A 144,179-nucleotide genomic window follows, 5' to 3' on the forward strand; every position below is an offset into this window, starting at 1 on the left:
CTGGCAGTGGCTGATGAGAGCTGCAATCTGAAACGTCTACTTCTGCAGTAATGGGGCCCTGACCCAACAGATGAAAACCAATGGTCTAAAATGCCTCTTACTAAAAACACACTTCATTAAGGCTCTGATTAAAAGAATCTAAGATCACTTCTCCCATATTTCTGTAAACGTGAAAGAGAAGCCATTGTTTTAAACACTGTTGGTTCAAAATTAAAAGGCAAAAGAAATAAAAGGAGGAATGGGCACCTCTCAAATAAGTCATCACATCTCATAGGCTGAGAATGCTTAACAGTATGGCTGGTTTTTTAAAGCAGACTTGAAAATTTCATGAACAATCAAGGCCTCCATCTATCATCTAGTTCTTTCCAAGTGGTTCACGTGTAGCTCAATCAATAGCACAGTCTGTGAAATAAATGTGTTACAAATCAACTTGTATTATTTGTTACACATTAATTTGAACATTGGTAAAGTCAGAGAAATGCCATTAAAATGCTGAATACCTATATGTTTATATACATGCACGGTAAATTAACAGTAAAAAAAAATGCCTTTACATAGTAGTTTCCCCCTTCTCATTGGCAGTAGTAATAAGACCTGAGGCACAGGTATTACCGTATTTTTCGCCCCATAAGACGCACCGGCCCATAAGACGCACCTAGATTTTAGGGGGGGAAATAAAGGAAAAAAAAATTATTTCCCCCCCAGGTGCGCTGCGCTAATCCAGAAGCTTGGGGCAAGCTGAGGTCAGCACGCCCCAAGCTTCTGCGTGCCGGCAAGCAGTCCGCTGCCGCCCCAAGCCTCCCGCACCCGGCAGGAGGTCCCGCTGGGTGCGCAAGGCTTGGGGCGGCAGCGGACTGCTTGCGCGCACCTAGAAGCTTGGGGCGTGCTGAGCTCAGCACGCCCCAAGCTTCTGCATGCCGGCAAGCAGTCCGCTGCCGCCCCAAGCCTCCCGCACCCAGCAGGAGGTCCCGCTGGGTGCGCAAGGCTTGGGGCGGCAGCGGACTGCTTGCGCGCACCTAGAAGCTTGGGGCGTGCTGAGCTCAGCACGCCCCAAGCTTCTGCATGCCGGCAAGCAGTCCGCTGCCGCCCCAAGCCTCCCGCACCCGGCAGGAGGTCCCGCCGGGTGCGCGAGGCTTGGGGCGGCAGCGGACTGCTTGCGCGCACCGAGAAGCTTGGGGCAGGCTGAGCTCAGCTGGCCCCAAGCTTCTAGGTGCGCGCAAGCAGTCCGCTGCCGCCCCAAGCCTCGCGCACCCAGCGGGACCTCCCGCCGGGTGCGGGAGGCTTGGGGCGGCAGCGGACTGCTTGCGCGCACCGAGAAGCTTGGGGCGGGCTGAGCTCAGCTGGCCCCAAGCTTCTCGGTGCGCGCAAGCAGTCCGCTGCCGCCCCAAGCCTCGCGCACCCGGTGGGACCTCCTGCCGGGTGCGCGAGGCTTGCAGACACTCGCCCGAAGCAGGGGGAGCCCTCCAGAGGGCTCCCCGTGCTTCGGGCGACAGGCTGCCGCCCCAAGCCTCGCGCACCCGGTCGGACCTCCTGCCGGGCGCGCGAGGCTTGCAGGCATTCGCACCATAAGACGCACCCCGATTTCCCCTTCATTTTTGGAGGGGAAAAAGTGCGTCTTATGGGGCGAAAAATACGGTAACATTTGACAATAAAAGCTTTCCTTTCAACATGAATAAGTTGTCACAGAATTTTGGCACTGCCTTTTTCCATATTGAATGATACTTCCTCTTTTCCTTTGACTATCTTGTTATTAGTGGTTCATCCTTTGTCTCCTGGGAGGTCTCAGAATTTCTTCCATATAAAAGGCAGGTGGCAAGATAGGGAAAAAATCCAGTTTTTATATTCTGTTAAACAAAAAGTTCTATCTATATTCCTTCATGTCAGTTGAAACAGCCACCAGTAAAACCAGTATTAAAATGTACTCATTTCAAAATAAATTATTATAACAAACCCTAAGGTTGGGTTGTATGATGCATTGGAAGGGACAAAATTATAAAATATGTTCAGAAGATCATGCAGAGTAGCAACTACTTTGGTTTCATCCTTAGCAAGATGGCTCTTCTTCATGTGGAAGCTTATCAACCATCCTTTTGGCATTTTCGGAAGTGATTTGCCAAGGTGTCTTTTTACAAGTTTCAACTTATTTTTGGTTTTATCACCCATTCCGCTTGAGGATTTGCATGGTAAACATCCAGCATGTAAGCATCTGGATCCAAACAGTGCTGTCCTGAAAGAAACATAGGATTTTTAAAAAAAATGTTTTTAGCTTTGTTTATAAGCTGTGGTAGATTTTTATAAAGTCATTTTTTTCATTCAGGGACAGGGAACCTGTAGCACGCTGTATACTGCTCAGAGTACAACTGCTGTCAGCCCCCACCAGAAGGCTAATAGTCAAGGATGACAAGAGCTACAGTCCAACAACAACTGGAAGGCCACAGATTTCCTTCTTCCTGTTCCAATATAAATCCTCCATAGCTGTAATGTGTGAATTCTACATTTCCTGAAATATCTCCTTTTGCCTTTGAATGATGCTCGAAATTCAGTAAAACCATCAGGGTACAGGAACTCCCATAACTGCAGTAAACCCCACAAATATTTATCTGCTGGCCTTGTAGTTTCTGTTTGAACTGGGGACTCTCTAAACAGGGAAGACAGGGGGATTGGGACATAAGGAAGAACAAATTCATTTTCTGTGCAATAAACGGAACATACGTTAAGGTCTTAAGGGTGTTCCTGCAGACACATAGTAAATGAAAAATTGCACTCTTCCTACCTGTCCCTCAACAAAGCCTGTGAGCAAGAAGTTCTATGTGTTTTCATCTTTCACATTCAAAACATATCTTAATGTTTAAAAGCTACAACATTATGTAAATTTGACTTTAATAATTATTGAAATAATAACGATATTTTTGATGCCCATTTTTGTCCCTACCCAGGTTGGGGCCTTGGGCAGGTGCTTTTATTACCCACTCTAGCTAGAGTACTGGCAGGAGTACTTTCATGGTAAGCTATACATGAGGCAGCAGAATGAGACTTTTAATGCTACCCCATGATTCCATTATTTCAGTAGTATGTGGCGCATGGGTCAATATCGCCTGGCAAAGCTAGATGACTCTGCCTTGCTTGCTGCTTATCACAGTTGACTTTAGGCACATATCTAAAAACCAATCTAGAAGACAAGCTTGTTATTGCTTCGATTTAAGCACTAACCTATATTTCCTCCGATTTCATGTAAACTTTGAATCTGCATCTTCTCTGATGATCCGTGGCTACAAAAGAAAACAAACAAAACATTAACAATCATATCCTCAGACTGCTGGTAGTGGTAAAGTTTAATCTGATGGGATTTTAACCGCCTACAGAGTGCCCTGATGGGCTTGCATCACCTTTCTGTCTCCCATAATGGTCTCAGCTGTTGTTGTTTGGTGCTCAGAGGCAACAAATTATTGGAAGTTGTTTGATGACTGGTGAAAACAAATTGGGCTGTAAACTGTGTGCCTGCAAAGCAATCACCTGGCAGCTTTACATTAGCCTGACTCTTGTCAGCTCTTGCTTGTGTGAAGCTTGCATGTATAACCATTCAGAAGAATGTAAAGAATGAATGGAAGCTTCTCTTGCTCCTCACACAGTTAGATACAACTGAAGTTGGAATTATGAAAGGAACAGTATGGTTCTCCAAAATCTTCCCATGAGCTGTTGCTCATCTTCTTGCTTTTACTCACCTGTTTTCACAGTAAAACCGTGCCAGAATATCTTTGGCTTTTGTTTGATTGTTCAGCTGGATTGCCATAGAGACTTTTGAATGCAATGGAGCATGAACTCTTATCACCCCTTCTGGTATATCAGACTGTAGAAACAGAGGAGAAAAACAACTTGCTAAAGTCAACAAATTGGTTGGGCAAAGAATCCTTTTCAAAGGCAGTACCATCCATTCATCTAATATAATATGGGATAGCTGCTAGTCTTCACTTTCTGAAAAGCCCTGGGACCGATGAAAAAGACTCTAAAAGAAAGCTGGGGGTGGGGGGCCGGAGATAGGTTGTTCTCCCCCTCCCACCTTTTGCCCTACGGAGCCCAAGCCCAAGCAGAACTTTGATTTGGTGTGTCAGCCACTACCCACCCAGTAGAATTGCACTGCCTGGAAATAAATTAAGGCATGTCTGGGCCTTTTGAGTAGACTGTTGGTGGCTCTTAATTACTTAACTCATTCATATTTTAACACTTTATACCCTGCATTTTAGAGGAACTCCCCCCCCCCAAAGCAGATATCAACAGAAAACAATTCAGCTAATGTAAATTCAAAAACAAAATTCAAAAAAACCTTAAAAGCAATAAAAATAAAATACAGAAGCAAAATAAAACAATGCTTAAGAAGGGCAAAACCACACACTTAACAAAAACAGCGAGCAGGAGTCGTGCAAGGAAAGCTCTGAAGGAAGACACCAAGGCATGTCCTAGGCTCCAGCTGATGTCTCAGACTCCACTTGGAGCCCCTTGTATGGAAGGATTGGGGTTCATGCCCGAATTATAATACATCTGTCCTTCAGTAGTTGAAAAGCCTTGCCACTGGCACAATTCAGTGTGTTGGCTTCATTCTATAAAGCCCCAGAACAGCCTTCCCTGTATCACATTCTTTTAATGCCATTGTTGTGAACTGCTTCTGGCATAATTTTTATTTAAAATAAATAAATGCAACTAACTAACCACCACAAACAGTAAAAATATTAATACCACCTCTGTTCTTTCAGGCCTCTCCCGTTCCATAGTTTTTCTTCTCAATAGCCTCCGCACACCCTTGTCAAACATCAGCTGTCTCTTTGTATTGTTTATGGCAGCTTCGTTCATCTTTCTCACCTGAGATATCAGAAATGTTGGAACCTAAAAAGAAGGGAGAAAATAAAACTGAGTCTGCATTACAAATTACTTCCTAAAAGCCTTTCCACCCCAGTGCACACACACACTCCTGGAACATAATCCTACTGTAGAAAATCCCAGTGTACAATCTTGAAAACAGAGGTCTCATTTCAACTTCCTGAAAAGAAGCATGCAGAATCTTAAGTAGCATTTTCTGCACTATCTCATCAATCATAGCTTTCATCCCTGAAATTGAAGTAACAGTTCTGGCTGTAAATCTACTTATTCAGCTTCTTAATTCTCTACAGAGAAAGGTGATGAGTTCCTGCAATATCCCCTTTTAAGCCTTTTTCGTACTGCAAAGTTCTTGAACGTACCAATAGTTTGACATGCTAACAGTGCACTTATTACAAAGCTTCAGAAGTCCCATTTGTAACAAGGTGGATCAAGCCCAGCCTTCATGGTCTTGCATAATGACAAATCAAAGAGATTATAGATGAAAAATGCTTGTCACTACTGGGTTATCCTTCTTCCAGCTTCTCAGACTTCCTGCCTTAGGTTTCCCAAATCCTTGCTAAGAGAAAGAAGCTTTAACAAATATATCTTTCATGTGTGCCTTTACTACAGCTGTTCCTCTGATTTATTACTTTAAAAGAAATAGTTTGCCTATAAATGCTCTGTGTGCTTTATATTTTGCACTTCAGTCCCTATTTCTGTGAAATTACTAAACATATCTGCATTAGTTCTCAGCCTGGACTTGTTCAGCTTGAGACTGTGAAATTAACATTTGTAAAAATAGAGATGATGCATTTGCAAGGGTCTCCAAGACTGCAAGACAGAGATTAGGCTGGCATGAAGCCTGATTTTTTTTCTACTGGAAAATGGTACTCAGTATATGCTCAGAGGTGCTTTCTCTTGCCAGCTAGACTGAATGTTCAGAAACAAGTGTGGGAGGTATCATTGATGATCCTCAAAAGTGGATCTTCTTGGTCAAGAAACATGGTCATTTAAATCAAACCTGGAGAAGTAATGTTCATCTGGTATGCAGAGACCAGTATGCAGAAAAGCCAGTATATTGCTGTGCAACAACAAGAGGAGTAATCTGGAAAGCCTGCAAGTGGGAAAGCTATACCTATATGGAAATTAATTCGTATCTTAATATACAAAAAGAACTATTTTAAATTAAGCCCTAGCTGCTATATTTTTCAAGTAACAGAATTTTATCCATTAAAATAAAAATAAAAAATCTTAACTGCTTGGAATTATCAAGGTAGCATATTCTCTAGCATCAGTTTTATCTCATATTTGGCAGAGCTTCTTCAGAGTTTGCTTGCATAATTGATTGATTGATTGATTGATGTTATTATTATTTACAGCCCAGCAACTCTGGGCAGTTTCCAGTACATATAAAAACATAATAAAACGTCAGATATGAAAAACTACCCGATACAGGGGTGCCTTCAGAAAAACAAGGAATAAACTCCACAAGCATTCTCCATCAATGCATTTCCATGTTTTGAAAATATGCGTCTGTTGGATTCTGCCTGGCACCCATCAGTTAAAATCACAGGAGCTCTACGAAGGAGATGTGATAAGTCTATTTAACCTTAATAATAAGACAGAATAAAAACTTTTGCTTACCATCCACAGGATATCCTGATATTTAATCAAAAGTCTCACGACATGAGCTGTAGTGGCTGCTGCTAGCATCTCTTCTTGGTTTGCACGTTTGCCTTTGTAGATGAAGAGGTTTGGGGCAACAATCATGGATACATTCCATAAAGTCATTTTGTTTTTCCTTTCATTTGCAACCACCTTCTTCAAGAACTGTAAAAGGGCCTAGTAGAGAGAAGGCTACTCAGACTCAATTTACTGGATCACAGAGACCCTTTAGGGTGTTTCCTGACCTGCATGGTTATTAATTTTATTCAGTTTAGCCAAAGTAAATCATAGAATTGGAAGTTGGAAGGGACTGTGAGGGTCATCTAGTCCAACCCCCTGCAATGCAGGAATCTTTTGCCCAACATGGGGCTTGAACCCACAACCCTGAGATTAAGAGTCTCATGTTCTACTGAGTTACACATAAGCTAGGGACGACTTTTCAATGGATTTAATTATGCTTAGTTCAGTACTGAATTGTGGCACTTGCAAAATAAACATCAAAGGATGCCTGAAATTAATTAGCATGCACAATCATTCCTGAATAGCAAATCAAGGTGCCATTGATGTTATTTAACAAGTTATTCAATTTGACCTGCATGTACTTCCACTATTGTGTAAAGAGATGTTTCCAAAACAGTGGACATCCTGGTGGGGTTTGGGTTACTTTCAGGTGGGCCTGAGTGCTGCCACAGCCCCCCGGTGCCTCCTCTCTTCCCACCACAGCCACGTTATAGCCTTTTGATTGGACCAAGGACAGCATCTCCTTGCATGCTGACGAAAGGGTGGCTGGGAGACAAAGAAGTTCCAGGGGAGAGGAGGGAAGGGAGGTCTCTCTCCTTTGAGGGGAAAGGACTAGAGGGGTTGAAGGAATTTAGAAAGTGAAATAAAAGGTTGATATTTATTATTAATAATAATAAACAGTATTTTGGGTTTGGGGGCAAAGTTAAAAACTGGGTGTGAAAAAAGAAGGGGAGGAGAAATTACAGGACAGTTAAAAACACATTGAAAGGTATGCGAGAGTGGAAAGGGCAAAATTATATAAAAGGCTGCCTTCACGTAAGAGTCTCTGCATGAACACAGTCTTTGTAAATTGGGAAGCAGCGTCACATTACCTTCAGAGCAAAGGTTTGTGCATAGCGTGAGAAAAACTGGATCTATGGAACTCCTTGCCAAAGGAAAATGCTGTGGCAAATAATTTAGCAATTTCCAATGATGAATTAGATATGAGTAGGCAATTACAGTGGTACCTTGGGTTACATACACTGCAGGTTACATATGCTTCACGTTACAGACTCCGCTAACCCAGAAATAGTACCCCGGGTTAAGAACTTTGCTTCAGGATGAGAACAGAAATCGCGTGGCAGCGGTGTGGCAGCAGCGGGAGGCCCCATTAGCTAAAGTGGTGCTTCAGGTTAAGAACAGTTTCAGGTTAATAACGGACCTCCGGAACGAATTAAGTACTTAACCTGAGGTACCACTGTATGTCAGTAACTGTCAGCTGATTATGCCAAACTGTCTTCATTTGCCACTAATCTGTGACTGACTCTGCCCTTGCATCACCATTTTGTGACTGGTGGGCTTCAGCCATTTCACGTGAGTGCTGGGTGTGTGTGTGTAGAAACCGAGAGTCCTTGCTGCGGAGCATTTTTGCAAGCTTGCGAAAGAAGGAGTTCCATTAATTACAGAAATAATTCAACTAGCCTTCTCTACGTTTTCCCCACAGGAAAGCCTTTTCCTGAGCTGAGGAAAGGAAAATGACAAGTTTGGGGAGTTTTTGCTTCTAGGTTCTACATATAGAATTGGCTCGTTTAAAAATAAACAAATACAGATGGCAAACCTCATTGAGCAACGTGCCTACCTTGGCTGCGTCCCTGCTGGCATCCGGAAGCAACATGATCAGCAAATGCAAAGCTTGCAGCTGTAATTTGACTTTGGAGATTTCTAAGAATAAAATGATGGGGGAGAGTCTGTTAAAGAACCGTCTGGGGGAAAGCCGACACTATATATTTATATTTGGGGTTTTTTAAAAATTACTGTAATACCCAAGATACTGGCTTTGGGCTGGATGCAAAAGCCTGTGCAATGTCATCTTCTAACACAACTGAGCTTTCCCTCTGCATCCACACACCCCAAACTGGCTGAGGAGGGTGGGAAGGGGAACTCCCAGAAGCGCACAAAGGGGGAAGAGAGGGGAAATCATTCCCCCAGGCAAAGACTCTCCTCCCTGAAAGAGAGGGGAGGGGTTGTGGTCGGGAGCCTGAGCCCCGCCTAGCAGGGGGCGTAGCCCCCTGCCTTCAGCTCACCTGGCTGGCGCTCACGCCCCCTCGGAGGGCCACCCAACCAGGTGCCACTGAGGGGGCGTGTTCAGCAGCTTTTGCTGCAGCGACAGCCTTTTCCCGGCCTCATTCTCCGTCGTCGCCTCTTCGGGAAGTCATCAGCTAGGAGTCATCTCAGTTATCACAGGGAAGAGCCATGAGGTTTGGAGTCGGGGGAGGGGTCTGTGTGTGTGGAGGCTGCCTGGTTCCTGGCTTGCCTTTTAACTTTAAAAACCCAGGCAGCCAGGTTTGCCTTGCTGTGTCTTCTTTTCCGGGTAAAAACCTACATTTAACCTTCTATTTCCCCCCCCCCCCCCACTCCTGGTGCCTGATTTGTTTGTGCAGCCTGAGTGCGAATTAACCTTTCTTAAGCTGCAGCTTGTTCCCTTGCCCAGCACATGCCCCCAGCGAGGTCTGAGTGTGAGTGTGGCTCCGTCTTTCTTTCTTCCTCGTATCCTCGCTTTCCTTACCCTGCCTCTGCCTTGGTGGCAGTGCGTTTTTATTTAATTTTTGGCCAGGGTGCTTGTACGTTTTCCCCTCTATTGCCCTTACCTGTCCAATTGCATGGCTGGTCTGGGTGACTGAGTGGGTTTGCCTTACATTTTAATTTGTTGGCCAGTGTGCTGGCGCGTTTTCCCTCTCCATTGTCCTTGAGAGCCTGGATAGCTCAGTTGGTTAGAGCATGGCACTGACAATGCCTAGGTTGCAAGTTCGATCCCTGTTTGGGACAGCTGAATATTTCTGCATTGCTTGGGTTGGACTAGATGATCCTCAGGGTTCCCTTTCCTCTTCCTCTCTAATTTTAAGTTGTGTGTGTGTGTGTGTGTGCGTGCTTGCAGCGTGTGTTTGTGCTTGCTGTTTATTGTGCCTGCCGTTTATTTATTTATTACTCTTCTAGTGTGGGTTTAATTTACCCTGCCATCCCTTCCATTGGTAGCACTTGAAGCGGGAGCCCCCTGTAAAATTTTAAAGGCTGCCGGGGCTTGGAATAGACTGTGCGCTTAAACCTCACCCGTCTTGGTTTCTCTAAGCCACCCCCCCTTCGCTTGATGTTTGGGGGAAGAAATAGGGCAGGGCTTGGGGTAGACAACTCAGGGTTTCTGATCAGGGAACCATTCCTCAGCACTCCATGTCTATACGTTTAAAACCTTTGAGGGTGGGCCTTTGCCTGGTTCTTGTCATTGGCTTCACTTGCCAGTACAGGCTCCCTAAAGAAAACCACTTTTACACAACAACAACAACAACAAAAGTTTTCGGCTTATAGTACCTTACTGAAAAGTCCAGGTTAACCCACGGTTTATATTTCCATTTCTTTTTGGCTCACTGTAAAGGACAGCTATTTTCCTTTTCTTCAAAGACTTCCTTGCCCAGCATGTTCATTTTACTCCCCCCACCCCTCACCCCTCCCAACTCCCCCCCACGCTTTCCTCCTCCCTCCACCCATCCTCCCTCCCTCCCCCCACCCTTTCAGGAGATACATCGGGGTCTTGGGAGTTCCCTTTGCTTCTTGCCAGAGTCATCACAGCTGCCAGACAGGTTTTTCAACTCTCTGCTCTTTCAGCAGCTCTAGTTGCATTGTCAGTTTAACTATCCAGCAGTTTGACCAATTTCAGTCTTTTGTCTGTTTAAGTACCCTTATTTCAATCAACTGGTATTGAGCCGACCTTGTGGGCAAAGATTTATTTTTCTTTGTTTGGCAAAGTTTCCTTTGTTTCAAAGAAGTTTCCCCAGCAGTGGGATATTAAGAGCAACCCCACCCCCCCTTTTCTGAGGGCCGCTGGTGTGGGCCTGGAATCTTATTGATTTCCTTTTCTCTTAATTTGGCTGCAGCTTCTGAGCATCTCCTTGTAAGCAGTTATTTTCAATTCTGTTTGATTACTTGGCAATGCTTTGTGCCTAGATTTGCCTATCATTTAAAAGGGGCAACTCTTATCATAGGCAACTATCTTCTAATTCTGGCTGACTGGAGTTGGGGTTGCTCTGTGTATGGTATTGTTCCTTGGAGCCAGGTGCTAATATGTAGTTGAGCGCTGCTGCAGTGCAGTTAAGTGACGTATAGCTTGTTCATTTTGTCAGCAGTTACGCAGAGCAACTGATAATAGTAATTCCTACTCATAGCTATAAATCCATTGGCTATTAATTGAGATACTATCGATTAATAATTAATCCCTCAACAGTGCTCTGAACTTTATTGATGCACAATAATTGTATACTAGCATTTAATTACAGTTAAGTTATTAATCGAGTGATGATATTAATACTAATTAAAAAATAACAACAATAATAAAATAAAGTAATAAAATAAAATAAATTCAAAATATAAATAATTAATAATTAATAATAACAATAAATAAATAATTATAATTATAAATAATAAATAAAATAATAATAATATTAAAATATAATAAATGAATAAAAAATTAAATATAATAATAATAATAATAATAATAATAATAATAAGTGACAAAATAAATAGTAGGCACATTTTTCTAGTGCACAGAGCAGGCACGGGTGCAGTACCAGCACACACTGCAGTTGTCAACCGTCATAATAATAAACCCAAACCCATTTCGCAGTTCCTTAATGCCTTCAGATCATTCATTGTTGACTATGAATAGCGCTTTCTCTTAGCTATTCTTTAGTTCAATTTGCCTTGCGTTTCTTACTTCCTTGTTTTGCAAACCAGTGGCCAGCCTTTAAACTACCCAGGTGCAGGCCCAAGCCCTCAGACAGGAACGGCGGCTGTGCAAACTAGGTCTCAGGCTTGCTCGCCGACTTTGAGAACTGCACCAGGGCGCCTGCATGGAGACTGCCGGCCCGTATCAATAACCCGGTTGCTTCCAGTTCTTCTAGTTCTTTGCAGAATAAGCAGCCCAGGGTCCAGCTTCCAGAATCAGGCACCTCATCAGCCAGTGATGATGAGTCAGAATGGCTTACGCCCTTTCTGGGGAGGCCGCCGCTATTAGCATCTGGCAGTTAGCCCGTATGTCGAGAAGAAGCCATCAGAGGTGTATCGCACTGGAAAGCTGGGCCTTAGAAAGGATTTAAAACGTAAGGTGTGCTGGTAATTCAATAAAGGGCAATGCCAAAGGCAGTCTTGTAAGTACCCGCATTAGTGTGAGAGATGTGTGGGGGCTCACCCAGCCACAGCGTGTTACAAAGGGAAGCGGCCCTTTTGGGGAGGTCAGGGCTTCCACCACTATAGTTCCAGACGAGCCCCCACAGCAGGGAACCATCGATAAAGTCCTTCTGGGTCTAGCATTTTCTTCAATTCAGCTTTCTCCTCTCCTCAACCTCTTGTCTATCCATCCGGACGGAAGTGCAGCATCCTATCTTTGGAAGGGTTTCTCAGAGGGTTGCAGAATCCCAGTAGTGGCTCCTTAACCGCGAAGGACTCTCCTAATCAGAAGTCAGTAAGGGGAAGGACGCTCGCCTCACCCAACGGGCGGCTACAAAATGTATCATTCCATAACACCTCATACAGGATTTATTTATTTATTTATTTATTTATTTATTTATTTATTTATTTTTCCTGGGTAACCTGCCTTTTTCTCCCAGATCAACTACAAGAGCAAGACCACAGCTTTAACAAAATGACAGCCCAATCAGGAAGACACATGGGAGCAATGATACTGCTTTGAAGTGTTCCAGATCCATTTCCTGTTCTCCCAATTAGCAGGGCAGCTGTGGGCAAAATTGCAAAGAAGTACAATAATGATTTAGTCCTTAGTCCTATAATCTAGTAAGCCTTTAAGCCCAACAGGCGAAATCACATAATTTCAATGCTTTAACTATATTAGGGAACATGTATAGTTAGTAAACAAATTGCTAGTTTGGTGAGAAATAACACTTCACTGAAGTGGATAACGCTTTGGCCAAGAGCTCACCTTTGGCAATCTTCTAGAACATGTTGCATATGTAGCAGTTTTTTCTAGCTTGAGTGAAACTCAAACCTGACATTTACAGTACCAGATAGAAGTGTTCTGGAATGTCCTGGCTGTGTCTGTAGTACAACAGTTTTGGGAAATCTGTAGGAGAGCATCCCTCCAATCTCTTGTCATACTAACAACCGTGTTATCAGCTAACAATCAAAAGTGCTAAAATTTTAGCTACATTGGCAACAGGATGTTGGATAGAAGCAACTGGTTTTCTGAAGCTAAAACTTACAATTTTGTTCTAGGAGTTACTTGATCACAATATAGAACTATTTGTTTATTCATTATGAGTTTTACACATGATGAAAACATATACTCAAGCAGATATTCTATAATCACTGTACTATACTATGATACAGTGCATAATGGACATCCACATTCAACTAGTCTGTGTGTCAGCCCCCTTCAGATTCAGCACAGAGAGCACCAAGTGACTCAGAAACAAATCAGAAGTTTAAAAGTCATGATACAAAATGAGGCTTGGGGCCTATGTGCATATCTAACCTTAAAAATAAAATAAAATAACAAAAACAAACAAACAAACCGCACCACAGGGTAAGACTCCCAAAATCAGTTAAGACAGACCTTGAGATCTGGATCACGTTTCTGCAACGCTTCAATGTAGTCTCCTTATGGCAGGAAATCCTCAACCTGTCCTCAAATTGCCAGGCTCACTGATGCCGCTGGGTCCTTGGGCTTCAGTTTATTCTTTAGGGGACGCTGGTGATTAAGGGAGTATTAGCGTCTGTCGCACCCTCCACCCTCAGGTCTTACAAGAAGGCCTGGTGCGATTTCTTGGGCTTCAGGTTTGGATCTTCGGGGCTTTCTGCTAGCGCACCTCCCACCACCAATGACGTTTTTGCAATACCTTTCACACCTTGATGACCTAGGGCGCACACCTAAAACATTAAAAATACATGTAGCCGCCATTAGCTTCTTTGCTACGGTCACGTTCTCCGATCCATGCAGTGACTTCCTGGCCTTCCTAGAAAATTACAATGGGGTATCTCTATAGCAGGACGTTTTAAATCTGTCCTCAGACTTCCAGGTACAATCGGACGCGGCCGGATCCATAGGCTTCGGCCTGTACTTCAAGGGGCGTTGGTGTGCTCAGCGTTGGCCGACGGCTTGGTTAGGCCAGGCCATCACACAGGATCTCACCTTTCTTGAGTTCTTTCCTATAGTGGTGGCCGTTCACATTTGGACGGAGGAGTTCCGGGACCACCGTGTGTGCTTCAGGACCGACAACCTGGCGGTGGTGAACATTCTTGCCAGGCAGTCATCTCGGTCTGAGAGGGTTTCCTCCCTTTTGCGGGCCTTCGTCCTCCGTTGCATTGAGTACAATATAATATTTTCAGCCAAATTTGTACCTGGAGCCAATAATGATATAGCCGATGCCTTGTCTCGATTCCAGATTCCTCGCTTCCGGTCGCTTGCACCTGGAGCACAACGGTTGCCCGAACCCTTTCCGGAGTACCTGTGGAACGTTGGAGACGCGAAGTGATACAGGGAGTATTAGCGGCCGTAGCACCTTCTACGCTCAGGTCATACAAGAAGGCCTGGAGTGATTTCATGGGTTTCAGGTTTAGGTTATCCGGGCTCTCATATAATGTGCCTCCCACCACAGACGACGTTTTACAGTATCTTTCGCATCTCGACGACTTGGGACGTGCCCCAAAAACTTTAAAGATTCATGTAGCAGCTATCAGTTTCTTTTCAAAAGCTACATTTGCTCATGACCCGTGTAGCGACTTCATGATACGTAGGGCTATCGAGGGTTGGAGCAGGTTACAGCCTCCCAGGGACGAAGGCCGTAAGCCGATTTCCTACGGGTTGTTGTCCCAAATTCGCAAAAAACTCAGGTTGATTTGCTGGTCCAGGTTCGAAGCACGCCTTTTTTCTGCGGCATATTCTATCGCCTTTTTCGGCGCACTAAGGGTTGGGGAGGTTGTGTTTGAAGTTAGTGCACGGGGTTCAAACCGCGGACTCCAGTGCGAGGATGTGCAGCTGTCTAGCTCTTCTGTGTCAGTGCTCATACGACAGTCCAAGACCGATCAGGCTGGCAAGGGTGTCCTGGTCAAACTCTCAGCGTCAACACAGCAGGGCCCATGTCCGGTAAAGGACACTAGGCGGTATCTCGACCTTAGGCCACCTGGCCCAGGTCCGTTTTTTGATTCATGAGGATGGGTCGCCCATGTCGAGATACCAATTCACCAGGGTGCTGCGCAAGGCGATTGAGGCCTGTGGGCTATCTGCCCAGGAGTACGCTGCTCACTCTTTTAGGATTGGTGCCGCAACCACGGCTGCGCACTTAGGGCTACCGGCGGATAGGATCAAAGAAATGGGCTGTTGGAGATCAAATGCTTATAAGTCTTACATTCGCTAGTACGCCTCCAGTCGCTGGGCCCCACTCACCTGCCGTCTTTCTGTCTTTACTCCTAGTGTTGCTCTGAAGAAATGTGTGGATCTGCGGCCACAGTATTGTTCATTGGGCCCGCGTACGTGCAGCAAGTTGCGGCCTGGCACCTAACCTTGGCCTCCCAAATGAGTTTCCTGGTTTGCGAGAAGAGGCATGCGATGGGAGGAGCTGATGCCCTTGCTCCGGGAGAAAGTAGCCAATTGTGGCCCTCCCGACGCCATCGGAATGACCTAACCAGCAGAAAGAGTGTGGACTTATTGGGGAGCATTAAAAGAGACTTGAATACTTTGGCAGCCTTGTGCCCCAGAACGATGGTGTTCTGGTCCTCCTTCCTGAAAAGACTCGAGTGGCGCGGAGCGCAAAATTGTTTGGCCATTGAAAGAACCAGGAAACTCGTAAATCGGGCGGTAGCCCGTTGGGTGCGCTTTATGTCTGGCCGTGTCATCCGGCATGAAAAGACTCGAGTGGCGCGGAGCGCAAAATTGTTTGGCCATTGAAAGAACCAGGAAACTCGTAAATCGGGCGGTAGCCCGTTGGGTGCGCTTTATGTCTGGCCGTGTCATCCGGCATGATCGTATTCGTATTAGCGACCAAGCGCTATACCGGAATGATGGTGTCCACTTATCGGACTTGGGGAGCGACATTTGGCTAGCTAGTGTCAGCAAAAGCATCTGGGATTGGTTGCAGCAGTGAGGGTATTGGCGGCGAGCCTTTGGCTCGGGTGGCGGTTAGGCATTGGAATAATGTGTTGTGGTGTGTCGAAGTGCTAGGTGTGGCCATCGCCTATGCCTTCAATTTTTTAGGGGTATTCCGTTAAAGGAATCTGGGGGTCGTGTATCCGTCCGATGCCTGCTTGGCGGGAGGCCTTGGCACGACCCTCGGTGACAACAGGGGTGAGCCTAGAGTCGGATCAGCATCGACAGGCTCCACCTACTGGTTGAATAACCCATCGTCCAATGCCTAAGCCAATACCTTTTCCATTGCTGTAACCAATAAAGTTGTGGCCTTTTCTTGCCCATTAACCATATATCACGTGTCCTTGTGTCTTTATTTCACCACACGGGGGTCGGGTCCTCGAACCACAAAGACTCTCCTCCCTGAAAGAGAGGGGAGGGGTTGTGGTCGGGAGCCTGAGCCCCGCCTAGCAGGGGGCATAGCCCCCTGCCTTCAGCTCACCTGGCTGGCGCTCACGCCCCCTCGGAGGGCCACCCAACCAGGTGCCACTGAGGGGGCGTGTTCAGCAGCTTTGCTGCAGCGACAGCCTTTTCCCGGCCTCATTCTCCGTCGTCGCCTCTTCGGGAAGAGAGGGGAAATCATTCCCCCAGGCAAACAGAAATGCTTGAGCTGACAGAGTGATCTCCTTAGCTCTGCATTTAATCTCTCCCTTTAATCCTACGCACAGCAGGTTGTATTAAACTAACTTTTACCCATCGAAATTAACAGCCACGATGAACTCAAGTCCATTAATTTCTGCATGTCTACTCTGAGTAAAAGTTAGTTGATTGCAACCCAGTTACTTGAATGTAAGTCCCCCCAAAACTAAGTGGGATTTACTTAAGAGTAAACATTCTCTCTCTTCTTTACACACTGTATCAGGCAGATAATCCTACATAAATTAAATCAGAAAATGTCTGTTCTGGTTTTCAAAGGAGCAAGACTCTTAGAAGGAAGCCTTGTATTCAGGGACAAATTCCCTTCATACTTTATCCTTTGGGTCACGAGCAGGACATCTTTCACTGCAGGCTTCCCATCAACTCTTCTTTGATATCTCAGAAAGCCTGCCCTGTAGCTCAAAACAGTCTTCTGTAGAACATAGCACATATCAGTCTCAAGGTAAAACAATATAATTCACTTTCAAATATTTTTGTGTGTGTCACATTGTTTAATGGTGTTCAGGCCCCAGTTATCATTAGGTCATAGATTTATTGTTCTGTTAGTCTCAGTTCACCATATAAACCCATCTCTGTAAATATATATTGGGATTGCCGTGTTCTGGCAGATTTAAGTCTTCAAATGGTCTGTATTCAGGGTCTTATAGTGACTGGAGGATGCAGAGACAAAGTTTTTCCTGCTCCCTCTGACTTGCTTTTAAAAACAACAATTCAACAACTTTAATTCCTCTCTACTTACTTTCCACTAATGTGATGAAAGCAGGCAGATATTCCACAGTGAAGAGTGGGCTTGGAAGGTCTCGTATAAACATCTTCAGCAGACCTGCTGCATCATGGTTGCGTACCTGATCCCAGTCAAATGTATCTTCATCAAATTTTGCTTCAATTTCTTGGCGAAGGCTCTACAGGACAAGACAAAAACGGCATTTATAAATTACTGCTAATAAAGAGAATTCTGCCTTTTTAATTTTGCCATATCCTGTTTGGCAAGAATGTAACATCCTGAATCAAAGCAAACACTTGAGTAAAAATAAACAAATCTTTCTCTTATTAAATTTAAGTTTCTGAAAATCATCTTATATGGCTTGAATATGATCTAGTACCTATTTAGGTAGCTTTTTAAAAAACAAAGCCATAATTCTCAGCTGTTAACTGTCAAAATGCAGACCAACTTGCTTTTGTTGGTAGGTGGCAGATGTTCCAATTCAGGGGTGTTCGATACATGGAGGAAATTAGACACAGCCCTCAGGACACACCCTTTATGTGCCAAAACAATAAATACATTTTAGGCACAAGGGAACTCCAACTTGGGACTCAGGCAACAAATAACAAATATTTTTATTCCCCACACCACTAGGACAGAAAATGTGTGCAGTCACAGTGACCTAAGCCAAACAACACTGCTAAAAACAAAAGGAAAACAAGGGCTTTAATTGTGCCTTTTAAGGAGAAAAAATGCAGGGAGGAAACTGATTACAAACAAACCAAAACATAAAAATTTATGTCGCTGGCATGGGCTGAAATGCATCTGGAAAGTTATGTGGCCTAGAATGGAATTCCGATGACTCTCATGTAACCACTTCAAAACCATGCATGTATAAATTTAAAAAACTAGTCATGTTACCCTGCTAGTAATTGTATAGGTTTTTTTTTAAAAAAAAACACACCACACACCACCACCAAAGGACAACTTAAAACTGTATTCGCTAATCGTTCTCAAAAGACACAATGTGTAGCAACAGTCTGACTTTGTGTGGTGGTTGGGAGGGAGCTTGAGGGGGAAAAAGAAAATAAAGAGTTTTGGTAGGGATGTTATGAGCAGGATTAGATTTTACATGCTGGTCTTAAGTTCATTGTGGAATATTAAAATTGCTTAAAGAATAATTTACAAGAGGGTAGTTACTGCACTTCTCATATTGATGTAGGGAAATGAAAGGTCAGGCATGATTATAAAAAATTAGTGAAATAGCTCAAGATTTGTGCCTCAAGCAGGTAGAGGCCAAATGTGCCGAGGAAGTGAATGAGAAGTCATGTGTGGAAACAGGTCCAAATTCTCCTCCTCCGTGTAATAGCCAGGGCAGTATGCATCTGGTCCTTTTTAAAAAATCTGAAATCTCATGAGCAGTTGCTCAGGAGCTGAGGCCTTGGTGAGTGAGGGGCACCGAATTTAGTCCCACCTCCCTTGGTTGCCAGCTTGCATTTGCAGTGTCAATAGCTGCTCTTCTGCAATGAAACCTTGTCTCCTAAGTATTTTGTCTTCATTCTTTTCCCCATCTTCATCACACACTGTCCAGTTTTGCTGAATCTTGACCTATCCGTTTCAGTGGGCTTGAGTTCAAGCAAGCACTAGTAATGCAAAATAGATTTATGCAGCCTTACACAAGCAAATGCTTTTATACAGCTTGCCCACTTTCTGTCTTTGAAAGCTTCATTGGTCTTTAAAAATAGGTGAGAAAAACCTACGTACTTTAACTCTTGAAGCAGATCCAGGCACTCGAAGAATTCCTTCTGTTTCCAGACCCGTCTCTTCAAGCTTGAGCAACAGCTAAAGCACCACAGACAAAAGATACTGTTTGTTGGTGCAGAAATGAAACATTCACAGTTTGTTGAACACTCAAGTCTCTGAAACCATGAAATGGTAAGGCTGCAAAGCTAGCATAGAGTTAGTAATTTTTCTTTCATTGGCTAGATAGCTTCCACTACTTTTATATAAGTAGTTAGATACTCCAGTCACTGTACAGCTTTTTATACAAGAAGATCCTAGTTTTTAAGTGAAATTAAAGAACAAAGTATCTCATGGCATCTTGAGGACCAAAAATGTAATAAATGTCAACAAATGCCATAAAACCCTAAACTAGGGGTCACCAACCTAAGGCCCACAGAGATCGTTTGGCCCATGAGCCATCCCCAATCCGAGGTGCCCGCTCGCATGCTGCGCTAAAGTGGCGCAGTGTGGCGCAGGGACTTCCGTGGCGCTGGAAATCCAAAGGGCCTGAGAAGTAGATCTTGAGATATGGGCAGTTTGGTACAAGTAAAAGTAATCCTCTGTTCACCTGGTCCTATATTTTTTAATATGACCTTAAAGGTCACACTGAATTGGATTAATTATATGAGAAGTCACACCAGTTATTTTTCTCAAACCTCACAATAAAGATTCAAGCTCAAATGCATCTAAAGTGAAAGATACATTTCCACAAAGAGGGAGGAACTGAAGTCAGTTTGCTCCACTCACTTTCTGAAAGATGAGAGGAACTTTTATTCCAGGAATCTTCTTCTGATCATTTTCCAGCAGGACTGCTAGTGGAACACCAAAAAGGCCATTTTCTTTAGAAAGAGAATTTAAAATTAGAGATTCTTGATTAATAACATGTTGCTGACAAATGGTGTAAATTACTTATATATCAGTTAAAGGAACAACCAAAGAAAAGAAAAAAATCTCCACAATAAATAGGGGAAAATTATACAGTAAAGTCCTGTGAAGTGCTATCAATTTAAGTTCTATAAGTCAACAAACCTAAGAGTTACTTCATCCAGCCCACATTCTACCAGCTTCTCTGCTCTAATATCACGGGGGACTTTGTCAAAAGCCTTACTGAATTCAAGCTACACTACATCCACAGCATTCCCTAGATCCATCAATCTTGTAATTTGTATCAAAAAAGAAAGAAATGAGATTCGTTTGCCCATGCTGAGTCTTAGAAATCACAGCATCTTTTTCTAACCGCTCACAGAATGACTTTGTGATGATCTTTCCTGGTATCGACGCCAAGCTCACCAGTCTGGATCCTGTTATTTCCCTTTTTTGAAGATGGGGACAACATTTGCCCATCTCTAGACTGCAGGGACCTGTTCTCCAAGAATTCACAAAGATTATAAACAGAGGCTCTGAGATAACACCCATAAGTTTCATTAGCACCCTTGGGTGCACCTCACCAGGTCCTGAAGATTTGAATTCATTTAATGTAGCGAGGTGTTCCCTTTCCACCTCTTTTTGTATCTTCAGCTGTAGCTCCCTCCTTGCATCATTTATTCTGTTATCACCAGGTTGTGCACTGCTTTTGTTTTAGGTGAAGACAGAGGCAAAGTAGATGTTGAGCAGTTCCACCTTTCTGTCAGCCAATAGCATTTCTCCTTCTTCTCCATGCAGAGGACCTACTACTAGTTTATTCTTCCTCTTGCTTCCAACATAGCCAAAGAAACCTTTATTATTATTTTTTCTAACCTCTCTTACAAGCCTGAGCTGATTCTGAGCTTGGGCCTCCCTGACTTACTCCCTGCAACTGTTGGCTACTTGTGTACACTATTTCTTCAGGATTTTCCCTTTCTTCAGTTTCTTATATATACCCTTCTCACCCCATCTGTAAGCTGCATCTGCTTTACATGCCCTCACTTTTCTTTCTTGTTGGAATTGTCTGCAATTGTACCTCTAATATTTCACATTTAAGAAACTCCCATCCACCTTGGGACTCCCTTTTCATTGAGTATTTCTGACCATGGGATCTCACCCAGTAGTTCCTTCAGCCTTCAGAAATCAGCCTTCTTAAAGTCCAGAGATAATGTCCAACTACACTCAGCTTTCCCTTGCCTGTGCATAAAACCTAAGAGGACATTATCACTTCCACCCAAGATTCCCAATACTTCCACATCCTCGATCAGTTCCTCCCTGTTGGTGAGGACCAGGTCCAAGATAGATGATTCCCTTGTTGCTTCTTCCACCTTCTGGGAAATGAAATTGTCAGCAGGGCAATGGAGGAATTTGTTGGACCTTACATTGTTGGCAGACTTTGAGTTCCAACAGATATTGAGGTAGTTGAAGTCTCCCATGACTACTATATTTCTCCTTTTTGAATGTTTGGTAATCTGCTGTGTTGTTGTTGTTTAGTCGTTTAGTCGTGTCCGACTCTTCGTGACCCCCTGGACCAGAGCACGCCAGGCACTCCTGTCTTCCACTGCCTCCCGCAGTTTGGCCAGATTCATGTTTGTAGCTTCGAGAACACTGTCCAACCATCTCGTCCTCTGTCGTCCCCTTCTTCTTGTGCCCTCCATCTTTCCCAACATCAGGGTCTTTTCCAGGGAGTCTTCTCTTCTCATGAGGTGGCCAAAGTATTGGAGCCTCAGCTTAAGGATCTGTCCTTCTGGTGAGCACTCAGGGCTGATTTCATTAAGAATGGATAGGTTTGATCTTCTTGCAGTCCATGGGACTCTCAAGAGTCTCCTCCAGCACCATAATTCAAAAGCATCAATTCTTCGGCGATCAGCCTTCTTGATGGTCCAGCTCTCACTGCTGTAGGAAAGCATAATCCAAGTCTTCAGTCTATAGTCTTGGTGGTCTATAGCAGACACTAATAGTAAGGTCACTGTTGTTTCCCTCTCCTATAATTGTTATTTATATACTCCAAATCCCATGCTCCAGGTCATGGATCTCTTCACATGTGTATATATCCTTTACATATCCTTTACATATAATACTCCTCCTCCTTTCCTGTTTGGTCTATTGTTTTGTAAACCTTGAGTCAATAAATACACCAGTTAGCATTCATATAATGTTAGTGACCATCAGAAACATTTAGATAACAGATTTTTATAATACCTTGTTGCTACAACTACTACTATTAATTATCCCTCCTTCACCTTAAGGTCCCAGAGCAGGTTACAACGTTAAAAAAAACATGTACAACACAATATTTAAAATCAAGTAGGTCCTAAAAATATACACTTAAAAGTGCCAAAACAAGGGATAGTAAATATAAATGTATATATAGGCACCAAGAAGAAAAGAATGGATCCATGAGATATATCTTTCCTCTAATTATCAGTTTTGTATTGGCAAAATCCTTGAAATTTGTGGATGGTAACGTACTTTTAAATTACATTCCTATTGTATAGGGATTAACAACAGGACCAGAATAGATCTTATGGCTGCTATGGTCTAATAGTCGCTAAGAGACTTGTACTTAAAACCTGGAAGAATACTTGCCATCTATTATGCAATGGTTTGATGCCCTTAACACACTTCTGAGTATACTTTCTATAAACCTAACTTCACTTGGATACATATTTATTGATCAAAATGTGTAACCTAAGATGGATGTATTGGTTTTTAAATGCATTGTTAATGTGAGATGGGATGTGTGTGTCCTTATGGTTATTTTTCCCCCTTTTTCCTTTCAGGTTTTGCTTCCTTTTTCTTTAATGAATTTGCAATTTAAAAAAGCAATAAAAATGTAGACTCGCCTCTGATATTGTATTTTAGTGTATATAGAGATAATAGCTTGCAATCCCTTTATTTTTCTTACTGCATATTTGTATTGTGTAATTTAATAAAACAATTAAAAATGTAAAATAAGAATACATTTTTTTTTAAAAAAGCCTTACTGAGTAATAAAATTCTCAGAGGTTTTTGCTTTTATTTTTTATTTATTAGCCACGGTTTCGTTAACACATGCAGTTACCTCGTCCTTTGACTCTTTCTGTTCGGTTCCTCTTCAGCTCTATTCCTAAAGCATCATAGAAGGCTGTTAGCTCAATCAGAGAGAGATAGCGAATTTTCTTCATGTCATCAAGAGACAAATCTCCAACTTCCGTCAGTCCAAAACGGCTTTTCCTAATCGTAAAGTTCTATAATATATGTTAAAGAATTGCTTTAATTAAAAGTTTTGGAAAAAATATTATTTTTTTTGTGTGAGAGCAAAATTTCATCTTAAAATATGTTTGCGCTACTATTGAAATCTTAAGAATGCAATTGTGCCATTAAAGCTGTAATCCTATGAAACATGTTTTGGTGTAGACCCCATTAAACACAGTGGGTTTTCCTTCCAAATTTTGGGCTAAATAATCTCCCACTTTATAAAGAAAACATGCATTCACATACAGCATCGGGGGAAAATACTGTTACAGTTTTACCATGGCAGCTTGGCAGCTTGGGGCTTCCAGGTGTTTTGGCACAAATGGGTTGCCAAGAATTGTAGTAAAAAAAACTTCTGGAGGGTACCACATAGGCAGAGGGTGGCAGAATGGATTCTACATTAACTTTATTGGCAAGGGCAGAAACAGATCCCGTAGTATTGCATAGTGTTCAAGCAGAGAACTTACGGAAAGCTCCATACTTCTTTGGACCCTACATTCATATGCATAGTTTGTGGTTTTAGAAATCATCTGATATTTTACTTCCACAGATTGATAAGAGGACATCCAACCAGTTACAAAAGTCTACAGGTAACAGGCTACCTGTGTGGAAGGGCAGTTTCTGCCTTTCCCCATCTTATGAGAACCTCTGAAGTAATTTGGTATGAATACAAATACAAGTTTATGCATCCCCAGGGAAAGCTGAGGGGTGGAAGTCTAATGGCTTTGGTACAGGACTAAGATACAAGAATGTCTGAACACAGGCCATCTTGCCTGCATTATTCAATTACAATAAATTACTTTAATGTTAAAGGGCAAAGAAACCCACTGAGAACTGAATTCATGCATTATTTACATAAATGAAACTCTGTTTAGAAACTATTAGGAGACAGCTATAGTGGTCCAGCAACACAGCTTGGCAGGGCAATGAATTATGGCATTCATCCTTTTAAAATTTTGTTTAACAGTAAGGGGGGGAAAGCTATTTGTTCATGTTTTTTATATTATGGGATTTCCCTCACAATTTTGCCACTTATTATTTTGTCATTAAATCTGTATTATATACTTGACCTTCCTTTGTAATGTCTCATTTTGAAATATTTTAAGATAATAGTTTCCTGTCAATTATGTTGCTTTGAATGCATTTTTTAAAAATATCTGATTTTCTTCTGTAATGTTTTATTTGATGTTTTAATGTAGGTTGTAAATCGCATTGAGTCCCCCCCCCCCCAATATAAAGTGGTAGAGAAATGGTATGGAATGAATGGATGAATTCTTGAGGCAGCATCCATTCTTCAGGGCATACTTTGATTTTGATCCAGCTTTACTGATGTTAAAATTGATCCACGAACAATGCTTTGACTTTATTAGGCATTTCTTTTTAACAAAAAGAAAAGGAGGTGATGAAGTGGACTCAAGGAAGAAGTAAATGAACAGATTATCTCTTGTCTTTTGTAATTTGCTCCTGAGGCATACTTCTGTCAGGGGCAATGCTTCTTTTGTTCAAACATGAAAATATTGTGAGTTGTCCAAAACAAGACAAGCCCCAGGGTGGGCAATTTTGGTAGCTTCATCTATGCAACTTGTTACTCACCTAGTAACCATCCCCAGTATTCCAGCAGTTATTATTATCATTGTTGTTGTTGTTTATAGTTGTAAGTCACTTTATACAAAATAAGAAGTCTCAAAGCAACTTAACAAGATAAATACCACAGATAAAACTGTCACAACCATAACATTTAAAACAAGGTCTGCTCCCTCACACAACCCCCCCAAAAAGACACACAAGGTACTGTAATCTTTTTTTAAGATAGCCATTGTAGTAGAAAGCAGAAACCAACTGAAGGATTAAATAATGTCAAAATAGGAAGAGCTTCAACTTACAGGCAAGGAAGATTCATCCTTTCTTAATCTTTGGTTTTTGTGCCATTCTCTGTGCTTTGGAATAACCACAATTGATTCGGAGAAGGAGACCTCAAAAGATAGCTCTTCTTTCACCAACTGACTGTCTTTCTCGAATTCACATTCTAGGCAGCTACCAGCTAAAAATAAGAGATATTTTTAATGAATACTGTGTTCTCTGTGGAGGAATAACAGAGAAAGAAAACTGCTAGCCACTGAGAAAGCAGCAATCATTCCAGTCAGAAGACCTTTAAATTGGGGTGGGAAACTGTTAGCTCTCCATTGTTGCTGGACTCCCAACTCCCATCAGTCCCAGCCAGCATAGCCATTGGTTAGAGATGAGGATATTGTAGTCCAGCAACATCCAGGAGAGCCACAGCTTCCTCACTCTTGTTTTAAACCATCAGTGTTTGCCTATAGTGAAGGCTAACTATAGATGGAGGCCATTTGCAGATTCACAAAAGACTTGCATATATTTGTAACTGAAATCTCCCTTCCGTTCTTTACTAAGTTTCTGATGCAGACAAAGCATCTGACAGTGAAGAAATGGTGAGGCACTTAATGGCTTATTGCTATGGCACTAGCGATGAAAGCAACACCTGGGTAAGGGAATTCCAAGAAATGCAATTCTGTGCATCCCCCTTGCGAAGCATGGGCTAGAGCATTCTGCACACCAGCACCATTAGGTGTAACCTAGATAATTCTTTGTGCATTACCGAAAGAGTACCCAGAAGAATGCTGTTCCTGCTATTGCTACCACTGAGCAATGGAGTAAGATAACCCCATTTCTTGGCTTAGTGTTAACAGCATTAGCAGTGCATTATCCAGGGACGTGAAATGGCTTGGCTAGAGCAGCGGTAGCCAAAGTAGCTTTCTCCAGATGTTGTTGAACTACGATTTCAACAAGCCACAGCCATATGCAATGGGCATTATAGGGCAGAACATATGAAGGGCATCACACTGGCTATCCCTGACCTAGAGAGGAAGAGATGAGGAAAAGGAGTGGAGAAAAGACGGAAGCTGTGCTGTTATCAGAAAGCTGCATGTGCTTTTCTCCCCAACACTGAAATAATGGAACTAAAAAGTGCTTGATTTTAGCCAGATTGCGCCCTTTGTCATTTACAAACACAACCTATATTAACTGAGATTAGGCCATAAGCACTTTGCCAATGGCAGTACCTAATAAAAGCACAAATATTTTGCTCATTTAGTACACTGACAGTGGGTTTCAAACCAGAAGTCCCAGTGAGTTCAGTAGGGCTTGCTCAGAGATAATTATGAATAGATAATAGCCTATAAAATAAGACAATGCTACCATGGACCAAGAATCCCCGTGTTTGTTTAGTGTGTACTTACAGTTAACCTTCTCCCAACCTGGTTTCTGTGCAGGAATTTGGATGCCATTGGTTGCAACAGGTGACACTGGTATGGCCTCAAATGTGGGCTGAGGACAAGAAAGCATAAGAATTATTAATACAAAGATGCAATATGAAGTTTGTGTCAAGTTTTATTTTTGTTCTATGATTTACTTTTTATGGGATCCGTTATTATAGATATCAGGACCTAATGGGCACCTGGGTGGTGGTGGCAGCTGATTATTATTATTTTTTATGACATGCACTTCCTTCACCCATGAAAGTGTGTAGGAAGTGCTCAAGTACACTCTCTGTGTGTGACTGAGATGAAATGCACTTGGGCACAGAGAACGGGGTCTGTGTGTAAGTGTGGTCTAGGTGAGGCAGAGATGCACTTGGGCAGAGGAAGGAAGTTGTATATGTGTGTGAGTGTGAAAGAGAGGGGACAGAAGGCGGTGGGAGGGAGGTATATGTGGTCTGTTATGAAAGGGACAGGTGTCTGTGGTGTGCATGTGAGAGAGATGCATGAGTGTCTGGGGTCTGGGGTGCACTAAGCACCAAATAAAAAAAGAAGAGGGAAGAAATTGGCAGAATTACAGATGCAATGCATCAGTCCCTCAGATGAATCCATATCACAAGGGCAGGTGGAAAGAAGTTTGCCTCTGTTGCACATTCAGGATTATAAGAATATTTTTGTTTCTGCTACTAATTACCATCTTTACATAGTCTTCTAATGTATGGGCTCTTAAACAGAGACAGGTTATACAAAGCTAAGCAAACTGATGCAGCCCTTTTTCCTGGAAAAATGCGCATTTGCTTAACTTGCAGGTTGGAAAATTCAAGGTGTGTTTTCAGTGCATTTCCTCAACATTTAGGTGCCCACTAGTATGCCCAAAGGCCCTTTAAACCGAACCCTTATCCTTAATAAAAGACAGTTCCAACAATTTCCAAAGTAATAAGCATACTACTTACAGGAGTGTCATGAATACCAAAAATATCACGCACATCTCTGACTGCGTGTTTATTCTTCTTTCTCATGGTTTGAGTATAGGTGTTATATCTCCTTTGCACTGCTGCTGCTTGAGTGCGGGTCAGCGTGGACAGCAGTGCTTCTCCATCTTCCTCTTCAGAGCCTGATATTAATGTAGACAGACCGACATCTTGCAACCATTCAGCTTCCAGCTCCCCTTCTGTGGAAGAGTAGGCATGTGTTAATATGGCAATAAGGAGTGGGAAAGGGAAGAAGCAGCAGCAGCAGCACAAAATTCCTTAATAAGTTCTGCTATTCAGAACATCTGGCCTCAAATCTGCATGAGGCAGTTGATCCTCAGATGGGGAGCTGGGCCCCAATGGGCAATGGACGCCTTAAGAGAGTAGGTAAGCAGAGAGTGTTAAGATCATTGGGGGGTGGGGTGGAGGATGTATGGGGAAAGAGGGTGATGGACATTCCATTGTGCACATGAAACTCTTTCCACATACACAATGATTTAGCTGTGCAGAACCCACAGTTTTATGGGGGAAAGTAAAGAAGTGACAGACATTAAAAAAGGAAATTAGAAAATCATATCCCAGCCAATTCTTAAGCCTCTCAGAAAATGTTGGACTAGTCTTGCAGACACAGACATAGAAAATTAAATTGCCATCTGCTCCAAGAAAGTGAAGTTTTCCCTCTCTCAGCCTGAGAGAATGCTTCCTCGTAATCTTTATCAACACAATCTCAGTATAGCAGCATGACCAACTCATTGATTCGGCCCCTGAGGCCAATGAAACTGTATGCGTCTTCTGAAACTGTTTGGAAGACCACAAACAGGACTAATAACTCATTCTCCTGTCTCCAAGCTGATATTTAACCTCCAGGTCGCCTCAATGGCACTTTCACATACTTTTTTTTTAAAAAATACAATATATAAAGGATCTCTGTTTGGGATACATTTAGAGAGCCTGAGCATAATCTAGGCAACGTTAAGCACTTTAAAACCTGCAACACTAAGCAGACTTGCTAGGAAGTAAGTCCTACTGACTTATGTGGGAGTACTTAGAAATGAACACATTTTGGGTCATTCTGCCTGCTTCGCTGATTTCAGTGGGAGAGTTAAAAAGTTGCTTAGCTCCAGGGAATTTACTCCACTTGAAATCAGAGGGACTGAAAAGATGACCTTAATGCTGGCTGGACAGTTGCCAAGATTTTGAAGATGCTACTGTTTAAAAACACGAGTGAGCCAATTAAGGTGCACCTTTGATGAATTATAGGGCAACTTTATAAAATTACGCAACTTGTATGACTATAGAGAAGATATTAAAAACTTTTAAGTTTTCTTTTTAAAAAAGAACATATTTTCAAAAAACTGTTAACTCGCTACCCTACAAAAACCTGAGTTTGTATGAGGTCTTATTCACATTTATTACCTAACCAGTCTACCCACTATAGAGAGAGAATGTGAAATTAGTTAAAAATGTTCCAGATGTCAAAGGACTGTTTAGCAGATCAATATTTTTTGGAGGGGGGGGGATATATCCATGTGGTTGCAATGGTGAAGGATGGGACTCAGCTACCTGGTGTTTGCCTCCCTCCCTCCTCTCTTATGGCACAGACTGTGGCCCATACTGTCACAGGTGGATGTGCCCAATACATGCGCCACTCACTGAACATCTGCATTTATCTTAAATTACTACACCTATATTGTATACACATCTAACATGCAGTCCACAACGCTGTGAAATTTACTACTGGTACTTACTGTATAGATTGTACCCAGTTCTTTGTGTAAAACAAGGAGTTTTTCAAAGAATTTGCAATTCTAAAGCAGATGTAATGGGTTGTATTTAATGTTGTGCTAAGGACATCATTCCACCAGCACAAGCAGTTCTTGTGCATCAACCCTCGCCTCCTCCTGCATGCCCTTTTGGGCATTTTCCTGTGTCTCTGAAGCAGATTTGGGGAGGGCGCTGGTGGAGAGGGGGCAAAGTCCCATTTTGCCAGCACAATGTAAGGCAAGCACATGTAAGGATGTATTTGAAGTGTCTATACACACCGTCTGGAGCCTTGACATCTAATAGGGTTTGCTCATCTTGCCTATCTTCTGTGTTCTCTTTGATATTTTCTACCTCACACCAGAAATCTTCCATGGAAGTGCTGTCAACAGAGGCTTGAGAATTGGAGCGGCTGTACACTGGAGGCCGCAAGGATTCATTGGACAGCATTCTGTTAATTCTTTGGCATCGAGGAAGAGATTTCCTGCAGAAAGACACAGATTAAAGAATTTAAAAAATCACAGAATCTTACTAGTCAAGTTTTGAGTGTATTTGCAAAGACTTAACAGCACAATCCAAATCCAAGATCTGCTGGAATGAGTGGGTGGAGTAGGTGGATCTGGGGCTCCCCCGGCTTAGCCATGGCTATGCCATTCTTACATTCTCAACCCCAGTTCAGCAGGAAGCATGTAACTTCCTCAAACCAGCTGAGCGCTTATGCTGGCTGAATCTGAAGCCTCTCACAGCCACTTATCCTTTGTCAAACCATCAACCAGGAAGCTTCAGCCTTAAGCAGAAAGCCATCTTCCTGCTTGTTTGTTGTTTGGCTACACATAGCATGAAATCAATATCTGCTTAATTTGCGCCCATAGGTTGGAAGAGGTTTTTTTCAACCTTTAAAAAGGTAAAGATAAAGGTAAAGGACCCCTGACAGTTAAGTCCAGTCGCAAATGACTCTGGGGTTGTGGTGCTCATCTCGCTTTACTGGCCAAGGGAGCCGACGTTTGTCCGCAGACGGTTTTTCTGAGTCATGTGGCCAGCATGACATTAGCTGATGGCTAAAGAGAATAAGGAGCATAATCATAGCTGTCGTTTCCCTTTTTTTTAAAGGAAAATTCCCTTATTCTGAATAGGATTCCTGGCAAGAAAAGGGAAAAGTTGACAGCTATGAGCATAATATGGCTTGCTTGGATTACATTTTCTGTCAGTCACTGTGAAGGAATTAAAATGTTTCCAGCCTCCTAGAGGGAGAATACTGACCAAGAACCTTGCCATCCCCACGCCTCACACCTTCATCTTTATTTAGCCCCAGCTGGTGATGCACACTCCCATATTAGGCAGAAAGAGTTTATAGTCCCAGCAACAGGGTGTTCTTCCAACCATATAACAAACACAGAACAGATTGTGTAATGCTAGCAAAATCTAAAATAACCAACAATATTAAACAAATCTATATAACATATTCACAGGCAAAATCGCACCTACTCAACACAAATTTAAAATATAAAACACATCAGTAATCTCTAAATTGCAGAAGTATTTGCAATTTGCTCAAAATAATAGGTGAAAGCCAGACACATACTCATTACTAATAGTGGCATGACTCTAAAACCATTTTATAAGGAGGTGTCCTATTGACTGAAATAAAGATTATTTCTAGTTAATATTTTTTTTCAGATAACAGCCTAGGGCAGCTTCACTTTTACACTGATTTTTATTTTTGCATGAAGAAAGTTAAACATGTGAAGCACATTAACATGTGACAGCATTGTGACAGCACTATAAACGGAACTGTGATAGTAAGCAACCTGTGTCGCTGAGCTTCACATTTAATGTGTGTGTATTCAGCTTTACGTGCAAAGCAAGGAAGAGAATTTTTTTTTAAGGGGACAGAAAAGAAAAATGACTTTGGCAATCTCACCAGCCATTGAACCCCATACAGCACGCGATTTTGGCTTTAGGCACTACCCCCAGAACATAACCTCTGTATAAGTTTTGGGCTTGCTGTATAAGAAAGTGAAACTGTTGCAAGTCAGCTAACCTGGAATTTATCATTAGTCTATTAATTCAAAATGTTTGGCTTATTCCATTGACCTGACCTACCTTCCAACTGATGTGAAGTTGATCACACTGCCAAAATCAGTTTGAACAGCTCAACATGAGATCCGTGGGGTTCAATTTTAAGCCAGATGGATTCAATAAAATATGTGGGAAATATATAGAATGATGCTGTCTGGGTTGGATGATTGGTGGGGTTGAGAACTCCAGCCAGTGTAAAACAAATACCACCATGCAGTTGCCATTTGCCAAGTGTTTATTGCATATGCAAGGTACGAAAATTGTTCCAATGCATCCTGATCTTAGATTAACTTCATCCCAGAAAAAAATTGCAAAAGAAAAGCTCCCTGGGAAATCATTTTGTTGGCAAAGAAAGATCATGAGCTTCATGGACCATTATGTTTCCATTAGTAATGGAATAAAACAGGGATTAGTTATTTTCCTTGCTGATACACATAGATTTTTACCATGTCTCTGCATAATACTGGTGCAACATTTAAAAGTCGATCAGACACATTGATTGTTGTATAGGCTTTATCAATCTAATTAGCAGTTACATTCATGTACTCAAAGGCTAAATAAATCATACTACACAAAGAGCTAGTTTAGTGACACCTAATCAGAGGCTGAGTAATGATAGCAGAATGACTGTGCTTTCCATTCAATTAAGCGATGCATAGCAAAGAATCCATAGAAGAGCAGCAACAGAACCACATTGTAGTTAACAGACATATTTAATCCTCATTTATAGAGAGGGTTCTTATTTGGATAGCAGTGGATCATTATGTGCAGGCACTGAGTATGAAGCAGAATAATTAGTCTGGGTAAATACTGAAAAGGCGTAATTTAAAGATGACATGCAATACTTTTTTTACATTTACTGTAACTTTAGAATCAATCGTATATCATTACATGGATAGGAAGCTCCAGTAATCATGAATGTTTGCCCCAAAGCAGTTAGCATAAAGGAAGTAGGGCCTTTAATCTGTAACCAGGCCTGCTTAGTTGACTCACAAAAGCCCTACAACATTATCTATTCAGTCAGCATATTAACCAATAGATCTGCCACATACTCAGTCATGTCATAAGTCAGCATTGGCTACTGCTGATTCACAGAGACTCTCTAGCAGAGGCCTCTCCTATCGTTTCCTAACTCACCTTCTACCCAGAGAAGCCAGGAATTGAAAGGGGATACTTCTGCATACAAAGCATATGCACAACTATTGTGTTATAGTCCAACTGCATTATAAATGCCCAGAACTGTATCATCCAGCTTGTAACAACTCACATTTCAAGCTGAAAATTCTACCAAAGATCCTGAAGACACCAGGGAGTGGATCTGGGTCCTTCCACATGCATAGCACGTTCTCTATCACTGAACTATGGCTCTTTCTACAAATTAAACTGAATAATTATAGTAAATATGGACATCTAGTAAAACTCTGTATTTGTATGGCTACATGGTAATTTCCTTGGAGCTTGTCATAGCTGTTGCCTTAATTTTGCTTTATTGGCAGCTTTATTGCTGCAGAAAGTAAAGCCTAATGTCTCTGAGAAAAGCTATCTTGATGAGCAGCCAGGTTAAGCAAGGAGCGCCGTTTCATCCACAAGTGATGAATCTTGCTTTACACCCATTATGTTCACCCTGCCTCTCTGGGATGCAAGCCTGAGCAGCGTGCACATGTGCTCATGTACACAAAAATGAGGAAATGGCAAATTAGGAGTGCAATTACATTAGAAGATAAACACTGTAGAACAAAAAAGCCCACTATTGTTCTACGTCAGAGCTCACCTGCCTCAGTTCTTCCTTTCATCGACTTAGAAATCATTCACAGGTTGCATTTTTAAGAGATTCAGAAACTTAGAATATGATGTTATATTGGTTTCAGGTGGAAAATCTCATTTGTGCTTCAGCATTGCTTGAAATCTGTTGCTACTTCTGACATGTTAATGTTTCACTAATCACTCTAGTATGAAAGCCAGAGAAGTCTTGGACATAGAATATGAAACAACCACCACCCCACAATTAAGTGATCACAGTGGTCACAGATGATGCACTACCAAAACATACCAAGGAATGGGCAACTTGGTGTGTGAATGCAACTGGTAGTTGCTAACTAGCAACCAAAACATCTATTTTACGTCTCCCAGAGCAGGGAAGCTGAGGGTAGCCTCAGCTTCTCTTGCTCTGTTTCTCTGTGGTCCAATCTTTTTTTGTTGTTGTTGTTTAATACAGAAAGTTTTGCCTTACAGCAGGTGGGAGTAGTGTGGGAGAAAATGCAGATATTGTACATCATCACCTGCCTTCTTGGCACTTTTCATTGTATTTTCAGCAGCCCCAGATTGCTACATAGTGATAGGTAGACAACTGACCTGGTGGCGTTTGATAAGGGATACTCATAGGTCACCCACTGTTTGTGTTTTAATTGCTTGGTCAATTAAATCTACATTAATTTGCATATGGCCAACTGTTGGGGGGGATGCATACTTCCCCTTATTCCTCACGTTCCGTATAACCCCATTTGACTGTTTTGACCTGCAGAACTGGCACTGTTACAGGTTGCAAATAATACTAATTCCATCACTTGAAAGAAATCAGTCTGATACTATGGAACTCCCTGATTGTTGGCATCAGGCAGACAACTTTGCTGTACTCTTTTTGCTGCCTGCTTTAAACATTTTTGTTTAGGCAAGCCTATCCATACATAAGTCACATGTGTTTTATTTCTTTTTAGCTACTCTGGATTTTAATAATCATTTGAATATTATAAATACCTATTTTAACTAATAATTTTAATGGTTTTATTTTTAAAAAAACTGTGGAATGCTTACAGGTTTTTTTAAAAATACAATCAAATGGTATACGCATTTTGTTAAAGAAAATAATTTGGATAATCATGCACGTGTATACTTCAGCCACCAACTTAAAAGAGTCGTTCCCTTATGTGTGACGGAATATTTTTTCAAATATGCTGTTTGCTGCTATCTTTTTTTAAAAGTTCTTATACATGTAAACTTTTTAAAAAGTTAATTCTGCTGTCCGATTAATCAGGGACCAACTTTCTGTCAATTAAAGGCTTTTAAATTAATCCGACTTGCACCCCTAGTACTTATATTACTTTGTGTAGCTATGATATACTGGAATATTCTATGTCTCAGAGTATACTAAAATACACAGGTGTATAATATATACCCAAAGAGAGAGCAGGAAAGAATAGTAAACACTACTGTCTGAACCAAGACTAAATTAAAATTAGTACTAAAAGCTTACAGATGGATAAATTGGTGGACTTAAACCCTGAACAGTATTGAAATACAACTAGACCATGCAGCTCTGTGATTAAGAACTGGAATAGGATAAAGGGTTTGGATGCATACATTGAAGTTGCCACATGAGAAGATGGATCATATCACACTTGCCGTAAAATGGAGATATATCTAATTCTTTGTATTCAAGGACTTCTAGTGGTGTCTGAGGGAGGTACTAATATCTCTAGCAAACACTATGTACTATTTCCCATTTTTGCCAAGGCTGCAGTCTGCACTGTACAACCTGCAGCATCACTAAAATCAAACAAGAGTAAAAAAACAGCAGCTGAATCGGCAGGGTGGCTTTGAGCAGGGCTTTGCCAGCAACTCACATGCTGCTATACAAATTATTTATAACAAGTACAAGATACAGTTGCTACCGCAAACTTAAGAAACCTGGAAATTGGGAGAAGCTTAAATAATTCAACAAGCAAAGAAGGAAGGGAAGAAAAAGCCAGATGTCATTTATACTTTTTATTTCTTCTTCTTCTTCTTCTTCTTCTTCTTCTTCTTCTTCTTCTTCTTCTTCTTCTTCTTCTTCTTCTTTGTTCTTAAATGACTACTTCTGAATCAAAGACAACATAAATGTTTTGAACAGCCACATGGCTTCTTGTGTTGCACAAGGCAATGTACTAACTTTGTGATTAATCCCTTGAACAGGTGCAGGAGACATGAGTGAAACACGCTTATCTCCAATCTAATGCTGACAATATGTTTTAGGAAACCATGGGCAGTAGAGTAAAGCCTTATTGCTACTCGAGGTATTTTTCTCCTTGTTTCAGTTCCATGAAAGAGTAAACAACATTGTAAGAGCAATTGACAATGCATTATTCAAAATGTGTGTCTGGCAAACCTTGCATATCAGAGAGTTATAAGCAGTGCTTTTTTCTAAAAAATGTTTAGGGGTATTCTCACTTTCCTACGCATATTGAAATAGTGCCCCTCAACGAGGCCAAACTTAGATTCACAAAATGTTTAGGGGTATGCCTACTCCTGCCCTCCCCCTAGAAAAAAAGCACTGGGTATAAGTAACCACCTTCAGATCTAAAGGCAAGGGAGGCATAATCCAATTATTTACTTAGAAAATGTATAGCCCACATTTCATAGAATCATAGAATCAATGAATCATAGAATCATAGAGTTGGAAGAGACCATAAGGGCCATCGAGTCCAACCCCCTGCCAAGCAGGAAACACCATCAGAGCACTCCTGACATATGGTTGTCAAGCCTCTGCTTAAAGACCTCCAAAGTAGGAGACTCCACCACACTCCTTGGCAGCAAATTCCACTGTCGAACAGCTCTTACTGTCAGGAAGTTCTTCCTAATGTTTAGGTGGAATCTTCTTTCTTGTAGTTTGGAGCCATTGCTCCGTGTCCGCTTCTCTGGAGCAGCAGAAAACAACCTTTCTCCCTCCTCTATGTGACATCCTTTTATATATTTGAACATGGCTATCATATCACCCCTTAACCTCCTCTTCTCCAGGCTAAACATGCCCAGCTCCCTTAGCCGTTCCTCATAAGGCATCGTTTCCAGGCCTTTGACCATTTTGGTTGCCCTCCTCTGGACACGTTCCAGTTTGTCAGTGTCCTTCTTGAATTGTGGTGCCCAGAACTGGACACAGTACTCCAGGTGTGGTCTGACCAGAGCAGAATACAGTGGCACTATTACTTCCCTTGATCTAGATGCTATACTCCTATTGATGCAGCCCAGAATTGCATTGGCTTTTTTAGCTGCCGCGTCACACTGTTGGCTCATGTCAAGTTTGTGGTCAACCAAGACGCCTAGATCCTTTTCACATGTACTGCTCTCAAGCCAGGTGTCACCCATCTTGTATTTGTGCCTCTCATTTTTTTTGCCCAAGTGCAATACTTTACATTTCTCCCTGTTAAAATTCATCTTGTTTGTTTTTGCCCAGTTCTCTAATTTGTCAAGGTCGTTTTGAAGTGTGATCCTGTCCTCTGGGGTGTTAGCCACCCCTCCCAGTTTGGTGTCATCTGCAAATTTGATCAGGATGCCCTTGAGTCCATCATCCAAGTTGTTGATAAAGATGTTGAATAAGACCGGGCCCAAGACAGAACCCTGTGGCACCCCACTAGTCACTCTTCTCCAGGATGAAGAGGAACCATTGATGAGCACCCTTTGGGTTCGGTCAGTCAGCCAGTTACAAATCCACTGAGTGGTAGCATAGTCAAGACCGCATTTTACCAGCTTCTTTACAAGAATATCATGGGGCACCTTGTCAAATGCCTTGCTGAAATCAAGGTAGGCTACATCCACTGCATTCCCTTCATCTACCAGGCTTGTAATTCTGTCAAAAAACGAGATCAGGTTAGTCTGACATGACTTATTTTTCAGAAATCCATGCTGACTATTGGTGATCACAGCATTCCTTTCTAGGTGCTCACAGACTGTTTGCTTAATGATCTGCTCCAGAATCTTCCCTGCTATTGATGTCAGACTGACTGGGCGGTAATTATTTGGGTCCTCTCTTTTCCCCTTTTTGAAAATAGGGACAACATTTGCCCTCCTCCAGTCTGCCGGGACTTCGCCTGTTCTCCAGGAATTCTCAAAGATGACTGCCAGTGGTTCTGAGATCACATCTGCCAGTTCTTTTAATACTCTTGGATGCAGTTCATCTGGCCCTGGAGACTTGAATACATCTAAACTAGCCAAATATTCTTGTACTATCTCCTTAGTTATTCTGGGCTGTGTTTCCTTTGCTGAATCATTTGCTCCAAATTCTTCAGGTCGGGCATTGTTTTCTTTATCGGAGAAGACTGAGGCAAAGAAGGCATTGAGGAGTTCAGCCCTTTCTGTGTCCCCTGTTTGCATTTCACCATCTTCTCCTCTGAGTGACCCCACTGTTTCTTTGTTCTTCCTTTTGCTACGAACATACCCATAAAAGCCTTTTTTGTTGCTTTTAACCTCTCTAGCAAGCCTGAGTTCATTCTGTGCTTTAGCTTTTCTGACTTTGTGTCTACACGTGCTGGCTATTTGTTTGAATTCCTCTTTGGTGGTTTCCCCCCTTTTCCATTTTTTGTACACATCCTTTTTTAATCTTAATTCAGTTAAAAGTTCTTTAGATAGCCACCCTGGCTTCTTTAGGCACCTTCCATGTTTCCGTCTCAATGGTATTGCCTGATGTTGTGCTTTTAGTATCTCCCTCTTAACAAACTCCCAGCCATCATGAACTCCCTTTCCTTTTAGTATTGCTGTCCATGGGATCTCACCCAGCACTTCCCTAAGTTTTATGAAGTCGGCTTTCTTAAAGTCAAGAAATTGAGTCTTAGTATGCTTGGCTGCTCCTTTCCGCTGTATAGTAAACTTCAGAAGAGCATGATCACTCGCGCCTAATGATCCTTCCACATCTACCCCACTAACCAAGTCATCAACATTGGTTAGGACCAGATCTAAAACGGCTGTTCCTCTTGTTGCTTCTCCCACTTTCTGGACAATGAAGTTGTCTGCAAGGCCAGTGAGGAATCTGTTTGACCTTATGCTCTTGGCTGAGTTTGACGTCCAACAAATATCCGGGTAATTGAAGTCCCCCATTACTACTATCTCCCTTCCTTTTGCATGCTTGGCCATCTGTTCCAGGAAGGCATCATCTATGTCCTCCGTTTGGCTTGGGGATCTATAGTAAACTCCCACAATGAGGTCTCTGTTATTCTTCTCTCCCTTAATTTTGACCCAAATGCTCTCACTTTGGCTTTGAGGTTCTAAATCTTGGATCTCTTCACAGGTATACACATCCCTGACATATAACGCCACTCCTCCTCCTTTCTTGTTTGGTCTGTTTCTCTGAAATAGATTGTATCCCCCCATTATTACATTCCAATCATGGGACTTATCCCACCAGGTTTCAGTGATTTCGGTATAACAGTTCTCAAGGCAGAGAACAAGAAAGCTTAAAAGCATCAGAAAATATATAGAGTAGAGCAATTAGACATCAACCATGAAAAGCTTGTCTCTAAAGCCTAGCAATATGACAAAACTCAATGTGCAATTGCTTCCATAATTTGTTCAACACCCACAAAAAAGCCCTCGTCACACTAATGTGACAGAAAATCAACCAGTCAAAAACTTACAGGAAATCATTCCCTCAAGTGGACCTGGTTCATAAAGGGAAGCACCAGCAAGCTAGTAGTCACTGGAGCTCACAGAGGATCCATGTTTTACGCTCTATGTGACTAACACCACAATACATTAACATGGCCGCCACATCCAGCACCTGTTGCAACCTCCAAACAACTTTCTTTCTTTTTTTAATTTGCACATGGATTGTGTTACAGTGGCCTAATCAGGAGTATATCAGAATATGCAGCACATGGAGCAAATTCTTTCAGGAAAAATCATTGTCAAATAAGCCATGGCTGATAAAAGTGATTCAATACAACATCCTAAATACCATTCCAAATGTGATGCCCAGTGGAATGCTAGTTTCACATTTACTTACGCTGAGCATCCAGATATTAACTGCAATAAATACAAGACATTGCTTATAAAGCAGCATAGTAAAGTGTTATTCTTCACTGGTTGGCTTGCCATATTAACTTGTAAAATTGTCTGGAGAGCGCTAGAACCATTTGGTTGTTATTATGTACCTTCCTGGTTTTTTTTGTTAGAAGTACAACTTGAGCTTCAATTTATTTATTTTATTTATTTTTGAGACATATAGATTGCTTTGCAAACAAAGTGCTTCCCAAAGGAATTTATAAAAACATACACAACAAATCGTCAGTGTACTCCTTGCCTACTATGGAAAGACTTGGTTACCGATGATTCAAACTTTAAAAGGGATTGTTTAAAAATGATTTAAAATGTGTATGTTTAAAATGTTACATTAATAATAATAATAATAGATGTATATGACAACCCTCTGTGGCATTTAATTGGCTGTATATATATATCTGTTCAGGTGTTGCTCCTGGGCAACCTTTGATGTGTGCATGTCACACGCACTGGAGGACAGCGGGGTAGAGACAGAGACAAAAATGGGTGGCATTAAAGGAAAAGGAAGGCAGGCCAATGAATGACATTCTTGCCTTTGTACTGTAAGCTGCATTCCAGCCATGTAAAGTAAGGTTTCAGTACAAACCTTTCCACCCACCAAGCAAGAGGAGTTGTCACAGTCCAATGGCACATTCCAGGGAATATAGCCTGGGGAAAGAGGTTGTGGCCTGGGGATATTGTGTGGCTTATTGTGAGACCCCAACACTGAGATTCAGAGAGCTGCATTGTTCCCAGGGCCTGAGATAGCTCACCCCTGGTTTAAGTGATGACAAAGAGCATCAGAATTTGAGTTTGGTAATTACCAGATTCTACTAGTGAGTCCTCACTCCTTTTTTGTATAGGTTCTATATACTTTCAGTCTCACTTTAACCACATTAGCCCTGTTTGTAAGCATTCTTTAGCCTTCTCCTCCCATATAAGCAGCAACTCTCAGAATTCTGCCCTTGTGCACTTCAGCTGCTACTTCATTTTCCAAGATGCAAGCAAGCAAGGATGGACTGCCAGGCTGCCCAAAGGGGTAGCTCTTCCACAACCTCTGCTGCTCTCTATACTTGCAAAGAAAGGGTTAACAAGAGCCCTTTGTTTGTGGCAAAGGGAAAATCCAACATAGCTGATGCTCCACTGATCAATTCAAAATATGCCTCCTGTTCAGAATTGGTTGCCTCTCAGGATGATACAGTATGGGTGCACCAAGCATCTGTGATGCATTATTTGATCAGCTGCATGTAGATGCTCTACTCTAAAAAGGCTGTTAAAAATTAGGATCCTTTTAACTTTGCAAGGTTTCCCCTTATGCATTGATAAATCCCTTATATGAGCAAATATTTTATGGATGATTTCCCATATTTCGAAGGTTTTCTCGCTTCTCTCTGTCTCTCTCTGCAAGCACTCTAGGAACATAAGCACAATAAGTGGTTGTAATGCTATCTTCCCATGAGCCTCCCAAATTGTTTATCCTGGCTTTTACTGTAATGTAGCTTTTAAAGCCCACTTCCTACTGAAATGCATGTTAGGCAAGGCTGTCATTTATGGTCAATCCGTTCAGTCTAGATTTAAACAGAATTTTTTAGTATCTTCCTGTGCAAGTACAGGCTACATCTGCTAAAATATTATGATGTGTTGCATGCTTTTAATATACTATATTTGACATAATATTGTTCTGTATCTAACATAAGAAGAGCAGGAACAGTTAAGGCAGTTTTAATCTCTTGGATTTTACATCCTGGGGTGGGTTTCTTAGTTTCTTAGAACATTCATGTATAACTTTAAGGTTTAAGCTTCAAAACTTTCTTTAATTAGAATAACTGTGATATATATTAAATTTATTGAATTAACCATAATTTCTGTCAGGGGTTTTGAATAACAAGTGTGTTTGATCCAAACTAATTACACTGTACTTAAGTCACACTGAAATCAGTGTGAAATTTTTGCCATAGCTTAAGTTCCTTCGATTTCAATGGGAATTAAATGCAACTACCGTATTTTTTGCACCATAACACTCACTTTTTTCCTCCTAGAAAGTAAGGGGAAATGTCTGTGCGTGTTATGGAGCGAATGCCTACGGATGGCGGGGGGATCTGCTGCAGTCGTGAGCAGAGGATCCGTGGGTCCCCTTCCTTCCCTCCTCCGTGGCTCGCTTTGAAACAGCAAAGAGGGAGAAGAGCCGCTGAGTGGGGAGGAGAGAGGGACAGAGAGCATGCTTGCTTTAAAGGTGCAAAGCGGGAGAGGAAAGAAGCCGCTTACACGAGTGTAAGCGGCTCCTGTCCGGTTGGCTCCTTTAAAGCAAGCAGGCTCTCTGTCCCTCTCTCCTCCCCACTCCGCTGGCTAAATAGCAGCAAAGTTTTTCAGCGAGCCAGGGAGGAGGGAGAGAAGCAGAGCCTGCTTGCTTCTCCTCTTATACCCCTCTTCTGCATTATTAACAGCATCCTTCTCCACCCACCCCACGCGTGCTCCTTGGCCCTTGAGGGCTTTTCCTTCCCTCCCCACTTAAAATGTGTTTACAAAGCATGGATCCACATGGATCCTCAGGATTTTTGCACTGGTCATCCCAAATTCACCATCAGATCACATAGCATGTCCATGGCTACAGCTTGCACCAAAAAAAATCACGCACCCACTGTTGCCTGGGGCCGCAGTGGTGCAAAAATGTGGTTACAAAGCATGGATCCACATAGATCCTCAGGATTTTTGCATTGGGCTACCTCAAACTCACCATCAGATCACATGTCTGTGGCTACAGCATGAACCACAAAAATCATACATCCACTGTTTCGTCTAGAATATTTTTTTTCTTGTTTTCTGCCTCTAAAAACTATGTGCGTGTTAAGGTCGGGTGCGTGTTATAGAGCGAAAAATACGGTAACTTAGTCTCAGTATACATTGTACTGTGGTACTAACATTTCTTTGCCCATTTTGCCCATCAAGACGATTACATACATGCAGATATCTTATCAATATATAACAAGGATTTTCAACCCATAAAGAAAACCCATAAAGAAAATAATGACTCTTCACAAATATGCAAATCTTACCTTTAGCCGATCCAAGTTTCAGTGAAGATATATTAAAGATGGGAGTGAGAGAGAACAAGTTTTGCCATAACCAAGTGACAATAGAGCCTTCCTTAAACAAGCATTTGCATTCTGAGTTTTCAAAGCGTGTTGAAAATGAGATAAAATAAAGCTTTGTGCTTCTAGTCTTGAAAGAATAAGGAACAAGAGAATTGCTGGTCCTTGAGGGAAATAGACTATCACTGCACAGTGACTATTTAGGGTTTCATGCCTTTAGGACAAATGCTTGGACTCTGTTTTCCTGTTTGTGTCAAGACTTAAAACCTTTCATGCACTTCCCAAGAAAAGAAATGAAAGCTCAATCAGCCGCTAGTAGCCCTGGAGATTCATAAGAGCCCCTGTTGTGAGAGTGAAACTAAGAGACAAAAAATGATTTGTTTCTTTTCCACTAGAAGGCTATAAGTCATTTGCCATTAACTTAAAAAAAGGAAAGGAAAAAAGAGAAGAGAGGAATGAAAAAGGCTCTTTGTATTGACACTGCCTTGTCCAGACTGCTAGTACACAATGCAATATATAAATAAATGAAAATGCACAAAACATTTAGAAAGAACTTTTAAGAAAAACAAACATTTACCATTATGGTTTGGGAAAGTCTCCTGTGTAACAAGGTGGATCTTTTAACATTTGCAAAAGAGTTGGAACAAGATTTGTTTCACACAATAACCATAGAGCATTAGAACACCACTGTAGCTAAAGGGATCAGGGATCCAGATTCCATCAGTGGCAGTTATAATATGTGTAAATTAATACAGGGTTTTGGGAGAGTACAGAATTCTATGTGTTATATGCATCTTCCAGCATTTTGATTTTTGGAAACACCCTCAAAAAACGCATGAACTTTCTGAAAAGATCATCAAGTAGTGTAACTCCAGCACATCTTGAGAAATCACATTACATTAGCCGTATTTTTAACACTAAAATATGACATAGATATATAAACAACAACAAATGTCTAAATAAGACATCTCAAAGGGAATTTTGTAAAGTAAAAAAAAAGCCCTACAATTTCGATGGTCTCCTTCGAAATTTACTTTTTGAAATGGCAACCCAGTGTTGACCATTGTAAGTAACTGAATTATGTATCCAGAGAACATAGAGAAATAGAATAATGCCAAGAGAATGGTCTGAAGGCACATGACACTCCAAATATCTAAATCTTGTTGATGTCTACCAGCAAATTGTCACAGAACAGAGGCCTATTTGATAACTTCTACAATTAATAACTACACACAATCAACACATCTTATTGTAATAGAAGGGATACTGCAAAGATATTTGGTGCTTACTGAAATGCTCTATGGTGTTGAAATCAGGTGCTCTGATGTGAACTCCACTGAAGTTTTGGAAACTGTGTAGATGATGATGATGATTATTATTACCACCTATACTCTCTACCATCAGGAATATCAACAGCTCTTCTTTGTACAGAATCTGGGTGGCCAACAATTAAGGCAAGAGTGAACTGCGCTCAGTTAAAATATTTTGAAAATTGCTACTATGCTACTATTGCTACTATACCATTGAGTGCTGTGTTATATGGAGTTGAAAGATAAGCACCTCTGGAAAGCTCACTGCAGTATTGGATGGCTCTACAACAAAGTCCCATATGCAGACAGACTTTGTCTTTGTCGTCAACCTCAGATGGAATACATCACTCATTTTCTGTTAAAAGACCCAGAGATCACTTTCTGAAATCTTTGTTCACACAAAGAAGTAGGCACACCCTGGCAAAAATGATGAGGTTCTTTTGAGTGACAATAATATCACGGATATAATACGTGTGCTGCGCTGGCTCGCCAGATGCGGCTTTGTCACGCTGGCCACGTGACCCGGAAGTGTCTCCGGACAGCGCTGGCCCCCAGCCTCTTAAGTGAGATGGGCGCACAACCCTAGAGTCTGTCAAGACTGGCCCGTACGGGCAGGGGTACCTTTACCTTTTTAATATCTTTATAACACAGAGAGTAGCCCTCTATGCACTGGCTGCAAAAAATAACAATAATCAGAAAAAGGGAGTTAAATAAAATTGCAATAAATTGTTGTGATGATTCGGGGTTTTAATCCGAAATCAAGCCGGATTTGAGTCTGCTGGTGTCTCTAGTAACTTTTCTTTCTTACATCATGGATGCTGGCAGATTTCATTTTTAAAAGGCTAATAAATATTGAATTGGAACTGTCAGAGATGCAGAAGGGAAACTGTATTTTAATGCTCAGGACCTTGGCAATGTCGTCATTGATTTTTATATTATGGATGCGTGTTCTGTATTATTTTATTAATACTATTGCCTAATAAAGGTTTGTCCTGGCCTTTGGCTACAACAATAAACATATGAACTCCCCTGCTCAGCACCTGAGGGCCCCAGTCCTGCCACTCACCACCTGGCCCAGGGCGGGGCCTGATGGGCCCTATAAAGGACTGCTGCCACTGCTGCTGCTGCTGGGCAGAGAGGGCTCCGTTTTCTTTTCTTTTTGTTTAAATTGCTGTTATTTTTTACCTATGTCATTTTAAACTGTGATGTTAATGTTGTATTCTTAGTTTTAGATTTTGATTTATGTGGAAATTGTTTCCCATTTGGTTGTGTATTTTTTTGATGTGGTTTATTTATTGTTTATGATTTTTGTAATTATGTAAATCTTGTCATGCTGTAAGCCGTCTTGAGCATTGTTTTTTTAACTGTGGAAAGGCGGCATACAAATAAAAAATGATGATGATGATGTTGATGATGAACTCAAACTACAGTCAATTTCTTTTCTATAAGTACCTGCATGAAATGCCTAGTTAGGCTCATACAATAAATAAAACCCACCATTTCAGGTCCAGTCTGGAGCATTCCACCACAGGCTTCCAACAAGCTCTTTAACTCAACCTGTGATTACTGGGAAATGTTTACATTATACCTCCTCCACAGAGTGGTGCAATTATGTGAAAGTGCATTTTCTCTTCAACCACTTGGAATATTCTGCTTAACATCACAATACTACTGCATGTTGGTCCACACAATTATCATCCAAAGAAGCATTTTATCTGTTTGTAGGAAAGCTGGAAAATGATAACCTAATGCTTCCTCAGCTTTTGCAAGAAAAAGTTGCTGAGGAGAGCTTTGAGGAAGTGCACAAAAGAGGTGGATCAAAGTGGGGAAATTTAACAGAAGTGATAAGCTTATCGTGTTTCAGATGGGATTGCTGGCAACACACTTGCCCAACTTCACTGACAGTATTAAATCAGTCATCATAATGGTAGACAAAGTTTTCCAAACACTGCATAGCCCTGATTATTACAACGATGGAACAGGCCGCCTTAAGGAGGCATGGGCAGAGAGGGAAATTATTTCCAAAGCACATTTGTAAGGTAGGCTACTGAAGTCAAACATTCCTTTCATTCAGTTTAGTGGGATGGGGTGAGATTGAAGCACCAGAGCCAAACTCCATGGGGCAATAGTCATATTCATAGACTGGCCATTCCCTTTCTTTCCATAAAGGTGTGGCAAAGTAACAAAGAAGGAAAATTACTGATTACCACATAAGGCCTTGTGGAGTTGCTTTTGGGCTATAACAGCAGTTTCTCCCCCATGTCACTCTTGCACCATGGAGGTGTAAGTGGTGTGGGCTGAGGTATCTGAAGGCTAGCGTGGGCATGATGAGACTGGATTTTGGGGTTCATATTATTGACTTCTATAAGGTCCACACAGCTTTTTTCCAAGGACCTGAAAAGTGGAAACAGAGCTTAGAATGCATTGTGCCCCAGCAGGTGCTGCTTCTTATCTTCCAAAGCCCTTGGTCGCAGTGAAGTGACAGTCATTTTACAATGTTGTACATGAATGCCATTTCAGGATTCTTGCAAGTTATCTAATTTTCTATTATTGTTGAGCCAGTTGTACTAGTCAGAAAACAAATACGATTCTATTGTGGAGGTGCAGGGGTAATGGTTCCTTGGTACAGCTGGAACCCAGGTGTGTGTGTGTGGAGGGTAGAAAAGCTGTGGGGAGAAGGGGCACTGAAAGCACTATGCAGCCCTTTTGCTCTTAAAATGGGCCCCAAACCACAGTTTTATGCATCCATGGGGCAAAGCCTGATTTTTACAGAGGAATTTGCTGCTGTCATGCAAAGTTAGGATCATAGTATGGCATAAACCTAGAATTTTCACCAGGATGGTCCAGCTTTTCATACCAAGTGGGCTGCAAGAGTACTTGGACACGGAACCCGCAAGCCGAATGCTGCCTTGTCACATGTGGTGGTGGGGGAGAGCAGGCCCAAAATTTGACACACACAATGACATTCCATCACTCTCAGAGGAAATTGCACAGGGGGGCAATGTCTGGCTCTGATTTTTATTTGGGGGGAGCCATGTTTTCCCCACACAGTTTCCTGTGAAAGAATGTAACTTACTCAATGTCACCCTGGGAGCTTTATGGTGAAAAGGGAATGGAACCCAATTCTCCCTCATCCTGATCTAAGCATTCCAACCACAGTGGCTCCAAGGCCCAGTAGTTGCTAAGGTGTACCTCAAAGACTGCATTCAGGATGTACATGAAACATGTTAAAGCCCAAGGTATATGGTTCAAAGAGCAAGAGAAGGAAAAATTGTATCCATAGCTGGCACTCTTGCTCAAACTATCTGTAACAATCTCTAGTGGCTAGACTAGAAATCCCCCAGTGCCTAAGAAATTGTACTATTTTATTCTTTGTTAAAGAGAACTTTCATACAAATGAAAATTGATAAGGTAATGCCTGTGGAAATTCTGTGTTCTGCATCACAGGGAGGGGTGGAAGCCAACAAGTCTAGATTTCCTCACCAGCATATGTCCACACTGATTATTTTCTATCTATTAGTGCTTGGCCATCAGAACTAGACCAAGGTCTGTTTCCTTTTACATGGAGCCAAGAAGTTCCAGCCCCCTCCTGTTCAAGTCAGTGTCTACGCAGAGCTATGGCACTATCTTGTTTGCCAGACCAAACTTGTGGATTAGTTAAGGTGATGCCCCAGGGCTTAAATTTTAACTCTGGAGTTTAAATTTTGTGCATTGCAGTAGTAAAGCCTCAAGGCTACCAGCATATAAACCACAGTGGGCAAGTTATAGCTATATATGGGAAGGGTCAATGCTGGGAGACGAAGCAACGCTAGTTAAAGGCACTCCTAAGAACCAAGGTCACCTGGGTCTCAGGTGACAGAGAAGCACCCCCAGAAGCATCTAGGAGCACCCCCAGACTAAGGACCTGATCCTCCTGAGGGAGTGCGATCCCCTCCAGACCAGGCAGTTGACCAGTTTCCTGGACCTGCGAACCATTTACTTGCAGGTCTTACATCTTTCTGAGATTCCATTTGAGTTTATTGGCCCACATGCAGCCTATTACTGTGGCCAGGCACAGGTTCTGTGTCTAGGCATCTCTATCATTGGCTATTAGTCAAATCACATTTACAACCAGACAGAGGGCCTTCTTGGTAGTGGCGCCCGCCCTGTGGAACTCCCTCCCATCAGATGTCAAAGAGATAAACATTTACCTGACATTCAGAAGACATCTTAAGGCAGCCCTGTTCAGGGAAGTTTTTAATATGTAACGCTGTACTGTTTTTAACACTTGATTGGGAGCCGCCCAGAGTGGCTGGGGAAACTCAGCCAGATGGCCGGGATACAAATAAAAAATTATTATTATTATTATTATTATTATTATTATTATTATTATTATTATTATTACAATGGGATTCACTTTGTCAAATCTTCCAAGGACTGTGATGCTGTTGCTTCCTTTATATTTATTCAATTGCATTCTGTATTGAGACATGTTTCCTTCAGGCATTTCTTGCTGAAACACAGTCATAACTCTGAATGGAACTAACCTGACTTTACCTAAACAAAAACTGCTTAAATCTACCTACATGAAAAACTTTCTGTGCAATCTATTTATATGTCTTTTACAGAATCCATTGGTTTTAAAATTATCTGCAGTCTCTCTCACTGATTTAAGCATGTCTATAGACCTGTGTTGTAAATAACGAGGGATTAACTCCTCGGTGTGGCTTTATTTCTTAGTAAACAAGTTTAGGATTAGTAAACATAGTAGCTCCGCATTGTGACCAATATTATTATCAACAGAGAGACAATGAATAAGGATTTGCCTTATGCATCTTTAAAATGTGCTCAATTAGTTATTTAAAATTTTAATTAAAAGAAAGGGGTGTTTTTTTAAAAAACACCTTGGCTTTCAAATAAGTTTGTACCCTGTTACCATAGGATCCATGCTTTAGCTCATACAAATACATAAAACACATCCTTGCCCATGGAAGTAACACAAAACAACATTATTCCCATCTTAAACAGCCTGAATTTATAAATTAAATTATTATTTCCATTGCTATGATCCAATCAAAATCAAGAGCATACAATAGAAAGAAGTTACACAGATAAATAGATAGAAGACAAAAATAGAGCTTTTATATCCAATCTTTTATCACTTTAATATGTCACAAATATATTCACAAGAAATAGTACTGCATATATAATGAAAAACAAAAGAAACAATACTGCATTTGTAAAGATAAAAATGAAAATGAAATGAAAGTTGTGTTACAAATACTCATAGAATATATTCAAAGTGTAACCATCTCTTCCAAGTACCTAGGCAGGCTCTTATTTGATGCAGAAACATTGTTAAGTTCCACACAACAGCTCCTCTGCTACCTGTCTTTACCTTTGATTCAACAAAAGTGAAGAGCTCTTCTGTCACTACACAGCACACCTGACTACAGAATGATAAGAAGGGATCAAACAAAATCCACATGAGCTTCTGTATCTGCCTTTGCCATCTCTAAAATACTTGGTATTGGTAAATACATTTTTGTTTTTATTTCTGTTGAATTTATAGCTGCCTCATGCTTCACTTCATTATAAATGATTTCCTCTAACAAAGCATTACAGATGCAGAGGAATTCAGACACGGAGGACTGTGAGAAATACATTCAGAAGTTTCTTTTTAAAAATAAATAAATAAAATAAAATCCCTTTATATTAGTCAACGGTTCCAGTGATATAATCAGAAAAAGGAAGGAAGATCTGTGTTGCTTCATTGTTTTATTTGCAGTTTTGCATCCAAGGTTAACATGTGATAAAATTCTCATTTTATCTCAACTCAAAAAGTTTTTGAGTTGGTTCCAAATTTAAAAAATAAATAAATCATGTAACAAAAGGTGAGGGAAAATAGCCTTTTGAATGAATAACTGTTTGTAATATGTCCCTGTAAACAACACTATGGTCATTTCTATTATTAGTTAGTAGGTATATGTGAGTGGTTTATAATAAAATGAACAACACAAGAGACCTATGCCAATGACTAAAATATGGGAATGATCATTTGGAACAGGAAGTATGATATGGTATCTGCTGGTCCTGAACTTTCACACATTGATGGGCTCTTCTGTAAAGTCATTGAGTGCAAACTGTATGTGCAGCAGTTTTCTCCAACAATTTGTGTTGTGCAGTTTTGTGAGTACAGATTATAAGGATTCTGCACATACCACTTGTATGCCTTCTGCCATATTGTTAACCAGTTCATCTGGCTGGGATCACATGATACAAATCAGAATTGTTTACACTGGTTGCCTTTACACATCCAGGAAGAGTTCAAAGTGTTTGCACTGGTCTATCAGACCTTGGCTAGGACCCTAATCACTGAAATAGTGTTTTTCCCTGTTCCTGCTCATGTCACATTTAAAGGAAACCCTTATTTGTGTTCCACCACTGGGAGATAGACATTATGCAACAGTGATAGAAAGGCCATTCTCTGTGGCAGTGACCACCTGTGGAATGCCCTCCATTTGGGAGCATGTTTGGCACCTACCCTTTTAGCATTTTGATGCCAAATAAAGATTCGTCTGTTTGCACAAGGCATTTGTATGATATTTTTAATGCACAGCAAGTAACCTACTCTGCAGTGTTTTAGTACTTCTAATGCTATATTTTCAGCTATTCTTCTTGTCAAGTTGCTTTAGTTTATTATTTTCAGGCCTTTTGTTTTCCAGCCAGAATTTGCCAGAACTCAGTTTCAGTACCTCTCAGGTGGGCACCATTTCCATTATAAGAGAACAAGGGAGGTGAGTTCCAGCACCTCATTTCCTAGAAAAATAGCACTAATTATTTTTACTGAATATATGACATCCACATACTGTAAACTGGTTATGGTATCTTGCCCTAGGATCTATTTATGATGGGTGGAAGGCTAAAATGTATATAATAAATAAATATTTTTGATGATGATGATTAATTTGAGGCCTGAATAAGCAGGATTCACCAATAACAAGACTGCAGAGGCCTTCTAAACGAGTCTGGGGGAAAAAAATAATGTGAGAAACTGTCAGTTTTCCCATAGCAGTTATTTAAAATGATAGATATTTAGGGACATTACTGTAGCAGGGGCCACTGGGATGAGCAACTCTGCCTTAGCTGCCTGATTCCTGGTTCAGCTATTATTAAGTTCCCAACCCCAGCTCCGCAGAAGATAGGCCAGCAAATCTTGCTCCTTCCACTCAGCCAGCTGAGCCAAAGCTGGCTGAGATGAGGCCAGTGTAAGCCCTCAAAAAGGGGTGAGCTGGGGGTGGAAGCAGAGAGGGAGGACTTAGGGTGGATTCTAAAACTGTTCAGTTTGGCCACGTGACTTGCACCCCAGCATAAAGCACTGTTTTAAAGACTTAGGCAGAGCCGCAGAACCCTGCTGCTGACAGGGTTTGGATTGAGTGCAACTCTATGCAGGCTTAATTTGCTTTATGTCAAGCTTCTTGTGGATAGGTTTCTAAAACTTAAAAATCTCCACCAATCCAAGTCCAGTGGAAGCAAAAATGTCACTTCCAACAGAATTTTGTTTGTGGAATCAGATAAAACAGAAACAAATGCAAGTAATTAAGATCAATGCACTTTCAAAGTCAGATATGTAATTTTGGGTATGATAAAACATAAATTCCAACCTGATGATAAAAACTCATTTAAGATCATCACAGAGTCTGTAATGTAATCTAGCTCTCCATTTACTGATGCAGCCAGGAATGTACTTTGTCAGCCTACGCAGGCTTAGCTGCAGTTGGCAGGGCTAGTCTAAAATTCAAGCTGTTATTAGCAACACAAAATTCCTGAAATAATTTCAGTGGGCATTGCCCATGCCATGCAACTGCTAAGTAATGACTTTTTATTTCAAAACAGTTATGATGTAGAGGTTATATTTTTGCCCCTGCAGATGTGCTTCCTGGTGCTTATGTGGGAAATAGAAGTGAATAAACTTAGAATGCCATGCAGTTTTCCATTTACATGTGCTATTAAAAGCCATTTAAAACTTGTTAGTTGAATTATACAACACTTTTGACATAGCAGAATGGGGGCTACTGTGTCAGATTTCCATTAAAATCTATGTATAATTGGCTCACCAGGAATTAGTCCTTTCTGACTCATCCCACTCCGTGCTGTGTGAACCCATTTTTAGTTACACCCTGAACAGCTTCTGCTCAGCTTTCTAAGTACCACATACAATATATATCCCCCACACACATATGAAGAAATGGTTGAGCATAGCATAATATAGATATTTCTCAGGTGTGATCATGCCTCATTATGTAATTTTATTCATCATGGCTAATACTTCATAAGTCTCTTCTCTGTGAATTGGGCTAACCCCTTTTTTAAACCATCTAAAACCTACTCCATATGAACATGTGCATGAAATTCAGCTGCTAGCCTCCCCCCTGACCCTTGCATGGTTACCAGAACATGTGACTACAGCACAGATATGGAACTGTCTAAACTATTTTCAGACATTGTGATGGATGCGTGGATGTCACAGGTGGGTTAAGGGGCTACAATGCTATCCCACCATGTGTTCAGATTACACAACTCATTTAATGAGCAGCACTTGTGAGTGACAATCACCACTATTTCAACTCTTCTTTGAGACGTGTGTGTTTAATGAACTCCTTCTATGTTTGGAGGAAAAAACCCTTCAGGAAGAACAGGTAATTGGAAAATTAACCTGGTGCTAAGAGAACTTCCCTCTGAAGTCCTTGCTCTGTTTCTCAGGAACTAGCATTTCTGCCAAATTAATGGCAGAAGAGCATGGGTAACTTTGGTCTACACAGTGGGGCGTACCAAGTAAGGTTTCCAGGAAGAGGAAACATAGCTGAGACTTTAGGACTTGTTCCAGAAAAGAGGTTTATTAAAAGATAATACAACAAATATCGTCTTAATTGTGATATATTCATGCAGTACAAGCTACTGAAGAATTGGGAGAGAGGGAGAATGGAGGAATGGCAGCAAGACATAGACGGCTGCATCTAGACAGAGTGTCAGGGCAGAATGAGAGGGAAATGCACTGCAGTTCCTAGTCCAATCTGAAATCTCTAGGTAGGACTGAGAGAGACTCCACTCTGGAATCCTGAAGTGTCTTTCGCAGTCTGTGTAGACAGTACAGAACTAGATGGACTCAGCATAAGGGAGCTTCCTATGTTCCAAAGAAGGATAAATGAGGGCAAATGGAAGATCGGCAAATGGGAAATCTGCCAATAGAATGAATGGGAGGGAAATTTTACCTGTAGTTTTCTGAGACAACTGGAAGAGGGGGGCATCCTTAGCAGTAGATTATTGTAGTTTCAAAGCTTCAACCCCCATTTTAAGACCTTGCATGTCATTAAGCATTCACCTGTTTCCATAGTGAGTGGTATGAGTGAAGGGTAGGGGCGGGAGCAATATAGATCCTCATTAGGGATAATAACAGGGTTATGGGATGAGGAGGGCAAAGTAATGCATGAACAGGCACTTCATGTTGCATTTCAATAACAACTTTGTTCTGGCAGCTTCATGCTGTAGTCCCCATTCCCCCCCTCCCCCCGCCACACACAGAAAACAATGACTGGTTAGAAAAGTCTAGACTCAGAAAATGTTATAACTGATAATTAATTTCATATTTGTTTGTGGCCGTGCTCATTTTATACTTCAGGCTGGTTTGACATTACTGCTTCATCACTGCCAGGGATTTTAACTATCACTAGCTTCACGAAGTCCTGTTTTTAAAATTATATGTGTAATATAACAATGAATGTCAAAACTGCATTAGGAATAAAAAGCTGTATTTGTTGAAACACAGATCAGGGCACACAGCTGCAGAATAAACCTGGCCTTTTCTCTTTCTTTCCTTCCTTCCTTCCTTCCTTCCTTCCTTCCTTCCTTCCTTCCTCCCTCCCTCCCTCCCTCCCTCCCTCCCTTCCTTTTCTTTCTTTCTTTCTTTCTTTCTTTCTTTCTTTCTTTCTTTCTTTCTTTCTTTCTTTCTTTTATGACTTAAAATAGAGATCCTTTCTTGTGCCACCATTTAAATCAATGGGTTCTAACAAGATCTGTTACTAACACCAAGAAGAAACATATACATTACTCCATTTTGTATCAGTTGCAGCAACTTGTGAGGTTTCTTTCAGCAGAAAATGTTAAGCGTTCCACATGTGATACGTTATTTTTTCTTTTATAAATGCTGGAGATTCAAACATGTTTTACATATATGCCATATATTCTGTGAATCAGCAGGAAGACAGATGGAAGCTAAAAGTTTTACAGGTTTCCTGTGTGAATGTATGTGTGTACAGTGCAGATGTCCTGGCTTAATAGAAATATTTAATGTTAAATTTGAAAGTCTTCAGATATACAGTTGTACCTTGGAAGTCAAACGGAATCCGTTCCGGAAGTCCGTTCGTCTTCCAAAATGTTCAAAAACCAAATCACGGCTTCTGATTGGCTGGAGGAAGCTCCTGCAGCCAATCAGAAGCCACGGAAGCTCCATTGGACATTCGGGTTCCAAAAGAACATTCACAAACCAGAACAATCACTTCCAGGTTTGTGGCTTTCGGGAGCCAAAACGTCCGAGTTCCAGGGCGTTCGAGGTCCAAGGTACGACTGTATTCTGTTCTGCTAGTAGTTGTAAGTGAAAGGAAACATGAAGGAGCCTTTAAGCATCATTGCCCACCATTGGCTCCTGGCACGCTTGCCTGGTAGTAACTGTAGCAACATGCCAGACATTTTGGTCCAGCTGCCATATTATTTTTTTACAGTGCCTCTAATACAGCATTGTTCAGGGGCATAGTATGAAATTTAAATATCAGGCTAAGAAAAATGAAAACACCTAAAAGGACCCCCAAGGTAGGAGTTGGTGATAGGCCCTGTTGGAACACTGGAACCCCAGCAGCTGTCCAAGGTGCTGATGCTCACCCTGAAACCATGTCTGTTTCATGGACAAAACCAACAAATGGAAGCACATATTCAAGAAATAAAACAAGTTACACAAAAGAAATTGCTTTAAGATAATGCTCTGAATTATATTCAACAACTGGAGAAAATTCCATTCACACACCTCAGTGCAAACAGATGGCATGAAAATGTTCTAATAAAATATAGTTTAGAGCTACTGAACTCCATTTTCAACTGTAAGCATGGTTGAAGATATTACACAAAAAACAAAATAGCAACATGGGCAATAGCATCAAAGGGAAGCACATATCCAGGAAATAAAACAAAAGTTACACATGAACAAAGCAAAGCAGGAGGTATTATTTCCTCCACCATACTTGTTTTTGGAGCTCTTCACTAAACAGTAGTTCGGTGAAGATTTGGAAAGGTGAACAAAGTAAATGCAGGCAGGGAAGAAAGTAAATTCTTGAAAAGAAAAGCCCCAGCAAAGAAAAGCTGAAAAGTGAAAAGTATAGTCAATTGCAATCTAGAGGTCACCATTGCACTATTTCCTGCCTTTTACCCATTAGCCTCACTTTCTGGTTCCTTTAATTGTCACTGCTAATGTCCAGTAATACTTTATATGGCACAGAGAGAAATAAAAAGAGCAGGAGCATATAACATAGAAAAGGCACTATCTAAAACTAATTTATTAAACATTTCAATTATTGAACTTCATTCACCATATCATCCACAAATCTCTATGGCAACGTAACAATATACGAGCTTTCTTGTTTAGTTTGACTTACTGTTGTGTTATTTGGCTAAATAAAGTTGTGATGTAAATCTATAATGCACTGTTGTACTGATGCTGGTTACCAATGGCAAAATAGAAAAGCTTTAAAGGGCTGATCTTGGGCCATGTTCAATGTGCTGTTCTTGTTCATATAAAGCCCTGAGCAACTCAGGACCATTTTACCTGAAAGACCACCTGCCCCAGTATAGACCTGTATGATCCCTGAGAAATATCATAGGGTGATGACCCCCAAAATAGCATTTTCTAATATTGTCCCTGTACCATAAAATGTTGTCCCTCTGTCATACAGTTGCTTCAGACAACCTGTAAAGAGATACATTTTTGTCTAGGCTTTCCTTGACCCAGAAGATTGGACCCTGTTCTTTATTTTGTTTTTAATTCCCCAAATCCACTACTATTTCTTTTTCTTTTCCAGGCAGCTTTAAGCATCATTTAATCAGTGTGCCATAAGTGACATAGCTAAAATGAATGGATGGCAGCTGGCCAAATGTTCAACTGACAAGCTGATCAAAAAGACGGTGCCAGATGTTTTCCATAAGTTCTGCATATGAAAGCACCAGGGAAATCAGCAGGGGCACCATACTAAAGAAATCAGAGAAGCCAACTCTAGTTTCAACCATAACATGAAATTCTATAAAGACTATAAATACTGCATTCCTTAGTGAAGGTCTCAAAGGACATGTTGTAGATGTTTCTAAAGCCTACAGGAAAAAGTGAGTCTACTATTGTCTGCCTATTTATAAGCATTACCTCCTGAATGGTTTAATAATAATTTGTAGAGAGATGTTTAAATGGGTTTTAAAATTCCAGTTAAGAAGCTGTTTAGAATTCCAGTCTGAAATAAGTCATATGCTGTTCTTCCCTTATCTCTACCACTACCCCTCAAAAAAAGATACAGCCTTTCACATTTTTCCTAGGTTACAGCTTATTTTACATGGGCAACTGAATTAAACCAAGTTCTATTTTAGAATTTTGATGCACTCTGAAATTTAAGATTTCAACAACAAATACTCAATGTCTATGAAAACTTTGGGGTGTTTTAAAAGATGTTATTGAAAGAAGGTTGTTTTTGTGTGTGTATTCCTGTCCCCTGAGAAAGTTTATTGTACCATGAGATAAACATCAAAAATAGTTAAGATTGTTTACACTGCACCTTAACAGAAGGGGTTTGACATCATTTGTATATAAATGTGAACTGCAGGGCCTGCTCAATCAGATCTGCCAGACAATCAGACCAAGATTATAGTGACCATGGAGTGCCGCTATACTTTCTCCACATCAGTGAGGTAGAAGATTGGTAGCTTAAGACGCAGTGGCTTCTAAACCATTTTGCACCAACGCATTATGAAGTAATTCAACAATTTGCTTAGGATACTTTTTTTTTTTAAATGGTGAAAATTTCACAGTTGCTTAGAAGCCCATGGAGCAGTGCCACAAATGTATTGGTACAGTATTGAATGACCTCACTTAGGGGACTTTATACGTTACTGCTTTACCTATCAAAAAAGAGTTGATGAGAACTGAAGCAGAAGCACACATTTGGTACTGCAGGTACCGATTTTGACTCTGCCACTGGTGTTGATTCTGCTAAGAATAGACGTATAGTTGAAAAGTGCAGAAACACTAAACTGATGATATGTCTGATACCTGAAACACTCAACAGGAACCATTGCAATCGGTATTTTATCTCTAAGATTCTTTACTTATGAGATATCAACCTGGGTCAGATGCAGTATTCCAACAAACTATAAGAATTAGAGATGGACATGAGATCCTCTCCGCTCTTTTCTTCCTCCTCTTGGACATTCAGCTATAGAAAAGGCTTCCTGGTTTGTTAAATTACAACTTCCCTGTGATATCCAAAACAGGACACTGTGATTTAAGTGCTCCCTGGTTTGGATTACTAACTTGTGAAGAGTACTTTAAATCACACTTGGTAGTTTCCTCTGCAGTTGGGCATACAAAAGGAGAACGGGAACGCTTGAGCTCATGGTCATTTGCATTCCAACAAACCACGGTTTGTTGGATTGGGAATGGCATGTCTGAACCATGCCACCATGGAGGCTTACTTCACCTTTCGGAAAAGGAAACTCAACAAGTGTGTAAAACAAAGTAAAAAGGAATGTGCATGTTTGTACATGCCCCAAGTGCTACAGGTGACTTCCAAAATTGGTTGGCATACTGAACTATCCCTGGAGACTAGTCTTCTGTAAGTAAATAACCTAGTATGAAGATAAATGAATTTGGGATTAACCTCTGCTGAAACACACGTTTCTTTTTCAGTTAGATTAATGAACTCAATTGGAGTAAAAAAGAAACCCTGCCAGTATCTTGCCTTTATGAGAAACAGTAAGAAAATGTAAATAAGTCAGCAATGAATTATGCATCTAATCATTGGTATATGAAACATAGCAAATAAAACAATGGAGCTAACATTCTCTAGAGTACACTGAAAAATAAACTTAACTGTGAAGCAATCCAGATACTTTTTTTTTTTCAGTCCTAGAAAGCTTTTAAGAATTTTAAGACATTCTAGTAGTTTAAACCAGAAAGCAGATGGAGCAAAATGTTCAGTAGAACAAACTCACAGAACAATAATGGAATGGAAAAATCCCTACCTTTAAAACAAATTAAATTCTGTGTTTATTCCATGTGGGTGAGTAGCTCCTGTGTCCAAGAAATTGGTCAGTTTTCTACCATGGATGGGGTTGAGGTTCCCTTGAAGGAGCAGGTTCACAGTTGGGGGGCACTTCTGGGTCCAGTTCTGTCACTGGAGCCTCAAGTAGCCTCAATGGCTAGATGTGCCTTTTACTAACTGCAACTGGTTTGACAGCTATGGTCATTCCTGAACCAGGAAAGCCTTACCACAGTAGTTCATGTGTTGGTAACTTCAAGACTGGATTATGCAAAGCACTCTATGTAGTGCTTCCCTCGTGCTTGATCTGGAAGCTGCAGTTGCTGCAGAATACTGTGGCACAACTGCTGACAGGAATGAGGCCTTGTCAGCATATAACACCTGTGCTCAGAGATTTGCACTGATTGCCAATTTGCTACTGGGCCAAGTTCAAGATGTTACTATTAGTATATAAAGCCCTTAACGACTTAGGACCAGTTTCCCCATGATATCATCGTACCCCACATGTGTCCACTCACGTGCTTTGTTCAATGAAATTGGTACTACTACAGGTGCCACATAATACCTGTTTCACATAGAAGTAAGAACTTAATCATTTAGAGTGGCAAAACATGCACTTTGGAACTCCCTGCCTAACTCAAGGAGGCACCTTCACGATTCCCTTTTCAGCATCTGCTGAAAACATTATTGTTTAGACAAGCCTACCCATATGCTTAGAAAGCTGAGATAATTTCAATCAGTTTTAGTATTTTAACTTTGTTTACAGCTTTGAGGGTGTTTTTTTTACAATCTAACAGTGTATACATTTTAGAAAGTAAATAAATAAATAAATAAATAAATAAATAAATAAATAAATGTTGAACTCATCCTATGAACTAAGTTTTAACTTGTGCCAACGGCTTCTAAGTAATGTGAAGAAAATGAAATAAAAATGCTTACAGCCTGATCCTATAAGCCACTACACTGGCACATGTTTTATGACATTGCACGCTAACTTATGAATGAATGTAATGTGATGTCACAATCTCTATAACTTTGCTGGCATTACAAAGCAACCCTCATCACTGACTATTGCAGCATCATGGGCTACTGGCAGTCATATAACAAGGTGTAGCACAGTAATACTGAGTAAAGCTGATTATGGAACACAACAGACAAAGAATGTTGACAATTCAATTGTGGGGCATTATAAAGGCATTTGGGGGACGCGGGTGGCGCTGTGGGTAAAACCTCAGCGCCTAGGACTTGCCGATCGCACGGTCGGCGGTTCGAATCCCTGCGGCAGGGTGCGCTCCCGTTGCTCGGTCCCAGCGCCTGCCAACCTAGCAGTTCGAAAGCACCCCCGGGTGCAAGTAGATAAATAGGGACCGCTTACTAGCGGGAAGGTAAACGGCGTTTCCGTGCTGCGCTGGCTCACCAGAGCAGCTTCGTCACGCTGGCCACGTGACCCGGAAGTGTCTGCAGACAGCGCTGGCTCCCGGCCTCTAGAGTGAGATGAGCGCACAACCCTAGAGTCTGTCTAAGGCAGGGGTACCTTTACCTTTACCTTTTATAAAGGCATTTGAGTATTTTGGAATGCCAGCTAAAAGTAGTCGCTTCCTCAGTACCAGGAAAATCACAAAGGAGAAACAACCACAGCCATGCTTTATTCTATATATTCAGCATGTAATGAAAAGGGTATTAATTTTCCACCACAGTCACACCCACTTTTACACCATGACCATGTCCTACTTTTCCATTTGGGCCACAGCCACTTTAGCAGGCAGCTCCTGCAGGAAAAGGGTTAGCCACCCTTATCATATCATATCACATCAAAACAGTTAATGGACTTCATACAAATTAGAAGTATATTTTCCTGCATAATCACCACACTAGTGCAACACAAGAGGAAATAGCTAGCTCTAGTGGACTGTGTGTGTGTGTGTGTGTGTGTGTGTGTGTGTGTTGGTGAGTGAAGTATCCCCATGGGGTCCGTCAATACTATGTTAAAACTAAACTTTGCTGTTCATTTTTTTAGCTTTTTAATGAAAGCAAGAAACTGAATTTATAAATTAAAATTCTTCATTTCTACACTTTAAAATGTACTAAATAATACCATATACTTAAGTTATTTTGGGTACAAATAACAAATTATTAAACTAATTTTATATGCATGTTTCATCTGCTTAATCAAAGTGGTCAAAGTGGAATGAAACTCCAAGGTCCAATTACTAAACATAAGAAAAACTGTAGGGTTTTTTTAAAAAAAAATCTTTAGCTACAGAAAACCCATTTCCAGATTGCTGTCTTAATGAACCCAAACTGAACACACTGTACTAACTGGAGACAGAAAACGGAGAATAATTATGACAACAATACTTATTATAAAGAATTTGAAGAATGAAAAAGGCCATGGATTCAAACACAGACTTTTCTGTCCTTTGCTAAAACAACTAGTACATTTTCTTTCATGCATTCTGCATTCCACTGGACCACATGCTGAGGTAATACAACCTCTTTCCACAGCAAGCTTCGGAAACACAGATGGAGTTTCTGACTGCCCATATGGCAAAAACCACTTACTGCAACCAGACAGCTGCAGGAAGTGGGCAACTTCACTGGGAGAGGGGTGTGTGTGTGTAAAACATTACAGGAGCTTAAGAAACTTGCTGTTCATATGTATATCCTATAAATTAGCTTAACGTTTTCATTTATATTTCTAAATAGTAGTTCTTATTTGTATTCTTTCCTGGCACAACTTCAGAGTTTGGAACTCAAGCGAGTTTAGAAACTTTTGATAGAAGCAACATGAATTGACACAACATAACTCTTTTGTTTAAGTAACAGAAATGTTGTATTTTTAAATTTATTGGGTCCATTCTGTGAATGGAAGGGCTCCTTCCATTTGTGGAAGGGGATGAGATCCAGAGGAAGCTGCTACGGAGGAATGGGTATTGCTGATTCACCTGTGGCTCCCTATCCTGCCTTCCACACTCCTCCAGAGCAACTTTTCAGTGGGCACAAAGGTCTGCAATGTGAAGGAGGATTCAGCAAATAAATAAATAAATAAATAAATAAATAAATAAATAAATAAATAAATAAATAAATCATCTCCTCCCTTCCTCTAGGAGTGTCTCTTGAGTGCTCTGGATCCAAGCCATTTTCTTTCTGCTCCCTGATAATGAAATGATGGTTTCAGCAATAATTTAACAATGAGTCATTACTGTGTTGTTTTTATTACTTGGGATGCCAACTATGCATATCAAACATCATTTTATCTCCCCCCCCCAAAAAAAAAAACCACAACAGCCAGGGCTAACCTTATAATAATAATAATTTTTATTATTTATTTATTATTAATTTATTTAATAATAAATAAAAATAATTTATTTATTATTATTATTAATAATAATTTTTTAAAAGGTCACTAAATTAAGCATATTTCAAGTCCCATAGATTTCAAGTCCCATAAATCAAACCAAACACATGAACATCAGCATTAAAATACTTAACATTCTCCCCAACAAACACTGCTAGATAACTGAACATCATTGCCATCTTTGCTGTGAAACTATCTAGATGACAAGTGTACTGGATAGACTGGACTTTGACTAGTTTCATTAGGTCCAAGGTTCTAAGGAATTACAAGTTGATTCATTCATTGAAATCTACCAGAGGCTATATATATTTCCCTGTTAGCACTCACACGAAATTCTAGGGCCACTGGGCTTAGGGCTATGGATGTGGGCCTCAAATTTCCTCCTATCATTATAATACATTTGATATCACATTAAGAAAGAAAAGCAAAAGCAAACCTACGTTGATCCCAGGGCCTTCACGCACTGACACTCATTCATGCAAAATGTTTAAATATTTAATTCATTTCTATCCTACCTTTCCATACAACTTGGATCCACAAAACAGCTAACACCCACAATATATTTTTGAAATCTGAGTAAATTAATACAGTCACTATAATGCCAATTCCCAGGCTGCAATCCTAAGCAAATATGCCATGAATGAATGCTATTAACCACAGTTGGCCCTAATTCTGAGTAAAATTGTGCTATAAAATGAATATAAAATAGAAGACTGTTTATGGACATGGGTATCCTATAAATATATCACAACTAGTGTTCCAGATGGGGAAATGAAACAAAACAACAACAACCCAGAGACAACGTGCCACAAACCATTCACAAACTCTACAGAAGAATGATAATCCATACCAAACTGTCATATATTATAGTCCAGCCTATTTCTTCTAATTTTGGATTGGTAGACAATGACATGATGACTGGCATGGAAATTGCTTTCAGTCCAAAATAGAAAATGTGTGGCTGTAACACCCATCATCCCTGTTAGGCTACAACACCCATCACACCTGACTACCAGCCATGCTGCCTGAGGCTGATGGGAATAGGGTCCAACAACATCTGGAGGACCACAAGAGTTGTGGACTTGGGTACCATGGCACCCTGTGGAAGGCCAAAATTTGGCACCCACCCTCCCTCTCCAGCTGTTGTGCTGCCTTCCCAAAGCCAAGCCTAGTTAGCGCTTTCCCAGCTTTGGGAAGTAGGTGGGAGGGCTCTAGGACCCTACCAGAGACCTCCTTCCTCCTTCCCAAAGCCATACACCTCCTTACTCGCTTTTGGAAAGGCAATGCCTCAGACAGCTGCCTCATCTCAGCGCCCAGTACATGAACACTGCTCACACAGCTCTAAATCCAGCCTTGGCCACATGTTCCTTATCCATGTTTTAAATTATTTCACATAGGACTAAAACACTATCTGGCAAGTTGTTTACAAAAAGCAATTCATTGTGCATATTGTTCATTGCCCCCATGACACCTGCACACCTTTGGTCATTTGTGGCAGTGTGGAGAAAATAGTTCAATGTACATGGTAGGCCTCTAAACTTAAACTGACACCTGCTGATGGCTATAATGTAGAATGTAGCATGCCCTTAGTTTGGCTACCATAATATGTACACTGGTCATTGTTAAAGTTCCAAGAATGCAGCATATGACTATTGCTTTAATATCTTAATTGTATGCATGTTAACTTTTTCCATTTCTAAAACAGGAGAACTTCCCATTTCCAGGAAAAGACGCCCCCTCCAACTCTACAGACTTCCACAAACATATCATTTGCTGACATTAGCTAAAACAGGCTGGTCTTTAGAAGAAAGGTCAGCTTCACTAAGACCAAAGGTATCACTAGGGAAGATGTTACCCAAACAATTTCCTTTATCAGCAAACTTATCTGGGACAAATGCAAGGAATGTCTGCAAGATGCACACTTCATATTGTGAAATTCCTGCTTGTGGGGATTGCTGGCGTTTGGATGAAAACTCTTGTAATGGTCATCTCTCCTGACCTTCGGTATGTGAGAAGTATTTTATAATGTAATAAATACATTAAATATCCTTGTTTCTGTTCAATCTTGTTTCTGCATTGCATAAATTATTGTGACCTGCCCTTGGGATGAGATGGGTTAGGCATTTCATATACTATCAGCAGATATCTAAAAACCAAAGGGTGTACAATGATAATAAATAACCCTGCTCCAAAGAAATAAATAAATCACCTAGGCTGCAATCCTGTGTCCACTTTAGCTAAAAGCCCCACAGAATTCGGGGCGACTCAACTTCTGAGTAGCCATGCCTAGGATTACACTGGGATAGCTCAGCACGAGACTCTTAATCTGAGGGTCGTAGGTTCGAGTCCTACGTTGGGCGAAAAATTCCTCAGGGTCCCTACTGATTCTGTGAGTTTATATATAAACTGGGGAGAAGGGGAAACTGCTCAAGTTTGCCTATGAAGCCGGCTCTGGCTGTCAGCTGACTCTTCCCCTTCCTAAACGGTGCATCTCGTCCATAAGTGACCATTCCCCGCTCTCTTTCCCTCCCGCTTCGTTCCCTCGCTGCTTCTCGGCAGGTTATCTGGACGCTCATCTCGGCCAGCAAACAAACTTGATCCGCAGCTCTCCGGAGACTTTAAACGGAAGACCTTTCGCCAACCCGTCTCCCTGCCTCCCTCCCCGCTCCCTCGACGCACGTCTGGTCAAGGGCGCAGCCAAAACTGCAGCGGGAAGAGGAAGGGAGACTTCCTCGGCGCCTCGTAAGAAAACGAGGAGAAAAGCAGGGACGGGAGAAGGAGCGTGTCTGAGGGCGACCCTCACGCGCTCTCCTGTCTGCCTGCCTCTCTCTCTCTCGCGCGCGCGCACACACAATGACTGACCTCGAGACAAAAGCTGGCCGAGCCCCGCGCGCCCCTCGCCAGCTCCCCGCGCGCTTCCTTTTACCTGAGAGGCGACCGGCTGGGGGGGCTCTCCGGAGCGAAGCTGGGCTCCAGCCGGGATGGAGTGTAAGAGTGGTAGGCTGTCAGGACCACGCTGCCCGTGTCTTTTATCTCCATTATGGCAACGGGCGCATGTCTTCCTCCTCCTCCTCCTCTCCGCCCGGCGACAACTGCCTGCCTCAGCCGGCGGCGGCGCGGCTCCTCGGGATCAAAGGACCCTGTCACAAAAGCAGCGGCATGCTCGGGCCCTTTAAGACTCGCCCCGACCTCCCCCCCCCCCCTCGCCGCCGAGCGCTGCTGCCGGGCTGGCGAGACCTCGGGGCTCTTCCTCCGGGCCCAGCAGCGGAATTAGCATAGGTTCAAAAACGCCGCCCCCCGCCCACCCGCCACGCCTCCACCCCAGGAGGACCCGCGTTTCTCCTGAAGGAATCCTTCGTGGCGCATGCTGGCTCTCAGAATACAGACTCAGAACTAGTCTTTGGGCCAAGGCAAGGGAGGCAAAATAAAGATCATCGTTCCTCAGGGCAGGGCAGAAACGAGGCTTTCTGTCACCCGGGTCAAAGACCCAGTTTGGTACGTATGTACGCTAACACGGATGCGTGTCAGTGTACATACATACATATACATACGTACATATATACAAACAAAAGCGTCTCAACACATTTATTGATAAAGGGCATAAAAAGTAGGCAATATATCATTCGAATACAAAGGAATCCTATTAAATATTATGACTGTATGACCAAAGGGAAAATGAGCGTTCCTTCCAGTAAATGCAAATTGTTTGTTAAAAGTAGAACCTCCAAGTGCAGCAACTGTCTATCTGAGGTCAGGTTTCGAATTGGATTTATTTGGTCACAGGATCATTAAAATACTGTATTTCCGTAAGTTCAGCCAAGACCCTCTGGTTTCCTTTTAAACCTGTTTGTTTCCTTTGAGGCTTTTTGCCACCCACCCCTCCTCTTGGTTCTGTGCAAACCCCTTTCAAGGAGTTTTGATGTGTAAATTTACTCCCAAGTAAGCTTCATAAAGATTCCTTTCAATCTGCATCAGAGGGCATGGGGAAGGGCTGTAGCTCAGGGTTAGAGCATGTGCTTTGCATGCCAAAGAGCCCAGTTCTGTGGCTGTGCTACTGCCAGTCAGTGTGGGGGATACTGAACTAGATGGACCAATAGTCTGACTTGGCACAAGGCAGCTTTCTGTGTTGCCCTGAATTTTAATATATTGAGCAAAATATAGTGAGTGAGAGATCCAATGAAATTAAGAGATGGGTATTCTGGCCTCAATTAAAAGTGAGGAATGTATCAAACGTCTTTCTAATGTTTGGGGTCAGCACAATACAAAATGACAGGGTGTCAGTCTGTGGCCACCAGTATTCACATTCAGCTTTCCTATGAACTTCAACTCTGCTGTTTTTAGGAGTTTTTTCGATACTGAAATGTGGGTTTTGGTAACAAAGGGCAAACAAGTCTCATACCCTCCGATTGTTCCTCCACCAATAAGCATAATTTTCATCTTACTGATTTCAAATATGTATCAGTTTTAGGAGTATATTTTCAGCCTTCCATATATGGAATGAAAATTTGCTACATTTCTCTCCTTTGTTCATTGTTTCCAATGATACATTTATATAAAGTCATGGCGGTTATGAAAGTATGCAGATATAAGATAAAGAAAATATGTTCTTTGAAATCCACATCTCAGGTAATTGTTGATGAATAAATCGTTGAGAGATTCTGTTGAAAGAGGCATTTGTACTTTGAAATATTACACCTTGTTTTGCTTGTGAAGCATATGTGCTTAATTGATAAATTGACGTTCTTATGAAGTAAAAATCCGAACTCATGAATAGAAGTCTTTTGAGATTAAGGCCTTTGAGGATTATTGTTACAAATTACAGTGTATGTCTGGAAAGTTATTCCTCTGCTAGCATTACTGTATTCAGTTAGCTGCAATAACTTTTTAAAAGTTTCGATTTCTTCAGATTGTTTAAACGGACTATCAAATGTAACATCTAAAAAGCAGGTTAAGGGCATGTTTGTATCTTCTGGGCAAGTAGACAGATTAACACTCAATAGTTCATCCCACACTTTTCAGAGGATTTCCCCATCACTTTTTTATCTGCATAAAGTCTGTTTTTTTAGGTGGGATTGTTACACTAGCAGGACAGAGTGCTTTAATCCATTTTAATAACACAGACCTACATTTCTGGTTGGCACATGAACCACTTCCACAAAATAGGGACAGCGAGGAGGCGCCCACCGTCTCCAAAACATGCAGACTTAGAAGATATAGAAATGATTAATCTGCTCTTCATAGCAGAAATAATAGTCATCACACACAGGTGAAAAAAGCAATCCACCAGATAACTTATTACGTTGCTGTCTTTTAAATCTTAATATAGAACACAATGGCAATTTCATTAAATCTTCAAAGAGCAAGTTAGAATGTTATGGTAACAATTAATGTTAATTTTCTAGGGCTTCTAAAGCTACTTTTTCTGTATCTTATATCTATTTCCTGTTTATTGTTCACATAGCCTTAATTTAAAAGGGATGTTGTAGTTCTAGTTGGCTTCTGTTTCTTATATGCAACTTTTGATCTGTTTCAGCTCAGAGTACTGACATCATTTCTGTGTTGTGATCTGGATTGCTGAAGCAGGAAGTAAACATTAACCAATGAATGGTGCAGTAGTTAGCTTAGAAGCTGTGGGGAAAATTGGCACTTCTTCAAAACACAAAAAGGAATTTGGTGTATGGCATTGTGGCAGAAAGGGAACTTACATCAGGACAGTGGCATACACACAACAGAAGCAACAAAGGTTGCAAACAGAAAATAGCATTCGGGCAGGGATCTACATACAGCATAAAAAGGCAAATAGCGCATCACTATAGATTTTGCCTATCCCTTCTTAAGGAAATCAGCCCTGAGTGCTCACTGGAAGGACAGATCCTGAAGCTGAGGCTCCAATACTTTGGCCACCTCATGGGAAGAAAAGACTCCCTGGAAAAGACCCTGATGTTGGGAAAGATTGGGGGCACAAGGAGAAGGGGACGACAGAGGATGAGATGGTTGGACAGTGTTATCGAAGCTACCAGCATGAGTTTGACCAAACTGTGGGAGGCAGTGGAAGACAGGAGTGCCTGGCATGCTCTGGTCCATGGGGTAACGAAGAGTCGGACACGACTAAACGACTAAACAACAACAAATAGATTTTGCCCCACTGTTTTAATTCCTTCAGAATTCATTCCATTGTAGCAACCTCAGATTGCAGCATATGCACAGCATTAGCATTCCAGGACAACTAACTCAATGCTTTTCCACACCACAAGAGATTTGGCTCCAATGATGTATTGCTAAGGACCAAAACCATAACTAAAGAAAACCATCACAGTGGCCTTCCCAGTTGTAAAGGAAAGAGAAATTAGAGGGTTACTTCTTCCTTCTCTCCCGAGACAGACGGATACCAATAAACATGACAAAACACAAAAGTAGAACCCAAGACCGAGAAAGATGTTGAATGTGTAATGGAAGGAGATTAAATAAACACAAGATGAGCCCTCAATGAATGACTTTAATGAACATAACGCTATGAGTTGTGGGCTGCAGGTCCCACAATTCTTAATTTAGTAAAAGCATGGCTGGCTTCTGCTCTAGACCCAAGCTTGCTGAAGTTATTAAAGGAGCAACAAGAGACACTCTTGGGGTGTAATGTTCTGCATTCCCTCCATAAAACTCAGGTGTAAATATGTGTAAATAAACCATATTTCTTAAAGACACCATAGTATCCACTGTGCCTCATTCTAAAGGAACGCAAACCCTGGTTAAGTGCCCAGACCCCTGTAATCTTGCAGAGATTGGGGTGGCCTCTAACAGTAAGTATATTGCTAATAAAAGGTAAAGGTAAAGGGACCCCTGACCATTAGGTCCAGTCGTGACAGACTCTGGGGTTGTGGCGCTCATCTCGCTTTATTGGCCGAGGGAGCCGGTCATGTGGCCAGCATGACTAAGCCGCTTCTGGCGAACCAAAGCAGCACACGGAAATGCCGTTTACCTTCCCGCCGGAGTGGTACCTATTTATCTACTTGCACTTTGACGTGCTTTTGAACTGCTAGGTTGGCAGGAGCAGGGACCGAGTAACGGGAGCTCACCCCATCGCGGGGATTCAAACTGCTGACCTTCTGATCGGCAAGTCTTAGGCTCTGTGGTTTAACCCACAGCGCCACCCCGCGTCCCTAATATAGCTAATAACTGAGCCTATAAAAGGTGTTCTGCTGCTAGAGTCTAGTTCCCCACCATCAATTGCTTCATCTCTATTTTCTAATTTGTTGGCTTGTCCACATTACAGTTTACTGTGTGTTTGTAGCTGGCTGAATTCACATTTTACTTGCATAGTCCCCATGATGCATCTGTAGAACAACTTCTGCTAGCAATCAAAATGAACTTTAATAGTAGAAATAAAAAAATTCCTTCCAGTAGCACCTTAAAGACCAACTAAGTTAGTTCTTGGTATGAGCTTTCGTGTGCATGCACACTTCTTCATATACACTTCTTCAGATACACGAAAGCTCATACCAAGAACTAACTTAGTTGGTCTTTAAGGTGCTACTGGAAGGAATTTTTTTATTTTGACTATGGCAGACCAACACGGCTACCTATCTGTAACTTTAATAGTAGAAGGCATTCTATATATAGGTTGATCTTAAAGATTTTCCATTGAGTATTCTGCCCTATTATTTCAAATGAATAGATCCATTAATTCTATTCTTGTCTTCAGCATAAAATATATTGTACCTGTATAGCTCAAACTTCAGCTGCTGGTGCACAGTGGTGTCTGAACCTCTATCATCTTCAACATTATAACACAACATACTAATTCGGGCAATGAAAAGGAAACAAATTATATATTAACTCCCAGCTGGGCTAGACTTGAATCAGTTCTTAAAGCACACTTCAAAGACCTGATGCACTGGTCTCAAAATCACAACTGCTTGTGACCATTGCTGCTAGAAAGGAATGGTCACAATTAGAAAGCGTAAGCTAGACCCAAATATATCTGTGTGGGAGTTTTCCCAATATGAAAAACTACATAGTTTTCTAAAACAAACAAACAAACAACACTGAAACCTTTTTCCACAGTCTACCAATAACGTACAATTGATTTGTGGAGAGGGAGCAGAATTGCACATGTGGTTCCCACATGTTTGAACTGTGTGCACAAAGGCTTTGTTCGTGTGCTTTCGTACCCTACAAAATGCAGAGTTTGTGGAATAAAAGTATAATCTGTAGTGAATAGTAGGTCCATGACAAACTTTGATTGTCATACAAAAAAGAATGTTGCTATGTTAGCTCATAAGAAAAAGCAAGCAAGTAAAAATTCTTAAGATGGGGAATCAACCATTTTTTTGTTTATTCTTCTCAAATGGTCGTGGTACAACCTGAAATCTGCACGGCACCTACAAAGCCTTATTTGAAAACGTCCCACATTCCAGCTTAAGACTCCTACAATATGCAGACTTACAGCTTTTTAGTACAACCCAACTTTCTCTTCTCCCTCCCTCCACTCCCAGCATTGTTTATCATGCAGAATGATAAAGAATTCTGGAGAAATTGAAAGCTTGCATGCCTGATAAAGATACTGTCCTAATGCAGAATACAGAATTTTAAATTTCATGAAAGTCCAATATTTCACAGTGCGACAACACTAACAAGCTAGTTCAGCAACGTGAAGATTTGTGTTGTGGTTGCACTACTTTATGTGATGGCTACACACAACCTTTGATCTTGTAGATATCTCTCAAAAGGAAGCAATACGTTCGCTCTTGTTTGATCAGAGACAGTGTGATTATATTCCCATAACAAAGCAATCATTATGGATAGAAAGCTTTGTAAGACTCCACATAACTTATAGTGGAAAGTAATGATTGATGGACTACAAAGTAATTAGTTTATACATGTTACGGGTGGGAGAATACTCAGTTACTCTCAATGGGCTTAAATCTCCCCAGTCCCCTGCAATATTCCTAGGTTAGTTCAAAGGCAAGGTCTGTATTGGATCATGAACTGCTATAAGACTAGTTATAATATACCAACCATTTATATCCAAAAATTCCCCATTTAAAGGTGATCTGCCTCGGACTGTAGCCTTTGCTGCAGTGCAAGCTGTCTAACTGCATTGGGAAAGCGGTGATAAACAGAGGAAGACAGATACCAGGGAATTCAACCATGGGACACATCTTTGAAAAGGCTTGCAGTCAGATGGAAGAGGTCAACCAGAAGTCATCCTTTTGGTGCCAGTGAGTACCAGGATTTGTTTCAAACATGACAAATGGATGCATCAGCACTTGATAGCATTTCAGTGTAAACTGTCTGCGGTGTTCTTTGAGTCTTCATTGAAAATTATATTGAGAATTAGTATGTCAACATAGAAGTGCAAATCTCTGGGTTTTAAAAGGCAGCTTTCACTCTGTCCCAAAGGCAGCCAGCAGTTTCCTCCTGTCAACCTTGCTTCCCCCCCTTACACATCTGTCTGCAGATTCAATGATCCAAGATAACTTTTTAAAGCTTCACTGAAGCAGAAACAAAGTTACACATCACTAGTTTTTCAAAGCAGTTTAGCGCTGGATTCCATTCAATATTTGCAAGGGCCCTGGGTTTCTTTCAAATGCATATCTCCAGTCCATACACTGGTGAGCAGATGAGTTCATGTGCCTCTTTCTGCTTCCATCTGCTAAAGATATCAGGGATGCAGTGGTGCTTGGACCATGTTCCTGTGCAAAAGAAGTGGAACAAGAGCTCCATAAATGAAGCAACAGCACAAAAGGAGACTTTCTACTTGCATGTAAATGGTATTAGTTTTATATACCGTATTTTTCGCTCTATAACACGCACAAGACCATAACACGCATGTAGTTTTTAGAGGAGGAAAACAAGAAAAAATATATTCTAAACGAAATAGTGGATATATGATTTTTGTGGTTCATGCTGTGGCCACAGACATGTGATCTGACAATGAGTTTGGAGTAGCCCAATGCAAAAATCCTGAGGATCCATGTGGATCCATGCTTTGTAACCACGGAGGAAGGAAGGAAGGGGAACCATGGATCCTCTGCTCACGACTGCAGCAGATCCCCCCCGCCACCCGCAGGCATTCGCTCCATAACACGCACAGACATTTCCCCTTACTTTCTAGGAGGAAAAAAGTGAGTGTTATGGTGCAAAAAATACAGTATATAATTTTGATTCATTATAACTAAATATACTCTTTTTTCTTCCTCTGTGGTTTGGTCCATATGGTCAAATCATCTGGGTACACCAGTGAAGTTCAATAAAGCCCCGAGTACAAATCCAGCAAGTTAAAAAGATTTTCCAGAAAACAAAACACTCATTTCCCTTCTACTTGGAGTGTTCAGCTTCAGTTACTTGCAGAGAATCTTTCAATGTTTATCTACATTTAGTGTGTGCAGTAATGATAATAAAGAAGGCCTATGCATATGCAATGTGTTTCAGTCAATAAGAAGCCATTTGCATCTGGGGTAATGAATCATACAACCAAGTTTTCCATCCTTCTCATGGTTGTTTTTAGCACTTTGTCCTGCAGTCTGTGTACTTCAGTTTTTAAATCCATTAATTTACTAAGTGTTCTTAGGATTGGCATCTTTGTTTTCTATCTTTGTAGCTAGTTTGGTTTGCAAAATTCACATTGCCTCCATGGATAGCGGGCGGGAGACAAATATTGTAAAAACAAATAAATTATGAAACAAGCTTGGGGAGAAAAATGGGGAGAAACATGCAACAACCTAGAGCTTAATAAGGTCACAAGAGGAAAGGATGTGTGTCCATTATAGTGGTACCTTGGGTTAAGAACTTAATTCATTCTGGAGGGCCGTTCTTAACCTGAAAGTGTTCTTAACTTGAGGTAGCACTTTAGCTAATGGGGCCTCCCGCTGCTGCCACACAATTTCTGTTCTCATCCTGAAGCAAAGTTCTTAACCCAAGGTACTATTTCTGGGTTAGTGGAGTCTGTAACCTGAAGCGTCTGTAACCCAAGGTACCACTGTATATTATATTATTCGTATTAACTGAGATCAATATCCCTAGAACATCAGTGTGAGGTTTAGCATAAGACTCACTTATTTGATATTGTGGCTCCTAATTGATGCCTTAGGGAAAGCAAAGAACATGCCTTTCCCATGTTTTAGTTAGAACCAGCCACATAGTAGATGAAAGACACAGAGTGACATGGTTCTTTGTCAGAGGAATCTAATTCCTGGTAAAATATGTAAGATTATGTTGAAGAAACAGAACAATGCTCAGCAAAGCAGTGCAGAGGACTGGGTGAGTCTTTAGACTGGTAAGGAAGGAGACAGTATAGAGAAAAGCCAAACTATGATGACCAAATAAAAGTTTTGCTGAAAAAGTGGGGTTAGAAGGTCAGAAGTGGTACATCAACTAACAGGGACAGTTCTGCAAAGCATGGAAAAAGCATAGCAGAAGGCACCATTTTTTTGAAATAGAGAAGGGAACAAACAGATTAGTGAACTTCTTTAAGGAGCCCTGAATCCAACTACTAAAGCATCTATTGATTCAACATTGAAAGATCTATTTTATGCCATTTATTTTTGTGGGTACTTGAAGCATCAGTAGATTGGTAAATCACAACCTAGGTAGTCTAAGTAGAACAATAAGCGGACAGTGTCATAGGTAAGTTATTTCTTGTTGATGCTGATGCACTTGGAACAAGCTCTTAAGGGTTAAGAGCTGTGGTCAGTACTGGTCAGTACTGATTTATGTGGCAGCTTGCTACTTGGATAGAAAATTTTCAGAAAACAGTTATGACAAAAACAATTATTCAGACATGGAACAAATGCTTAGTTGTCCTGAGGCAATCTGTGCTGCTAAACATATACTAAAATGGACCAAGCCGTAAGTGCATAGAAAATGATCTATGAATTGGTACAGGAATATACAACAATAACTTGATTAGGCAATTCAGCATTGAGCAAAGTACTTTACTGAACAAGAGTTTCTGTTTGAAAACAGTGATTACCTTATCTGCTAAAAGCTCAGTTCATCATTATGTTAGTAATTTTGCCCTTGTGATAGCATTGTTTTCTGCTTATGAGCAGTGGTAGTGAGATTTTTGCATTATACAGTATTACACGAGTTGTTGTGTATTACAGGAAAACTTAATATAGCACAGAACATGTTCTAAAGTTATTTAACAATTACCAAGGAATGCCTTGATTTTACTACAATTAAGATTCCTGTTACTAATAAGTCACTCATGAAAAAGTCTAGGGCCAGCAAGGAGTCAGTTTCTTCTACTCACTTGTCCCTGAAAATATAAAGAGTAAGCACACTGTGATTTTCCCGTCTTCCTGTTCACATAAAAGGCAATAAACCCTATTTTGTTGTTGTATGAAAACCTTACAATGGGAAGGCCTTCATATCAGAATTGTGTGACTGTATATAATATTTTCAATGTAAGAGAGGCAAATGAAGCATATATTTTTCATTAAAAAAACAACCTTATTTGGGCTGCTGAGGTTGTCGGAGAGCAGGAGGTTTGTGAAGAGCAGGAATGGGGATTTGTGCCCCTCTGGATGTTGTTGGATTACAATTCCCATCGTACCTGACTATTGGCCATGCTGAGAATCTAAGCTCAACAACATTGTGGGCGGGGGTGACAGGTTCCCTACCCCTGATGTACAGGAATTTAATATCTGTAACATTCAGGTTCAGAAGGGTAAACGAATTCTAGTTCTTTACTTCAGAAATCATCAACACTTCAGGAAATTGGTTATCATACTCATGGAAATAAAAACAGAGCTAAGTATGCTCCTTTGAAATATGTGATTAGAGAACAGACAGAAATGTTAAGACTAAAGACAGGAAAAGCCTTTCTAGACACCACGCCGGCTGGGTTGGGTGTTTCTTTTTGGTTTTTGGTTTTAATAATCTTAAGTCTACTTTCCTTCGTCATTGTTCACCTTCTGTACCTTTCTTCTTCTATTATTGTTGTTATGGTTTTATTTTTTAAAATAATTTCTTCCCCTTGTTTAAGTTTACTAGCATGAATGCTAGTAACTACTATAAGCTTGCTCTGCAGGAAGAAAGCTAACTGACTTTTCATCTGAAACCAACAATTTCACCAATGGAAGTATTGACAAAAGTTCATGGACAGAGCTCAACACAGTTACTGAGCAACACATGGAATCGGATTCTGATAGTTTTCTCTCTAACATTGGTGAAACAAATTTTATAGAATTATTTTTCACCTCAGAATGTGCATGACTGCCAAAACACAGATGGATCATTACACAACACTGATAGGATCAGGAACACAGAGGGAAATGTTGAGCTCTGTGTGGCTGCATATTGAACTGAGCAAAGCATAGTTCTAGGAACCTACCCAAATAAATAGCTATCTCCCCTGACGGCGAAGGCAGGCATATGGGCCAAACTACATGTGTTGCTCAACGTGTCATTTTAAAATTATTTAAGGGTCTGATCTTCACCAGGGCCACAACATTCCTGGAAAGGTGTCTCTCTTACAGCCATGGTTCACTGGTAGCAATGTGAGCCTTTGCCCCTAACTCTTAACAGTTTCCCCAGGGCACCCAATTTTCACCAGGATTGTGGTTGGAGAGGGAAGACTTAAGCCTCCCCATCCCATGTGTTGCATTCCTAATGAAGTTTAAAATAAATAAAAGATCTCAAGGAGATTAGAGACCCCTTGGGGCAGGGGGAAACCTTTTTTGGTCACATTCATTTGGGGCAGTCTGTCCAGGACTGCATGCCAGCAATAGGCAGAACCAAAGATATCAGAAGAGGGAGGCAACACTTGCCAGATGTCTGAATAGATCTCTCGCAGAGGGCTTTTGAAAAATTGCAGATGACTGTAGGTTGCCTGCAGCTGCCTCTGACTACGCATTAGGACCTCTTCTTCCAACCCTTCCTTTACTTCTGCCCCCCCATACTCCTATTATTACATTTTTTTAAAAATGTGACCTAATTGTGAAAACTCAGCTGTGACAAAGATACTTCGTTGCTATCATTAAAAAAAGAGAGAGGAACCAGTAATTTAATTTTTTGGAGCTGAGTAAACTGCGTTGAGGTCAAGCTATGAAAATTATATTTTTTATGACTCTTGAAATGAACCCCGGCGGAGCCATTCACCAAAGAAACTTGCTTTTGAGGTTCCCCACCCCCTCAGAACATTGTCTTCTATCTGTATAGAAATGTCCTCAGGCAGATTTTTTTATGTGTGCTAGAAATAGCTATGACCCACCGCTTAAAATAATCTGGGCTATTTTCCCCTTGGGTGCAGAGGAATGGGTGTGCTAAGGAAATTTACTGTGGATGAAGGGACAATTAAAGTGACATAAAAAGGGCCACATTGGAATCTACATTTTTATGCTAACTTGTTTATCTCTTCCAAGGTCTTAAAACAAGCTGGCACTGCAGCCCTGCTGTGGCACTTCTTTAGTGCTGGGGGTGAAGAGTGCAGCAGGTGCTTCTGTGAATTTAATACAGAAAAAACAATCACATGCTGATTTTTGAATTTAAATAAGACAAAGCAAAAATCTATTTTGAAGTTAGTATTAATTTTAATCCAGTTTCTCTTTTTGCCAGACAAAAAAATACCATCAGAGAACTCTAGTCCATCAGTTAATCATGATGCTTCCTCTGAAATCACACTGACTGACTGAAATTACATAATGCTGCAACAAATGTTACCTCAACGTATGTCTGAAAGTAATCATCAGTAGCCAATTACTATTTTTAAAGCAGTTAAAACTAATCTAGAAAAAAACAGCCAAAATTTATTTCCTATTTCAAGTCCACTCCTTCCTTCCTTTTTAGATAATGGAAAAAGTGTCCCATTATTTAGGTGAGTGCTCCAATATTTTAGTTCTAGAAGAACCCCCTTCTCTCACTTAATGCATTTCTATCCCTCTGCTATTCTATCTCATTTTTCATTCTCTCCAGATTTGGTTAAACATGCCAATTATTTACCTTATCTCAACTTTTTCTTTGGAACCAGACAAGTCTGTTGTGGAATCTGCCTCTGCTAATGTCGTTAACATGCCACACTTTAAACTTGTTCTAACCTCCTCTTCCTTGAGATTGCCACTTCACTTGACATGGCTGATCATTTTTGTTCCTCCCTCATTTACTTTGCTCCTTATGATTCCTCAGTATAGTCACTGGCTATTTCTGCCTTGTGATTTGCACTTTCTGTATAATTCACTAATCTCCGTTCTTCAGTTTCTTACTTTGTGCCCTTTTCTCATACAGAGAGCTATGTATCATGGGTGCAGATATTTCCTTACAATCTAGATACATAACCATGGATGCTTCCCCTCCCTCTTCCTCTTCTTTTCTATCTGTTGTTTAACTTTATACTGTATGGTAAGCAAGAGCTTAAACACCATGGCAAGACTCTTTCATGCTCAGGATGACCTGTGACCTCCAGATGATTTTTACTTGCCAGTATGTTTGTGTCGCAGAAATACATTCTAGTCTGCTTTGCTTCAAAAGCGGAAAATCAGAAGCATTTATCTTTTAGTGCTGATGGGCTACAATATCAAAAACTGGCAGCCAGAGCAGGATTTGCTCTTCCTTTGGAAAGCACCTCAAAAGCTGCCTGGTGTGGTGTCTACATGTATGCATGTGGGAGCAGGAAGGTGGGGTGGAGTTTAGTGAACAGGGACAACAGTTTCTAGAAGTAGAGTTTTAAAGGTTTACTCTAAATCCAAATCATTTTCTGTGGCCCTTTGTTGTAGTTCTAGACCTCATTGGTCGATCTGTGCTGAAACAAAATCAAATTAAAAGTGGGTAACTTATATATGTCATAGCTGTCCTGAAGGAAACGGAACTATGAAGATTTTAGGCAATGTTTACATTTACTGGATAAATGCACTGCAGTTTACCTCTCATTTTTAACTTTCACTATCAGTTGCTTATTAAAATCTTCACATCACTGTCAGCATCGCTCCTTCCCAACTTTTCTTTGAGTCAATAGCAGGGAAGCCATAAACATACCACCCAGCCTACACAGCTGGTTTCCATTTCTGTTACTTACCCTCCCTTCTCCCCCATCTTCTCATTCTCTGGTCAAACATTTAGCCTACTCAGCATATTACTAAGCTGAAATGCCTTTGTGTGTCAATGTTGCCTCTGTCTGGAGCACAGAGCTCATTTTGACTCTTCACTTGCTCTTTGATGCCTTCTATAATCACTTCCAAGTTTATCATTGGTTTAGATGTCATGCCAAACCATGGTCGTAATTCAGAACTTGAACCATAGTTTGACTTCTCAAACAGGCTCTGTGCAAACCAGGCATTTTAAGCACCCCTGCAAAGAAGCCTAGGTTCCCCGCACCTTCAACAAACTACAGTTCCTAGGATTCTTTTTTTGTGGAGGGTGAATCATGCTTTAAATGTGTTTTAGATGAATGCTGTGTATGCAGCCATGGAGGCAAGCAATATTTGTATGCTTTCATGTTTACCTCCACTGCTCAACACTCCAGTTTGTAGCTGCAATAGCCACTCATAACCACGGTCTGTAATGATTTCTCAAGACATTCATGTCAAACTAGTTGGTGCAAACCATGATTTGCAAGCCCACTTCAAACTCTGGTTTCTTGTTGTGGTTCATTGGACTACCACAAATAATGGTTTGTCAATTCAGATAATTTCAAACCATAGTTAAGCTTCCTTAATCATGACCTGGTATGATGTCTGAACGGAACCAGTGACAAAGCATTAACTGTAATTTGTCTCCAAGCCCGGAATTGAAAGCATCTGAAATGACAATATAATATTTCAATAAACTCGTTCACAACAGCCTTGTAATGCAGGCCAGTGTTAGAATCCATCTATTGCTAACAGAAGATGGGGCTGAAATAGAGTGGCGGAGCTTCATCCTCTGGCACCGGGGGACAGAGCGCAGGTGGGGGCAGGGCTAGCGAGCATCCTGGGGGTGTGACGGGGTGCCTGCGGGGGTGGGGCGCCCAGCACGGACGGGGGGGGGGCAGCCGTGAATGCACCCTGCCAGGATCGTGCTGCCGGGGGTGGTGCGCTCCCCCTGCACTCCTCTTCCTCCACCAGTGATGAAATAATTAGTGGCTCATCTAGGATTACATATGGAGTTCATGGCTGAACTAAGACTAGGAGTAGGAATGATCAACCCTTCATCTTACACAGATGGTCACCCTCCATTCTCCAACCTTCATTATATTAAACTTGTTTTTCTTTTATGTTATGTGGACTTACATGACCTTTCATTCCAACATGTTATTTTTTTCAAATGGACCATTACATAATAATTCAATTTGCAGCATGCTTGCAAGCCCATGATCTGAATTTATACTGGATCTTTTCAAAACTAAGAAGTACCTGCATATCTGATACAAAATGCCTGGAAAAGTCAGCTTGCAAAGTTTCATGAATTCTTTTTTCATTCCAAAAAGAAGTAATCTACTGTGAAAAATGCATTGTCATGTTAAATTACGAACCCCTCAAAGCAGTAGAATTAGAGATATGCTCTGGCAGGTTAGTTCACAGTTTCAGCTTGAATTGCATCTTAAGTGATAAGCACAGGACTAGGTTACTGATAGAACAAAAAGAATTGTTAAATTATAACCGCTTGTTTTGTTAGTCTTGTGATTACAGCAAACAGGTTTCGTAGCAAGACATTTATCTGACGCATACTTGTAAATCAGCCAAAAAGGATTTCCTAGTAAAACAAAGCAGGCTTTAACCTAAAATAAGAAGAAAAAAACAGATCTCTCAATAAATATGTGTTCAGTTAGTGATGTGGTTCAGAACCCAAGAAGGAGGTTGTTTCCACACTAACTCTAGTCTCCAGAATTGTCACCTGTTGTTTGTTTACTTTTTACAGAGAAGAATGCAGACGCATCTCAACTTCTGGGGTGGATCTGCAATATTCGCTTCACAATAGTGAGGTTGCTGCCATTTCGCAGGAGGAAGAGGGAAAGTGCAAGATGGCAGGGAGGTTGATGCCATACAGCTATACTGTATTGGTTCCATTGGTGCAGCCTCCCCATCATTTCTCATCACCCCCTGCCAGTATGTGGCAGTGGCTGGTGGCCCCATTGCTGGGAAGTTAGCTTTGAGGCTCTGCCTCACAGCACCCATCAGCCTAGGGTTGCTTTTAAAGGCCACTGTGCCTTTAATTTAAAGCTTCTGTTCATAGATTGTGTCTTTTTATTTCTTCTTGTTCATCATAGTTGAGGGAATGGTGATGAATGGTCCCTGAATAAACTTATTATTGATTTCCTTGTATTTTAAATAAATGCTGCTGGTAGAAGATAATGCAGGGAAACAAATAATTATAATAAGAACTCTCTTGTGGGGAATAAAAGCTGACTAAAGACAACTGGGATTCAGCCAGTGAGCAACCATCCAGTGGCTGGGCCAATGGCATGACATAGGCTCAGTGGCAGAGTGACATGCTCTGGCACCTGGAGCGGCGAACAGGTGGGGGTGGGGCACGTGTTGCGGAGTGTGCGCATTGCACGTTGCACATCCCCAGGGGTGTAGCAAGTGGCTCGCATCCCGGAGGGGGGGGGCAGCCGCGATGGCTCTCCCCCAAGATGGCACCTGGGGCATACTGCTCCCCCCGCCCCCACCTTCGTCTGCCAGTGAATAGGATCAGTTCAAGACTGCCTTGTTCCAGTCTGGCTGAGTTCAACAGGCTCTGCAAGTTTTGTTGTTGCATTTGGGAAGGAACAATTTTGGGTTGTTGAAGGACAATGCCCGAATTTTGCAGAAACGTATGACTATTAGGGTGAACAGGCAGAGATGGCCTAGGGTTGTTATACTATAGAGTTTGGAGACAGTACAAGGCGTTTAAACAGGGCTTGTAAAAAAGTTGATAGGGAGCTAGATCCAACATTGGCCAGGTCAGGGAGAGCTGTGGTGCCAAACTCTGAAATTAAGATGGCCAGGGCTGAATTATATTGTGCCGATGACATCAATTTGTCAGATCTGAGTTATGACAACTTCCTGAAGGGCTTACAGGTGGGGCCTGTGTGATTTTATCATTGGCAGATAAGGCTAGTGGGATTAAACAGAGCTTTTTCCCCTGCCCTATGGCAGGAAGGCAGTAGAAATTAACTGGAAGGGATAACAGTAACTGAGAGTGATGAGAGTTTCTAAAGGCCAGCTGTTCAGGGCTGTGGGACCCTTAGCTAGGATATGGAGCATCCTTGAGACGAAGCTGCTTTCCTGCCTGGAGTTGTAGTGCTGTGGGTGGGAGTGAGGTCAGGGCAGCTTTCCTACTCACCTAAACAATATAGCCCAGGTAAAGAGGTCATGACCTTGTCCTGGACAGTTTGACTATCTCATTTTACTTGAATAGCTTCCCACATTGCTCATTTCCCCCCTGCAACAGTTTGTAATAATAAAAATGTGGTCCTAGTTCAACAAATCTTTTCTATCTTGCAATTTGTTATGTTGGCCCAGGTCACAAATATGAATATAGGACCATGTTTCTTAGGCCTCAAGTGTTACTTCAAGTGTTACATATTTGGAGTGATACACTCCCTGGCATGTCCCATCCCTTGAGGAGATGGTGGCAGTGTTAGAAGCGCAGAGGATTGCAAAGTGGATTTAAGTTGGGACAACTTCCCCACTCTCAGGTTGGTCAGTTGAATGGCCCTAAGAGGAGAATACAACTGAGTGGGAAGAAGTGAATTCTTAAGAAACAGAGTTCCTGTAAGACAACTTACACAACATGTAAAATATAACTCCACATTCAGCTCCCACACAATGCCAACCCTGCATTTGGAAGTATAGGAAGTACTCATGAGGAGAGGGAGGAAAGAGGAGGGAGGCCTGGATTAGTGCCATCAAAGCTGACCGTGCCTGGCATTTGCCTGGCGTCACCCATGGCTGCCAATTCAGTATCAGGAAATGTGCACACGGTCTTGAGTGTGCTAGATGTCAGAAGCCCGCCCCAGGAACCAGATTTACAACACAGTTTTGTATATTAAATCTGCAGAGCAATAGATATGTTGAAGCCCTTGCTGAATCAGGGCAAATGGGGCACACTTGAGTAGGTCCCCATCAGATTTATCGTTCTTAAAAGCAGGAGGGAAGAAAGAGAGATAAGACTGGAATTTGTTTTTGGCACTTCTTCCACAACAGATGATCTAATTACAAGCTGTGTATTGGGGGAAGAACATAATCAGTGGCGTGGCTCCAGTTTCCCTTCCTCCTTACAGAACAAATTGTTAAAGGAAGTGGTCTTTGGTGAAATGAAGGAATTCAATGCAGATGGCACAACCTGATTCTAATTCCAGCTCCAGTAATCTAATTCTCAGTGTGGAAAATGTAGTGCAGATTCAGAACTGGAGGATGACATATCAGAGGTGGCCCAGACCCAAGTCCTGGTCCTGTTAGAAAGGATTGCTAATAGCTTTAATGTCAGCAGACTTTTGCCTGAGTCAACAAAACAGATGTGCAGCATCTCCCCACCCAAATCCCCGTAGCCTTGCCTGTCAGAGTTGAAATACTTGCTGTGGCAGGCATCTGTCTGGGAACAGCTGCTGCCATGTCTGCCACACCATATACTTCAAGGGTGGGCTGCCTATAGTCTTCCATGGTCTGCTTAAAAACAAACAAACTAGAACCCCTGAGGCCCACCAATGTGTTTTACATTTACAAAGCAAGAGTGCCTAGTCTGGATCTCTTATGAACTGAGAGGCAACTCTTCTGTTTCAGTGATCCCAAATATGAGAAGTATCTCACTGCATTAAATTAATGCTCTGAGGAAGTAACAAGCAGGGAGTTGGAGCAGCTGAGGCTGGTATATTAGGGGCACTGCCTCACTAACTTTACTCTGCCCTCAGCCAGCCCCGATCGGCCTGCCTTCTTGCTTACAGTCAGTCCATGGTTACCAGGTTCCTCCTCAGCCTCAGTTTTGCTCTTGTAGAACTCAGGAGGGAGGAGGATGGGGACAAAACTAAAATTAGTTCTGCCTCTCATTGATTCTGGTCCTACCTTCATTTGGCTTCTCTGCTTTTTGCCTTATCAGCTCCAATGAGCACTAGCTGCCACTGATTTAAAACTTGGCTCCCCATACCCATAACATAATAATTACATCTCCATATTGTTGGCACCCATCTGTCTTGAGAGACAATGGAGTGCACCTCCAGGGGTGAAGTCAAACTGCTACATTAGCAGCACCAAAGTGACCTCCTTGGGGAACAAGCCTGAGCAGTGTGTATGGAGGTCTATGGCAACACCCCCTCTGGGCCTCACTGATGTAGTCCAAAGGAAAGCAGAGCAGTAGGTTTGGCACCAGCTTGGCTGCAGGAGTTGCCAGAAGGAAGAGTACCACCGTCTTAGGGAATCTACTCTGGATTTGTGTAGGGTTTACTCCTTAACCATTTTTGTCCTAAAGATATCCTGCAAGTTAGCAGAGGTTAGGATCAGAGGTTCCTTTTCCTAGATGGGCTACCTTCCCAGGTCAACAAGCCCTATCTGCCCCTCACTTCCCTCTACAGCACGTGCATAAACTGCCTTCTTAACCCACCATTGGTCTTGTCTGCTTGATCTGCTGGAGCCTGTCATCACAAGCAGGGAAGTCCCTAACTCACTGAGGGTTTGAGACCCATTGGCTACCTTCACCTGGTTTAGCTGGCCAGTCAAAGATGTTCCTGGACTGTGGCCGCTGTCACCTGCTGACAGCTTCTACAAGCCACAGGTGAGAGCTTAGTGCAGGACGGGGACCAAAGATAGACATACTGCCCCAGAAGGAGCCCTGACATCCCATGTCTCCATATAATACTTTGTACTTATAGCTTTTGTCAAGTCATACATCTGGCCAACTGGATACAGTACTATAGATTTCCTTAAGGCTATCTAGATAAGTGAAGTTGCACTGTATTTGCAACTCTGGCTGAAAGAGGCTATATTTGTGATACCCACTTGTGTTTTCTCTTTCAGTTTAAAAAATTTCTAAAAGCTAAGCCCACAAGCACTTCTAAAGGACTCAAGAGCTGTCAAATAATATTTGCTAGCATATGTGACCCACATATAATTTTGTAAAATAAATACAGGAAGTGTTGAAATAACCAATCTCTCTCTCTCTCTCTCTCTCTCTCTCTCTCTCTCTCTCTCTCTCTCTCCTTTCCTTTCTTTTCCTCTTTACCCCTTTCTGCTCTTTATGTGAACACCCAAAACATCCAGAATGACCCCATTATAATCATTAGTATTTTTCCATTGCAAAATAGAAATTTCCACCATGAGACGTATATATTCAAAACTTGATTACTGAGTCAGAGTCCATAGAGACAGAAAGCTTATGACACAAAAGTTGGAAGAGTTCCTAGGAAGATCCTAGGAGAACTTTAAAGGGTGTTAACAGACTATCTCTGAAAGATAAATGTATTTCCAGATGTAGAATGGCATGCTCCATGCAGCTAACTGGGCTATGAGATAAGCAGCTGAGAATAACAAAGAGTCCTGTGGTACCTTCAGGACTGACAAATTTATTATGGCATAAGCTTTTATTTATTTATACAGCTTATGCATGTAAACGATCGCTAAGCTATTCATAAAAGAAGCTTTGGGGACTACAGTCCACTTCATCAGATGCATTATCTTCAGTTGATAGATACAGATGAGCGTGCGCACACACATACACACAAATATACTGTTTACTTAGGCGCACATACATATGTATTTGGGTGGAGAGAGAGAGAAAAGGAAATGATGAGGTCAGATGGAAATGCAAAACAAAAAGTGGTCTCTGACAATTGTGGTAAAGCTGATATGTATGAAAAACAAGCACAGGTTGTTTGGGTACAACAAACTAGCATGGCTATCCCTCTAGAAATTGTGGCTAAAAGTGACTCCTAGATGCATGAAAATTATTGGAAGGCTCTGAAGGTTATGCTGTTCATTTTACACAAAAATAATTCTCTGTGAGTACATTTGTCAAGATTCTTGCATTCATTTTTGTGTCGTAACACAACCTCAGAAGTATTCTTAGCCCTCTTCTTTTGTATGGTGGCTAGCTTTGTTGAATGTGAACATGAGGAGCAACTTTTCTCTGACATTAAAGACTCTGAGTTTGCCTCTGTTTTCACTGGTTCCATGTGCGTATTGGAGAGCTTCACCTGGGCAAATGGGTTAAGAACATGGACAGTTTGCCAAGACACTGGTAAGCTGAGTGAAAAAATACATTGGAAACGTAACCACCAGAGCTAAATCAATATGTGGAAGGCAGCTATGGGGTGGGGCAATAAAGAAGCAGAAACCAATGCAAAGTATGTTGATGTTGTCCTTATTTTCCTCCCACTCACTGCATCTATTAATATATGTCAAGAACTGGCATCTGTGAAGTTGGGAGAAAACTTGAGAAGGCCTTAACAGCTGCAAAGTAAGGAAGCTGGGACAAGAAAGAGAGGAACTGGAGCAAGTAGCCATGACCTTTGTGCACTCTCAAGGAATTTCAAGCCCACAGTAATTTGGGCGAGGCTGACTAATGTCATATGGGGAAAATATCTGTGACAGACTTGGGACTATGGCACTGCTATTTACTGCTTGCCAGGCAACTACAAATTCAAACACTAGGGGCTGGTTTCAGACTATGCCCCCCTGTTGCAGAAGGAACTGAGATCCAGTGGAGGTTCCTGCTGGAGAAAGGAAAGGAGGTGATTTTCAAGGATTCCCCCATTTGCCCGCCGCATCTCACATCAGATCCTTTACTGTTTTAAAAATTCTCCAACCCTCAAAAGAAGCTTTTCGGAGGGCCACAGAGAGAAGGAAGTAGCAGCAAGAATAGTTTCTGCCTTTTTTTTTTTTTTGCCATGAGTGACATTCTGGGACCAGCAACCTTATGACTGGAAAGTGTTAAGGGGAAATGGTGCAGCTTATGCCCCAAAATCAACCACCCATTGGGCAGTTGAGATAAACTGACCATACGGACTCCCATCCTCTACTAGATCTGAAGCAGCATTCAAAACTTTAATTCAAACATTTTGTTGGCGAGCATTACCATGGGCAAAGAGTACATACTTGCTCATAATGTGATATGAAAATATCAGAGCTATCAGTGTTCAAGAGGCTGAAAGTTGTAACTCAAGCAGTGAAGTTTTGCTACTACTGCTGTTGTATTGCATCTAACATTGAACAGATGAAGCTGAGTTATTGTGAGTCATGCTCTGATGGCAACTTTTTGGGGTCAGGTGGGAGGCGTTCCTATACGTGATCGGGACTGGGAAACCTGTGACCCTCCAGAATGCTGTTGGACTACAACTCCCATCAAGCCCAATCAACCTTGCAAATGGCCAGGGATTATGGGAATTGTAGTCCATCAATATTTGGAGGTTCCCCAGTCCTGCTTAAATTAGAGACATTGCAGATTATTGTTGAAACCTTCTAGAAGCCAAGCATGTGCTCTGCAACTGTCCTTCAGAATCCATGCTGCAATCAGCTACTCCAATACACTACTGAATAAGTTATACTGTTCTAGACACACTTTGATAGTAAGTCTAACTAAAATCAGTGGGGTTTCCAAGTAGACATATGTAGGATTTTACTGTAGCTCTTTTATACATTTGCTTTCTTTTGGTGCCAGATTTTGATATAAAATGTTTGTCATAACAGTTTGCCTGTGGTTATTTCAATGCTAAAACCTGCAAGTATACACTTTCAACTGGCACTGCCTTTTCTGCCAGTTGGATGTAAAAGGCTGCCTTTGCTTCCTTCCTAGATTCCTTATCTGGCACAAAATGCATGTTCGGTTGAGGTCTAAAAAGCATGAATATTTGGTCCATGCAGTTGGTTTCCTGAGGGCATTTTGATGGCAATTTGGCTATTTTCCACCCATAATTCTTGGTTTCATACCAACCAAAGATAGGCAGCTGGCAGCCTGCAAGCAGAATCTGGCTCTTCTATGATGTGTGGGTGGGCGGGAGGTAAACTTGAAGTGCATGTGGGTAGATGTGCAGGATTTTCTCTTTCCACAAGCAATGACTTCTTCTTATGGCAATACCAGCTCTGCTATGTCTATTTTTCAGTCTCTGTGCTCAGTAAGCAAGGAACAAACTGCTCAGTATTACACAGCAACCAAGGAACAAAGGAAAACTCCAAGCCAAGACTAAAAAAATGTGCAAAACTAAGCAACAGGGGGCAGACAATAATTAATTATAGTCGGTGCTCTTTTTTTTTTTAATAGAAAAAAGGAGCCAATACTCACCATGAAGTTGTTACACTAAGTGCCACATTTCTAACATTTGGAAAAAAAGGTCCTGATACTGCATACCCTTGCGTACCCCCAGAAAAAGGCACAAATTATTGTCTATCAGGATTAAACATTATAAATATCAAATAAAGGTGACTCAGTAGCAAATGAATAAAAAGATCAGGGTACCTCTGAGCACATTCTGAGCCTAGGAATTCATTTTCAGTGCAAGAGTTGAACCTAACTCACTATCTGTTTGCATGGAAGTCCATTCTTGGTGAGCTTTCTTTGCTTCACCAACTTAATTTATTAAGTGGGAAAAGTCGTGTTGTTGACTATTGTTAAGCAACTGGGTGTCAGAACCCCCTTACCGATCTCCTGTAAATCCACCAAATATCCTCTAATAGATCCCAATCTCTCTTCTGTCCACTCCTACTGTACACAGTGTTCCAAGTTTGGTAGCACTATTGATAATTTTCTTAAAATTGTCAGTAAGGGCACCTTTCCTATCCATCTTTTCTTTTCTTGCTTGAAACACAGTAAGGTTTCTCCTTCTTAATCAATGTTATTCATGTTTCTTCCGATATATATTTTTCTTTCTTTCTCTTGATTTAATTTAGTAGTACACGTTTAAACTTCTTTTCTTTGTGCTAGTGGCTCATTCTGGAAAAGAGATTTAACCATGGACTACAAGGAAAGCAGAACTAATTCCCCAGGGTTTGAGAAACCATCTCTGCAGGAGGCATTTGCCAGGAAATGTATTTTACTAAGCACATTAAATATTAATTGCCAAGGTACATGATGACTTTTTACGATTTCTTTGCTTCCATTAAAGCCTCAGATAATATTAAGGACAAGCTGAGGGAACTTCAGCCCGGAGAAGGAAAGGCCTCTTTGGGAATTGCTCAGTAATGGCCAAGTGCTGGATAAAGAGTTATTACATTTTCAAAGGATTATATTTTGATGCACAGACAGAATAATAAATAATAATAATTGCTATACATACTTTCATATTTTATACAGAAGGGTTTATTTTGCTTCTCTTTCAGGATAGAAATTAAGGCAAGAGTTTTAAATGAATGCCCGATGAACCCAAATGTTGCTTCTGTCCTAATACACATAGGTTTCTCCTAATATACATATGTTTATATGCAATTTTGCCCAATCTACACACTTTTGGCAAAGTATTTTCTCCTAACAGAATGCATTTTTGTATATTATTTTCACCAGTACATTTATTTGTATGCGTGTTTAACGTGACATATGCATTTCATTAAACATTAGCTGGCTGGAAAAGTGCACTGAAAAAAATGAGAGTTGTGAATTTTGAAGGATGCCTGTGTTTTGGTTCTCAGATTGTTTTGGAAAGCGCAAATTAGGTAGATTTGCCTATTAATGCCAACCGAATTAATTCCCCCCTCCCATCTCTACCCACAGCCTGCTACCCATCAGAATGACTGCCTACCGGTGGGGAGTTTTATAGCAGGCAAAATCAGCCGCCCTGAATAACTTGATGCCCAAGGCTAGGAGGATGATAACAGACAAGCTATCATTGCCTGTGGCTCTCCTTTAGCCTGTGGCTCTAAGGTGTTTTCAGGCAATAACATTAACATACCAATGCTAAAATACCAAGGGTGTTGACAGAGTGCACACAGAACCACAACCCCCAACATCCCAGGTGTGTCGGCTCCTGTTTAGACTTTCATGATTAGTCTGAAGAGTTTTTTAAACAAGGAGACCAAGGAGAAGGAAGCTGACAGGACTCATAAGTAAAATGGCAGGTAGGTGGGGCCTGGCTGAGGGAAGACTGATGTTGGTGGGACAGGGACTTATTTGCCCTAATGGGTCAGCTTCCACTGCTAAAGGTTCTCTGTTTGACAACCATGATGTCCACCACATTTATAGGACTTCGAAACTCTTGAGCATTCTGTCTATAATCTTGCAAATTGAGGTGGAATGGTGCGAATTGCTCCCTTGGGTTTCTTCTCTTTCTGAGAATGGGTTTCAGTTGCCTAAGGCATACTTGGGCAAAGCTTTGGACTTGCTGGTGGCCAATGGTTTTCAATAGCTGAATCACAATGCCTAGGGAATGAGCAAAGAGACTGTTTCGGAAAGAGATGCAGTGGTACCTCGGTTTATGAACTTAATCTGTTCTGGAAGTCCGTTCTTGAGGCGCACTTTCCCTAATGAGGCCTCCCGCCGCCTGTGCCCTTCCACCGTTCGGCTTCCGTTCTTAGACTGAGGTAAAGTTCGCAAACCGGGACACTACTTTCGGTTTTGTGGAGTTCGTAAACTGAATAGTTCATAAACAGGGCTGTTCTTAAACTGAGGTACTACTGTATGTCTCTTCTCAGACTGGCAGACTGAGGAAAGGCCAGAGCTGGGATTGTTGGGGCTCTGAAGATGTTAGCCGTTCTCCCTGTGGCTGCAATGAACTGGGGAACTTGCTGGGGTGTTTAATGCTGAACCCCTCTCTAAGGTCAACCTGTATATATGTAATAAAAATAAGTATTACAAAATGTGAGCAAGTATCCTTCCAAAGGAAACCAAGCCTTGGTAGGGTTGCATTTTCCCGCCCTTTGGCATTTTTTGAGAGAATAAAAGGGAAAGAGAGGGGCAAGGAAAGAGAAAGGATGAGAGGCGAAATGAATGGTCACCAACCATGTTGCAGGTGTTCTTGCAAAGCGGAAGATTGTTGTCTTACATAAGTTATAAGTAAAGGAAGCAACTTAATGGAATAGGACAAAAAATGGCATTGCTTAGAAAATTAGCACATTAAGTGAAGGTACTGCATGTTACGGTAATTTCTATTATTAGAATTTTCTGGGAACATTAAACTTTAAATTTTACAACTTTTTAAAAAGAAGGAAGTGATTAAGAAGTACAAAGTCTGCAGTCTCACTGTCCAAGAATACAAATACCCTCCCGCCCACCCGCTATCTATTATCCATGTCCAGATAACAAACTGGAATCATATCATGTTGGGTGGAAAGTTTCATTGTATAATTAATTCTCCATGCTGGTTAGCTCAGCTGCACCACAATTTCTTATTTTTCAAAAAACAAACAAACAAACAACAAATTTGGGGTCTTCTCTCCCTGACCCCAAAAGGCACTGAAAACATCCAATAGTTCCAGCATGTACACTGCAGCTATTGAGCTTTGTGTGTCAAAGTGTAACGGCCATTGCACATGGAATGTATCAGATGTCTGCAGTACATCTGCAGAACATCACTATGAGATCTCATATACAGGTGATAGTGGACTTATATCTAAATTACATTTGTTTAGAATTAATCTAAAACACACTGTGACATGGATATACAGTGGTACCTCGGGTTAAGAACATAATTCGTTCTGGAGGTCCATTCTTAACCTGAAACTGTTCTTAACCTGAGGTACCACTTTAGCTAATGGGGCCTCCCGCTGCCGCTGCACCATGGAAGCACGATTACTGTTCTCACCCTGAAGCAAAGTTCTTAACCCAAGGAACTATTTCTGGGTTAGCGGTGTCTGTAACCTGAAGCGTCTGTAACCTGAAGCATCTGTAACCTGAGGTACCACTGTAATATTATCCTTTTAGTACTGCATTTCGTATAAGATGACCAAAATGCTACAGGAGCTTTTGATAAATATTTTGGAGGACACGGGAAGAAAATACTAAACCATAAATTAAACCTCTGAATTCTTTTAATAAAGGACAAGCAAATGTATATCATGACAGAGAATTTCAGGGAAGCAAGCTATTAAATATTAAGCAATTACATTATGTGAATTAAATTAGCAGTGCCAGTAAGGCAGAACCTGTTCCAAACAAGTTTGTAGAGAACAAATTTCCAAGGCTGCCATAGTTTAAGAAAACAAAATAGTTTCAAAACACACATAGTTTAAATACAGAAAATTAGAAAATGCAGAAATAAAGTTTGATGAATAAGTAAAAGTTTTTTTGGCATGCAAAATACCCCAGGTACTAAATTATTTCTGAACATAAGACATGAGATTGTTTGGTGGCTTTTCAAATTGACTGAAAACTTCCCAAAGCGAAACAGCATCTAAGCTAAAATCAAGACTGCCCATATGTTGGAAGAGCTTTGAAGGTACTGAGTGATCCATATTTGAAGATAAAAATCTGTGAAGCAGGCCAGTTCAGATTGGTGTTTGTTGCTAAACATTAATTGCGGAACCATATGCTCTGAACTGGATCTCACAGAAGAAGAAAATCTTATTTCAGAGAAGCCACTTAACACAAGTAGCCACAGAGTCTGAAGAGAAATCTACAGTAAGTCTTCATTATATATTCAGGCCATACCAGGGGAAGAGCACGTGCAATTCTAATAGCAAATTTAACAAAATAATTATCACTTCCAAATTTAGAAGAGAGGAGGCCAGAAGTTGGGGCTCTATGTTAGGGGTAGAAAACTGTTGGGTTATAACCTTAAAAGGGTATCTGTTAATACCACTGAACTTTATAGAGTTCAGAGGGACTACAGTGTACAGAAAGCAAATTCATAGCCAGTTTCTCTAGAACAACCTCCCCCAACTTGGTGCCCTTGAGATGTTTTGGACTACAACTTCCATCAACCCCAGCTACCAAGGCCACCTGTTTAGGAGTTATGGAAGCTTTCATCCAAAACTTCAGGAGGGCAGGATCTGCTGCTGTGGACCAAAAGTCAGAATGAGTAACCATTAAGTAGACACGTTCTTATTAAACAGGTACTTTCTAATGAATACAAACTTGCAAATAGAGTTATGGAGCTAGAATTCAGCAAAGTGAAGAAAGCCTAACCAAAGAACAGAGTGTGGCTTTTATCTGCACACATTTCCTGTAAGTTCCCTTTTATTGTGGGAGAAACATCAGCTTGAGGAGGCTGGGTTTTTGCTTGCAAAATAGAAAGGGAAGGGACTTAGCAATCTCTCCCTGTTTTCCATCTCCCTCAAGCGGCTTCATTTTTTTGTTTTTGTTTTAAGCACCAGCTGAAGAAAGAATCCCATAATGCCTAATGTGCACTTGATCCTGAAAAATTCTCCACCTTCCATTTTCTACCATGAGAATTGTTGAGCACCCCCCCCCCCAAGATAAGGACTCAGGTTTCAGCAGAAACATTATAACACATTCAGGATCTTATCAGGAATATGTCACTGTGTTAACATTTGTACAATTTTGATAGATTTTTATATTTTCCATGTCTGGAAAATAATACAACCGCAGATTAATAAAGCTTTTCTCCATTGTGCATCTCTAAGAATGAATTTTTTAAACATGAGCTGACCTCAATGTTATTTGCACATCTCTTGATTGTGTACAGGAACACCCATAGTTTGTTGTGACTTGGATATGCTTTAGATGTTCCCTTGGGAGAGCTGGGGAGGCTCTGTTTATCTGACCTCTTGTGGAATGAAGAAATTCTGAATCATATGACAGGCTTTTGTTGTCAGGGTGCCAGTGACTGTCCTCAAATGCCTACTGAGGAACAAACTGATCTTAATGAAATCTTCCCTGTATAGAGCATAAATAAATACATTCAGTAAAACCAAAGATGTGTACTGTGTTAGTCAACACACATAATACTATCGGTATCATTACATATTTTGGGACCGATCAGAGGCTTTATCATGCAGAACAACTACAAAGCTATTTATAGGCTATTCTGCAAAATAGATGCAAGGGTTGTTAACTGACCAACCTGGTGCTGTGTCTTCAATAGAATTTGATCTTTCAGCTGTTGTTGGCATCCGTCTACCTTGGGAGACAATAGAGAAGTGTGCCTTTGTGGCATACTTTGTGGGTGAAGTCCAACTGTTGGAAGGTTACAGTGCCTGCTGTGGCTGTAGAGTCCAAGAAGGAGAGACATGTTTTGTTGCAGCTGGGGCAGATGAAGGCATCCAGCTGTGTTGCTGCAGAAGCACCATGGCATTTCTTCTGTCTGCAGTCCTCCTAGCAGGCATTCCTCCTTTGGTCACTGCTATGGATGCACGACCTGACCTTCTGTCTCCAGGCACCACGGTTGTCTGCAAGGGATTCCCATATGGCGGGGTTGATGTTGCCAACCTTCATGTCTCATCTTTGTAAGACACCTCCATGGCCTCCTCTTGCAGTGTTGGGGGAAAGGATCCATGCCAAAAGACATGCTTGACTTTAGCATTGTGACCCTCTGCAAGAACAAAGGTGACCACCATGACTGTAACAACTACCATGCAATTCCCCGGCTGAGTACTCACTGACAGAGTCATAATGCGGCTTTAGAAGTCAACCGTCAACATGATTTTCTCACTGTGCCAGCTGCAGGAGAAATGCTAATGGGGCCTCTTGCTGCCGCCATGCCACTGGCACATAATTTCCGTTCTCATCCTGGGGCAAAGTTCTCAACTCAAGGTAACTCTTCCAGGTTAGCGGAGTTTGTAACCTGAAGCATTTGTAACCTGAGGCATTTGTAACTCGAGGTACCACCGTACTTCCATTTGAGGAGTGACAGGCGTCTGTTCAACTTGGCATGTCCCCACACCAAGGCAAAACTGTGGTGGGTTCTTATCTGAGAGATGTTGTTTGCAGATGACACAGCCTTGACAGTGCAGTCCAAATCTACAGAGACTCATTAACTGTTTTGCCCAAGCCTGCAGGGAGTCACCATCAGCCTGATGAAGGCCATCATCCTGGGTCAGGATGTCACCAGCACTCAATGCATCAGCACTGGTGACCACACACTTGACTATTTTGTCTGCCTAGGTTCCACCATAACCAGCAACCTCTCCATTGACGCTGAGCTAGACAGGCATTATTAGCAAAGCAGCTACAGCAGTAGCTTGCCTCTCTGAAAGGGTATGGAAGAATGAAGGTCTACCAAGGCTTGCCTGTTCAGCATGCTGCTTTATGGAAGCGACGCCTCAACGCCTTCCACATGTGCTGCATCAGGAAGACTTTAGGCATCACACGGCATGACAGTGTCTCAAACAAAGATGCGCTCACTCAAGCCCACATTGCCAGACTTGGCCAACTTTTTTAAGCCTTTGGAGTAAACAGGAGGAAAGGTTCCAAATGGCAAGCCTTTTGCTTGCCCTTCAAAAGGACGGTTCAGGGAACATATTGCTTGTGCATAGCCATGTGTCTATACCTATTATGTACCTTCCACATTCTGTAACCTGTGCCTTCTCTATGTACCAATTAGGCACACAGTATAAAGGATATGTCCTGGAAGGTCCAAAGTAAAACACACACTTTTTGTTGTGTATATATCTGCCCTCTGAGATTGAGAATCAAATTGCCACTTCCTTCTAACTTCAAAAAGTGCCATATTCTTGGGGGGCAAAAGGGATCATTTTTTTTCCATTTGCTGTTTCAGAGTGCCTGTGGTATTTTGTATTAATAAAGTGACCCAAATGAAATAATAAATAATTCTTTTTTAAAAAAGCAACCACCACCAAATCAAACAAACCCAACTCTACATTTACATTAAAATTGCCTGATCTGTGTACATCTGCTCAATTCTTATGAAAACATTTCCATCATGTTGGAGGAAATTACCTTTTAATGCATGGGTATAGTGGCTCCCATATGAGCAATGAATTATCTTGGTGGTCTATGCATTAGATGTGCTGCTTTGTTTTCAGGCTATACAGATGGAGCCACCAAGAGCTCTTCTCTCTGAGGGTTGGATTACTTTTAATGGGTAGTGCACCATTTTTGATCCCTGTTTCATCTAGGAAAGATTAATGCTTTTTTAGAGTGGATGGGAGAAATTATGAAGTTTAACAAGGGAAATTCCAGAGACCCACTCCAAGAATCCTGTTTAGCATTACAATCCACAATCAAAAGTGAGCTGAGGTAGTAGCCATATACTTGTTTCATTTTTTAAAAAAAACATTTGCTTAATGTCCTAGCTGCCTCTTATCTGCATTCCCCCCCTCCTTTTAACAGAACTACAGTGTGGGTCAATGCCCTTTTTATTCATGGAAATATTTTAACATATGAATGGTATCACTGGCTATCATAAGCAGAGGCTTGACAACCATATGTCAGGAGTGCTCTGATGGTGTTTCCTGCTTGGCAGGGGGTTGGACTCGATGGCCCTTGTGGTCTCTTCCAACTCTATGATTCTATGATTCTATGATTCTATAAAATGGTTCCAGTTGTTCTATTCACATATTCTTGCATACATAACTGTAAAATTGCTTGCAATTGTGTGTGCTATCCCACTTCCGCTGTGGAATTCCCCTTACCTAGGCCTCTGAATGATGGAACACCTTCTTAATTTTCTGAAAGTTATCTCTTCTGTTTTCCTGATATACCATGTAAGAAAAATCTCTGAGTCTCCAGACGGTACCAATCTGGAAACCAGATTACCCATATTTATTAAGAAATGAATTTGGGGATCCTGTTGCCCTAGGGAGACCAGAATACATGTATTCTTGGTAAACAGATTTGAGTCAACAGAACCATGATGCTCACAAATGTATTTCATAAATGTATGACAACAATAACATGCATAAATACATATTAGAATCATGTGCAATACATTTTTACTCACAATTAAGCCCCATTTACTTTCTTCCAGGGAAGCATGCATAGGATTGGAGTCTTAACTTTTAAAATTGTTATTAAAGATTAGAACTACCCCAACCATCCCAGCAATGCCTCCAAACAAACAAACAAACAAACAAACAAAAACTACCCCAACCTCTTAAATGTATCCTTGCCGTTGCACAGATTTTTCTGATGCAAATAAGTTTTCCATTACGTAACAAGTGGTAATGATAAAAAGAGCAAATGATAAAATGGGTAGTAAACATGTCACCGGTTTTAGTAACAGTAATTAAATAAATTACTAAGCATAAATGCAGGCTCACTTACTGCAGGCAATACGTTTTCTCAAAACAAATGCATTCTGTTTCTATAACATTACAGCTACAGCCATGAGGAACATGTGCTAGATAAGATACACAATCAACATAAGCAGAGTTTATGTTTCACAGGCATATCCGTTCAGGAAAGCATGGAAATGCCTGAAATGGGGGGATGCAAAGGGGAAAGTGAGACACAAATATTGAGGGAGAAAGGGAGATATTAATATTCAGTGGTATGCCTGCTGATATATCACTATGAATGACAGAAAGTGGAATTTTTCAAGAACTATAGAAAAAGGTTAACAAAAACCTTTCCCTGGACAAACTATAAAGGTAGTTCCCTTTTCAGAAGCTAAAAATTTATGTGGCTAAAGGCCAGATGTGAAGTTAAATGCATGAATGCATTAAGAACACAATCCTGTACATGGACTCCTTCAGGAGAAAGCATAGGATATAAATCAAATTAATAAATGTGAATAATAATACAAAGAAATAAGTTCAATTGAGTTCAATGCTGCTTACTTCAAGGAAACCGGGGATAAGACTCCAGCTTGTTTCCCCCCTTTGATGTTGTTGGGCACAGCTCCTTTTACCCCCAGCCTGCATGGCCAAAGATCAGGGATTATGGGATTTGTAGTCCAAAAACATCCTGAGGGCCTTTAGCTCCCCACCCCTGCCTTAAGGGGAAAAACAGGCTGCAGCCTTGATACAAAACTTCAGGCAGTTTATGAAGCTTCTAAACTAAACTAAGTCCAGGTATCTGGGAACTATGTGAAAGTCAACAGGAAAGCAGCAGAAAACTAGTGATCTTCCTCTTATGCTCCACTTTTCTATACATTTCCCCACGTTAAAAAATATCAATGAAACAAAGCAAATATAACGTGATTAGGGGTATGCCATTTTCAGAGGGCCAACAAAGCTCTTAGCATCTCTCCACACCTTTGAATTATTCATCTTTTAAAAGCCAAGATGCTGCTCATTAAATATTGAACAATAAGTTACAATAATGTAACAGCAACAAATGGAAAGGATATGTTAGGAGGTGAAGCTGCCATATGGACAATGATATTACTGCCCTTGCTTTGAATCCCCCCCCCCCGAAAAGAGGCTAGCAAACAGATGTTTCTCCAAGCATGCATTGCACATTGTGTCTAGTGCTGGGGCGTTAATGACTACCATTTACAGGAAACAATGTTTCAGATTCAGTGTTTCAGGTCTACGATTTGAATTTTCTAATACATACTGCATGCTGGACTCCTTGTGTGGTCTTCTTCAAGGTTTCTATTTAGGTTTGTCTGCATTAGACTGAAGCCAGACATAAAAGTCTAAATACGGGAAAGTTGTTTGAACACACCATTCTGGAAACAGCTATGCTGAAATGCAGCAAATGTGGTTTGATGATGACACTTCCACTTCACACAGGTCTTAAATGTGACATCTGTCTTCATCCTTACCTCACAAACCTAAGCACATTTACATGGCAAAAGTGTCCACTGAACTTGGAACACAGTATTGAAGTTCTTCCTCTCTTTCCCCTAATAATCTCAATGTGAAATAATATTTCTTTTCAAAGCAGTCCCCTAAACATCCTGACCCTTGTTCCCAAAGAATAGACATAACATGAAAAAGTCTTGCGCTCTGAGAAAGGGTGTCCCTGCAGACTTCCTTCCTGTCTGGACTTCGGAAGTGGGTCTCGACATCACCGAACCCATGAAATCAAGTCGCTTGGTAAACCCACAGTCACAGATTTACGAGAGCGCAGCCTTTATTTTACTACACTACATCAAATTCTGTTGCATTACATGTTTGGCAAGAAAAATATATATTTTGGAGTTTTAATGCTAGCTAGCTCACTCTCGTGAACTGCTGGACGGCGGAAACAAGAACATTTTATTAGCCTAGAAAATGACTTGCAATGTTTTTTGATTAAAGTGTTTTGTTAAGACAAAATGAAAACCAAAGCTTTTCCTTCTTCAGGAAACTACGCCTCAAACAACAAGTTACACACAAATGCATATAATGGTCACCAGAAGGCTTTAGAAAACAAAACCATGAACTTCAACCTTCCCTTCTCAATTACTGATGGCTTTAACTGAATGTGGTCTTTCCCCTATTATTATACATTACATTTGCATGTAACCTGATGGAGGAGGATGATCAGGCCTGCCAGACATGTCCCTTGCACGCTAGTGCACACCTATCACCTGCTCCTCCTGTGCCATGTGCCGATATCAGTGAGAAAGAAGTGCACACAGGGCTTCCTGTCACATGGATGAAACTGAGTACTTGGCAAGTGGGAGGCATGGCTGGTGTGCATGCTCCCACACCATCTCACACATTCACTAATACATATCTTGATTGTGTAAAGCCCTCTGTGTAGTTTGGGCCTAGATACTGAACATTTATCTTGGTTAGGGTGAGCAAACTAAGGCATACGACCTTTTCTTGCAAGCAGTTTCAAGGCTTCGTATAATCTGAGGGCCAATGGCAATGGAGTTGGACTGATTCAGACTTTGTTTAGCTCAACCACCCCTAACCTGGTGTTCTCCAGCTGTTTTGGTTTACAAATTCTGGCATGGCCATGCTGCCTGGGTGAAGTGGAACCTGCAGTCCAAAACAGGTGGGCCTCTAGCTGAGGAAGGGTGCCTTAACTGATATTGTTGTAAGACCATGCAGCTTGAATGAATTAGATTATAGTAATCACTTACAGTTTATAGAGTTCAAAGGCTTTATTCATGCAAGAACTATTTACAGGATGAGTGGAGATGAGAGAAAGTAGGAGACATCTCATCTGGAGAGAACAAACAAAAATGGCTCAGATTTTAGGGGTGGAGTTAACTTAGATGAAGCAAAGACTACAAGCAAGTCTTGCCCTCTTGTGGTTTAAAGTAACACATGAATCCACTAGTTGAGGAGAAGGAAATGTGTTTGCTTTCTCCAACAGATATTCCATTGCTGCTTCCCCTATAACATTCAGAGCATCAATCTTTTCCTTTCTGCATATACAAATAAATTTCCTTTCCATGAGCTTTCAGCCTCCACTCTCACATGTGCAATCTCTGCCTCTCGTCTGCTTCAAATATATAAGTCCAGCCCACTTCAGAAGAGGTAAAGGCAAAAAGTTGTAGACCGCCCATTGCTCCTTTAAAGCTAAGGAGGAAACTTGTTTTCTCTTCACCATCCATCCTAATCAACTAGGATAATGTATAAAAATAGAATAGAATAGAGTGATAGAAGCTGGAGCATGCAGAGTTGCTGCAACTGCCTTTACCTCCATTTCACTTGCATCCACTCCCTTCCCCATATCACCTATATATATGCAAATATCTATAAAACTGCCTTCCCCCAGATCTTGGATGATACATATTTCTGTCCAGATTCTTTTTGTGTGTGTGCAGCTTTTGACTGATGCACTTGAAAGTGGTAATACAAAAGATTATTGATATAACTGCATGCAAAATCAGATTAAAATTTCTCTCCCTCTACCCAACACTTTATTAATGCACATAAGTGCATGTGAGCATTGATAACACAGCACACTGAAAGAATCTGGATAGAATCATGCATTTGATCAAAGCATTTCATTCTCCAAAATCATATGGACATTTCTTACATGAAAGGAAAGGCTTAGGTTCTGCACTCTTTTATTTACTCCAGATGTGGCAGTTTTCGCCCATGTCATAATGAAGAAATTAAGTCAGCACTTCATTAACAAAACCAGGTCTTTATGAGAGGCCATGGTGACATTCCTGCTTTGAATGTACTACTGTACTTTCTGGTTATATACTACAGTAATCACAAAGCTGATCCCTTTCCTTATGACCAATGTTTTACTTACACAATGGCTTTCTACTAAAGGCCAAATTAGTGAATAATCAAAACAAATACTGGAGCTGTTTGTAGAAGTGATGCGATGTAGAAGGGAGCTTTTCTATTATTCCTGGCTCAGGAGTGCAATCAATCTCACCCTTTCCTTTTGGCATAACAAAATCACAGAGGCCCCCGCTGGGTTGTTTTCGTTCCATTAACCATAAGTCAACTTCACCACTTTTGTTCGGAATAATGAATCATTCTGCCAGGACCCTGGCTCCTCCTTGCCTTTAAGTCATGTTTGAAGTATTTGGGAATTTAAAAATAGTAAATAAGCAATAGTAAACATGCACAATGTCATCACGAGCAATATACCACAAACAAAAGTGTTTCAGATTATTTAAAAAACAAACCAAGACAGAAGTGCCACTCCCTTTCCTCCAACAATTGGGGGGTCTCCATTTACTAGGGAGAATTTCAGTTTTCTGGTATCTGTCCCTTGTAAACCACTGTCCCTAATTTTACCTAGTTAAACTACCGTATTTTTCGCTCTATAACACGCACTCGACCATAACACGCACGTAGTTTTTAGAGGAGGAAAATCTGTAGGCATGCCACCTGTAGGCATTCCCTCCATAACACGCACAGACATTTCTCCTTACTTTTTAGGAGGAAAAAAGTGAGTGTTATGGTGCAAAAAATACGGTAGTTGTTGTCGGTGGTTCAACTTGCTCTCCTAAGTTCCTAGACCAGCCTTCCTCAGCCTTCAGATATTTTAGGCTATAACTCCCATCATCCCTGACCTTTGGCAATACTGGATGGGGCTGTCACATACATAAAATAGCTGGACAGGGATAGATGCATTTTGTTTTCAGTACATGTGTATGTAAATGGATGCATATGAACACAAGCACTGCAATCAAATACCCTTTCAGCTAGGTGTCCCATTGTACTTAATGTGATTTAATTCTGAGTAGATATATATACGATTGTACTAGTGGCCACCAGGTAGTACAGAACCTGCCATTTCCCTTACTGCAGCACCTGCGGTACATTTTGTACTGTTGATAACAGTATATTATATATTTTACAAGTTTATTGTACAATGCACACGTTTGTCTTAACATTAACATTTTAAAATGTTTCTGGGGTTGTTGTTTAGACCTGAAAACTGTATATTGCATCCAGTGTTAGTCATGTTCAGAGTAGTCCCATTGAAATTAATGTGCATGACTAATTTAATTCATTTGTTTCAATGGATCTACTCTAAGTAAAACTTCATTGGCTCCAACCCTGTATCACAAAATTTAGGGAAGTGCAAAATTTGGGTCCAATTTTAGTGCAGATCAGAAGCACTTCATTTCAGGTTGCATCAGATTTCACAGACATAGAATTTGTTAAACTGTGTGCATAAGGTATCTGAGCAGAAATGTTGCTTTTTCCAGAAGTTGTACACGGTAGGGTAAATAGGGCACTGCCCCACCAACCTCCATCTCTCCTCTGTCAGCCACCACCTGCCAGTTCCCTTGCTTAAGATCAGTCCGTGGTCCTCTTTCTTAGTCACTGTTTTCCCTTGTAGCTTTCAGAAGGGAGGAAGATAAAACTAGGATTAGCCCACTCTGCCTGCCATCGCCTCTGGCTCTACTTACTGTAATCTCCATTAATTGTGAAAAACTTAATCTCTGGTATGAGCTTGAATCCCTCCTGGAACACACTGAGGCAACCTCAGTGAAGGCAATCTGAGGCTCATAAGCCCTTAGGAGGCGCCTGGAAGTTTCCAGCATCTTACCACTCCCACCCATCCCCAAATGCTGCCTGTTCAACTTGATTGGTCAAGCTACTCTTGAGCAAGCAACTGGTCTAGCAGTTCCTTCCTTCCTTCCCTACAACCAAGGTATATGCACCACACTGTCTTCTGAAACATATTTTTAAAAATGTAAATTTTAAAAAGCCCACTTACATATGGTTGCTGAACTTTATTTGTTAAGTATGCTTACTGTATAGTCCATATCTTGAATTTAGATGCTGAATCGATGCCATCTAGTGGTTGTAGTACATGCTGAACTTTAGTGCAATAGTTACCTTTTTTGACATCGTTTCTTCATCACTGTTCTAGTGAACAAGCAGGGGAGTGAATGAAGTCTCCATTTTGTTTTTGGTTTTACAAGAAATGCCACAGACTGCACAAAGTAAATATAACAGAGAAGCAAATAAGAGAGGGGAAAGAAACATAACTGACTGAAATGAACCCCTCCCACTGCTGTCAAAGTTTAACAGTCCAACCATCTCTTCAGCAGGTGTTCCTTCAGACTAGCCTTGTACCAACAAGGACTTTCATCATACACTAACTCTGAGTGCCGGAGGTTGGGATATTACATGCACGGCAACTTTTTGCATGAAAGGGAGCTGTGTATAGGAGCCTATTTCCACATGAAGCTTGCCCTTCTAACATAATCACACCAGTCCAGCAGTAGAAACCATGAGCAGCTCCAGTTTGGAGGGAGCCCTCAGCAAAGTGTCTGCCACAAGCTTTCTTCTGTGATGACGATATCCCCAGCCATGGGCCTCCCTGGCAACAGTAGAGGGCTGTCGCAAAACATGATTTTCAGTTTCCACAATGCCCCAGAGCACTGGATGTTGTCTAATTCTGGAACATCATAAGAAATAACAGCTTGCAGCTGCCTTAGAGTGGGTTCTGGAGTCCTGGTCCTGAAACTGGCCCTGGGGTGGGAAGTCAACTATTATGTGGGAAAGCCAACAGCACTTGCCGTTTGTCTGGTGGGTTGCCTCACATGATAGTAGCTGGCTCACCTGGGGCAAAGATCTCTGGATGACAAGGAAAGCAAAAATGCCTAGAGAAATGTGTTATATGAGCTTCTCTGACAGACATTTTCTCTCTGACAGAAATTTTCATCTAGACAAATGAAAGATAGAAGGCAAGGCAACACTGACAATGTTCTCAGCTACATTTGCTTTACGAGTCTCAAGGTCAGTCTTTCTTTACCTGGTGTCATCATAATCTTCTGATGTGTTGGACTACAGCTCCCATTATCTATTGCCACTGGCCATGTTGTCAGGGCTGATGGGAGTTGTAGTCCAAAACATCTGAAAGGCGCCAGATTGGCGAATGCTGCCCTAGGTCCTACCTCACCATCCTTTTCTACTGCTCAAACCTTATCTAGTAGGAGTAAGGACAATGATGGGAAGGCATGATTGGTTCATTTCTTGTCATTCCTTTGCACCTGGAATGTTGGAGCAACAGTTTCCCAGGGCACCCTGAGCTCCATAGCAGGTGCCCTGGATTTCCCAGGGTCCCTGGTACATGGGATGCTCCTGTCTCAGCCTTCCAGACCTGAAGGGAATTGAAGTCTCAAGAGAGGCCTCATTATTTTGCTTCTGCCAGCAGGTAAGCTATGGAGAAAGGAAGGTGGTACCTGGGGGTGGTAAGTGGTGAAAATGCAGAGCTGAATTCATCATGGCATGGGTCCAGTCAAGGAGGGTTACTTTTCAGTGTAAGTGGGCCTCAACTAGACTAGTTTACCTCACAGGATTGTTGTGGGGATAAATAACATAAGAACTTAAATATACCACAGAAGTAATTGTGTTCAACTATTTTCTACTTACATAGAAGGCCTTTATTTGAGATAAATAGCACATGTTCGAGTGGTTATGGCACATAGGAGGAAAGGGTCTGTAAAAAATTCTCCAATGGGCTCTGAAGTCTTTTAAACCACACAATTATATCCACTTTCATGCTGCAATTCAAAATAAGAGTGGAAAAGCAGCAGCAGCTCTATAGCACCAGATTGATTTCATCCATTTGTGATACAGGATGAGAGAAATCAAATCTTTTTTACTGCCCTCAAATCTTTTTTACTGCCCATATGAATGTGTTTTCCGCATTTTTGAGCTGCAGCGATACAATTACTTTTCTCACCAGACTACACAAGGAAGCCAGTGAGCATATTTCTCTGAAATACTGCTGAGTATGAATATCTTTATTATTCACATCAGCTGTCTTATGAAAAGTAGAAGTTGCCTCTTTGGGTCTCAATCTTTCAAATTTGCATTAAGAACGTCTTAAAATATTCCGGTGCAGTGAGAAACTGGCTTGATTCAGATGATATTGCATTATTTCCCCACAGGCAGTGGCGCAGCGTGGGGGGTGCCAAGGGTGCCGGCCGCACCGGGCGCAACATCTGGGGGGGCGCGAGTCCAGAGGGAAGGAACAAGTTCCTTCCTCCGCCGGGCTCCCTGCAGCCACCGCCAGCCTTGCGCCCTAGCGCGCGCGCGCGCCCCGCCACCGCTGCGGCGGCGCTCCACTCACTGCTTGCAGGAGGAGCAGCCGCTGCAGCAGCGCCGACGCCGCCACCGACGCCTGGCCGGCACGGGCAGCCTCCGCACCCCGACGCGCCGCCGGGCCTTGCCGCGCCCTGCGCTGCGTGCCCGGGTGTCAAGTCGCAGCCCGAGCTATTCTGGGGCTCCCTTGTGACTCAGCAGCAGCGCCGGTGCAAAGGGGAAGCGCCGCGCCAGAAACTGGGAGCGGGGCGAGGGGAGAAGGCAGGTGATCTCCACGGGCTTAGCCAGACGGGCTGCGCAACGCCCCCGCTCGGTCCCACCAGCCCAGCCCTGTGGGCCCTGGCACGATCAACCTGGGCCGGCGGTGGTGGCCTACCTGGCAGGGTTGTTTTGACAAGGAAGGCACGAGAAACCTGTCTGCAAAGGGGGAAGGGCCGCGGGAGCAGGTGGCAAGCCCCGGCTGGCGGGGAGGGTCAGCGGCATGGGAGGCGCGCGCCCGGGCGCGGGAGGAACAGGCCGGAGGTGGGAGCGCTCTCCGCGCCTCAACTTGGAAGCAAACCTTCCGCCCTTCTGCCAGGCAGCAGCTCCCCACGACTGAGGCCGTAAGCGGGACACGCCCCCGGGGGGCAGCAACTGGTCTCCCAGAGCCTCTGGTCCTCTGCCAACATGTCTAGCCCCTTTTTAAAGAATGCTTTAGCTGAGATTCCTGCATTGCAGGGGGTCGGACTAGATGACCCTCAGGGTCCCTTCCAACTCTCCACCTCTAGGATCTATAAAGCCGCCTAAAACGAGGGATCACCACAATCTGTAGCTGCAAAGCTGTAGCTTGAACGGCCTTTTGCTCCCAGCCTCCTACCCATTCTGCCCCTTCCCCCTTCTAAAAACGTTGTAACCTTTCTGCAAGCACAACTTTCATAATCCCCCTTTGGTTTTGCCAATTTGAAAGTAGGCAGGGAGAGACAGGGGTTGGTTTTTTTGCTTGTTTGTTTTAAAAGTGACAGTATAAAAGAGAGTGGTCAGTTCTTGTTATGTTTCCAAAATAAAGGTTTGTTTGTGAAGAATCATTTTTAACTGACAAACAACGTATTTTAAAGGGAAAAAACCTATTCCCTACATTGCATCATCATACTGAATAAACTGCCAGATGGGTGGGGTATAAATAATAAATAATAATAATAATAATAATAATAATAATAATAATAATAATAATAATAATAATAATAATCTCTATGTGTGTGGGAGTTTCAAAAGTGTCAAGGATAAACAAAGTATTTTATAAAGGGTCTCATTACCTTCCTCTCCTGGGGGGAGGGGGAGAGGTCTGGAGCCTGCAGTGTCCACCCCTCCCTTTGCCCCTGGATTGCAAACCAGCCATCTATCATGTTTCCTAGGCCACTTCCTGTGGGGCACTTGCCCCTTCTCCCTACAGCCCCATCACTCTTGCTCCTTGGGGTGCTCAGGCTGGAGAATACAACTCTTAACCTTGGTCCTGGGTTTGAGTCCCCTGTTGGGCAAAAGATGGGGTTGGACTAAATGAGCCCTGTGGTCCCTTTCCAACTCTGCAAGGATGATTAGCTCCTTCGGCCTACACTTCTCAACTGAGCGGCCTAATAGAACCATAGAAAAGAGACCCCCCAGGGCACATGGAGCCAGTGGCGTAGCGTGGGGGGTGCAGGGGGGGCCGGCCGCACCGGGGGCAACATCTGGGGGTTACGGTTAGGGGGCGCAAATCCACGGGTTAGGGGGCGCAAATTACTTGCCTTGCCCCGGGTGCTGACAACCCACGCTACGCCACTGCCCACAGGATAATAAATTTAAGGCTGACTGAGCTCCATACAGCATCTTATAGAGAGATACACTAGTTTCTGGAAAAAAAATCCAAAGGGCATGATCTATCTGACTTGAATACTTTTAAAGTCTCATCTATTTTAGTAGCAGTGTTAAGCACATTGAAATACCGTATTTTCCCGTGTATAAGATGCCCCCATGTATAAGACGACCCTTATTTTTTGAGCCCCAAATTAAGAAATAAATAATTGCAACATTCTGTGTATAAGACAACCCCCAATTTTAAACTTAAAAAAATTGGGGGGAAATATAGTCTTATACACGGGAAAATATAGTAGCTCTTCACTGGAATCAATGGAACTTAATGTCCTTTACCCACTGTCATGTGGAACATCTTTGGGAGAGGAAAAGGCTCAGGAGGAAACCCTACACCAGTGGTTTTCAACCTTTTTGAATCCACGGTGTCCTTGACCAACCACCTTCTTTCTGCAGCTCCCTTGTGGGAACCACTTACCCTGGAGTTCCATTATAGGATGTGATTAAGTGGGAATTCCCCCATTGAAATTTTCCCCCAAAACAAATCCTACTCAGCAGCTTCTACAAACTACAGAAGAGAGGAACTGATGGTTACCCATGTGGTACTTCTCACACTGAAATGAATACTGGTAGGAGAAAGGTGGTTTTTCAGTTAAAGAAATGGTACAGGGGTCGGGGGTTAACCTGGCCCTCAAGTATCATAGCATCAATCTAAATTTGGGTTTGCTTTTCAGGCTAAAGCAATATGTGAGATTTTAGCTTGGTTCTCCCGTTGGGTCACATGTAATGTACTGATTACCATACAAACCGTGGCCTTTCTTATACTTATTGAATTTCAAGGAACATTATAGACCGATTTATGAGCACAGAAGAGAAAAAGTATGCTATTAAGCATTTATCAGAACAGGTTCTTTTAATCCAGCTCATTTCCCGCCCAGTTACAAGCTGAAACAAAAAATGCAGTTTCTTAATATGATAAAAACGAAATTCATTCTGAGAGTTCAGATTTTATCTGATATATTTTCTCAACTCACTTTTAAAAAGAAGAGCTTCTACGTCACTGAATTACAATAAACCTGAGAAATATACTGTTGGGAGATGATGGTTATCTCTGTAATCTGATAGGAAAAAAGAAAAGCCTCATTTATGGGGAAAATTCTTCTTCTAAAGAAATCTCCCTGTCACTGTTCATTTTAATAGGGTTTCATATAGAAGATGCAAGCAATTCAGTTTTAAAATGGTCTTTCACAAGTAGTTCCTGGGCTAGTTGCATGAATTAGCAATAGAGAATGTGTCAGTAAATCCACCACAGCAGTATACTTGACATAAAATAATGTTACAACCGCAAACACTATAGACATAGGTCACCAGCCTGGTGTCCACAGACCACATGTCTCTGCAGAGGTCTTCCCTGGTGTCTGCAGGGTCTCATTTCTCCTTCACCCAGTGCAGTTAGGCTTCAAAGAAGCTCTCTATTGTACCCAAAACAAAGCTTCATTCAATGCTAATTATGGTGGGGGAGATTCAGCGGTGAGGGTTGCAGTTGGGAAGGGAAGGGTTAAGTCTCATCTTCCCAGCTAGTAAATCCCCTGCCAAAAAATGCTATGGGGGCGGCAGGCATGTGTGCATGTGTTCGTGATGTGTGTGTATGATTGCAGTGTGTGTGTGTGGGGGGGGGGGTTAGTGGTGTGTGTGGCTATGGTATGTGCATAGTGCCAATGGCACCTTCTCTGGTTTGTAAATGTGCCCATTGGCCCAAAACTTTTGGAAACCTCTGCTGTCAGGATTTACAAAAGTTCCTCTTGGTAAGGAATTGGCTTATATACCTGCTGGGATTGACAAGGCATCTGACCCTCACCTGAATCTCATAGCTCTCCTGACGAGTGCTTTGGTCTGCCCACCAAATACCTGGCACTCTACAATTCAAATTAGGCCCCAGTGTTTTTGTTACAATCCCCTTCTCAATTAAGTAATCAATTTTAATCTAGAATTAAATTTTTCAAAACTTTCTTGTTAATTTGAGCAAAAAAACTACTGCTCTCACTTATTAGAAAAAGTATTTCTACCTGCAACACACTTGAGCAAACCTGCTCCTCTTCCTTTCACAGATATTTTGTTGCCATTTGCAACTGTAGCTGCCTTTGATTAGTTATCATTTAACTCTTGGGGGAAATAATTAGCATCACACGTCATGTGCATGGAAGTTGCCAAACCAATTAACCAGCTAGAAGGATTACTGTTAATAGCACCAGTTTTCTTATTACTTGATATTGCTGGATAGTTTTGATGAACTGCAAAAGCATTTTCAGTTTGCTTTCTGTTGCCACCCTGGAACTTTTCTTTATTAGTGCCACTTTGTTTTGTACGATTCCTTGCAAATGAAGGAAAACAACTTTTCTGCTTGTATATGTTGATAACATAATTTTGGTTACTGAGGACAAACAAGATTGTACAAAACAAGATTGGGTGCAGGCCTGGCCAGGACATAGGCATCATGACTTCAACAAAGGTGACCTGTGTGCTTGCTTGCTTGATTAACAGCTGTTGGGAACTTCAAGGTCCCTGCTCTCCCTTCTTATGATCTTTGTACTGGACCTGGAGACTCCAATAGAGAGCATTCCATGTCAAGATGGAGGGCAAGTGGGACCCTATCAAATGACAGGGCAGGAGCTACACAGAGCAGGGCCTTTTCACTGGTGGTGCCCATTGTATGCCTCACTCTTCCCAGACTCTTTTGGCCTGTATTTTGGAGCTTTATAATTTAGGGAGACTTTGGAAGAACTGGTTGACAAGTCTTATCAGTCACTGACGTATGAGCGGATTTTATTTGCTGCTATTCTGGGCTTCTGGTGCACTAGGGTTTACATCAGTGTAATAGGGTTGGCCAGGATGCCAGAAGGTATACAATTTACGAGCTTTCTCCATTATCTGCACAGCAGAGGGTCTTCAGTCAACAGGGCAAAGGCTGAGCTAAAACATTCCCTGCTAGTTACCTGCTTTCAGCAATAGGGGTCACTGTTTGGTAGTACCCAATTGGTTAGCTGTCAGATTCTAGAGCTTCCTATTGGTGGCTCTTAGGTAATTCACAAAACATTGAGTCCATTCATAAAACACAGTGTTTATTCATAAAGCAGTAACATAAATCTCCATTGCTATATATTGGGTGTATATTTCAGCGGTTGAACGTACAGGTTTATGGCCATGCTGTAGTGTAGTGCTTATGGGACTGTGAATAAAAGGTGGCTGGGCTCATTGTCTCAGGGTTTGGGGGAGGGGGAGGTGACAAAACTGATTTCCAATAAGTGCCCCCCCTTATTTTCATAACAAGTCTTTGAGTCTGTACTCTGAATAGTGACACCAGGGACCTAGAAGGTGCGGGGCTTGTCAGTCCAACCCCTGCACAGTCTCATCAGAGCTGACCTTAGGGCAATTGGAGCAATTTGGCCAAATTGGGCCCCGTGTGCCGCTCCCAAGGGACCCCCGCATCAGGGCAATCTAGATGGATTTTATTTATATCTATAAGATTTTGCAGACTTTGGCTGTGAACTGGGGCCCTACAAAAAAAAAAAATATTAAGTTGTGCCCCACTGCTTCAAATTGGGCCCCACTGGCCAGCCCTGAGTCTCATAGTTGCTGGGCCTGAGTTGCCCTGCCCTTGCATGAAGTCTTGGGTTTACAATTTTTGGGAGAGGGGAGACTGCGGCACTGGGGAGCGGGCAGGATGGCAAGGCCCCCTAGATTTAGAGGCCTGAGTTGCCCTGCCCTTGCATGAAGTCTTGGGTTTGCAATTTTGGGAGATGGAAGACTACCCGCTGGGGAGTGGGTGGGCCGGCAAGTCCCCCTAGATTTAAGGCCCAAGGCTTCAGCCTACTTAGCCTATACATAAATCCGGCATTGCATCCTTCCCCATCTAGGCAGTCATTCAACATAGTCAACCTTCAGATAGGGGCGTGGATATTGTAACCAATGCCATCATATGAGACCATCTTCTTGGTCATGTTTTATGCAGCATTCAAACGATGGTACCTTTTGGCAGTGTTTTGCTGTGAGCACACAAATAACTGAAGGCTGAAACTGCAGCAGATTACAACAAAAGCTATGAGAAGACTGTACACAGGCAGAATTTAGTTAACCGATTTGGCATTTAGCCACTGTGCTAAATTAAGCATCCCCATTTCAATGACCAGGGTAATTTTCCAGTCACATAAAAAGGTATTTGCAGTTGCTCCCTTTTTAAAGGGAAAAAAAGATCCTATTGTTAAAAATGTATCCACCTACTAAATGAGAATTCTTCTGAAAAGTATTTAGGTAATTAAAGAAGGATTCATTGGCCATAATGTATAATACACAGAAATCCTTAACAAGGATGTTCTGCCTGCAATCTTTAACTCCTCTGCTCTCCTTGCTACATGACCATCAGTCAAGCTGCCTTCAAAGCACCTGTCATCCTCAAGAAGAGACCCCCCCTTCAAGTCAAATTCACCTTCTGTTGCGCCCCTAAATAACCAAGTGGCACCTTAAAGACTAACAAATTTATTGTGAATTTAGCTTTCTTGTTCTAGAACTGACTTGGCTAGATGCACAAATCATTATTCTCAGTCAGCAGCTCCAGAGGAAGACCACTGTGGGATATAACCCTATACTCCATCCATCACCAGCCTGGTGCCTTCCAAACTTTTGGACTACAACTCCCATCATCCTTGAACATTGACTGTAGTGGCTGAGGTTAATGGGAATCGGAATCCCACAATATCTGGACTGCACCAGCTATTTATTTATTTGGCACAATGAAATGATACTGTGGGTCTCAATTTGACTTGAACCAAAATGTTTTCTAAAAATTGACCTGTGGTAGTATGATTACATATTAAAAGAAAATCCTGCAGCAGTATCCAAGTGCAATTTTAATAATAATAATAATAATAATAATAATAATAATAATAATAATAATTTAAAGTGCACCTTAGCAAAATTTGAGTTTTTAAATCTGCAGATAGGTGGCACTCTTTCCTTTTTTAAAAGGAAAGCCTGTTTTCAAATGCAGCAATCAGATGGGGTGTTGTAACCTTTTGCATTAAGTAGATTAAAGAAAGGCCATTTTCTGAAAAGAACTGGAATACCCGCATGTATCTTGAAAGACATAACTCATTGATTATAGATGAAAAATTATTACTACCAAGAGCATTCTCAGAAAGTTTCTACAACTATGGAAACTGTTTCTGACTACAAGACTAGGGGGATTAGGTCCTTAGGATACAAATCTGCTCTGCTTTACCTTTAACTAAATAAAGATATGCCACCCACCTCACTGTACATTAAGACCATAGCATCATGAACATGAGCAAGGCCTCTGGAGTAATGATATTATGTATCACCTTTCATCTTAACAAATTTTATAACACTGACCAGAGGAACTGAGGAATTTAGGATGAAACCATGTGGCTATATTATCAGGACCACAGTTGGGTACCAGAGCTATGGGTGCAAGTCACTCATAATTCCCAAAATTAGTAAAGTGAGAATTAATAAAAATTTCAGTAAAACTGTGCTAAACACTGCTTGATTAAGTTTAAGATAATAGGCCATGCCAGCTTGACTAGTTAACCAGCTATAAGCCATTAAGAAACAAAGGCTGAAATGGGCAGTCGTTAACCCATCAATGCAATTCATTAACAAAAAGAAGACACTGTCAGGCACAGAGGAGGAAGTTGCCAGGGTTACAGTGGGTGATGATCATAGATGCCAGCTCCTGGGGGCCATGGTTCCTCAATATACTGAGGACATTAAGCTCCTCCCCAGGCTCCTCGCAATGTCACACATTTGACATCGGGCGCCCTCTATCCTCCTGAGAAGCTGGCACCTCTGGTGATGATGTAAGCGGAGGGGGAAGTGGGCAGAACTCCATGCAGATTGGCAGGGAGAGGCTGTATCCAGAGACTGGGAAGCATGGCTGGCTTCCGCTCTGGACCCAAGCTTGCCAAAGCTATGGGAGAAGCAACCAGAGACACTCTTGGGCTGTAATATACTCCTTCCATAAAGAGTAAGGTGTATGTGTGTGTGTGTGTGTGTGTGTGTGTGTGTGTGTGTGTGTGTATAAATAAAACCATAGATCTTAAAGACACTTTAGTCTCTGCTGTGCCTCATTTTCCCCAAAGGAAACACAAACTCTGGTTAAGTGCTAATATCCCTGGAATCTCACATCACTTGGCGGAGATTGGGGTAGCATGTAACCCTATTATAAACTTCATTAGCAGGATCACATACCACTTCATATCGCCATTTTATTGCTTAACCCTTTAACTAGATCCACATGATGACTTGATTGTAGAAAAACCTCAAAGTGGCTTACATAATGCTTGTCCTGGAGTTTCATTGAAAAAGTTTTACTCTGGAAGATGGAACTATGCAGCAATACAAATGTCTAAACTAACCTGTGATGAGTTATTTTGTTCCTGGACAGTTTGTTCATCTATATCCAACTACCAAGAGGTAAGCAAATTTTGCCACTCATTTAACTGCTAATTTGTGGTAGAATGCACAAGAGAACCAATGGCTGTATGGGCTTATTATCTTAATCCAAGTAATTTCATAATACATGTCAATAGATACATTATATTTGAGTTTGATCGTTTTTGCCTAGGGACATTATCTCCTCCCAAAGTTTATTTGGCCATCTAACGATAATAAAATGATTAGTTAAGGTTGCTATGAACAACTTGACTGCTTTTTCTTAGGGACAGCCTTGATGCAGATTATATTCATTCTATAATTTACAGCAGTCTTTAGTATTGCTAGAGAGGTTATTAATTTGAATTAGCTCAACATAAATGCAACATAAATTATCATGTAGCACTTTAGATTCTAGCACATCAGACTGGAGGAACTGCTTGCCTAAAAGAGCTGACGAATCTCTCTTCTTCATTTACTGTAATTTATTCTGTTTCAGAGAAATCAACTGGACAAAATTCGCAGCATGAAAAAGAAGCCTGTTGACTCATTTTCTTTTTAGCCCAAATAAGCTACTTATAGAATCAGCGGGAAATTGGGGGTGGGGGAGTCGTTTGGGGGGATATGTGAGGTTATGCTGCCACTGGGTACAATATAATATCACAATCCACTTGAGGAAGTAATCTAACCTAGTTAGAGGCAGAGTGTGGGGTGGGGTGGGGTGCCGTGGCCCCAGGCACACAATTTTTGAGTGGGTGTGAACCAGGCAACCCCAGCATAGCCTTGCCAGGTGCTCTTCTTTGCTTACTAAAGGCCACGTTGGTTGGCGAGGCTCTCCCCTGCCCAGGTGGGCAGGTGGCTCAGCGCAGCTCCACTTTGCTCTGGTGGGGGTGGCATCACTCCGGTGGCATCGGTGGCAAGGGCTTACCAGTAACCTGGCATCTGTATTTTGAACAAATTGAAGTTTCTGGGTTGTCTTCACTGGCAGCCCCATGCAGTGCACTGCAACCAGTCTGTGGAGTGCAATGACAAAGTCTTCTCTGTCCAAAAAGAACTGCAGTTGGTGACTTTATCACAGCTGGAAATAGTTACTCTTTGCCACTGAGGCCTCCTGATCCTCAAGGGGACAGTGTTGGATCTAGGAGTATCCCGTGCTGGTGACCTCTGTTCCTTTTTAAAACAAAGGTAATGTCTTTAACAGGGTAGCCAAATAGATTAAACACATGCACAGAAAAAGAAATTCATTGGGAAAAGATGGATTAGATTGTTTGCAATTGTGTGGGTCCATTAGGAGAGAACTTTTGTAATATTATATCAAAATACCTGTGACTCGTTAGGGCTCATTTTGGGTTTAGTGGTATTTTCTCTCTCTAAGGATTTCCCGCAAGCTGTTGTTTTGAAGTGAGAATTGCTTCCAAGTTTTTCTTAATTTGTCACATCGCATCAATATGACACAGGAGAAGCTATAAATATATTCATCCTTGGTGCCAAACAATCCACTGTCAGTGGTATTGAATCTGTTTGAAATCTGAATTCTGCACCTTTATAATTGTTTTGAGGGTGTTTAGAAAAACCAGTTTCTCCAATATTTGCTTTTACCAATGAATTTGGCTTCATTTTATTTGAGAGTTATGTTAACAATATTCACTGAAATAAAATAAAATAAAAATAATGTTATTATTTGTACCCCACCGATTTGACTGGGTTGCCCCAGCTACTCTGGGTGGCTTCCAACATATATAAAAACATAATAAAACATTGAACAGTAAAACAACTTCCCTATACAAATGTGTTGACATTATAAAAGGGTAATAACATCCATAACCTGGCTTGTTTAGGATTCTAGTTTATATCATTCAAAAATATCAGGCAAGGATATGAACTAACTGCTCAGCAAAATACATCGCAAAGGCCTCACTAATCATGAGTTCTAATGAAATAACGATAATTGTTTTTCATATTTGGTTACCTAAGTTCAGCATTCTGAATTGCATTGCACTTGGAATGGCTTGGAATGACCCTAGTTTGGAACCAGTTTTTCTTTTTATCCTCCTTAAAAAAGAGCTCTTTAAGGCAACTCATAACACACTGTCAGGTGTTACACTTTATTCCCAGCTAGCACCACTATATTGATCTTATTTATACTATTTGATTTTTATAAACAAATAACGATGTATTTTACTTTACACATCCAAGATGCCACAATTCCAGTGTTTAACAGTGAAATCTTGTGTATATCTACTATGACGTAAGTGCTATTGAATTCAATGGGACTCAGTCCTGGGGAAGGGTGTGTAGGATTGCAGTCTTTCCACCTTTTTGAATTGTCATCTGTTACATTGTGTGTCAAAATACAAGGCATCACAGAGCGCACTTCTTCTCCCTGTAGTTCTTTCTCCTGTGGCGTTCTTTATGAGATAAAAAAAAGAAAGCGAGTCAATTTTGCTCACAGCAGGTGACAAAGTGAAATAGTTTAGGGCAGTCATGTGGTATTTTATGTCCTCTACACACACTTCTGTGTGGAAGATAAGTGAAATTTTATCAAATAAGATGCAAAACAAATCTATTTTTTTATTGAGTTTCACATACTTAGCTAAACCAACTTATAGCTTTTGCCTCTTCATTAATAATCTTTTCTTTAATCTTCATTAGCCAATAGGTTGAATGAGTCATTATATTTTGCCCTTCACATTACCAGCAAATCATATTCTTTTGATATGAAAGGCGTATTTATTTAGCCACATTTTGACAAAATATTTGGGTCAATTAATATAGGTGCTCTGTGTGTAGCTGAACATGTTTCGCATTTTCAGCTCTTCGATGTATATTATTTTTTATGTTGCATAAAGATATTTGTGGGCATCTGATTGGCCACTGTGAGAGCAGGATGCTGGAATAATTGGTCCTTTGGTCTGATCCAGAAGGAGTTCCTTATGCTCTTATACTCAGAAACTTTGCAAATAAAGAAGGAGGAGAAAGTGAGTGTGGCACCCGTTCAAATTGCCTTGCAACCTGGCTTGACAGATTGACAGATTGTATGACAGGAGGCCAATCACAGAAAACGGAACACATTTTAGATAAACTTTAAGGACGAGTGAACAAATGTGGGTTGCTTTAACACGGATGACTTATTTTTCATTCCCAGAAAATTATGAAAAATATTTGACCTGCCAGTTCATACATGCATGCATATCTGCTTGTAGTAGCTGAATGTGTGAACTGACGCAATTACAAAGTATTGCATCTGAGGACAAGTGATGTTTCTTTTCATTAAGTTAGATAGTTTGGTTAATCTAGTCTAGGAGTCGGCAACGTGTGGCCCATGAAGACCGTTTTACCAGCCCCCGAGCCGCCCCCGAACTAAGCTGCCCACTTGGTGAGTCCCCTGCGCACTGTGCTAAACCGGTGCAGCGTGGAGCAGGAGCTCTCCAAGTAGTGCCAGAAATCACGTTGGCGCATGCGCAGATACCAGAAATTGCTTCTGTGCATGCCCAGAAGCTGAAAATTGCTTCTGCGCAGGCACGACTTTCGGCATCTGGGCATGCGCAGAAGTGATTTCCAGTACTGCAGACATGCGCAGACACGATTTCTGGCGTCATGCTGCGCTGCGTCATTCCGGCCCACGAGAGTGATCTGGCCCATGGCCGGTAAGCCATGCTGACCCCTGATCTAGTCCACTTCTGTCTATTACAAATGGCCAATGGTCAGGGGTGCTGGGAGCTACACCCACAATGGGCCACAGGTGCTCCACCTTGATTTACACTTACCAGCTGATCCACTCTTCGATGCAGTGAATTTAGTTCAGTATTTAGCTAGCTAACTGGCAGTAGCTTTCCAGGGTTTCAGGCAGGGATCTTTGCCAGCTCTTCCTGTAGGTGCCATGAACACAACCCAGAATCCCATGTGTTTAAATTATGCGTTGTGCTACAGAGCTACAGGCCTCCCATACATAGTCATCTAATGGCAATGTATACAAAACAGGCAGTATAGGCCTCAACAAGGTACGCTCAGTTTGTGCTGCTCCCTTTCTTCCAGGTCTCACATCTTCCAGCAAGCCAAGCAATGATGACAGGCAATGCTGCACCCTACTTCCACAGTCATAGCCAGCCTTGCTAGAAAGCAAGTCCCGTTGAACTACGTGGTATTTTCTTCTCTGACAAAACATTCTTGGGATTGCACGGCATGTTACATAATCTACTGAAATCACTGTACGATATCTCAAATGCACCCAAAGCCTGCTTTGTAAAATGTAACATTGACTGTCCTGATTGAATGTAATTTCTATACATTGTGGGATTCAGATTAGAAACAAGATCTTTTTCTAAGTGGGGAAGGTGTAGGTCGTTTTCTGGTCTAATTTCTTACTGCACAAAGTGTAATGGAGTGAAGAATTTGCCTTGAAAACTACCTTATCATCTACTTTTTCAGTTTGCAGATTATTCAGTACTTTTCTTCAAAGGCAATACCTGTTTTTTATCGGTGTTTTCTATAGCAAATTTATAATAAACACCCTGAAGATACATTTACTAGAAATGTTTGTAACATAGCAGATGTGTGCACAGTATCTGGATGGATGGTTTTCTCTGAAGTGTTGAATTGTCAATTTAATTTTTCATCAAGGGGATTTAGCAATAGGAAATTTGTATATTATTCTTTTAGCTCTTCCTTTTCAGTACTTAGCAGCTGTTTGCCAGATGTAATCTATCTGCAATCATATTCTGCTTGATTTTTGAGAGAAGGGGGAAAAACCTGCAGACAGTAAAGAAAAAAGAAGAAATACTGTAGTAGTTTGATATGAGCTGCATCCTTCAGAACATCTGCACAAGTGTTATGGCTTGCTAGATGATATTGGAAGATAAATAACATACAGAAATTTGCATATGGATTAGCCACTTTTATAAGGTCCCTATATGAATTAAATTTTGGTAGATGAAGGCAAAACTAAATATAAGGTCATGGTATTGTTTTGATAGGCTTACCATACATCAGGAAAATTCCTGGCATGTCCTGGTTTCCTGGTGCAAAAATGATGTTGGAGGGAATTTTGCCGAATCAGCAGAATGTCAGGAGAAACCCAGATGTATGGCAACGTGATAGAAAAAGCAACAGAAACAGCTCAAAAAGCTTAAAATCACTATTTTTGGGTTAGGTTTTCTCAAAAGCTCAACAGTTGGGGTTTCCCCCCCAAAAAAACTTAACAATTTTGTGGGTGTCCAGATCATGGGATGTAATACAGTGGTACCTCCGGTTACCTTAATTCGTTCTGGAGGTCCGTTCTTAAGCTGAAACCATTCTTAACATGAGGTTCACTTTCGCTAATGGAGCCTCCCGCTGCTGCCACGCTGCCAGCATGTGACTTCTGCTCTCATCACAACTAGCGGCATCTACTAGAAATGGCAAAGGTCACAACTAGCGGCATCTACTTCCGGGTTAGAGGAGCAGGTTACCCAAAGCATTCATAAGGGGGATGGTACGTAACACGAGGTTCCACTGTAGTACCACTCTATTCTGCCTTAGTCAGACCACATTTGGAATGTCGTGTCCAATCTGGGTACTACAATTTAAGAAGGATGTTGACAAGCTGGAATGTGTGTAGAGGAGGGCAACCAATATGGTCAAGGGTCTGGTAACCAAGGCTTATGAGGTTGAGAGAGTTGGGTATGTTAAACCCAGAAAAGAGGAGACTGAGAGGAGATGTTATAGGCATCTTCAAATATCTCAAGGGTTGTCACATGGAAGATGGTCAGGCTTGTTTTCTCCTGCTCTAGAGGGTAGGACATGAACCAATGGATTTGAGTTACAAGAAAAGGGATTCTGACTAAACATCAGAAAGAACTTTCTGACAGTAAAAGCTGTTTAACAGTGGAATGGTTTCCCTCAGGAGGTTGTGGACTCTCCTTCTTTGGAGGTTTTTAAGCAGAGGCTGGATGGCTACCTGTCATAGATGCTTTAGTTGAGATTCCTGTACTGCAAGGGAGTAGACTATATGACGCTTGGTGATTCTATGTTTTATAAAAAATAATTCTGAAATGTGGCCTGCCTATTCAGATCAACCACTGTGTTCTTTTCAGCACCTGCTTAAAACATCATTGTTTAGACAAATCTACCCTGATGCTATAATGTTGAGGTTATTGTATTCTGTTCTAGTATAGTGGTACCTCTAGTTACGAACTTAATTCATTCTGGAGGTCCATTCTTAACCTGAAACTGTTCTTAACTAGAGGCATGCTTTTGCTAATGGGGCCTTTTGCAGCTACGGCGCCGCTGGCACACAATTTCTGTTCTCATCCTGGGGCAAAATTCTCAACTCGAGGTAACTCTTCCAGGTTAGCGGAGTTTGTAACCTAAAGTGTTTGTAACCTGAGGTGTTTGTATGTTTTGAAAGTATGATTGTGACCCCCCCCCTCTTATTTTACTGTTTTATCTCTTGCAAACTGCTTTGAGGTTGTTTTCCCCCCCTTTTCCAGTCAATATATAAATTTTATGAAATAAATAAATGAATGTTTTGTAAAGGGCTGCAGAAAAAAGCAACACAAATGAATATATTTTTGAAATGTTGTCTTCTCTTCACTGCCACTGCAGCAGCTGACATAACAGCTCTTTGACTTTCAAACAGACATGCTGTTCTCAGGTGTTCCCCATAAAAATTGGGAATACCATAAAACAAAGGCAACAAATACGGCTGATCTAAGGTTGTGCAGCTTCCTTAGTGTTAATGATTTACTTACATAATCATAGGTCCAGCTCCAGAAACAATTTATTCTTAAATGGCAAGCTGAGAGAAATGTGGTCTCCATGAAGTCGCTGGAGCACTGTGAGCATCAATAGATTCTATCTTCAGAAAGTTGCTCAGAAAGGAGACCTTCTCCATCTCATGGAATGCACTTGAGAGAGATTAATCCTTTCAAATAAAACTTGAAACAATTTCCAGGAGAAATGAGAAATGCTAAAAGTTAATAAAACAAATGGGACATGATCAGATTGTCAATTCTCATTAATTAGTCAGTGGACTTGGTAGCATAGGTGGCTGAGAAACACATACATTTTCTTCTTTTCCTTGAAGCAAAACATGTTAGCTATTTAAGCACATGACAGAGTCCAATAAAACATCAAACAAATGTCACTGTATAACATTAAGAGCTTTCTACTTTTGAGCCATGACAAGTTCTAGGGCTTTGTTTACAAATTTCAAAGTAGAGCAGTGTTTCCCAACCACTGTTCCGCGGCACACTAGTGTGCCGCGAGATGTTGCCTGGTGTGCCGTGAGATGTTGCCTGGAGGGAGGCGGGCGAGGCGGGCAGCGAGAGGCGGGGCGGCGGCGAGGAGAGGCCGCCCAGCGCGGGGCTCTCGCCGTCTGCCTGCCTGGCTGCCTGCGAGCTCGGCGGGCAGCGCCCGCCTCGCGGCTCTCATTCCCTGCCCCTGCCAAAGCTCACCCAGCCAAGCCGCTCTCTCCTTCCTGCCTCACTTTGCTGCCTCCTCCTCCCCCACCCCCAAAGCTTGGAGGTTCCCCGGCAAGGGGGAGGGAAAAAAATTGAAACTTACACTTTCGTGCGTCCCTCCCGGCGTGACGCTGCGCGCTGACGTCACGGGGCTGTAATGGTGGTGTGCCTCGAGATTTTTTTCATCAAACAAGTGTGCCTTTGCCAAAAAAAGGTTGGGAAACACTGAAGTAGAGCATAGTGGGGACAACTACACTTTCAGAAGCAGACAGCACACCGGCTAATCCTGGGCCAGATTCTCATAGACAGGTGTAGCTGGCAGCTCCAGAGTTGCACCCCAGTTTAGCTAACTCCAGTTGAACTCTCAGCTCTCCTTTTCAGTTCAAAGTCCAAAACTCCTTTCTGCCCACACAGACCACAGCTCTGAGCAACAGAATTGCCCTTGGGGGTAAACTACAAACATCCAGGAAAGGAACATTCACTATTTTTCATTTGTCAAAGGGCCCGGCTGTTCATTTGGAGTGACCCACCCAACTGAATTTACAGCAATTTGCAGTGACCGTTCAGTTCCTTCCTCCCAAAGAAATGGATGGCAGTCATAACGAAAAATGAAGAACTAGGGGGTGCCATTCAAGTGGTGACCAAACTTGCCTTCATCATTGATACTGGTGACCTCGTGAATGACAGAAGTAGAAATGACCAGAAGCATAGTGTGACCAGTCAACAGAAGCTATGGAACTGGCCATGTACACCAACCGGCAAAATGCCTGAAGAGGGGTAGAGAGAGAAAATGACTGTATAAGGAAGGCACTGCTGGGTAATATATTATATCTCTGGGGAAAACACAAGTCCTTTCGCAGTAACTTCAAGACTAATAATTTATTATTTTATATAGAATTAATTTATTTCATTTCATACATTTCTATTCCACCTTTTCCTCCAAGGAGCTCAAGGTGTCATACAATTAGTGAATTCCCACAACAACCCTGCAATGTAGGTGAAGCTGAGAGGCTCAAGGTTGCCCAAGTGAGCTTCATGTCCGAAGGGAGATTTGAACCCTTCTCTCCCAGGGCCAACCACTACAGCACACCACACTAGTTCCAAGATGACATAAGAGTTGGCAGGGGGCAGAGTCTACTTCCTCAGATGCCTGATGTGTTATCCTTGGTAATCTCTTAGTTCTGGTGATTAAAAAAATGACCACAGTTGTTTCCATTGATAGATAGTTCTTCACATGAGCAGTCCATCCAGGCGAGCAGTGTAAAAAGCGAGCAACCAACACATAGTTGCTCATTCCCTTTACACTTTTGATTTTTATAGCTCATGGAAGAAAAATGCCCAGTGTGAACTGCTTGCTGACATATTACACGGCTGTGGCAAGTAGACCAATCTTTTGCAGAAGCAGTGCCAATTTTCTGTCTCTGTGTACAGGCATATATTGCAAGCCTATGGAATTTACAGAGATGCCCTGCAGCAGCAATTCCCTGGTATACTAGGATAAACAACTGGTGGATCTACCTTCTAAGCTGCCTTTGATGCACTGAACAGGATATACAGCTATAGTCAGAACTGTGTGAGAACATTTATTTGAAAATGTTTCCTAACACAGTCAATTATTTACCATTTTAATAACGAGACAGCATCTTTGTCATTAGCCAAATGCCAAAGTGATGGCTTCACTTCCATGTACTTTGGTATATTTGCCTTAAGTAAAGCATTTCTGTTTTGATTAGGAGCCACTGGCATCCTCCCAGTTAAACTAGTCTCTGCCGCCTGAACACTGGTTTTGGGTTTTTTTTGTTGCTTTTGTGAAACCTGGCCAAAACACATTTCCCCCTCCATTTGCCAACACAGCTTTGCAGTTGTTTTGCATATAGCTAGCTGCATAATTACAGACAAACAGTCTACATTTATAATCTTGCAGCAACCTGTGAGTCATAACAAGTAAAGTGATATATTATCTGCCAAGGAGCTTTTTGGTGCTTTGCAGTAATGTTGCTACGCTTGGGTTTTATTTAGATTTTGTAGACTGGAAATTTCCCTGAGAACTGCAAGAGATGATGGCAGAACAAAGTAGAAGTGACATAATCTCATAGTTTCTAATTGTAAGCATGTGATGATAAACCATTCCCACTAAAGCTATGATGCAGCAGGACAGGATGCACAAAAAATGTATGGGAAGAAAGAATTGACTCATACGGTTGCAAAATTTCTGATAGTAATGAAAGTTCACCTACATAAATAACAATGCCCAACAAAATATTAAGTGACTAATACATTTATACACAAGGAGCCCTGCTACATCAGATCAAAGGACTATCTAGGTCAGCATTCTGTTCCCCCAGCGGCCAAGCATTTGTTGTCATGTGCCAGGAATTGGGTTTACCTCTGAGCAGCAGCCTGAAGGAGCAGAAGGTGAAGTGACTCCACCAACTGCTGGTCAGCCTTCTTGTTCCTGATGTGAACCAGCTAGCTTCAGCTTTCTTCAGCAGGGTTTCCAGCCTCAGTCCCTGGCCAGACCTTGCTGTTTCTTGCTTCTCATGACCTTGGACTCTCGGCTTTCTTGACCCCCAGATGGTCTGACTACATGAACTGAGATACTCCTGACCTTAGGACTAGACTGAACCTTTCATAGGGACTTGGCCTCCAGACAAGTACCCTCCTGAGACTTGGCTGGTTGGCTGGCCTCTCCCACCACTGAGCTCTGCCATGGCTGGTCAGCACGAGACGACCACATATGTCTATGGAAAACCTACAAGCAGGACTTGAGCAGAGGCACACTCTCCTGCCCATGTGCCCCAGCAAAGAGTGACCAGCAAGATGTTGCCTCTGATAAAAGAAGTCATATAGACTGCAGGACCAGTAATCATTGATACCCTTTATTAATTTGTCCGATCTCATTGAAAAGCCAATAAAGTTGGTGGCCATCTCTATATCAAGAAGTTAAGGTTTTTTGTTTTGTTTTTTAGACTCTGGGCTTACTAGTCTTAGCTAATGATGTGTAGAATTTCATTTACTTCAAAATATGATAAGGCAGCCCTGCTGTGCTTGGGGCCCCTCCTGTTCATTTCGTTGAGTGCCCCCCCCTCATGGCGTATTTCTGCCCCAATGGCACCACTGACATATTGTGAATTCCTGTCATTGTTCAGACCTCAAGCTTGCCATCTCCAAAGTACTCAGCTAGCAGCAATGTGAGGCTACTTGGAAGGAGGGGACAGTGCATGGATGCACCTGCTTGGCTGAGGGCCTGGCTGAGAGCCAGGAAAGGATGGGGCCTCCAAATCCTATATAACCTTTTGGTCTGGCCCATTTCATGGCTGAAGCAACAGCTCTCATTCAAGCTGCATCCATTCTGACCTTGAGAAATGGAAAGACCCATCATTTACATAGCCTATAACTGTCCCAGGAATATCGGAATGTTGGAGGGTATGAGTCTAACTATGTCCTTTTGCATCCCTATCTACTTTCTCCACACTGTGCATCTTTATCATGTCTTCTCCCCCCACGTTAAAAAGTCTTTCCCTTATCTGAGACCTAACTATTCTTATCTTGGTATACTTACATGTACTTCCATCACACTCATATGCTTGCCTTTTTCATTCTTATTTTCCAAAATTCTGAACCATGCATGTACCACTGTGGTGCGGGAGCTTTCATTCAGTGTTATTTTAGAAATGGCAAACACTAATGCTCATGTATCAGACAATAAATTTGCTTTTTAAGTGTGATTTTTTAAATAGTTTTTTGTTAACTTATTGTTGTTTTGCAGCTTTTCTTCTTTAGCCCCATATTTTATTTTTATATCATCAACATGAATTAGCAGAACCATATGCCAAGCTTTCAGAAACAAATTGAGCTCTTCTCAAGGTTTCCTTTTGTTTTCCAGTATTATTCTTATGCATGACTTTTAGAAGCTTTTCTTTAACAGCCTTCTTCACGTCACTCTCCTTTGCCTCCTCTATATACATAGTGTTAATTCCATTGTTTTTTCTTTAATAACTTTTATTCCCACAGCCATTGTTGAGACATCCTTGCATGCAGAGAGCTGAGATGCTACTGATATTTCTAGAAGTATTACAAAGACACTATTTATACTACCAAATGCTCATCATTAAACAAACAGATGTACACAACATGGCAAGCTGTCTTCTGTAGTTTGGCTTCCCTGAAGTCAGCAACGAGCTTCCCTTGAATTCAAAGATGCAGAATCAACCATTACGCATTCTAAGTTTAAAAAAAATAAAAGAAGCATGTCTTTCTCTCCCATAAGGTGGCAGCATATTTGCTAGGTCTCACTTTGAATCTGAAAGGGGGAAAAAAGCTAAATAAAAGAGCCTTGCTGCATTTTATCCAGTATCAAGGAAAAGTAATTTGTAAAGAACAGTAGGCGGCCGAAGTACTTCTAGGTCCCCCAGTGTATGAGTCAGGAAGATGAAGTAAGATTCGGTTATTTAATATTCTAAGACATTATGGAAGTAATTTCTTTGTAAACAATGAAGGGTCAGCAAAATTTGGGAATATAACCATAGGTTAATATATGTCGGAGGGATGATAAAAGAAGTAGAAGTAGAAGAAATAAGCAATATTTGGGGTTAGCTATCAACATTCATGTTCTGTCATTTACTATTATTAACTATCTCAGTGTTTTCTATCAGGGGAGTTTGTCAAAAGAATTGTTTGTCTCTCCATAGAGGGAATGAGAATATTAGTGTTTAAACTGATATAATAAAGTCTGCTACTTCAGTCATAAGCACATTTCTCAGGAGTATGCCTTGTCAGTTTCAGTAAATGTGCTTAGGTGGACCACAGCTCTGTACACTGTGCCCAAAGGAAATGCTAAATAACCAGTTGCTAAAAGATAAGATGTGATGTTATATGGGTTCCATGTAGAATTCTTGAAATTATTTACTCAAGCCTTTGCAGTAGGGTAGAAAAGAAAACAAGAACATGTCTTATTCAGATGCAAAAATTGATCAGTGCTCTTGGGAACTCAACAAATTCTCCAACTAGGTCCTTTGGAAGAAGTTGTTGACACAACAAGCCCTCCTTCCCTCACAAAGGCAAACAAACCCCATTGCAGACACCCACAGACAACCGACCGTACCCTGGGCCCCCAACCTCTCAGTACCAAGGAAATGTAACAAGCGAATAGAAATAGAACTTTTCTAGTTGATGCTGACACAAAACCCCACACATACATCCTCTCTCCCCCTCTTCTTCGTGACCTTATACTGTACTCAACACTAATGTCTCATAACAAATGTAACTGATTTGTAGAAAAGCTATACAACTTCTAAAAAGAGACAAGGTGTGTACTTTGTAAACCAAGAAAATACTTAATAAAAAAAAATTAAGCAAAAAATAAGCACAGTTCATTACTAAGCAAAAAACAAACAAACTGGACCACGATCAAACGGCCTCTTTGCACATATTTATGGAAGAGATCACAGACACCAAAAAAAAGATGCACTTGTTCTCATAGTATCAAATGCCAGCAAATTAAGAGGTATGTCAGAATCTTTTTTCCTGAAAGCATCAGCAGGTAGTGTTATATGCTTAAGCCAAATCATTTCCCCCTAGAATACAGGTTTTCTATATGCTTCTTAAAGGAGCACAAGAAGTCATTTACTCAGTTGGGTCCCTCCCTGCAATGCATTTGTTTGAAATCCCACTCCTTCTAAAATGCACTGCAAGAGCATCTTGACAAGCATCTTTTGTGAAGAGAATCAGAACTTACAGGTTTAACAGTTCTGAGTGACGTCTCACATTCCGAGGCGTGGTTATGTTCACATACGGGAACGCTCTCTGTGTGTGATCTCTCTTTCGGTTTTGACTGAGAGGCGAAAGATGTGCGCTCTGTCGCCGGGATGTTTTAGGCTGGATTTATGATGTTTTTCTACACGATTAAAGACTGTTGGAGATAAGCAAGAAAGCCTGCGTGCAGTCTGATTTATTACACACACATTGCAACAGTTTTCTACCGCTGCGAAGACTCTGCTACACGAAGCTGATGGTGAGCTACCCATGGGAGTCCAGAGTGGCGCAGGGAAGCGTGCCGGACTCCATCCACAAGCCAAAGGTTATGGGAGGTCAGCCAAGCTTTTGAAACTGTTGCCAGGTCGTGCTGGTGTGTGTGAAAGCCGGCTAGAGTCCTGCCTAACGTTTGAGGCAGCGGAGCTCGCTGGGAGGATCGGATCTCCGAGAACCGGGTGCCAGGAGGAGCTGCTGTTACATGAGTACGCTCAGCCCCGGGGGAGGAGATGGCAGACAGCCATGAATCATACACCGTCCTGTTTGAAAAGTTAAATGGAAGAAACTGGGATGAGTGGAGCAGGAAGCTGAAGGCCTGGCTGGTAGCCAAGGGGCTGTGGGAGGCGATCCAAGGGCCTCCACAGCAAGCTGCAGCCGGTGCAGCGGCAGCAGAAGTCGCAGCTGCTCATGCCTCGCAGAGGCGCAACCAGAAAGCCCTGGGAGCTATAGTGCTCAGTTTGGAGGGCTCACAGCTACCTTTGGTGGAAGGGCTTGAGACTGCTCATGAGGCCTACCAAGCACTAGAGAGAGTGCACCACAGAACCACAGCTGGGGCAAAGATCCACACCACTAGACACTTGTTTGAGATGAAGCTGCGTCCAGGTGACAGCATCAGGCAGCATGTAACTGAGATGCTCTCTGTTTTCAACCAGCTGAGGCTGTTGCAAGTTAACTTTTCTGAGGAACTGAAAGTTTATATTTTGCTCAGCTCTTTGGACAAAAGTTATGACAATTTGTGTCTAACTTTGGAGTCGATGAATCCTGCAGACCTTACCCTGCAGTATGTGACTGGACACTTGTGTGACGAACAGGAACGCCGTGTCAGAGAGGGCCGAGCTGGCACAGAGAGCCCTGCCGGGTGTAAGGGGGGGGCAGGCCAGCTGAAGATACGGTTCAGGCTTTTTCCATTCGTCGATGTTTTGTCTGTGGGTCTGTCAATCATCTACGTCGTTCCTGTCCTCAGAGGGCCAGAGAGGCTGGGCAGGATGTCTCCAAGGTCGTTTCCCATGGAAGGGAGCCAGGTGTCCATGGCAGCCAGTCCAGGAGAGGAGGCCAGCGTGGGAAAGCGAAGGGAGGACGTGACTCAGGGAGTGAAGACGGTTCTTATCACCTAACTGCCTCCATGGCAACGCTACGGGACAACTCCAGTGAGGGCAGAGTGATGCGCTGGGTTATCGACTCAGGAGCCAGCCATCACCTGATAACAGTGCCACCTAGTGTCGAAATGCGGAACTGCAGAGCTGTTTCAGCTGGGAAAACTGTTGTCTTTGCAAATGGGTCACAGAGGCCTTTGTCTAACGTGGGAAATGTTTTTGTTTCTTTTTTACAGGCGGAGCTGGAAGTCTACGTTGTGCCAGAGATGCATTGTTGTCTTTTATCTGTACCTGCTCTTGTAAAGGAGGGTTATAAGGTTTGCTTTGAAAATGATGTCTGTTCCATTTCCAGGGGTGGGAGACAACTGGTCAGTGTTGCAAGTCAGAACAACCTCTTTGTTCTGGAGACACCTCTGGAGGGTAAGGGGGACGACGAGACAGCACAGGCGGAGTGTGCTAGTGTTCCCAGTCATGATTCTTGTGTTCACTTGTGGCACAGGAGAATGTCGCACAGCAGTTTGGAAGATGTACAGAAGTTGCCCCAATGCACGAAAGGTTGCAAACTGAAAGCATGTGGTAGATCCCTAGATTGTAGGGCATGCAGAAGGGCAAAGGTAAAAAGGTGCAGTTATCCCAGAAAGGAGAGGGTAACCACAAAACCTTTTGAGCTTGTGCACATAGACCTTTTTGGGCCCATGAAAAGTCCAAGTCTGGGCGGGGCCAGGTTTGTGCTGACGCTGACAGATGATTTTAGCCAAAATGGCTGGTCTTTCTCGCTGAAGACGAAAAGCGAGGCAGCGCAACTGATTAAAGACTGGGTTGCGGAGGTGGAACTACGGTTCTCCACCAAGGTTGAGGGGTTCAAAAGCGACCGAGGTGCAGAGTTTACTGGGTCTGCTCTGCAGGGGTTTTTCAGCCAGAAGGGAATACGTCACAAGGTGACAGGTGCTACTTCTCCTCAGGAGAGGGGCGTGGTGGAGCACAGGAGTAGAGCTCTGGCTCAAGCTACTGAGGTTCTACTGTATGACTCCGGTTTGCCTCAGAGCTTTTGGAGCGAAGCTTGGAGGGCTGTCAACTTTACGATGAATAGGTCCTATAACTCGGTTATAGGTGACACACCGTTTTTCTTGTTGCACCGGAAAAAGCCACAAGTGCATTTCTTCCGTGTGTTTGGTTGTGAAGCCTGGGTGCGTGTGCCAAAGGCTCAATGGAAGGAGGGTGATCCGAGGTTTCAGAAAATGATCTTCTGTGGATATGAGCCTGCGACAAAGGGGTGGAGGTTTGCATATCCAGAAGGTGATCAGACCAAGCTTCTGATCAGCAAGCATGCTGAGTTCTGTGAGCAGAGTGGTTGGTCAAGACTCAATGAGGGTCCTGACGTTCTCTCAGAATGTCTGTCTGATTCTGAGGAGGAGGGAGAGCCAGAGGCTGAACCTGTTGCTGAGGACCAGGTCTCTGAACAGGGTCAAGAACAGGGTTGGGTTTCTCCACAGGTTGTTAAAAGAGAGCCCAAGAGTGAGCCTTCGTCTCCTGTTAGCAAAGTCCGGAAGGCCCGAAGACGCAGTAAGTCAGAGGGGGAGTCTTCTGATGTAGAGGACACACTTGCTGGCCCCAGTGGGTCAGGAGGAGCACCTGAAACTGTGCTCAGACGATCCGCACGCACAACAAAGGGGGTGCCACCTGAGAGGTTTCAGGTCACCAGCGCGTGGGTTGGTTTCGCGCAGTGCGAACCTAGGAGTTCTGAGGAGGTTCAACAGTTGCCTGAGACAGATGCCAGAAAGGGGCAAGAGGCAATGGGAAGGGAGTTGAACTCAAAGAGGTCTGTAAATGTATGTTCACAGTTTCCCTCAGGATGCGAGACGAGAGGGGGTGTGAAGAGAATCAGAACTTACAGGGTTAACAGTTCTGAGTGACGTCTCACATTCTGAGGCGTGGTTATGTTCACATACGCGAATGCTCTCTGTGTGTGATCTCTCTTTCGGTTTTGACCGAGAGGCGAAAGATGTGCGCTCTGTCGCCGGGATGTTTTAGGCTGGATTTATGATGTTTTTCTACACGATTAAAGACTGTTGGAGATAAGCAAGAAAGCCTGCGTGCAGTCTGATTTATTACACACACATTGCAACAGTTTTCTACCGCTGCGAAGACTCTGCTACACGAAGCTGACGGTGAGCTACCCACGGGAGTCCAGAGTGGCGCAGGGAAGCGTGCCGAACTCCATCCACAAGCCACATCTTTGAGCCTCAGATCACAAAAGTTCAGTGGAGTAATAGGGATGCACAGCAATTTGGGGGGTTTTTTGCTTTCAGTCTTGAGCAGCAACATATAAATGTGGTAGGTTTGTGGGTGGTAGCTTTGAAAGAGTTTACTGTTCATGTTGCTGTTTTGTGAAGACACAGTGATCCCACATGGGGAGGCCACAGGCACTGGTGGAGGAAGAGGAGTGTGGAAGGAGCGCACCGCTCCCGGCAGTGCAACCCCCAGGGTGCCATCGCAGCTGCCCCCCTGCCCTCCCTGGGCACCCCACCCCTGGGACGCACACCAGCCCTGCCCCTGCCTGCTCTCTGCCCCCAGTGCTGGAGCATGAAGCTCTGACACTGGCCACAGACCCATAACAGTATATATTTTTAAAGGAGGTTCCTTCACTCCTGTGGGAAAAGGGAAGGCCCTTAACAAGGCCACCCTCTGATTCTGTCATATATTAAGCAATAGCAGTTGCACGATTCTTCCTCTTTGACAGCTTGATTTTTTTAAACTCAAAACCTGCAAATGAGAGCTAAAAGAGTGGTGAGAGATGGGACTCCTTAACCCATAGCTCTCCTCACATTGGCCTTCCTAGAAGTGTCCCCACTTTCAAGCTGGTTTCCAAGTCATTGAAGAAAATATATGGCCCTTTCTCCAGAGAAGAGTTGTGCCTCAGAGGTAGAGCATCTCCATGTAGGGTTGGGAATGTCCCATTTGAAACTCTGAAGAACAGCTGCCTTTTAGTATAGGCATAGTTATTTTTTATTAAATTTATTAGACACTTTATATTGCTGCAGGCAAATCAACCAATGACCCTGCCTGTCATTTCCCCACTCTTAATCACAACCTTCAAGGTTTTTAAAAATTTAAACAAATGATTTGTGAGGGGGGAAATGGCACAACTGAACACCCTGTGTAGTATTGAGCCTTGGTGTAATAGAAGCCAGCAGAAAATACTATAAATCAAAACTCTTTTGCTGTAGATAGTGGAGTGCCAGGCAGAAGATGTTTCTCCCTGATGACTGTGGAAGCCTACAAGTTGATAATTATAGGTTTTCTTGTTTCTAATTGACTGATGCTATCTTTTCCTACTAGAGAACCACTGGACTAGTTAGAAGATAAGCTCTTGCTTCATAGTAAAGCCTAAAGGAACTACCTTGCAGTGGTGATTAATGTCCTTTTCTAGCTTCATCAGTCAAAGTGCTGTACTGTACTTTTTCCGAAAAAAACAAAACACAACACTGTGGGTTGTGTGGATTTATTTCCTACTTTAAATTAAACCCTCTGGGGTTTCCAGATATTTCTGAGCATGTCCTTAAGAACTGAGGGAGAGGAAGATATGAATGGAAAAAGGTATGTTCTACTGCAGCAAGTTGTGAAGCATTACCAGTAATTAAATGCAAGACAGAAATCAAGACAATGCTGGTGATACATAGTCTGGAGTCGGTAATTGCATGTCATGGGCAGAGATTTCAAATAGCTCGTTTGCACAGGAATCCTATTTTCCCATTCGTTTTCTTCATATGCTAAAAGAATGAATAGTTTGTCTTCTTACTGAATTTATTGAGATCATTTTTTATTAAGCACTGACATATGCTTCATAAATAGCAGTCTTAGCATAAATAAATTAATAAAAAGTTGACTATTTTTCTTCTGTTGAATTTGCAAAAGTTATAGTTGTTTTGTATGTTTGTTTATTAAGCAGCCCATGAATTATGGATGATTGATTAGATTATTAAATTCAAACTGTGAAAAGAGCATATATTTTTACTACCAATTTATATGGTATGCAACACATCAAATAGTCATAGGTATATTGTTTTAATTTTAAAAAGTGTAAGCTCACCATTATCTGCTAAGCACGTCCCAAAAAATAGTGTATCATATTTTACAAATGTGGTAAAAGGATATAGAAGAAGACACACTGTATTACTAGCAGACATGCTCTCTTTCGTTCTCTTTTGGAATGCCATGCTACCACTACTCCTCCCATCTTCCTTATCCCCCTTCCTCCCTCTTTCTTCTCCTTATTCCATATATAGTTGCACCTTACAAAGTTTCATAGGCAATGTAGACAGGTTCCTGCTCCCAAAGAACTAACAATCCAAAGTAGACCATAGGGAAAGGGGAGGGGGGACGGGACAAACAAGGCTTGGGAAAAGAGAATATGGGCAAATGCCCTTACATTAAGTCATGGGGGGGATAAGATTTAAGAGAATATTTCAGTAGCTACATAGAACAAGTGGCTCTTGAGGAGGGATTTGAAGGACGGGAGAGAGGTGGCACCATATACATATTCTGGCAGGGAGTTTCTTGAGTAGAAGATAGCAAGGAAGCAAAATATCTTCAGCTGATGGCTGATGGTTTCAGACCTGGGAAAACAGACCCTACCTACTTCAAAGACACATCCAGACACACCAGTGGAGCTTGGATGTGCAATGTTATGTGCCTGCACATGAGAATTCACATTCTATTAGCTGTGCCCATGGACAGAATTGGCTTGCTGTATTGGGAGATCTCTAAGTTAGTCTTCTCATGGAATACACATGGAATTATTATTTTTTATCCAAACAAAATAGTAAATAGGATTCTAAAATAATGGAAGGCCTTGAGAAGAGAACAAATGTATTGATTTATTGAGAAAAGCCAGGCAAATTCTGTACTTGTGAGAAGGGCATTGGAACAAGATTTAAAATAGCATACACAAAATGTGTAGGGATGGTTCTGGACAAAGGCCAAATGGAGGGGGCTGCTAGCCCCCCAGCCTTTCCTATGGGTCAGGGGATCTTGCTGAATAGCATGAGTGAAGTACTGAGAGGGAAGGGGAGATCCCTCCAAACTGGGGAAAAGCACATTCCATGAATAGGAGCTCTGTTCATGGAATGCCTCTGACTGATTTTCAGGGATTTCCCGAAACTCTTTCAGCCTTCTTTGCCACATGGTTCTCCAGAGGGTTTGCTTCAGGTATTGGAATATAATCTATTTTGCATCTTTCTTTATTCTCCTTGAAAACAGCAGTCAAGCAGGGCCAAACTTTAGGCAGAGAAAGTTGTGAAAAATATTCACACCAAATTTAATCCCACTAACTCCATGTTCAACAGGGATAATGCTTTCTATGTACTTTAATTTCCATGTATTTTGCACCTTCCTTGGCCCCCTTGAAAATGGATGGCTGGAATATGCATGCCAACCATCATTTTGGTCTCTTACTCTCCCAAGACAGATATCACACTATTGTGGCCTGGGTGCTCCTCATACATTAAGCAAAGTGAGGTGACTGCCTCAGGTAGCAGATGATGGGGAGCAGCAGCAACAGCCCCCTATCTGTCCTTCCTAATCCTGCTGGATATTATGTAGCTTGCCATGGCCCCTCTAAACTAGCCAGCTGGTTCGGATGCAGTAGAGGACATTTTCTTGTCACCAATATTGAAGTAAGATTAAACAGCCAGTTCTGTCAGCTTCTGCATCCTGCCCACTTTCAGCAGCAAAATGTAACATGCAACTTTAACATGGCATCTGGCATCCATGGTGTGAACTGGATGACTATATTTCTTAGGCTGCTTGGCATGTGGGGCTGTTACAGCATTCTGGGCATCAGTGAGGAGGTGAGATGTCACCCAGAAGAGACTAACAGGACTCCCTGTTGCAGCCACCAGAGGCAAGACCAGCTGTAGTTGCAGGGTGAAGTTGTCAGGTGAGCTTTAAAACATTTGGCCTGGAAACTGTTAGAGCTTGTACACATCTATAAGGTTTGGTTGGAGGGAACTGTAATTTTGGTATTATGAGGTCTCTTCCTCCCTTTTTTTTGGGGGGGGGGGCTTCATTGCTAGTGATTATGTCAGATGCTTCACAAAGTTCCAAACTGTCAAGTAAGCTGCTTAGAGAAATGAGCTTTAGAGGGCTCAGCTGGCTGGACTGGTGTGCATGTGGCCAATTCTGAATGCTCATTTGATCACGCTTTACGAAACCCTTGGTCAGGGAGCAATGCAAGCACAATGGGAGAGCAGACTGAGATATCACCTTTTCCATAGTCCAGCAGTAGTTCAATCAATGCCTAAAATAGCCTTAATACAACTTACCTTGTTAAATGTGACCTACAAATCTTTAGACAAGCTTTTCTTTTAGTAGAGCTAAAATGGGGCTTCAGCGCACAACAATTTAAAGCTTTCTTGCATGCTTAGGGTTCAGATTGCAGTGGAGAAGGAATTTTATCAAAGGCAGTTTTTTTTACAGTTGTGTTTTTGGGAAAACAGCAACAATAATTCATATAAATGATGCAATCTAATTCAGACCGTTAATTCAGGGAAATTTGTCCATTTCATTTTTCCTCAGTTTCTCATTTTCCCACTCTTAAAGTTTGTTCTCCACATTTCCACATTAGTATCTATTTTTTTAAAACAGTTCTTGTTTTTCTATCAATTTCTCCTAATTATACAAATTTTTGTATGGAATTAAGTCCAATAGACCCATTTTTGCAAAGCAGTTTTCCCTAATAATATGTATTTTAATGTTATTTTCACTAATATATGGATTTTATGCATACTTTATTAAGGTGAAGGCATGAGATAGATGATAGATTAGATAGATATTATATTACATGTCTGTTCACAGCCATTCTTTCTCTGGGAGTGGGTGGAAAGTCATTCCTATTGCTGAGACAACCTAGCCATCCATCTAATCTTATTTGTATGTGCCAAACAGCTAACAAAATTCAAGTTTTACAAAAGAATCATAAAATCAATACAAAATGCACCTTGTCAAGTTTCTATAACTATGATGCATTAGACTGCAGTCCTAACCTCACTGAACTTTGAGTAAACCCCACAGAATTGTGTCTATTTGTTACCCTGGGTCAGGGATAGTTTGTTAATTTTTGAACAGTACCTTGAAAACTTTAGGCAAATAACAACAGCAAGGAAAAGGAGGGTTGGTTGCTCTCCCCACTGCAAGGAATTTACAGTTAGCCATGTGTCTACTGGTTCTCTTCGCTCTCGATGGCCCATCATTCTGCTGTGGCAGCTTATGTTCCCTGAACCAGCAGCAAGAGACAAATGTCCCACGGCATATCTGACTGCAGAAGTTATTCCCTTGCAATGCATTTTTAGTTGGACATACTAAAAACACAGTCAGGTTATCTTGGCAATAAGGATACACTCTTTTATTAAGGGGGGGGGCAGAGGTCCAGCTCTGAGGGCCTTCTGGCGGTTCCCTCACTGCGAATAGTGAGGTTAGAGGCAACCAGGCAGAGGGCCTTCTCAGTAGTGGCGCCTGCCCTGTGGAACGCCCTCCCATCAGATGTCAAGGAAATAAACAACTATCTGACTTTTAGAAGACATCTGAAAGCAGCCCTGTTTAGGGAAGTTTCAAAGGTTTCATCTTTTATTGTGTTTTTAATATTCTGTTGGGAGTCACCCAGAGTGGCTGGGGAAACCCAGCCAGATGGGCAAGGTATAAATAATAAATTATTATTAATTATTAACTATTAATTATTAATACTTATTATCTGAGAGTGGCTTAAATACTGTGGAACACATAAAAGTAGGCATTGAATTGGTATTAGTGCTTAGTTCTGTTAAAGGGGATGAATAGCTACATGCAAGTGACTGGACATGTGCTCTGATCAGTATTTCCATGTTCTGGTGTTCCCACTGTAGCACACCAGAAGGCTGAGGTCCCTTGTATTGTGACAAAGCCTGAGCCTCACTCCTTCCTAATCAAGAAACTGCAGATGATGCCACTAATAACCTTTGTTTTGAGTGCCTACCTCAAACCAACTGCAGATTTTATATAGGTCACCCCATGTAGGTGGGCAGGGAGACAGACATTTGAAAAGTATGAAGTAGAAGACGATGTATTTAGAGCATGAATTTCAGTAATCTTACATTTTGTATGTCAAGGTAGCTGCTTAGGCTGCAATCCACTACACACTTTCCTTGGGACTTCCTTTTGAGTCAACATATATAGCCTTGCACTCTTTCTTAGATGGGGAAAACACTTCTCTTTTATAATCTGTAAATCAGGCTTAAGCTAATTTTATTATTTTCCTTTACCAGAATGTGGAGGACCATATGCCTTAAATATTTTTTATAAGATGGAGTAAATAAGTGCTTGCCTACCCTTTCTGGCTTTCTGAAGATAATAAGGTTTCCCAGGGAGTTGAAGAACAGCTTGCAGACAGATGCTTTTGCTTGTTTTGTAGATGAGCTTCTGTGAAGTAATAGGGATCTCAGAGCAATGTAAATTGTGATGCAGATTTAAGGAAGCATGCCTTAAGTTTATCCACAGCTTTTTACTGTGGTCAAGCCTGTTTTTCATCTCTGTTGAGAGCCTCCCAGCCCCTTCCACTTTCAATCTAGTCCAAAGGCTATTAGCACTCTTAATTGAAAGGAAGATTTTGTTTGCATTTCAGAGACCCATGCACATTTACAAAGCAAGTTGTTATGTGAAAGGAAATGCTTTGCAACCCCTTGTGCCTCACAGAATGCCATTCTGAACTTTTAGGGGTGGTTGTGCACAGTTGCTGCCAATGCAGAAGAAGTGCTGAGGTTTAGAAAATACAGAACTGGGTCTTTTGCAGTGTTGAGGCTAAAAGCTGCCATGTATATGTGCCTCTGGACACTTGATGTTTAAAAATTGTATCAGTCACGTATATTTTCCTTATAACAGGGGTATTCAACTTGATGACTTCCAGATGATGCTAAACTACAAGTCCCACCAGCCTCAGGCAGCATGATGGGGATGATGGGGGGTGTTGTTCAGCAACATCTGAAGGACATCATATTGGCTACCCTTGGTCTATAGCATTTCCCCAGCACTTCAGCCCCTCCCATCAGGTTTCTGTTTTTCCTTTTTCTCCTTTCTAGGGGTAGCCCCTGCTTCAGCCCTACCTTCTTTCATTGTTCAATAATATTATGCTGTCAACCTGTGCCTAGTTTCCCTAAATCTCATCCCACGTATCCTGCAAACACATGTAATTCACCAACATACCCTTATTAATGTGCAATCCATCTTTCAGAGTAATTCAGTTAAGAACAAAATAATTCCCCCACTGAAACCTAACTTTCTAAGACAAGGGTGCTACTTACACTGCCCACTATAATAAATAATCACTTGTTTTTAGGAATGAATTATGTTACAGCTTTCTAATATATTGTATTTTAATATTTTGTTGGAAGCCACCCAGGGTGGCTGGGGAGGCCCAGCCGGATGGCCGGGGCATAAACAAACAAACAAACAACAACAACAACATTACAGATGCTGCTATAGGTTGGGAAATTTGCAGCAAAATGAAAAGACTTGTTCTACTCTTTGTCAAACTAGTGCATGAAAACTGCTGAACTGTGCTGTTTATTTGACAAGTTCATTTGACAAGTCCTTGTTCTCTCATGGCAGCAGGGGAATAGATACCAGGTGAGAAAAGGTTTCCCAATAATGGGGTGGGAAAAGCAGTCCACAAATTCCTTGGGTCAAAATGTAATCCCAGACGAAGGTAAAGCAGGTAAGCTTTATAAGACACTCCCAAAGTAATATTTTAGCTTGTAGGGTGTTTGTCTGTGGGGGAACTTCTCAAGTAAAGCTGGATGGAGATGAAGTGGCCGAGATAAGGATAGAGTCCCTTTGGCTCTTTAGATATTGTTGGACTCCATTTCCCATCAGCCCCTGCTCAACAGCCAGGGATGCTGAGTGCTGTAATCCAATGGCCTGTGGACAGCCACAGGTTCCTCATACATGGCAACAGCTATACAGGAGCAAATACAATTTCTGTATACAGAAACAAGTTAACAAGAGATGTAAATTTAAGAACAATAGGAAAGTATGCGTTCATTCATTTCTGTCTAGGAAGCATGAGGAGACAGGGATGCATTCCATCTCAATCTACTATCACAAGTGAGTGCACCTGTTAAATGTTCAAAATGTGTATAGGATTGCAGCCTGAAGCTGTTAATTCCCTAGCTCTGGACAGCTGGTTCTTTTCAGTCCTGGGCTGGCTGTTGGTGGTGGTAAATGATGCATGCTTAGAGATATCTCTTGTTTGTTTGTTTGTTTTCCTCATCAGGGTGAGTAGTCAATTATAATAGCTAATGATATAATAATTTAATAGTTCAGCATTCTGTTGTTCAGATGATTAATCAGTGTAAGATGTCCCAAGATATTTGTAATATAGAAAGCTAGAAGCTCCATCAATCTATTTCCCTTAACCTGCCTTTTTTAAAAATGAAAAAACTAAACACCATTAAAGTGAGGGCCGGGATGATTACATACAGAATTTGCTGAGCTGGAAATAGAATGTCAAAACTATATAATTTTGCTGATATCAACAGAAGGCTGCAGTAAGCCTTAGGACTTAAAAAAATATGTATTCTGGCTTTGCAGAGGAGAAAATATATAATCTCTGGTTTTGATGCATGTTTTCTTCTTGACAGGAATTTATTTATTGCCTTTTTTGTCATGGTTGTAATTAATGCCTAAGCATTAATTCAACGTCAGATTTTTATTAAGAGGGTAGGGAAAATGTCTATCTTTTTATCCCTCAATGCCACCAATTGTTTGTGCCAGTTTTATTTATGTGTAAATATTTTAGGCTGGATCTCATTTGTAGAATGTAAGAATTCATTTCACTTCAAAAATAGCGTAATAGGTGCAGAAAAGATCAACCAAATTGGGCAAAGAATTGAAACACCATCCCTATGAGGAAACGGGGAGGGATTATTTAGATTAAAAGGATTCCTAAGTAAGAGTGAGACAGGATCGAGCAACCTTCCTGAACCTGGTGCCTTCCAGATATTTGGGAGTGCATCTCTCATCTTCCCTGACCATTGGCCATGCTAACGGGAGCTGATGGGAGTTGTAGTTCAAAACATTGGGAGGGCATAAGGCAGGTGAAGGCTAGGATAGAAGTTTGCACATTGGTTCAAGAAAGGCAAATTAAAATGCTAAGTGAATCAAATTTCTCCCCCATCCCTTCCCAAGATTGCATATAATGTGAATTTCAGGGCTTTCTTGTATCACATAGCAGCAGAGCTGTGTGACTTTGCCCTGGTCTCATAGTTTAGCTAGAAAAATCCAAAATATAGTACTGCTTAAGCTAATGCTGACATTTAGGATCAGGCTGGAAAATCTTCCTATTTCATGCAATGCTCTCCTGAGAATGATCATCAGCATGGCATAGTACGAGCCAAGTCCATACCATGATAGTAATACACCGAATGGCAGAAGGCTGAAGTAGGAAAATGAATCTCATAGAATTTAATGGATGACCAGAGAGATCACAGCTCATTACCTAATAACCAATGCCAGAGAGGAATGATTTGTAGGCCTCCTGAGAAAGAGGATTCTGGAAAGCAGTTTTAATAGCACTACGACAATAGCTTTGCAAATATTGACAGGGAGGTATTCTTATGAACAATGAGATGCTAAGTAGCAATTTAATAACAGTCTAGAAAGGTGGTAACCAATGTGAAATCTTTTTTTAAAAAATCAAGGAGTGAGATATGACTGAATGGAAAAATAAATACTGTGCTTAGCCCAGAGAGAAAATTAGCGTTGCAACAATGAAACTGCTAGCACATTTGAGAAGCTAAACAGGGTCTGGTATGGTTTCAGCCAGATGGATAGGGTATAAATAAAATAATAATAACACCAGCAATAATAATCCTTAATAATTCACACTTAACTGAATTTTGCAATGCAATGAATTTTGCAATGTGTGCAAAAATGCATATAGTAAAGTGTACATAGAAATGCATATGTTAGTGAAAATAACATGCAAAATGCATTGTTAGGGGGAAATGCTTTTTAAAAAATGTATGTTTTGGGCAAAATTGCACATAAAATGTATATAGTCTGAGAAATTAGCACAAAAATGCTGATGAATTTTCATGAAGCCTCTTTTTTTAAAAATAAAATAAAATAGCAAACTGATTTGGAGAACTGAATTTAATACTGGTAAAATGAGAAACCCAGAGAAACCAATACTGACAAGTTCCCTGGTTCTTAAGAGACAAATTCACTTTCACCTGTACTTGCCTGCCAGTTTCATCACGCCCATATAATAACTGGGTCCATAGAATTTCACCCCTTTATTTCTGGAGTAAGAAGCAAGTTTTTAAAAATATATTCTAAATTATTCTACTCAAGAAGAAACTTGTTCCCCTAGGCAGAATATTTAGCTGATGGGCATCTTTGCTATCCTTCTTCTCTCTGGCAAGATAGACTCCTTTACCTCAAGGGCCTAAAATTCTTAGTTAACTACATTCCTAGGTGAAAATCTGCACTAAACACTGACTTTTTTAGCTGGGTTTAACTGCCATGGGGAAACCTATGAGTAGTAGCCATGGTTATTCAGAATACTGCCATTGAACTCAATTGGCTTAAGTAGCTCAAGTTCATTGATTCCAATGGGTCTACTCTGAGCATATCACCCTAAGAAGTTTTGGTGTGATTATTTTTTCTAGGTCCATTCTGCTCCATGTATTGTAATTCCAAAGGTTCTTGGTAGGGAAACAATGACAGTTAAAACTTTAGTAAATATCTAGTTTAAATTTGAACATGAAGATGATTTCTAACTGAGTCACATCACTGGCCCATCTAGCTAGTCTTTCCCATCTACTGTAGCTAGTCTTTGCTTGGTTTGTGGGAACTGTCTGCTGCTGCTGAATCCTTCAGAAAGCAAGACTGAACTCCCTACATATCAAACAATGTATGGAGAATTCAGTCCTGTTGGGCAGAATCTCAGCCCCCCAACCCCATTGACCAGTTCTGACAGTTGGGTTAGCTGACTCAACTGTCAATTACTAGATGTAATTTATCCTCAGTTTAAAAATACAAAAGAGTTGATGCAACATTAAAAAGCAGAGCAAAAACAGGTTAGCCATATGGAATTTATCTTAACATGTTATGGCTTTGATTGAAAGAAAAAGTAGTAGTAGTAGATTATAATTTCATCATTATATTTTAAGCATAAATGGTCAACAATGAGCCACTATTTTAGAGCCTATAATTTCTAATTGAATGATTTACAAGGAAATTGCTTTTTTAGTCTTTTTCTCATGGGAACAAACTGTTTATTGGCATTAGGTATCTGAGATATTCTTGGATGATACAGAAGGTCAAGTGGGAAGGGAAAGTTTCTTCATAGCCTGATTTTCATGGCTGCAGATTGTTATTTTGTAGCTTTATAAAGTCTTCATCCTCTTTATTACACAGGAAGCACCAAACCCTGCCTTTAACTTCTGTGCATTCTAATTTCAAGTCTGCAAAATACTAGCAGAACTGGACACAGAGGTGCCAGGAGGTTTTGAAGCTTTTGCAACTTGCTTGCAGTTTAGAGAAAGATCTGAATGGGGACACTGTGGGTACAACAAAGACAGTGTGTCCATTTATTTATTTATTTATTTAATGTCTATACTGCCCTTCCTCTGAAGATGACAGGGCAGTTTACAGTATAAAAACCACAAAAATACATACTGAATCAAACCAATGGTCCATCTTGCTCATTACTGTTTACACTGACTCAGTACTATCAACACAGCAGCTCTCCAAGCATGAGTCTCTCCCAGCCCTACCTGAAGATGGCGGAGATTGAAGGCAAATACTATACCACTGAGTTATGGCCCTTTCCAATCAGTAAGGGCCATTCTTATTGTAATGGCCTGGTGATGTGCAGAGAAGCTAAGAAACAAGAATCAATAGAAATTGCCCTATATTGTTTGTGCGTTTCAGAAGCTGTGCATTTCGGAAAATGCACATTAAAGTTCTCAGGAAGCCAGCAAACATCATAGAAGTATCTGGGCAGTACATGGTGATGAATTATGACCAATAACAATAATTACAAAACGGCCATTTTAGAATTGAAAGAATTAAACCAGCTGGCTTTTTCAAAAGATCTATATATATTTGAAGAAATGTCAGTCTTCTTAGTATTTGTTGATTGCACATCAAATCCAATTGTTTAATTCTTCCTCGCACAAAGCAGACATTTCAGTGACATTCACTTTTATGTGGAAGCTTGGAGCACTGTATTTATGTTCTTAATGCAGTTCCAGAACTTTGTTCTCTCTGTAGGCGTTTATATTACAGCAACAATATCGAGAGAACTTCAGGGCAATGTTATAGCACAACTGTCATAGTGCTGCTACTGCAAAGACATATTGAATATGCATGTCAGCATTATTTCAACCAAAGCTGGTTGAACATGCTGCATCAGTGGTATTCAAAGACCATGGACTGGTGCTCAATAAAAGTGAATGTAAATGTGAGGGGATATATGGGACCTTGTGCATGTAAATGCTTTATCCAAGTGTGGTCCATGCCATGTATAACTCAGGTCCTATAATTTGCACATGAAATGTTTTAAAGCAACAATTTCAATCTTATTAGTTGTTCTTAAGTTCAGTGACAAGTCACCTTATGCTGCACCATTCTCTAAAGCAACTGGCAAATTGTAGATTTAATTCTTTCTTGGAATTTTAATCCATTTAGAATCATATATGAGAATTCTCTAGAATACCCCTTAGATGTTCAGTTGTTTGATATTCATAAGCATTGTTGTTCTGGGGGCTTTTTACCGGCACACAGAAAGTACTGGAAATGGTAAATTATTAATGTATGGAAAGAAAATGGAAAACAGGAAGTCAAAAGGCTTTCACATTCATATGAGAGGCTTCTTGAAATCCAAGGATAGCAATAATCTGTGGCGAACCACTAATACATATCTGCAGACATATCTTTATGATTATATATGAAGGAAGAAGAAGAAATCATTTTCAGGCTTTTATATTCTGCTGGCCACAAACATTATGCTCTTCCTCTATTAGCTCCTGGGTTCTAATTGAACAACAGTGGAATAATAGATACATAATATTCCATGGTTGCTATCTCAGGATTTTTATCCTGAGGTAATGCTTTGTTATACCTTCTTTGCTTAGTTTTTGAGCCATGCGCAGCTCACTCAATGCCTTCTTCAAGCAGCTGAAAATCTCACAATAGTTAACATGATTCCTCATTCCATGGTTAAAGAACCAAGACTACTTGATCTTTTTAGGGGCTGCTTGCTCTTTCCCCATGTACTTTTGATGGAACTGTTGATCCATTCCTTGGACATCTTAAACAGAAGTAGGGCGAGTTTACCACAAAATAATTATTTTGTCAATAGTTACATACTATTTACATATCTTCCTGTGAGCATGTAATAATAATAATAATAATAATAATAATAATAATAATAATAATAATAATAATTTATTTGTACCCCGCCCATCTGGCTGGGTTTCCCCAGCCACTCTGGGCGGCTTCCAACAAAGATGAAAAATACACTAAAATGTCACATATTAAAAACTTCCCTGAACAGGGCTGCCTTCAGATGTCTTCTGAATGTCAGGTAGTTGTTTATCGCTTTGACATCTGATGGGAGGGTGTTCCACAGGGCGGGCGCCACTACCGAGAAGGCCCTCTGCCTGGTTCCCTGTAACTTGGCCTCTTGCAGTGAGGGAACCGCCAGAAGGCCCTCGGAGCTGGACCTCAGTGTCCGGGCAGAACGATGGGGGGTGGAGACGGAAGGTAAGAATGTGCTATCACAAAGGTTAAGAATCACCAGGGCCCTTTCTCAGCTGTCACTCACTGGCACCTCTTTGTAGAATCCCTGCACCTCTGTAGTGTTGTGCTGCCATTCCCCGGCACTGCACTCAGGGCTGCGCAATAGAGGCAGAGGTCGGCATGGCAACTGTGTCGGCGCAGCATATTAAATGGGGTTTTGTACACAGCCTTAGAGTCCATATCTCAATCACTTGCTAAATGGCAATACAGCTAAATTTCAGTCACTCTAATAACAAACCATATGCTACATTCAGCTGGATGCATAGGAGCCAACACCTAGGGGCTGAGGTCCTTTTGGCCCCCCTATAATATTTGAGGGGGCTGGGCCCCCCAGAAGTTGATGGGCATTGCCATTCAAATGGTGTACATGCACCATGTCTTGTGGTCAGTTATGCAGCGTGGTGCTTACCACCACCCCCAATTATTTTATTCAAGTTGGCAATCCCTGGCTGCACATAATGTTACCCCACGTTAGGCCCCTAGTCTACCTCAGTACCGCCACACCTTCTAGTTGCCTTTTTTTTAATGTTCATTCAGTTGGCAACTGGATGAATGCCTCATCTGGTATGGCTTGCAGTTCCTTACCATCTGAAAAAAAGATTTATTAGTACTATGTAGCACCAACCTCCTATTATCACGAAGTGTCAATTAAAGCATGTTGAACCAATTAAATATATTATTTCATCCACTTTATCCTTATCATGAGCTGGTTCCAATATGTGCAGAAATACAGCATTAGTCATCAGACAGTTAGACACGACGATTCATTCCATTTGTACTTACACTCTGTGTAGCAAAGCTGAAAGACATCACTGGAAATTTCTCCATCTATAATGTATAGAATGTGCTTGTGGCAGAAAAGTCTTGCAACCAGCAGCATATGTGGGATGATCACTAGGGGGCAGAACTGTTTGGTACAAACCTTCTCCTAGCATCAGTGCAAGAGACTGGGCTGACATGCAGAGAGGTATTGATTGCTACAGGGGCAAATCCACACATACAGATCCTACATTCACACTGAAAGAGGGGCTGTGCTTCCCGAATTTACTCCTTTTTACACAATTCACTGAGTGGTAAGATTTTCCCTTCTTTTCAGAATTTCGTAAACCAGATGGTTTTTGAATTATATGGCTCCTGGCCAATGCAGATAGATTGGCTTACCTTAAAATTTGACTGTCTCACGTTGCTTATGAGCATGACTGCTTGCATAAGGTGGATTCAAGGGTAAGAAACATGTTGCCCCAGCACAGCAATTCCTTTCTAAGAGGAGAGCTCCAGGGTGCATTCTGAATTATGAAAGGGTTTCACAAACACTGCAATGGAGAAGAAAGTACTGGGTCGGGTCAGACTGAGGTGACTGTAAATGCAGGAGCTGAATGGGAATTCAGAGAATACTGTATAAAGCACACCAGACTGGGGTGAGGGGCTGTTTTGCAATCTAAGATGGTTCTGCAGGAAGAAGGCAGCTGACCAAGATAATAGAGCAGAACAGAAAAGAGGATTAGATACAAGAAGATCAAACAAATTCATGGAGGATAATGCTATCAATGGCTATGTTCCACCTCCACTGCTGGATGCAGTAGACCAGTTGCTGCAAATCACAGATGGGTGGAGTGCTGTTGACTTCAGATCTTGCTTGCAAACTCCCCACCATAGCTGTCAACTTTTCCCTTTTTAAAAGGAAATTCCCTTATTCCGAATAGGATTCCTCGCAAGAAAATGCTCCCCACAGGCATTTGGTTGGCCATTGTGAGAACAGGATACTGAACTAACTGAGATTCTTCTTAAGTTCTTAAGCAGTGTACTGTGAACTTGAATATAAAACTAAAGTGATTTATAGTTTAAATATTCCTTTGACTTTCATTAGCTATCAATAGAAACATTAGCTGTCTTTTTGGCTAAAAAAAGAGACAGAGAATGTTTTATAAGGTACCATCATGCTGGCTGTCACAGAAGTAGCGGCTGCAGGAAAAAGCAAATGCGGCTAAGAAATGTTCCACAATCGAAATCCATTCGGATGTCATCAGAATTACAGATCTATGTGAAGCCATGTAACTATAATTCTCAGTGTTCTCTTAACTCCTTTCAAGCAATAGGTTTAACAACTTCGGCTGAAAACCTCACCCTCTGAATAGTGTAGAGGGAGTGGGTAGGTTTGAGCAGAGGTGTCCCTCTGTTAGGCTCCACCAACAGGGGGACTCTGCCACCACAGAGGCTCCTGCTGCTGTGGGTGACTGGGAAGTTGCCACTGCTGGTATTCACACTG

The 144,179-nt window shown here is 41.6% G+C and overlaps 1 protein-coding gene across 2 annotated transcripts; it reads right to left on the reverse strand.

The window, feature by feature from the left end:
- Positions 1 to 1,642: 1,642 nt before the first annotated feature.
- On the reverse strand, positions 1,643 to 64,397 carry ARHGAP28 (Rho GTPase activating protein 28). 2 transcript variants are annotated; one of them, XM_081205610.1, is made up of 15 exons: positions 64,074 to 64,397; positions 29,490 to 29,692; positions 27,430 to 27,647; positions 26,459 to 26,546; positions 25,085 to 25,242; positions 23,029 to 23,194; positions 19,809 to 19,900; positions 19,044 to 19,121; positions 17,316 to 17,478; positions 8,375 to 8,457; positions 6,496 to 6,693; positions 4,735 to 4,878; positions 3,723 to 3,847; positions 3,211 to 3,269; positions 1,643 to 2,227 (listed from the first exon to the last, which is right to left on the reverse strand). In XM_081205610.1, exons 1-15 carry the CDS (start codon positions 64,184 to 64,186, stop codon positions 2,136 to 2,138), a joined length of 1,980 nt encoding a protein of 659 aa, XP_081061736.1. In that variant the 5' UTR covers positions 64,187 to 64,397; the 3' UTR covers positions 1,643 to 2,135. The 2 variants fall into 2 exon arrangements, with proteins under 2 accessions (XP_081061736.1, XP_081061737.1); XM_081205611.1 differs by lacking the exon at positions 64,074 to 64,397 and adding an exon at positions 42,120 to 42,319.
- Between the last annotated feature and the right edge of the window lie 79,782 nt (positions 64,398 to 144,179).

This window comes from Podarcis bocagei, assembly GCF_964188305.1.
Source record: "Podarcis bocagei genome assembly, chromosome: 8".
In the NCBI taxonomy this organism is placed as follows: domain Eukaryota; kingdom Metazoa; phylum Chordata; class Lepidosauria; order Squamata; family Lacertidae; genus Podarcis; species Podarcis bocagei.

Bases quoted from the DNA above. Each gene is read 5' to 3' on its own strand.
- ARHGAP28 (XM_081205610.1), bottom strand. From the start codon at position 64,186: ATGGAGATAAAAGACACGGGCAGCGTGGTCCTGACAGCCTACCACTCT. The intron at 17,479-19,043 runs GTACGTAGGTTT...CTTGTCCTGTAG, and splicing joins GATCTGCTTCAAGAGTTAAA to AGCCTTCGCCAAGAAATTGA. The intron at 6,694-8,374 runs GTAGGCACGTTG...TCTCTCTACTAG, and splicing joins CCAGCAGGGACGCAGCCAAG to GCCCTTTTACAGTTCTTGAA.